Genomic DNA, 125,033 nt, shown 5'->3' on the forward strand with positions numbered 1-125,033 from the left:
GAAATTTCCCTTGTGGGTTCATAGATGGAGAGAAAATTATTCTTCATTTGTAAGGGACTGAGAATCATTGTTATTCTCCTAATGGAGACTGGAGTAAGTGGCAGTGGTGGTGAAGGTGAAAGTGAAGGTGAGATCGAGATCAATGTGGGGCATTTGAGGTAATTTCATTTTTCGTGCATAGTTAATTACCTTAATACCCCTGTGTAATTTAACGTAACTGTGATATGTGAAAGTTGGATGATCGATGGGAAAACTGACTTTTCAAACCTAAAGATGAAAATTCGTCATTTTATCAAAGTTTGGGTGCGAAGCAGTCGTTAGGCCTCTCCTTATCTTTTAAACCTTCAACTTTTTTATGATAAATATATGATCACGTTTTTCAACTTAAAAAAAAAAATCTATATATTTTTAATATACAATTTAAATATAAAGATAATATATTATCACATGATTAAATAATTTTAAATTAAATATAACATAATACTCAATCATATCATAATATATCATTTATATACCTAAATTATGTATAAAAAATATATACATATCACATTTCTCTTTTCAAATTTGTTTCTTAAAGTCTAAACTTTGAATTTATGTGCCTATTTAATTTCCTCATTGGAGAAAGATTACCTAATCCTTGAGCCTTGAAAGTAAAACAATCGCGACACCACATATTTTAGAGATACTTCAACTACCACCCCATCTATTAATGTTTCAAGTTAGAAATAGCATGTGAAGACAATCTATTTGCACATCCCAAAAATAGAGCAAAACTTGACCCCATATATATTTGTATGTTTTAAAGACAATTTAAGTATAGAGTTTTTATTGGTATCATAACACTCTGGACCGGGTTGGCTTGACTGACTAGGCCAATTAGGAATCAATAATAAATTTGATTTAGATTATGATTAAAATTTGTTTTAATCATTGGACCAGATTGATTTAAGATTGAATTGAGTGAATTTTGTGAAATTGTAATTCATTCATAATATCAAATCAGTCTAATATCAATTGAATTGATGTCAGTATGATACCATATGATATCATTGTACTTAAAACTCATTTAAAATTTTTTAAATTAAATCATGATGTCATTGTTGATTCAGACCAATCCATCCACAACCTGAGCCTTCCAAGAGATCAAGACCCGATTTAAAGAATAAAACATTGGTTTTTCTAAGTAAATCCTCATGTGTTCAACTCTTTTGTAGTATGTGTATGTTGATTTCAGCAATGTGACCTTTGCCTAGCTAGTTTCGTAAATACCCTAACCCTTATGTGTTTAGCCTTTTTGGCTGTAAGCATCAATTGTTTTTGAAGTGTCATTAATACAATCTTCATCAATATAACCTCCTAAAAATATAATGACCTCTCAACAATTTTTGAAATTTTGATAAAAACATTATTTCCTTCAAACTTCACAGAAAAAAAACCAAGCATTTCGTTAATTTTGAAGGTTAAGATTGCATTTATGAAACTAAAGAACGCTCACTACCAAAAAAAAGATTGTGATATGCCTATAAGGAGAGATCCTAAGGTGGTTTGTTGGGTTAATCGTTTCGAGATTTATCAGATTAATAGTTGGACTCTATCCTAAAAAGATTATCGAGCTCTGTCAAATGAGGTTGTTAGTCACTGTAAAAATCAAAACCCTTAATTTTTTAGGATATATAAAGTTGGTATTTAAAAGTAGAATTAGATTTTATATAAGTTCCCTCGCAATTCGGAAACTACTTAATGCAGAACAATCATAGAATACAGCATATATAAATAAATAAATTATGAAGTTTGTTTACAAACAATTAGATTAATTAATATATGTATTCTATGATAGTTTATTTATTTAATGCAGAACAATCATAATCTAAATGATCACATTAAATCTGTTTGTAAACTTTTATTTGAATATTCAATTATATAATTTTGTTAAATAAAATTAAGCTTAATGATAGTTCACATTGTCAATGTAGCAAATATCTAACTTCACAACAAATAAGTGGAGGTCTTGTCACAAGGTTGTCTTGAGAGTATGAACTTTTATGATAGTCATTGCTGATACATGAAAGACAATCTCAACTATTGAATTGGTCATCTCATGCTTATTGAATCGGTCTAATGTGTTTAAGTTTGAGTTCAATCTTTTGTGGGCTCAAACTTCAAGCTTTCTCATTCGGGTCTCGAACTTTTTGTTTAACTTTGATTTATTTATTTTTTTGCATCAGTTTTAGATCTATCCAACAACTTTGAAAATTTTATAAGTACACCCTACAAATTTGAAATTTTGATAAATACACTCTATCTACAATGAATTTCTAAAAAAAATTAGAATTGATTTATGATATGAATAAATAATGAAATTACTAATATGTAAAATGAATGAATACAAACAATAATTTTCATAGTAATGTCTTGACTAATATTTTCATATTCAGATTAGTTTTTGTCTGAGTTTTGGTTGGTCTGTCGGTTAGACTAGTGATAAATTAAACAAATATTACAATAATATTCAATCAGTCATAATTGTGATCTTGTATTGTGTTATATATATTCTTTTACGATGTTTCTTAAGAATCATATAGATCAGTTCAAGTTTGATTTAGTTTTAAAAAATTGAGCTCAAGTCTGGCTCAATTTGAAAGAAATTAAGCTCGAATTCGATTACAGTTTTAATTTAAACTCGTAGTCTCGAATTCAATTGTAGTTTTAATTTAAGCTTATAGTTGTATTAAAATTAATTAAACAATGTTATTTTAACGTATATTGATCAAAATAATATTTTTTTAACCTATTTGATTTAAACTTTTGTAAATTAACGAACAAGACAAACTTAACTCCTCTAAATTGGAGTTTAAGCTAAATATATAATATTATTAATGTGGAGTTCAAACCCGCCTAATCGAATTTATTTCAAATGTATTCAAACCGAGTTAACAAATAAAATCGAATCCACTTGACTTAGAATCCATCCCTTGATTATTGGTGGACCATTGGTGGGGTGGCGGTGAACTGAAAATCTGACTTGAGGTATCCGTGGGCGGACCGCCGTGCATACTTTTCAAAAAACTGGTCATGGTTGATAAAATTTCAAAACAATATTCATACTGACAACAAATAATTCTATTGAAAATTTCAAAAATCCCAGATTTGGTTTTTAATAATTATGAATTTTCAATAATAATTAATGCAAACCTCTGTCTTTAACAAGTTACTTTACAATACCCAATAATTTTCTGTTTCCTTAGAAAGAACCATTATAGTCAACTCCTTTCATTGTCAACATTATTCTCTGCCTAGAAATAACTATTCTCTTACTTGGCAAGAACTACTTAATGAAAGGCTTAAAATATTTTCAAATTTGAATTATGTATATATATTAAACTGGATTAATCCAATGAAAAATCAATTTGGCCTCATGGCAGATTATGATGACCATACAAATAGATTTAAGTTAAGTTACAGCAGATTATACAAGATGGGTCACATGCTTTTAAAGTTTAATGGGAGATTGACCTTGTCAAATGATCTATCTAAGTCTTAATTGGTTTGGTTAGTAAACTCAAACAGAATAAATTTAATAAAAATTAAAGCAATATATAATCAAATTGATAATCACATCTTGGTCGAATTGGTTTGATTGATCAATTCAATTCAATTCGGATGTGTCAAATTTAAAAACTAATAAGATAATAATACTTAGAGGTATTATATTTTCAATTTTTTTTATTGAAGAGATTAAATTTTCAAATTTTTTGATTAAATAGACTAAAATTTTATTTTTTTATTGAATAAATTAAAATTTCAATTTTTTTTTACTAAAAATACTGAACTTTTTATTTTTTGCTACTAAAGATATTGAACAAACATAATTTATTTTATAAAAGAAATTAAAAAATTTGATCAAATCAATAGAAAATTTTAAAAATTTACTCTTTTTATTAAAAAAAAATTGATCTTTTTAATTTAAAAAAAAACATAATTTGTCACATCATGTGTTTTTATACTTAAACTCATTGCCACCTAATTTTTAATATTTTCTATAGTTTACATTGACTTTAGTTATATTTATTGTTTATGGTTTATCCAATTTTAGGGTTACATTACATGTCCAAACATATTGATTCTTATTTATTGGAGGAGGCAAAGAATGTGAATGGTCAAGTAAAAAGACATTATAATGGTTGCAAATTTGAAAATTTGATAAATACACTCTATCCATAATGAATTTCTGAAAAAAATAAGAATTGGTTTATGGTATGAATGAATAATGAAAGAGAAATTAAATTAAATGACTATTTCACCCTTTTATTAAGTAAAAATGCCCTAAATTTTTTTAAAATACCAAAATTTCCCTTAACCACATCTATATAAACCCTCTCACTCTCACTCTCATTATATACACTTTTCATATCACTTAAATACTCATTCTCACTTTCATTTTTACTTAATATCAATTATTATAGGTTCGTTTGAAAGGAAGAAGTTATTATTTTTGAATTCGAATCGAAAAAAATTAATTCATGAAAAAAATATTTATATGAATCTTAACTCAAAACTTAATTTTATTTGTTAAATCTAGTTTGTATGTCATGTAAAGGGGTCATTTGAATATATGATAATACTTTAGGGGTTAAATGAAATATTAGAAAAATATGAGGGTATTTTAATATTACACAATATATAAAGAATTTAAATAACATGTTAAGAATAAATAGACATATTGAAATACCCTACAATGTCAACAATAAAAAAATCATTTAAAAATATGAAAAAACAGATCTAAATTTCTAAAACTACACGTTCAAATAGCTTAGAAATGAGAAAATCAAAAAATCGATCTGAAATTTCATAATTATATCATAAAATATGCCTAGAAAAGAACAAAACTGAAGAGACAAATATCAAATTTGAAAACTATATGTCAAAAATGTCTAGCCCGGTCACAAACAAGCTTAAAATTATAGAAACCAAAAATTCTAAATTTGGTAAAACAAAAAACTGCATAATACACATTGAAACAATTTTATTTGGGCTCTTAAATTGGGCACAACCAACAAAGCATTGTTATAGAGCTTGAAACAAATTTTGCGTTGATATATTACAGGCCCCGTAACTCCTCTCAGATCAAAAGTTATGGTTGCTCAAAATCTATCTTCTATAGACCCTATAATTTAAAAAAAGTCAACTTCCACCCAACCAACGGTTTTCACGGATTACCCCATGGTTCAATGTAAAATTTCCCATGAACCCCCGTGGATCTCCCCCTTTTCCCCCTCCCCCTAAAATTTTGAAAACACTAAATTTCCCCCCACCCCACGGGCGCCCATGGGATATTACTGTAGCACTGACAAATCTAACCTATTTTCTGACCAAAAATCGTCATTTCAACCTCCAATTTCAACAAAAATCAAATCTACACATCCAATAACACAAAACCCCTCAAGAAATTCAAGTAAAACAACTAAAAATTAAAACATTTTATGGATTGTTTAATATCGAAACCCTAAAAATTCAAACCTCAAAATTTCTCTCAAATTTCAATACTTCTAACAATAAATTGATTCAAACAAGAAGTGAGATGATGTACTATGTTTATTTATCATTTTCGGTTGTCGAAAAACACAAAAAGTCGATGAAAAAGATGAAAACCCGCTATGCCCATGGGAGATCCGAATTTTCTTTGAATTGCAACAGTAAACCTGTGGGAAATGTGGGGTTTATATATAAAGACAGTTTGACCATTTCACAAATTGAGGGCATTTTTGCTTAATCCTTAGAGTTTTGGATAATTTCGCTTAACACCCCTTAGTTTTAGGCATTTATTATAATTTCCCATAATGAAATTACTAATATGGAAAATGAATTAATACAAACAATAATTTTCATTGTAATGTCTTGACTAATATTTTCATATTAAGATTAGTTTTTGTTTGAGTCTTGGTTAGTTTGTTGGTTAGACCAATGATAGATTAAACAAATATTATAATAATACACAATCAATCATAATTGTGATCTTGTATTGTGTTATACATATTCTTTTACAGTGTTTAATCATTGGATTTTAGGATTTTTTTTTTCTATATCAAATCATTTCAATAATCTTAGGAATAATTTAGTTCAGTTTAAGTTTGATTTAGTTTAAAAATGTTGAGGTTGAGTCTAAGGTTAAGTTTAATGAGTTCTCTTTAAGTTTAACTCAGTTTGAAGGAACTTAAGTTTGAATTCAATTATAATTCTAATTTGAGCTCGTAATTATGTTAAAATTAACCAAACAATATTTATTTTAACGTATATGAATTAAAATAATATTTTTTTTGTTTATTTGAGGCCAAAGGACTATTTCCCACCCAAGGTATGCTGCTTTCCTAAGTTTCTCCTATTTAACTTTAAAAATCTCAAATACTCACCCATGAACAATTAAAATTAATGGTAGTAAGAACAAAATCGTCATTTTATCTATAATATTAAAAATAAATTAAAATATAGTTTCTTTTCCCCCCTAAACTTTAAAAACTAAAAATTTCTCCTAACCTAACTTTTAAAAAATGACAGTTTTCCCCTAAGGTTTCGTTTCCATATATCCTGTGCCATTGCTGACAGCCTCTCCCTCCCAAAGCTTCCTCTCTCTCTGGCGGTCTCTCTCTATCCATTTGGACATTCGATCAACATCGAAGGAGCTATGAAAGACGAAGAGCTTTGTCATAGAAGAAGGAGCAACGAAGCTCTTCGTCTTCCTAGACGAAGACGAAGAGATAAAATTTTAAGGGGTTAAAGTTTCGTTAATTTTAATTGCTCATAGGTGGATATTTGAGATTTTCAAAGTTAAAGAGGGAAAACTTAGAAATGCAACATACTTTGGGTAGGAAATAGTCCTTTGGCTTTTATTTGATTTAAACTTTTCTAAACTAATGAACTAAGCAAACCTAACACCTCTAAACTCGAGTTGAGTTAAATACATAAAATTATTAATGTTGAATTCAAACTAATCTAATCAAACTTATTTCAAATTTATTCAATCAAAGTTAACAAATAAAATTGAATCAAGTTAACTTGAATCCATCTTTAAATTATTGATGGACCATTGGCAGGGTGGCAGTGAACTCAAAATTTGACTTGTGGCATACTTTTCAAAAAACTGTTCATAGTTGATAAAATTTAAAAACAATATTCATAGTGATAACAAATAATTCTATTGAAAAATACAAAAATCTCAGATTTGGTTTTTAATAATTATGAATTTTCAATAATAATTAATGCAAACCTTTGTCTTTCCAAAGTTATTTTACAATACCCATTAATTTTCAATTTCCATTAAATTATAATATCTGAATCCTTAGTCAGCTCCTCTCATTGTCAATATTATTCTTTGCCTAGGAATAATTATTCCCTTGGTAAGAACTATTTAATGAAAGGCTTAAAAAATTTTCAAATTTGAATTTTATATATATATATATATATATATATATATATATATATATATATATATATATATATATATATATGAAAAACAATTTGGCCTGAAGGCAGATTATGGTGACCATACAAATAGATTTAAGTTAAATTATAACACATCATATGAGATGGCTCGAATGTTTTTAAACTTTAATCGGAAATTGACCTTGTCAAATGATGGATTTAAGTCTTAATTGGTTTGGCTAATAAACTCAAATAGAATAAATTTAATAAAAATTAAAACAATGTATAATCAAATTGATCATCAGATCTTAACTGAATTGACTTGATTGATAAATCAAAGTTGGATGTGTCAAACTTAAAAACTAATAAAATAACAATACTTAGAGGTATTCTATTATCTATTTTTTTAATTGAAAAGACCAAATTTAAAAAATTTTCTTTTGAATGGATTAAAATTTCATATTTCCCTATTAAATAAATTAAACTTTCACCTTTTTAATTGCTCTTTTAATTCCCTCTTTTAATTAAAAAAATAAAATTCGATCTTTTTAATTGAAAAAACACACAATTTGTCAACTGGTTGTGTTTTCATACTTAAACTCATTGCCACCTAATTTTTAATATTTCCAATAGTTTACATTGACTTTTGTGGTTTATCCAATTTTAGGGTTACATGTGTAAACATGTTGATTCTTATTTATTGGAGGAGGCAAAGAATGTGAATGGTCAAATAAAAAAACATTTATGTCCGAATTTTCAAGCCTAAAATAGAAATTAGGAGATTAAATTCATTTAACGAAAACTTCAAAAAAAACGATACAAAGACTTTGAACAAGTAATATTTGGGCAAAGCACAAAGTTGAAAGGTACACCAATATTTCAATAATCCAAATGTAAACACAAGATTAATATTTTTATTTTTATTTCACATCTTCAAATCATCACGAATGATGCAGAAAATATTTACCGACCAAGATTATTTATTGAAATAATATAAAATATTTGTCAGAAGATAAGTTTACATATTAACATTAAGTTAATTTTAGTTGAAATGTCATATTCATTAATAATTTTACATTATCTCATTTCATGCCCACGAATGGTTAGATTAATAGTTTGAGCCGTGTTTAGGGGTAGATTCAATCTAGTTAGTTCAATTTATTTGTTTATTTAGTAACATTATTTATATTGTCAAGCCAGAGATATTGTTTACTTCTCTAATAATAACATTCACATCACTAACAGTTTTGTAATATACTATGTATCGACTTAAATGAGCTTACACGGAAAATTATACCTTCAATTTGAACTCAAGCCATACCTAAGTTTGGGTTAGCTTGGATCAACCTCAAGACTAGTCGTGTTCGTGTTATGTTATTGTAGGGTTTATGTTGAAAGACACTTAATTTGAATATGACTTGACATATGAACGTGTTGATAACCTGTTTTATTTGTTCAACCTATTTGACCTGAAAATGATATATTTTACATATGTTTCATTTTTACATGATTTCAATTAATTTAACTTGATTCGTTTTGACACAAAATGATATGACCTAAACATAACAAAAGGCATATGAAGGGTCATGTTTAGAGTTAGAAGGGTTAATATAAACACAACCCAATTCGGAAATTAGTTGATCTAAACATGACCTGAATTAGATATTGTGTTAAAAAACCTTAATCTGAGCCCCTTTTTAAAGAATTGTGTAGGGTTAGTCGGCCATGCCAAAATTCTCAGCTCTGTCTGTGCTGATGATGAATGTAAAATACTAAATAAATAAAAATAACATGTGATGAAAGATAGAGTTAGTGATCGTAATGCAATGACCGGGCTCCTTAATCTTTGATTAATTATGTTCAATTTGGCTATTGATGAAGATCAAAATATTCAAAAAAGACGAGCTAGCAAGTTGGAGGCTCAGTTGTAGTCAGTCAGCCTGCACGCTTTGGTAGATATTCCTTGGCTGAAAGACGCATGCCAACTTCAGCCTCCACATACGAAATCAAATAAATAGATAACCAATTTTTTTTTTTTTTTATAAAAAACCCTTATTAAATCTCGTATCTAATAACCAATTTTATAATTTTAACAAAGCCTTGGGTTTAAATCTAAGAAGCACGGTGCGTTTCCATGAATCCGAAACGGCCCGAAACTGGTACGAAACGTTTCGGGGCCGTTTCGGTAATTTTAGATAAAAAGGAAACGCGTTTCTTTACCAAAAACAGTTTCCTATGCTCCGTTTTTTTCCGTTGCAGAAAAGAGAAGAATTTTTGTCTTCTTGTTTTGAAACACATGCTGCTGATTTAAGCCTTTTATTATTTTTAGGGGCCTAGTGCCCACCGGAAGGAAGATTCTGAGGCGGGCTTCTTACTTCTTGGTACACTTACCTTCCCCCAGGAATTATTAGTAACTCCCCTTTCATCCAAAGCCACTGCTCAATCTTCCTTTTCTGATTGATTGAAAAAGGAAACACAAGCAAAAACTTTTGAGGCACAAGAAGCAAATATGGAATTGGGTAAAATTTCATGTGATTCTGAAAATAAATAACAAAAATAGTTTCCTATGCGGAATAGTTTTCTGGGCGTCTTCTCTTCTTTGCTGTCAATCTCCTGGGCGTCTTATTCCTCTCTGAACAGTGGCTGGAAGAAAGAAAACTCTGTGAAAAAAGTGTGCGTTCCTCTGGATCGGTTCGTCCTGATGTCACAGAGTTTTCTGGAACTGGGTCCTGGTGTCACAGAGTTTTCCAGGAACGGAAACTGCTGGGACTGGAACTGTTTGGCTGTGACATCAGGACGATCGACCCAGAGGAAGTGTGCGTTTTATTGTATTTTTTATAAAAAATTTATATTTATAAAAAAACCCGTATATTTTTTATATTTACACGTTTCTCCACGTTTCCGTTTCCTATTTTTTTAAGAAAATACGTTTCCACGTTTCCGTTTCGACGTTTCGGCGTTTCGACGTTTTCGTTTCCGTGCTACCTAGGTTTAAATTGGCTCCGTAATTTTTATAAAATTTTGAATTTAATGATTAATCTTATAACTACTATATTATATAAGTAAAAAGTTTGACTTTAATATATTCTTAAACTTTTGCTTGAGACATAAATCGCCAATTCGCCATTACCAGATCAGTCTTCAATCAAATTTGATGGCATGCATGACAGGGATGACAGATAAATGACGATAAACCTTAGACTTAAATACCTATTTATTTAGTTCACATATATCTGAGACTCAACTTCATTAAGAAATATTTATATAAACTTGTCACCATCTCTCTCTCTCTTGTTAGTTCCGCCATCTTTCTGTCAACTCTCGGCCACCCTCATCCTTAGGCTTCATATATTTCATTCCATACAGTTTTCAGGTGTAATATTACAGCTTTCTTAGTTCATACAGAATTTGATTCGAATTCGATCATGTTGATGAAGCCATCAGCCTCAACAGCAACTTCGATTTCTGTTATTGGTTTGTGTATATTTTGCTGCTTCTTCGGCCTTGTTCATGTGGGTGAAGCTCAGAATAACCAAACTCAAGCTGCTACAGATCCTAAAGATGGTAAGTTGCTCTTCTACTTTTACAAAGCCTTTTTCTCAATAGAAATGAAATTAAAATCTTATTAACTGTTTTAGTCTTTCTCTTCTTCTTTTACATTTTCTTTTGTTAGGCTTCTCAAAAAAAGGATTTCTTCAGGACTTTATGCGGATTAATAAAAAAACTACTCTATATGAAATTCCTCTTTGAAAGTTGTATATGGGTTTGGTTAATTCGTTCGTTCGAGGAATGACAATAAGTCACTCGTTTTATTTTCGAATTGAACTTGTAAAAAAATGCAGAATTAGAAAAGACAACACTAAGATTTTAGAGATTTTGAGTTCAACTCAAATCAAATCACTAAAGCGTATAATCCATTTTCAATTAGGTATAAGAAATTAAATATATAAAGCAAACATTCTTTATTTACCAAATAAATTCCCAAATTTCTAATATTCTAATTACTTAGTTGTTGTGCTAAGATTTGAGATAATATTTTAAGTTTTTCACTCAATTTATTTAAACTCCACTTGAACGATAAGTAAAATCCCTTTCATCTTTTCACTCATCTTGTTCAAGATCCATTTAAATGGTGAGATGAAATCCCCTTAATTATATGTCTTGAGCTTTCTTGAAGAACGTATTAGAAGATCATATCCAAAAATCTAAATCACTAAACTAATTGTAAAGTGAAAGAAAAAAAAAACATAGCAAATTTTAGATTTACGGAGGACACAAGGAAACTGTTTTGCATTATTATTATTATTATTATTATTATTAGGCCAAAGGACTTAATCCCACTTAAGTTTTTGATGCGCTTTTAAAGTCTTATTTATGAGGTTTTAAAAACTTAAATATCTATCAATAAATTGTTAACTTTAACCAAAATAGAGGATAAAATCGTTATTTTATCACTAAACCTTAAAACCTAAGAGTTTATATATATATTTTTTTATAGTTTGAGGAACAAACAATTTTCTCTCATAAAAAAATTTGAAAATTTCATTTTTCCCCCTAAAGTTTTTTCCTTCATTCTCCAACAATGAGAATTAGCCGCTGTTGTTGGTCAACCACCCCAACATCTTCTTCTCCAACTATTGGCTTTCCCATCAAAGTAGGTTTGTTAGACAAAGATGATTGATCTTTGTCTAGCTACAAATCAATGTTAGAAGAATCTTTAGATGCTAATCCGTCAGTCCAATGAAGATGAATCATTTTCGTCTGACTAAAGAGAAGAAGAGAATTCCCATCACTGTAGAATGAAGAAAAAACTTTTACGGGAAAAATGAAAATTTTAAACTTTTGAGTGGGGAAAAATGATAATTTTTCAAACTATGAGAGAAAAATGATATAAACTCTTAAAGTTGTAGAATTTAGTGGTAAAATAACAATTTTTTGATTTTGGTTAAGGTTAACTGCTCATAAGTGTATATTTAAGTTTTTAAAATCCTGTAGATTCAAATTTAGGAATGCATCAAAACTTGTGTGGAAACAAGTCGTTTGGCCTTATTTTTTATTATCATTATACTAATTAATTCCAAATTTTAATAGTAAAATATAGTGGAAAAAATAAAACTGAATTAATAATCTTGAAAGGCAATTTTCCTTTTCAATTGTTCTTTTCCGAGAGTGAACGATAAGAATTTTATCATAGTGCAGAAATTTCAGACTCATTAATGAATACACGTTACTTAAAGTCAAAAAGCTGATAAAATGTTGACAATTACGATAAATTTTCTCTGAGAAAAGTCGACAATTTTTTGTGACAGTGAGCGCATTGAATGCAATATTTGAAAAATGGGGAATATCTGCAAATGGACGGCAATGGAATTTAAGTGGAGACCCGTGCAGCGGAGCCGCCATAGACAACTCCATCGCCATCGATGACCCGACTTACGACCCTTTTATCAAATGTGTTTGTTCTTTCAACAACTCTTCTGTCTGCCGCATTACCGCATTGTGAGCATGAAGCTTTCTCGTTAATTTCAAACAAATGACTTCTTGTTTCCTTAGTTTGCTTTTACAAGCATTTTCTTGAATTTTAGGAAAGTTTACTCGCTGGACGTTTCTGGGGCAATCCCAGATGAGCTATGGACTTTGACATCCCTCACCAATCTGTATGTTTCATTTCATAAACTCTTGATAGGAATTTGCCAACTTTTGTTTCAAAATTTCAACAATTTACACCACATGCATGCATGCATATATATATATATATATATATATATATATATATATATATATATATATATTATATGTACATATTTATGTATGTGTGTTTGTGCGCACGCACATGAGGTGACTCGAACTTTTTATCAGTCAACTGAATTCATATATATTTTGTTGTAGGGATAATTACACATGAATTGAAGAGATTTAAATCTTATAATTTTCTATTGGACAATTGAATTTTCATAATTTTTTATAAAAGGGATCAAATTATTAGTAAATACTTAATAAACACAATTAATATGGTTTGATTTGGAAATAATATGATTAGTATGATTACTTAAATAGAAAAATTTGAGAGATAAGTCTATTCAAAATAAATAATAATAATAACAAACAAAGTTTGGTCATTTTTAATAGGGAACATGTGATAATTCGACACCTCTTGTTATCCTTTTTGTTGTATATTTTGTGGTTCTCTCCGCATTTGTAATCTTCATTCATACTAAAATTTTCTTCATTGTTTGTCCTTGGTTTTCTTGTATTGGGTTTTCCATGTATATTCTTGTGTTCTTGTTTTGAGTATCTAACATTTTAGTGTTGTGTGCTTTCCTTTGGGTTTCATAAGAATCTTTGTTCCTTAACATGGTTTTTTTTTTTTTTTTGTATAACAGGAACTTGGCTCAGAATTTCTTGACAGGTCCATTGTCTCCATCAATTGCTAATCTAACTGCCATGCAATACCTGTAGGCTGATCTGAATTTTTGTTTAAAATTAAATTGATATGGAAGATGGCAAGTCCATCTAAATTCTTATTTTCTTTTGCTGATGCTTAATTTTTATCGTATATGATCAGGACCGTGGGCACTAATGCATTATCAGGGGAGCTTCCGAAAGAACTTGGATTGCTTACTGAACTAATCTCATTGTAAGTTTAAACTTTACAACTTGTTTTTCTTTTTGATTTTATTAGAGTTAGATTGGCTTAAGTCATTGGTATTGAAGTTAGATTGGTTTAAGTTAGCAACTAGAATCCAAAGCATGTTAAGGGATCAAACCTAGGTGTACCCATGAGCTAGCCAAGACACTATTTCAGGTTTAGTTAAGGAGAGCTGGACCCTGTTTAGGTTGAGCCAATGAGAGCCAGACCAAGTTCAGATAGGTTAGCCGAAAAAAAGTCAGACCCCATTTCGAACTGTCGTGTTGGAATCTATAAGTCCGAAAAATAAAAATAAAAGATTATATATCCTATCTTAAATCATTTTAACAATTAGACTATAACCCAAAGCATGTTAAAGTCAGCATATAATTAATAAAGATGTTGATCTCACACCCCATATTTGAGGGCCCAAGATTTCTGACATCACACATTTATGCTTTTTATTTTGGCAGTTCAATTGGAATAAACAATTTCTCCGGTCCTCTGCCATCCGAGCTTGGTAATTGGACGAAATTAGAGCAACTGTAAGTTCTTATAGACTTCCAGTTTCATTTGAATGCAAAATTTGAAGGAAAGTTGGCATGCAGTGATGGATTTTTTGAATACTCTTTACCTTGACAGATATATTGACAGTTCTGGAGTGAGTGGTGAGATTCCTTCAAGCTTTGCTAATCTACAAAGGCTGACTACAGTGTAAGAATTTTTCAATATATTAATTTGTTGACCAAAAACAAAAAGCATCACATCCCAAACATGTTCTTATTAGGAAAACCTTACTTATTAAGTTAGTTTTTGGGGTGGGAGAGACCTCATAATACTTTTGAAGGTCTCAACAAATGGTAACCAAGGACCCTGCTCAGTTGACGGGAGGTTGCCTTTTATTACTCCCCACTGGGCCTGATTCAGGAGGCTGAGATGAAGAGGTATGGCCAGTTTACTCCCCGGTTGACCTGCCTGGTTGAGGGGGAGAGGCCTAATAACACTTTTCAAAACCGTAACAGTTCTTTTATTGTTCTCAGGTCGGCTTCAGACACTGAACTTACAGGAAAGATCCCTGACTTCATAGGAACTAATTGGACAAAGCTTAATGTCTTGTGAGAAACTCTAACATTTTACTTTTCCTTTTCACTTAAATCTGCATTCTATTTTGAAATTTATACAGTTTAGTTCATAATTTTCTGGTTCTACACAATATTGCAGGAGACTACAAGGAAACTCTTTTACTGGGCCAATACCATCATCCTTTTCCAGTCTGACTTCACTGACAGAGTTGTGAGTGTTCTTCTCCCGTTTCTCCCGTCATATTTGAATTTTGCAGTAATCAATGCTAAAAAAGAGATAACAACTCTTGAGAGTATCAAATTATCATATTGAGACCAAACTTGGTTTTTTTCCATTGAATAGATTGGAATCTCATATTTTTCTATTAAATGAACTGAACTTTTATATTTTTATAAAGAAATGATAAAAATAAAATTTCTATAAGAAAATCTGAAAATTTGATTCATTTAATATAAAAATCTGATAATTCAGTCTTTTAAATAGAAAAAAAAAAACTCGGTCCCTTCAACAAAAAAAAAAAAAGGTGATAATCTCCTGTTGTCATCCTATGCTAAAAAAATCTCATATTAATTGAAAATGTAGGAGAATAAGCGATTTGTCAAATGGGAGCTTATCGTCCTTGGCATTCATAAGGGATATGAAATCTTTAAGTACCTTGTAAGGCAACACTTCCGAATTTCTATTATCATTTTCTGAATTTCTTCATCTTTTTTCATTGATCTTGAATATGTTGGTTCCAAATACATCAGACAGCTAAGAAATAACAACATTTCTGATACAATTCCATCCAATATTGGCGAATTCCAGAGCCTACAGAATTTGTATGTTTATTCCTTTTTCTTTCCCTCCGTTTTGAAACTGTTAACAAGCTTCTTGATCTTATGATTGAATAATTGCTATAATTTTTATTCAGGGATCTGAGTTTCAATAATTTAAGTGGGCAAATTCCAAGCTCGCTTTTCAATTTGAGTTTGCTGACTCACCTGTAATCTACCATCTCTGCTTTGTTGTATCATACAATCATTTGTCTCTGAAAATGTAATCATATTGAAACAATTATTTCTGGGTTCCTACTCAGGTTTCTTGGAAACAATAATTTAAATGGTACTCTGCCTGCAGAAAAAAGCACTGGTCTTCTAAACATGTAAGTACTTTTGACATCTTCTCAATCTTGTTTCGGGTTTGAAAAGTTTTATTGGGTCTCTCCTCTTTTCCACCCTAAAAGCTAACTCAAGGTGAGATTGTTTCTTACACTTATATACCCACACGGTTACACCCATCTTAATTCTTAAGCAATGTGGGGCCCTTAACCAGACAAGCCAATGTGAGACCCATAGCCAAGCAAGCCAATGTGGAAGTAAGGCTGACGAAACGTCCCCTTCACCTGAGCCTAAGAACCAGGCCTATCAAGGAGGATTGGGGTGTAAGGATCAACCCGCCCTCAACTAGACCTTTGGTAATGTGGAACCCTCAACCAGGTAGGCCAATGTAGAAGTAAGGCTGATGAAACCTACTCTTCGCTTGAGCCTCAGAAACCAACTGCTGAAGGTAGTCCAACTGGGCAGTAAGGAGTAACCTCCTCCTAAACCAGGTCAACCGGTGAGGGCAGGCCAACCGGGGAGTAAGGAGTAACCTCCCTCTAACCAGACCTTTAGCTTACCAGGTTGGAACTTCAAATTGAAGCGAAATTGTTTTGAACATTGGGCTTTGATACCATTTATTAGGATATTGAAAAGTCCTTTCTCACCCCCAAAAACTAGCTCAAAGGGTAAGATTTTCTCTTACACTTATATACTTACAGCCAACTTGATTCCCAACCAATATAGACAAGTTTTTATGGGAAATCTGGTTTGCTGTAAAAGTGTCTTGAACAAAGAGCTTATAGTAAAAAATCAATGTGATTAGTACAATGCTTGAATTTAACGTTTAAAAGCAGTTATATTGCGTAGCTAACCTTCTCCTCCCCTTATGCTTTCAGAGACCTATCATATAATAATTTATTAGGCGGCTTTCCTTCTTGGATCAACCAAGAAAATTTACAACTGTAAGTCTATTAATTCATCCCACTGAAAATTTCTTTTGTTACGCTATGATGAAACTTACATTTGCATTTTGTTGGTTGGTGCTGTTTGCAGTAACTTAGTTGCCAACAACTTCACACTAGAAAGCTCCAACAGCAGGTGATTATCAAGTTTCTTTCTTTAATTCAAATGCCTGAAACTCTCTATAACAATCCTGAAATGAATAGCTGCCCCTTCTTTCTGACTCAATCTCCTCATAAAACTGTGTTTCTCTTCTTCCCTCAGTGTTTTGCCGCATGGCCTGAATTGTCTCCAACGCACTTTTCCTTGCTATCGAGATTCTCCAATTTGTAAGTGCTACATCACCATTTTTTGTTTTTGTTTTGAAGTGATCTCCATTGGTGGTTTAGGTCTCTCTCACCTCAGAAGCTAGTTTAATCCATGGATTTACAGTCCTTCCCCTTGTCTGAGTCTCCACTTCCGGAACTAGGCCAACTAAGGGGTAAATGGACAAAACTTTCCCTCATTTGGGTCATAATTGTTTAAATCTTAACTCTGTTAACCAATTATAGGACCTCCATGAATGCTAGCTGAGAGGTGAGACTTTCTTTGGCACTTACATACCCACACCCAATTTGTATCCGACATATGTGAGATTATCAACCATACCTAAGGATAATAGAGAAGGGAAGGAAATGATTTAGTTTGGTATGCAGATTCTAGCTTTGCAGTGAAGAGTGGCGGTCCACAAATTACATCTTCTGATAATATTGTGTATGAGAGGGATAATGAGACTCTTGGCCCAGCTACATATTATGTGCCTGACTTAAACAGATGGGGAGTTAGTAATGTTGGATATTTTACCGGAAACAATAATCAACAATATATAATCTTTTCTCAGTCTCAATTCACAAATACTCTAGATTCAGAGCTTTTCCAGACAGCTCGGATCTCTGCTTCATCTCTGAGATACTATGGTTTAGGCCTTGAAAATGGGAACTACACTGTCACCCTTCAGTTTGCAGAAATAGCTAATTTAGATTCTTCAGGATGGAAGAGTCTTGGAAGGCGGCTTTTTGACATTTATGTTCAGGTATGCATTACATTTTAAAATTTTTTAAGGATGATTGGCCAAAATTGTGTTCTTATTCGAGTTCCTGAATCTGTTTGTCTTCAGGGAAATCTTGTAGAAAAGGACTTCAACATAAAGAGCTTAGCGAGTGGGATCCCAAGGAGAGCTGTTCAGAGAGAATATAAGGCTCGGGTATCGGAAAACTACTTGGAAATCCATTTCTTTTGGGCTGGGAAAGGGACTTGCTGTGTTCCTCTCCAAGGTACATATGGACCTTTAATTTCAGCCATCAGCGCCACCCCAGGTAAAACAATAAAAGATTTCCTTTTATCTGTTTGGTTGATTTTCATAAATCCCACATTGAAAAGCACTTGAGAGATGTAATGTAAATATTCCATCATAGTTTTATTTTTAAGTTTTGCAATTTAAAATAAGACATGAGATACTTATATATACCCGATATCTCTTCTATATTTTGTCGATGTAGAATTTGCCTAGGAGTGTTATAGAATTAACTATAAGTTTTGATACAGATTTTAGACCTACTGTAAGAGCTCCAACCACTGAGAAGAACAGAACAGGTATGATTGTGGGGATTGTGGTTGGCGTTGGGGTTGCATTTCTGTTAGTTCTTGCAGTTTTCTTCATTGTCAAAAGAAGAAAAAAGCTGCAGAATGATGATGAAGGTGAAACAAAATATTTTATTAAGCTTTTACAATCAATGAAGCAGAGCCAGTGTTCAGGGTTTTGAGTGGTAAACTATGTCTGTTGGTTTTTTTTCAGAGCTTCTGGGGATGGATGTGAAACCATACACTTTCAGTTATGCTGAACTAAGGAATGCTACTGATGGCTTCAGTCCTGCAAATAAACTTGGAGAGGGAGGATTTGGACCAGTTTATAAGGTAAAGTTATTCTTCTATTTGATTTAGTTGATTTGTTGTTACATATTCACTGTTGTAGCTAGCCATAATTAAACACATAGGGGTGGATTCAAGTAGAGCTAAACTTGAATAAGTGCCGACTGAAGGTCATCTCGAATCAAGAATGTCCAACTCCAGTTGTTGAACAATAACATCGAAAAGGTGAATCGTTGATAAACCCTCGAACTCAGTTGAATATGGATTTGAGCTTGAACCGGCTCGGCTGGAATTGACCCCTACAAACATAGATAGCATGATCACCCTGTATTAGATTCAACTTGAAGCACTAGCTATTCTCACCAATTCAACTTGAACTTTCTTCTCAGGGAAAACTAAGTGATGGAAGAGTAATTGCTGTGAAGCAATTATCTGTAGCATCCCACCAAGGGAAGAGCCAGTTTGCTGCAGAAATTGCTACTATATCTGCTGTGCAGCACCGGAACCTTGTCAAACTTTATGGATGCTGTTATGAGGGAGCACAACGCATCCTTGTTTATGAATATCTAGAAAACAATAGCCTTGATCAAGCACTATTTGGTATGAAAATGCCATTCATGCAAAAGGGTTTCCACTGTTGTTTGCCATGGAAATCGTAGTTCAAATATTTATTATGGCTCTCTTTGAACAGGAAATAGCAGCTTAAATCTTGAGTGGCCAACACGTTATGATATTTGTTTGGGAGTCGCAAGAGGTCTAGCTTATCTTCACGAGGAGTCGAGGCTTCGGATCATTCACAGAGATGTGAAGGCCAGTAACATTCTGCTTGATGTTAATCTTGTCCCCAAAATATCAGATTTTGGCTTGGCCAGGCTTTATGATGACACGAAGACACACATAAGCACCCGTGTTGCAGGAACAATGTAATAATATTTTCTTCAGGATTCAGAATTTTATTAAGGCTTTCATGCTTTTACATTCATTGGATTATTGAAATGAAGTTTTGGCTCTGTTGCACTGATGTAGAGGATATCTTGCACCGGAATATGCCATGCGAGGACATCTAACAGAGAAGACTGATGTATTTGCCTTCGGAGTTGTGACTCTAGAGATTGTTAGTGGAAGGCCAAACTCAGATTCAAGCTTGGACGAAGAGATGATGTATCTTCTTGAATGGGTATGTGCAACATTTCGATGCTCTAACTCGTTTCATTGCTTTCTTATATTTGAGCTCATTATATGGTTTCTGGCCTTGATTTTCAATCCTGAAATGAACTTGATTTAGTGCGTTGAGGCATGGTGTGAAAAACCAGACTGCCCCAGATCCTGTGTTGACATATGTAGGCATAAAAATTGCAAATTTTTTCGCAAAGCCTGAGACTCAGACTTGAACCAAACATTTTATCAATTGGCATAATGTGTCTCATCAGACCATATCCTTTTTTCTATTAAGTGCTATTCAGATTGTTTTGAATACTGCCAGTTGACTTGGAGTGACCCTTTCAAGAGGTCAACGTTTAAAGAACTAAAGCGATACTAAGTGAACTCAATAGACAAACCCATGCAGGATTGGCTATGCACACCATTGTCTTTTTCAATTCAATATCATTCTGTATCATATAATTCCGATATTTTTTGCTTCTCAGGCTTGGTTCTTGCACGAGAACAACCGCGAACTTGAATTGGTAGACTCCAAATTATCACAATACAGCGAGGAAGAAGTGAGACGTCTGATAGGAGTAGCTCTTCTGTGTACTCAGACACTGCCCTCGCTCAGGCCATCGATGTCTAGGGTAGTCGCAATGCTGTGTGGAGACATTGAAGTGAGCCCAGTAACTTCAAAGCCCGGCTACTTGACTGACTGGAAATTTGATGATGCAACCATATTTGTCAATGAAAATGCAACCAAAACTAATGATTCTACAAGTCCTGACACTTGTTCGACAAGCTTAAGGGATAAAGCTTCTCCAGGGAATGGAGCTAAAAGCTTTCTCCAGGACATAATTGGACAGGGCAGATAGAAACAAATTTCTTCTGCTTGATGGAATTTTGAGTTATGGAAGGTTGTTTAATATTCTATGATTTTTGAGTGTGCATATGGCAGGTTTTAGTCTTTTAGAAGTGCAGAATGAGAAAAGATGTTGGTACTGGTTTGTAAATTTTTTGCACATTTTGTCTCAATTCACTGTTGAATAATAAGAGTTCAGAGATTCCTGTTTATCATGTCATGTAACAGCTCTCAAATTTGAGTTCGATAATATAAAATCTTTAGGTTTGAGTTTGAATTTACATTAATCTATATCGAACTTATTTGCATTGAGTTGACAATCAAATTTAAGTTAATTCAGTTTGAATCTATCCTTACTCCCAACTCTATATGGCTAAAATACACGCACGTCTTTGATGGTCATTGACTTGTACTTTGGCTTGTTATCAACATTTTCATCATCAGTGATACTGCATTTTCTTGGACAGTCTTTTATAAAATAACTAGTTTTTCCATGGCCAAAGCGAACTCCCTTCTTTAGATCGCATTATTTATAATAATCTTTCCTACAACATTGACGGATGTTTCTTGTCTATTTGAAACTCTGCATGCATTTCCAAAGGAGATGCCAATTTCACTTCGAATTTAGGGTCTTTGGCCTACAGGAATGGCGAGGAAATTTCCCTTGTGGGTACATAGATGGAGAGAAAATTATTCTTCATTTGTAAGGGACATCTACTCATTATTATTCTCCTAATGGAGACTGGCAGTGGCGGTGAAGGCGAAGGTGAGATTGAGATCAATGTGGGGCATTTGAGGTAATTTCATTTTCTGTGCATAGTTAATTACCTTAATACCCCCGTGTAATTTAACATAACTGTGATATGTGAAAATTGGATGACTCACAGGGAAAACTGACTTTTCAAACTTAAAGGTGAAAAATGGTCATTTTATCAAAGTTTGGGTGGGAAGCATCATCGGGGCTTAATAAAAAATTAGAACTTTCCTTAATCTTCAACTTCTTTACGATAAATATATGATCACGTTTTTTAACTTAATAAAATATTATATATATATTTTTAATATATAATTTAAATATATAGATAATATATTATTACATAATTAAATAATTTTAAATTAAATATAAAATAATATTTAATTATATAATAACATATCATTTACATACCTAAATTATATTTTAAAAAAATATGTACATACCGAAATACTCTTTTCAATTTTGTTTCATAAAGTCTAAACTTTGAATTTATGTGCCTACTTAATTTCCTTATTGGGGAAAGATTACCTAATTCTTAGAGTTTTGAAAAGTAAAACGACTGAAACACCACATATTTTAGAGATCCACCCCAACTACCCCTCCATCTATTAATGTTTCGAGTTAGAAAATAACAAATGCAGACAATCTATTTACCTATCCCAAAAATAGAGCAAAACTTGACCCCATATGTATTTGTATGTTTTAAAGACAATCTAAGTATAAGGTTTTTGTTGGTATCATAACAACCGACCGGACTAGCTTGGCTTGACTGACTAGTCTAATTAGGAATTAATAACAAATTTGATTTAAATTATGGTTAAAACATATTTTAACTATTGGATTAGAATGATTTAAAGTTGAATTGAGTGAATCTTATTAAATTGTGGTTATTGTCAATCAAATTGATGTGAGCAGAAGATCATATTGATATCATCATACTAAAAACTCATTTTAAATTTTTTTAATTAAGTCATGATGTGATTGTTGATTCAGACCAATCCATCCACGACCGGAGCTTTCCAACAGGTCAAGACCCGATTCAAAGAATAAAACATTGGTTTTTCTATGTAAATCCCCCACGTGCTTGACCTTTTTGTAGTAAGTGTATGCTGCTTTCAGACAGGCCAAACGACCACTTCCATAGCAATGTATGTTGTTTTTCAAATTTTCTTTTGGTAACTTTTAAAAACCTTATTTACTTATTTACAAGTTATTAAAATTAATTGAAGCTATTAATTATATTATTTTTTCTTTTAAACCCTAAAATTAACAATTTTCTCTTAATCTAGGGTTTCAAAAATAGTATTTTTTTTCATAGGATTTTTAAGTTTTTAGATTCAATTTTTCAACGATATATTTTTCTCTTTGACGACCTTTAGACAATGTTTCTTCTTCTCCAATGTGACCTCCTTCTGATAGTTCTCCTCAACATTATCGTTAATGAAGACAACTCGTCTTCATCAACGACGATATCCAGGAGAACTGCTAGAAAGAGACCGCATCGGAGAGGAAGAGACATCATTTAGAAATCGTCGGAGAGGAAGAAACCTTGCTGAAATATTGAATTTAAAAACTTGGAAACCCTAGGAGGAAAAATATTATTTTTAAAAACTTGGATTGGGAGAAATTGCTTATTTTTAGGGTTTAGGAGAAAAAATGAAATGAAATTTAAATTTATTTTTAATATTATAAATAAAATGATAATTTTACTCTTGAAATAATCAATTTTAATCATTCATGAGTGGGTAAATAAAATCTTTAAAATTAACGAGAAAAACTTGAGAAAATAACATACTTTAGGTGGGTGGGAAATAGAACTTTGGCCTTTCAGAAAAGTGACCCTACACCGATGTGTTTAAGCCTTTTGGGTTGTGAGCACCAATTGTTTTTGAAATATCATTAATTCAATCTTCATCAATTTAACCTCCCATAAATATATTGACCCTTCAACAAATTTTGAAATTTTGATAAAAGCATTATTTCCTTCAAACTTCAGCTGAAAAAACCAAGCATTTCGTAAATTTTGAGGGTTAAGATTGCATTTATGAACCTAATGAGCGCTTACTATATAAAAAAAAAAAAAACAGTTGTGATATGCCTATAAGTAGAGATCTTAACGATAGTTTGTTGAGTTAATCTTTTTGAGATTTATCAAATTAATAGTCGAGCTCTATCCCAAAAAAATTATCGAGGTCTGTCAAATGAGGTTGTTTGTCACCGTAAAAATCAACACCCTTAATTTTTTAGTATATATAAAGTTGACATTTGAAAGTAGAATTAGATTTTATATAAGTTCCGTCGCTACCCGGAAACCGTTTAATGCAGAACAATCATAGACTACATTGATGAAAATAGTCTGCCTGTCACTTCAGTTTCAGTAATTGTTTGGTTGTACGTAAGCCATATTTTCTTGGATTATTTTTGTAGGTCCTGTGGCTCAGAGACAACGTCAAGCTCAAGCTACTGCAGCCCTTCATGAAGATCTGCTTCATCTAAGTTCTGTCTTCTTCTTTTTAATATTACTGTTTTAACGCTGCTTCTCTCCTAATATTATAATATAGTAGTTGCCAACCAAGAACAAGTTGTCTTAGGGGCTTAGAGTTGATTTAGAGATGTTAATTATGTTATAAATCAAATATTATTTAGAAGAAACAAACAATTATAATGTTGGTGAAAGCACCAGCTTCAGTTTCAGTGATAGTTTGCTTGTGTGTGAGTTGGATTTTCCTGGAAGTTCTTGTACGTCATGTAGTTCAAGCTCAAGATCAAACTACAACAGCTCCTAATGAAGGTCTTCTTCTAAATTCTATGATGATTTTCTTGCTAATTTTTTACTTGTTCTCATTCTTTTTTCTAATAACAGTGAAAGCATTGAATGCTTTGTATGAAAAATGGGGGATATCTGCCTCTCAAAATCAATGGAATATAAGTGGAGAGCCATGTAGTGGAGCAGCCGTTTCAGCTTCCATTGACATTGATGACAATAATTACAACCCTTTCATCAAATGCGATTGTTGTTACAACAACAACACTCTTTGCCACATCGTTGAGATGTAAGTTATCAAAAAAGGGAAAAAAAATTTGAGCTTTTCTTTAATTTCAGGGCTGCTTACCTTGACAATTTTTGAAATTTCAGGAAAGCTGGCGAACTGCAAATTAATAGTGTTATCCCCGATGAACTATGGAGTTTGAATTTCCTAACCCATCTGTAATGTTTAGGGTTTCTACAATTTTCAATTTAGAGAGAATTTTTTTTATCTCTCTTTCACCATGTTTTTTGTTGTTTTGGATATTCATGCAAAATCTGGTATTCTTGTGTTGCTTACTTTATATTCATTGTTATTTGATTTCTGGGTTTCATAGCATTTCATTGTTTATAATTTTGGATCATTGGAAGAAGATGAGGGGTTATTAAAAGATTTTGCTTAATTTTATTCAGCTATGTTAATCTCTCAAAATGTATCAAAGTCATAAAATGATTTGAAGTTTGTATTCTTAAGTAGTAATGTCACCTGTTTTTCTGTTTCTATCAGGGACTTGGCGACAAATTTCTTGTCAGGTCCATTGTCTCCATCTGTCAGCAATCTAACTGCAATAAAACACCTGTAAGCTAACAAAAAATTTTGATTTTGAAACTCAAACGGTTCGCCTTTTTCTGATGCTACTTAGTTCTCATTATGATCAGGAACCTTCGCCGTAATACATTATCTGGGCAGATTCCAAAAGAGCTTGGCATGCTTTCTGAATTAGTATTCCTGTAAAGCTCAAACTCTGTCCCCTTCTTAACAAAATAAATTCATATAATTTATCTTAATGAACTCTTTTTGGTAATCGCATTGCAATTTTATAACTAAAGAACTAAATTCTTGGGAATATAGAGCATTTGGAACAAACAACTTCTCTGGTTCTGTGCCACCTGAACTTGGAAACTTGTCAAATTTAGAGCAATTGTATATGGGAACATTGAGACTATTTGGTCCTCTGCCATCTGAGCTTGGTAATTTGACGAAGTTGAAGCAACTGTAAGTTATTTTAGATGTTCAGTTTCATTTTCGATGCAAAATTTTGTTTATGAACACGTATCCTAGTTAGGATAAAAACACTTAAAAGTATCAAAATATAACTTTTTATTTATTGAAGGTACTAAATTTTAAAATTTTTCTATTGAAAAAAACTAGAGTTTTAAAATTTTTTATTAAAGAGGCTAAACTTTCATTATTCCTTATTAAAAATATCAAACTAATCATATTACTTTAAAAACAAAACAAATAATTTTAATTTTGTTTGTTAGATACCTCCATAGAAAATCCCAAAAGTTTGGTTCATTTCATAGAAAAATACGAAAGTTTGTTCCTTCAATAAAAAAATTTGAGAGTTTAGTCTTGAAAAAAAATGGTGTGATAGTTCAATACATCAGGTGTTATTATCCCTATCCTAGTCTATAATGTTCTGTAACAATGATGGTGCTTTTTTGCTGGAGACATTGTGATGAAATTTAGGAATGATCCTTGCCATGGCAGATTTATTGATAGTTCTGGATTGAGTGGTGAGATTCCTTCAACTTTTGCTAATCTGAAGAACCTGGAAACACTGTAAGAACTTTTTTATTCTGTTAATCTTCTAATTGGAAATATTCTAATATTAATATGCATTTGGCTGATTAAAATTGGCTGGTTCGGATCATAAACATATTCTTCTTTTGGGCACAGGCTGGCTTCTGACATTGAACTCACGGGAAGGATCCCTGATTTTATCGGAAATTGGTCGCACCTTAAAACCTTGTGAGAAAACTATTCTATTTTTTTATGTTTATTTTGTCTAATTCATTGTTGGAATTGGCAACCTCTTCGTCTGTAAGGCACTATATTGACGAATACAGGAGTCTGTAAACTGTGTTTAACTATTCGCTGTGTGTGTGTAGCAGTTAGGCTGTAATTGGCTAGAGCCAATTAGTGGTTTTGGCTTACCCCAGTAAGGGACATATTAGGATTTTCCTAGGGAATAAGAGTCCTAGTAGAGTTTGGTTTAGTAATTAGAATCCTTAGGGGTTTTGTTTAGGAATGATAATCCTAACATATGTATAAACACTTTGTTTTCTTGTATAAGTGAGAGAGCAGTTCACTTGCAAATTCATTCATTGTAACGGGAGAGGTGTAAAAGATATTGAAATAATATTAATTTTGCTGAACGTAAAATGGTTTTAGGTAAATCAAGATAAATCAGGCTTGTCTTTCCCTTACCTTAGTAATTAATTACTTTATTGATCGCGTACACGGTTTCTAGTTTGTTCTACAGTCATTCTTAAGTTATCTTAGCTTCAAGTATCTTCTCAAAATGTTTGAGACTGGGAATGAATATTCAGGCATTTTAATGTTACTACTTTGAATGCTATGCCAGTACAGTTCACAATTTTCTTTTTTTATATGATAATGTAGGAGGTTTCAAGGAAACTCTTTTGAAGGGCCGATTCCATCATCCTTTTCGAATCTGACTAATCTGACTGATTTGTGAGTGTTCAATTGCAATATTTCATTGATCCCATATTCTGCAACAAAGAATGCTAACAATCTCTTGAACAATGAAAATGTAGGAGAATAAGTGACCTATCAAATGGGAGCTCCTCCTTTGCTTTTATAAGGAATATAAAATCTTTAACTACCTTGTAAGGCAACGCTGTCAAATTTCTAATATCTTGTGTTCAAAAATCTGAAACATGCTTGTGTTTCTTCCTTTTTGAGACTGTTGGCTCCCTGCAATGCAGAGTGCTAAGGAATAACAAAATTTCAGATTCAATTCCATCTAACATCGGCAACTACCCAAGTTTGGGATATTTGTAATTTTGTTTTCTCTCTCATTACTTTCTGGGATAACAACACCTAGAGTTTTCAGAACTATCACTTTTTTTCTATTAAATGAATTTTGTGATTTTCCATTGAAGAGATAGAATTTTCAAATTTTCTTATTAAATGGACCAAACTTTTAGATTTTTCTATTGAAAGGATTAAACGTTCATTAGCTCTTATTGGAAGTACCAAACTAATTGCTTTGCTTTAAAAACAAAACAACACAAATAAGTCAAATCATACTTGTTCTATATATTCAATAGAAAATACTGAAAGTTTGGTCCTTTTTATAAGAAAACTTGAAAGTTTGATTTCTTCAATTGAAAAATCTGAAAGTTCAGTCCTTTTAATAAAAGACAAAATTGGTCCCTTCAATATAAAAAAAAAGGTAATAGTTCTACACCTCCAAGTGCTCTTATCCCATTACTCTTTGTTTATAAGCAAGTCTATGCATATTATAATTGTGAAATTCTAATATTTTTTTTATTCAGAGATCTGAGTTTCAACAATATAAGTGGACAGATTCCCACCTTGCTTTTCAATTTGGGTTCTCTAACTTCCCTGTAATCTACCATTTCTGCTTTGTTGTGTCATTTACTTCCCAAAATGTTCTCATTATATTGAAATATGTCTTGCTGCTTTTGTTGTCAGATTTCTCGGAAATAATAGGTTAGCTGGCACACTGCCTGGCAATAAAAGTGCGAATCTTCTCAATATGTAAGTAGTTCTGACATATTTGCATTAATCTTGTTACTAATTAATGTTGAAATTGACGACCCCTTCGCCTATTAGGCACTAGGCTGGCACATATGAGGTTCTGCTGCCTGGTCGGTGGACAGGGGCCCTAGTCCCCAAGAAACTGGCAGGGGATCAGTATCCTCGGTTGCATAGTTTTACATCCTGCATGGGAATAACTAGTAGCTGTAGTGTGTAGCTAAAATTCTTCTTACCCTGTTCTTGCAGAGACGTTTCATACAATAATTTATCAGGTAGCTTTCCTTCTTGGATTATCGAGAAAAATTTACAACTGTAAGATTTTGAAACTCCTTGAAATTTGTCGAATTCTTTTTTTTTTTTTTCCGTTTTAGTTTAATAAAATCTGTATACTTTGCAAAGCAAAATATCCTGCTATCTCCTCTGTAACAATTCATTCAGAACTTAAATTTCTAACAAAAAATTGCACTCTATATGTAAGGATGAAACTAACAAGGAGATTTTTACGGGTGCAATGTGCAGAAATTTCGTCGCGAATAACTTCACTCTTGAAAGTAACAACAGGTGATCATCTCATTTCTATGTTTCATTCAAATGTTTGATGTAATGTAAATTCTGTAATGAACAAAATCAGGTAAATCCACTAATAGAATCATCACATACGATATAGAATGGTAAATTAAATAATTTAAGGTTATAGGTATACTTAGTCTTTCTTCCCTTGAACCTTCGACTTTTAATGGGTAAAAAAGTTTTGTTAAGTTTTGGAGAGTAGTCCTAACCAATATAAGAGATTATTGACCTTCCTATCAACGATGCAATAACTTTAAAACCCACATTAAATTGTTTACTTAGATTATAACCTATGAAATGAATTGGACAATCATGAATGATCACATTAAGTGTATCCGTAAACTTTTATTAAAATATTCAATTACTAGAGTTTGTTAAACCAAATTATAATTAATGTAAACCTACATAACTTGCCCGCATAACAAAAGAAATAGTTGCTTATGTAAGTTATTAATTACACAATCAATTTTTAAAAAATAAGTCCTTTGCACAAAAGAGTTACCATACTTTAAAAGAGCGGGTTAACTTATTCAGATGGATAAACTAGTAGAGTAGGTGCTTTAGTGTTTAGTTTGAGTAATACTACATTTATAGACATTATTTTACTAACAAGTACAAACAAACTAAGAAATTATCATCTGATTGAGTTTCTAACTTTTTATATTATCTCTAATTCTAAATCATTTGATCCCATAATAATGTGTCAATTTGTTTGTTTTTGTTAACAAGAAAATGTTTGTACATGAAGTATTATTTGCCTTTTTTGTTTGTTCTGTCATAATTAATTAAGTTCCTCGTACAAGTATATTTCCCTTTTTTTGTTTAGTGTTTTGCCATGTGGTCTAAACTGTCTCCAACATAGTTTTCCATGCAATCGAGGATTTCCAATTTGTAAGTACAATTCTATCTCATGATGATTTTGAGAGTTAAATGTTGTCACAATAACTAAGGACTTGTCCAAGTACCATGGGATAATGACACTTGGAGATATCAAACTGTCACTATTTTTCTATTGAAGAAACTTAACTTTGCTTTTTTCTACTGAAGGGACTAGACTTTCAGATTTTTTATTGAAGTGATTGAATGAAACCAAACTTTTATTATTTCCTATTAAAATAGTGAAAGTTTGATCACTTTAATAGGAAAATTTGAAATTTTGATCATTTCAATAAAAAAAAAAAATTCGGTCTCTTCAACTAAAAACTGTGATAGTTTGGTAACTTTTGGGCACATTCTTCCTTCTGTATGTGAGGAAACCTTTTTTGAACTTACCTGTTAAGTGGCAATATCCATATGCAGATTCCAGCTTTGCAATTAACTGTGGTGGTCCACAATTTACATCTTCTGATAAACTTGTGTACGAGATGGAAGATGAGACTCTTGGCCCAGCTGGATACTATGTGAGTGACACAAACAGATGGGGAGTTAGTAATGTTGGATATTTTTTGGGGGCAAATGACCCATTGCGGTTTACAATTTCCTCAGAGTCACAATTCATAAATACTGCAGACACAAAACTTTTCCAAACAGCACGGGTTTCTGCTTCATCTCTAAGATATTATGGTTTGGGTCTTGAAAATGGAAACTACACAGTGACTCTCCAATTTGCAGAAATAGCTAATCTAGATACTATAGGGTGGCGAAGTTTTGGGAGGCGTGGTTTCTATATATAGGTTCAGGTATGTATTACATTTTCAGATTATTTTAGCTAAAGCAGCCTCGATATATAGCACATAGGTTGGTAAGTATCTGACATTGTTATTCCATATTGGTTGGGGATTAAGTTGAGTGCGTATATAAGTGTGAGGGAAAAGTCACCCCTTAAGGTAACTTTTGGGGTGTGAGAGATTCAATAACCCAACAGTTGATATTAGAGCCCGAGGTTAAAAACAATTTTACAAACTGAGAGGTATCGGTCTGTGTAATTCAATCTCCAACTTTGGTAAAATCCCATCATCTCATCCCGTTGTGAGTAGTGTTGAACCGATGACCCAATATGTGGTAAGAGAGATGAGGGTGGGTGAGTGTTAAGTAGGTTAAGAATAATTCTATCCATCGAGAGACACTGATCCTTGTGATTCCAGTTCTAATATTTGGTAAAACACCATCCCCAAATCCCCAGATGTGGAGACGATAGTGTTTAGTTTGTAGTGTGGGTGATGTTGGACTAATGACCTAATGTGTGATAAGAGATTGGATACCCAAATGAGGGGAGTTTAGTGTTGAGTTTGTTGTGAATGATGTTAGTCCCACATTGGTACCCTGGTGGGGAATTAAGTTGGGTGTGAGTTCCCTTGAGGTAGTTTTTTGGGTAGGATAGGCTAAATACCACATAAGGTTTTGCTGAGGTAAAAGCATGATGAATGACCTTAATGTCTCCTGCTTTACATTCAATCTTTGAATCTGTTTATTCCAGGGAAATCGCGTTGAAAAGGACTTTGACATAACAAGGGTAGCTGGTGGAGTCCCTAGAAGAGCAGTTCAGAGAGAATTTATGGCTCAGGTATCTGAAAACTAATTGGAAATCCACTTGTTTTGGGCTGGGAAAGGGACTTGTTGTCTTCCTTACCTAGGTACATATGGACCTTCAATTTCGGCCATCAGTGCTACCCCAGGTTAAAGAAATATGTACTTTCCTTTTTTTGGTATTTTTCCTCTTTCATTTTATTTCCTTACGTTACTGAACTTTGATACAGCTTTTGAACCTACCGTAAGACCTCCAAGTCAGAAGAGTAAAACAAGACTAATTGTGGGAATTATTGTTGGTGTTGTTGGGGTTGTATTTTTGTTACTTCTTGCAGTTTTCTTCATTATTCGAAGAAGAAGAAGGCCACAGGCTGATGATGATGGTAAGTAAAAATATTAACTCTCATGGATGTAGCCTTGTTTCGGGTGAACCATCTACTCTTTTGCGTGTTTGTTTGCTTTATTGATTTTACATACTAGTTTGTTCATTTTGGTCTTTTCATATTAAATTCTCAGAACTGCTAGGGATGGATGTTAGACCATACACTTTCAGTTATGATGAACTGAAGACTGCCACAGAAGGCTTCAGCCCTGCTAATGAGCTTGGAGAAGGAGGATTTGGACCAGTTTATAAGGTAAAGTCATTGTTCTAATCAATGCCGACCAAGTGTTGAGTTAGCTGATCAACTTTTTTTTTTTTTCCTGATTTTCCTCAAAAATTCAACTTTTTACACAACATGGAGCACTCAGTGGTGGAAGAGTGATTGCTGCTAAGAAATTATCTGTAGCATCCCATCAGGGGAAGAGCCAATTTGTTGCAGAAATTGCTACTGTATCTGCTGTGCAGCACCGTAACCTAGTAGAACTTCATGGATGTTGTTACGAAGGAGGACAACGAATCCTTGTATATGAATATCTGGAAAATAATAGTCTTGATCAAGTGTTATTTGGTATGTGGAAAATATATGTGTAGTACTTAGGGCTAGTTCAAGCTGAGATGTCTTAAACTCGATTGCAAACTTAGTTCGATGGACCTGATCTTGGGCAAGCTTGAGCCTGAGTGTAACATCTTGGTCTAATAGACCAACCCATTGTCAAAATATGGTCCGTTTTAGACCCATAATTTGTCATGGTTTCACATTTGGGTTTTGAAACCAAAGCACATGTTGATAGCTTAAAAGCTTAGACAATTTAACCAATTTTCTGTTAGCATCCTCAGGCAATGTGAGATGTCTATGCATACTTAGTATCTATCCTGTGTTTTATTAATTTAAGATTTGCTTAGGATTATGACACTGGGGTTGTTCGACTCATGAGCCTAAGAATTTTGATTCGAAATGGTCAAAATGATATCGTTTTGACTAATATATATCAAAACAATATCGTTTTACCGATTGTGAGCGATTTTACGGACATCAAAACAACAGTGTTTAGGTATAGTAGTTGAACTCAAGCCTAGGCTCCCCACACTTCAAGCTAAACTCAAACTTGGTTTGAGGGAGCTCGTCCAGCCCGACCCTCAACTCTTTCAAGCTGAGTCAAACTCTAGCTATTCTAAGCCCGAGTTTAGCTCAACTCGATGCAAACCTAATAGTAATAAGTTTTTCTTGGGAGTCCTAGCATTTTTTAGCTTGGAAACCACATTTTCAAACTTTTGATATAACTTTTGTGAGCAGGAAAAGGAAGTTTTGATCTTGACTGGCCAACACGTTATGATATATGTTTAGGAGTGGCAAGAGGCCTAGCTTACCTTCATGAAGAGTCGAGGCTTCGAATTATACACAGAGATGTGAAGGCCAGTAACATTTTGCTTGATAGTAATCTTGTTCCCAAAATATCAGATTTTGGTCTAGCCAAACTTTATGATGATAAGGGAACCCACATAAGCACTCGTGTTGCAGGAACAATGTAAGACTTTCCTAAAGATAGAACTTATTAAGCTTTTAAGTTTTTACTTTTATTGTATGACTGAAATGAATTTTCTCACTTTACCGACATAGTGGATATGTTGCGCCAGAGTATGCCATGCATGGCTATCTTACAGAGAAAACTGATGTATTTGCCTTTGGAGTTGTGGCTTTAGAGGTTGTGAGTGGGAGGCCAAACTCGGATTCAAGCTTGGAAGAAGAGAAGATGTATCTTCTTGATTGGGTATGAATCTTGTTTCAGTACATTTTTTTCTCCTTTTTTATCTGATTCAAGGCCAAATTTGATTTGCGTGTCAAAACGTTTCTCTTTTATTTCATCACTTATTCAATTAGTCATGTCATAATTTAATCTTTTTAACTCATCGGAATTGATGAACACTTCATCTTTAAGATGTTATACCAACACATAGGGCTTCCACCCCTTGGTCAGTGGGCAAGGTCTCACGACCTGGTCAGTGTTTGTGGGGCTTTGCTCCCTAGTGAACAAGTGGGAGTGCAAGTGCAATGCCCTTAAGCTCAAAAGTGGTATGGGGTTAACCCATGAAGCTGGTCTAGGATTTCTTTTAGGAATGGTAATCTTAGTATAGTTTCTCTTAGTAATAAGAATGTTTCTCATAGGTATGGGAATTTTAGCATATAAATATATTATTTTTTGTATGGGTGATATAACAGTTCATTAGTAAATACATTCATTGTAATGAAAGAGATTAAGAGATCCTAAACATAACCTTGTTTAGAATAAATTAATATACACCTCATGTGTTCTTTCTTTTTAGTTATTATTGAGTGTAATTGTTTGTTTTATCGATTTCTCACATTCTCTTGCTCATTCATTGCTTCTCAGGCTTGGCATTTGTACAAGAACAATCGCCAACTCAAACTTGTGGACTCCAAATTGTCAAACTTCAATGAGGAAGAAGTAAAATGCCTGATAGGAGTAGCACTTTTGTGCACTCAAACATTGCCTTCTTCAAGGCCGTCGATGTCCCGGGTGATTGCTATGCTTTGTGGAGATACCGAAGTGAGTACAGTGAATTCAAAGCCTGGATACTTGACTGAATGGACATTTGATGATGTGAATACCTCCTCCAGTAATTATACAGCTGAAGACTGTGATGATACCAACCGTTACATCCCCTCAACAAGCTTCAAGAACAATGGATAAAGGTGAAAGCCCACGAGCAAGCACAATGTAGTATATAGGGACATTGGCTCTGAATTGTGATAATCCGCCAGAACTATTCTGATTGGCAATTTCAGTGTTGAAAGTTTTGGTTGATCTTTTGGTTTATTATGAGGAATATAGAAATTGCAGTAAATTCAAAGCCAGGATATATCTGACGCCCGGAAATTTGATGAAGTAACAACATTTGTTAGTGAAAATGCAACTGAAGTAATTCTATTAGTCATTACCCTCCTTCATTATGTAAAGACAGATTCAAATCAAGTCTAAAAAAAATCAGTTTGAACTCAGTTAAAATTCTTAATGCTTAACTTAAGCTCGTTCAAACTAGTATATTGTGTCCTAAGATGATTGCCAGTGGGATGTACAATCATAACATCAAACTAAAAACAAATATTCAGTGTATTATTTCATAATCATTGATAGAAGGCATCAAATTACAGCAGAACAGAATATTCTGCACTTGTGGGCACAGTCAAAACAAATTCTCCACCAATTTAATGGACAAAAAACCCCCAAAACCATTTGCTAAAACCCTAATTCTAACTACACAAAATGACTCTAGTCAAGCCAAGAGCCACACAAGAAACACTAAAGAAAAACAATGTAACAAAGTCTCTTGCTGACCATTTTTTAACAGCTTTAGCTTCAACTCTCAAACTCTTTGCCCTCCTCAGCGCATCAACTTCTTTCAAAAGATCAAACTCAATACCCTTCTTCTTCAACTCCTCGATACATTTACCCAACAACTTTCCATCCTCCTTCTCTCTCTCCAGCAGCTTCTCCAGGTGGGTTTCAACATCAGACTTGTATCTGACGGCCCAGATCATCCCCAGAGAGCAAAGGAGTAAACACAAGGAGGGAATCCATGACCTTTTACAGGAACCCTTTTCAGCGTTGAAGAGGAGAATGAGAGAGATCGAGTGAAAGAGAAAGAAAAAGATGTAGACTTGTGTTAATTCCTTACGAACTGAGTCGATCTGAGTCTCTTTCAGAGAGATTCTGTTGAGAATCAGCTCTTCTTCTTTGAGCCACTGCTTCAGGAGGAGTCTGTGTGTTGGGGTTTCGGCGATTTGGTGAAGAGGATGTGATTGACGGGGCTCCATGAGTGATGATTTTGTGCTCTGATGGTCGGCCATGAATGTGATTCAACGAATCAAAACGTTGAGAGACAAAGAGATTAGAGAAACAGGCAGAGGGTCTGTTTTTTCAAAACGGTTTTGAATCTAACGGTCGAATTTCAGAAATCTTAAATAATTGCAGTTGGACGAAAATGCCCTTGCTCGGTTAATTGAGCAACTGGAGCGTGGCAACTTCTTGAAGGTTGTAACCGCTTTATTCTGGAATTCGAAATGACGAATTTGCCCTCATATACCTCGCCTATCGGAAATTCTTATTATTCCTACCCAGCGTTTGGGGAAATTAATCACCCTTTGAATTTCTAAGCAACAAATACTCATTCAAAATTTAGCTTTGTTAATAAAAAAAAAATATTGAAACAATATTTAAAAAATAAGTATATTACTTTTTGGAAAATTATCATATTTTTCCAAACCACAATCATTGATGATTTTTTTGGACTAATAGTCGAAGTTGTATAAAAAAATTATGAATTTGGTAAAACGAGATTTAACAAGATCACACTTTTTTAAATGTAATTTTAAAGAAAAATGTGATCCAGTGGTATGCACCGACAATGTTTTGTTTCCATTTTTTAATTTCTTGATAGAGAAAATGATAGTTGAGCCCTTTTACAAGTATTTTTTTTAACAAAATTATGTTTTAGATGAGCTTGCAATTTAGAAATTCAGTGGATTTCGTAAAACTTTGAGCGGAAAATTGTGATTAACCCTTCCAATTTACGGTAGAATGACAAATCGGAAGACTCCAAATGGTGGGATCACTTTCCACAAGGCCCAAGAGGGAAACCATAGTGGTCCAAGTCCACATTAAAAAAGCCTGGACCAACTCTAGGCCACATCAGTAGACTTCGCCCAGCTCTACCATCGTCACCTCCTGTACTGTAATATAATTAAGGGTTTTCAAAATTATTTAATAATCTAAACGAATTGATTTTCAATGAAAAATAGTATTGAAAAATAAATTATTTTAAAAATTGATTTGGAAATTTTTCATTAATATAATGAAAAATCTTTTTTAGTTTAGTTATTAGTTTATCCATTTTTTTAAAATGATTAATTGAATTAAATTGATTTTCAAAAAATTGAAGAAAAATTAATAAAATATCAAACTGATTTTCAAAAAATTGAAAAAAAATAATAATAAAATATGATCACCCTTAGAAATCTGGTTAAAAGCCACTTAACTAAAAATTTAATTTGGATAACTGATATTTTTTGTTTGGTTTAAAATAAGTTAATCTCAACATCGATTTAGTTTTGATTTATAATTTTTTTGAATGAAAAATTCGATTCAATTTAAGAAAAAAATAAATTAATTCAATTAACCGGTTTTAAAAACTTGTAATTGTAATACTTATTTAAGTTACATGATATGATCGTCAATATTTTAAATTTAATTTTTATAATAGAAAGTATTTTGTTGCAACATTTTTTATTACACAATTTTAAATTTTAAAATCTTGGCTATACACCAAATGGATACCAGAAGCTTCTATCTGTCACGTCAACACATGTTACTTGCATAAATCTAATGACATATTACATATATTTGTGCTGTTATAGAAAAACATAAAGTAATACTATATATAATAATAATTAGAGTTCGGGTTGGCCACAACATGAAATGATATGATATATAACAAGTCTAACTCGTTTGTTAAATAGGTTTTATCATATACGAGTTAAAATATTAATTATAAATATTAAACACATGAGCCCGTAAATTGTCAACTCTTCTAGTAATAGGTACAAACATAAGGTAAAATATTGATTTTATCACTAATTTAAAATCATTTAATTATATGATGACATATTAATATTTATATCTATGTTTTTGTTTTCTTTGTTACAACATAAATTATTATTGAAAAACTTAAAATGCATACGTATGAGTATTATTTTGCAAGCATATGACTCGTATCATCATGTTGATACTAGTGTATTGGCAATAATGCCCTTGATCTTATCTCAGAGGGCTCCATGAATATATATATATTCATGGAAGATTCATGTGACATATTCATGCATGTTCTCATGAGAAATTTGTTGTAAAATAAATAAATAAATACTTATATGAATTCTACTAGCTCCTATATTTATTTTTGAAGGATCTTGAGCAAATAATTTATATTAAATTAATAAATTTTCAACACCTGTCACGGATTGAAACCTGTAATTAAGTTGATGGACTTCATTTTGTTCTCTCTTTAGAAGGGAACATAATTTACGTTAAATTAATAAATATTTTCAACGCCTATCTATCTTAATAATTATGATTAGGTTATGGATGGAGACCTTTAACTAAGTTGATGGACTTCATTTTAAATCTCTCCTTAGAAGGAAACATAACGGTTATCTGCATATGGGTCTCACAAGATGAATACTATCAACGGTGTTGCAATATCATGATTTCTTTATTAATAAAATTATATATATTTATTCTGGATATATAAATATATATATATATATATATATCATTATATAATTAAATAATTTTTAATTAAAGATAAAATAACACTTAATCATATGATGACATTTATAAGTATGTATATATTTGTATACCTAATGTGAGTACGCATACTATTGTTCTTTTTTTATAGGCACTTTGAAACGACCAAACGAACAAAACTCATACTATACCATAATAGTAGTCTTTTTTTAGCCTTTTATGGTGTGTTTGGTCAAAATAATGTTTTATTATTAAACATGAAATATTACTGTAAAGGGAAATTATTTTGAAGATTACTGAGTTAAATTATTATTATATTTGATAAAAATAGTTAGATATAAATAATTATTGTGTTTGGTTAGAGGTAATAAAATAATATTAAAATATAATTTACTTAAATATTTTTGGATATAATTATTTTAAAATATATTTCATATTACTCATTATATTAATTAAAAGTAAAAATATTTTATTCTTAAAAAATTAATAAGTAAGAATAAAATTATAATAAAGTTAACCTAAAATAAACGTAGTAATCAAATTATCACTTATATTACTTGTTTACATCACCATTGATAATAAAATATTATTTTAATATTTTATTTACTGATAAATAAAATAAGAGTTAATATTTGTCCACCACAAACCAAATGGCCCTTAAAGTTGTCTCAAGAGTTTCTAAATGCTTTTATATTTTTAGGGGTGCTTTTGTAAGTTTTTAGATGTTTTATATCTTAAGGGGTGTTTTTACAATTTTTTATTTTTCTTTTAATTCTTACTTTTATTTCCCTATTAGAGTTCACGGATAAACCATTTAATGCTGAATAATATTATACGTACACACTATATAACTCTTTTGATACTATTCATCTTGTTAGCCTCCGCATCACATACTTTATTCATCAATGCAAACATATGTAAGGTTTTAATGCATAAATTTAAAGTTAAGGGGGTGAAATATATGCATTTATATGCGTCATAAATTTATGAGTAATATTATATACACTTAATTTTGAGTATATAATCAAATACACAAATATTATATCATTATATAATTAAATATTATTTTATCTTTAATTTAAAATTACACAATCATAAAAGGATATATCATCTATGTACATAATTTTATATTCAAAATTATATGCACGTATTTTTATTATAAATTTATATATGTTGAATTTGCTTCAAATGAAGTTGGAGATAAAATATATGCTAATATTAATAAAACTATGTGTACATATTCTTAATATATAATTTAGATACATAGATGATATATCATTATATGATTAGATTATTTTAAATTAAAGATAAAATAACACTTAATCTTGTGATAACACATCATCGTATACCTAAATCGTGGACTAAAAATATACACATATAAAACATTGTTCCATACTAATATATATAGATCTTGGAGTGCTTGAATTAGCCAGACTCATTTTATTCTAACCCAAAAGAATCATTAGATGACTAAACAACAAATTATGGACAATTAAATGCAGAAGAAAATCAAGCTGGTGAGTTATAATATACTATTATTACTGATATGCAAAAATACCTTGACTGTACATAGATATGTAACGCCGGTAGTATACAGAACCAGGGGAAAAGAGCTTGAAGAAACTTATTAGAAGCCATAAAAAGAAGCATTTGAAGCAAGCTGGGCAGAAGGGTTATCTAGAAACTGCAGGCAGACCCAGTTGGCTGCCCTTTCTTCACAGAGAGAAGCTGCCAATTCCTGGAAATTATTACGATGATTTCTCATGGCGGTTTCTGAGAGAGTGAAGATGTGAAAGGAGGCGAAAACCAGAAGAGAAAGAACATAAACAACTTTTGATGCATTAAAGAATATGTAATATGCCACTAGAGATGGATAATACATGGTAGTCAGGTTTTTTCTGGTTTGTTTGAAAGAGAGAAGTCTGAGAAGAAGATGGAAAGCTTTGAGGTTTCCCTGTTGATTGATTTATATGCGCAAAATTTTACATTCCGTGGGTAAGAGAATAAATGCATGAGGTCCTTCTGTTACAAGGACTTCTAGATGAGGCTGCATTTATTTTAAGAGCTCACACATTTTCAGCAAGTTTTTAGTCATATAATAAATCAAATATATATGAAAAGTGATGTTTGTTACATATGCATGGTAAATAATCTAGTCTTGAATCAAATTCGTAGGAGTTATAAGTGAGGTAAATTATCTAATCGTATTGATGAGTAATATCGCTGACAGGATAAATAATATCATTCAATAGGTAAATAAACTAAATTTAAGTTAAATAATGGATTCAAACCTAACCATCTCATATTAGATCCATCCTATTCTTAAGTCTCTAATTAATATAAGTCAACTCATTTTTTTGGTATTATCTAATAAAACTCCTTTTCAGTTAAATTAATGAAAATAAATAATATATTATTATATAATTAATATAATATTATTTATATTTAATTTAAAGTTATTTAATCACAAAATATGATGTTATCCAAATATGCAGTTAGATATTTATTGCTGGGTAATGCGAATATTTCTGTTGTGTGAAATAATCTAAGCAATTGCAAGATAAGCTTGACGGCAGGTTGTCTGTTCTGTCAGGCTTCAATTGATTCAAAAACTGAGGAGGCAAGGGGTTCTGGGTAAGGGCTGTAAGGCTTATTAATTGGGTTGCCTTGCTGCTGCTGGAAGCTTACGAAACAAGCAAAACGTGCACCAATTGTTGTGGTTGAAGTCTCTGTGTCAATTTATTTTTGCATTAATTACAAGATAGCATTAATTTTCCGCAAGACCCTTTACTCATTGAAGTTTCAGGTGCAAGTCATCGGCGCTGTCCCACAAGGTCAGACTCTTATGGCAACTATCCAGAAATGCGCAAGCCCAGAGCTACTCTTGTTCAAGTTCTGATGACCTTTGTGTCCCATTTCACTGGTGATTTAAAAGGATGGTGGATTACCTTATCACAACACTGACAAACTCAAGTATTTTGACTCTCTCATATAGATCAATTCATGTATAATATATATATGAAATTTTTGGATAGTCCAATCTATATTGCTAATCAAGTTTAAAGAGTTCTTCAAGCTCAAGTGTTGTGTGAAATGAGTAGAATATTCCAAGATAACATATTGTTTGACAATAGTAACAAGAAACTGGCAACTACTGAAGGAAGTACTTTGAACATATTTTTTGATTTTGTCTACAAACGGATGAATAATAGTGTTGATTGTTCTACGGAGAGAGGTAAAAGGTTTAAGATAATTGTGATAAGGGTTAAAAAAAAAGTCTTAATTTTTTTACATTATAAAATATTGAAATCTAACAATTTTTATTAAACCCCAAAATAACCACACTTAGAGATAGATTTGAGTAGAATCGAGTCAAATTTAGAATTAGATTGAATTCAAATTCATTCAAACTTATGTACATTATACTGTTAGATATTGTTAGACAGATGACGATGGAGTAAATAATAGTACCAATGGGATGGAAAATATTATTGACAGGTGAACAATATTGTCAAAGTGACAAAAAAGTCAAACTTGAATTGAGTTACCAGATTAAAACTTTAACTCGAGTTAAGATGGTTAAAACTGACAATTGATTCAAATTTAATCAGTTCGATTTAAATTTACTTGAATCATACCAAAAAAACTAACTGTTAAAATTAAACAATTCAAAGAACTCATATAAACTTATATTAGAAATTCATTTTTTTCAAAATGTAACAATTCAAATTTCATACCTTACTCATGCGGTAAACTTCTTATGAAATTACTTAAACTCAATATCTTACACATATGTCATATCAAGCTTCTGATTCATAGCCAGCTCAATGGATAGTTTAATTTAGGGAATTTTCTTGGATGCCCATTTTAATTAAATAATGTTAAATATACCCATCAATTTTAAGTATTTATTTAGATATTTAAATAATATATTATTATATAATTAAATATTTTAATATTAATTTAAAATCATTAAATATATGATAAAATATTATCTGGATACATAATTGAATACTACATCTGGACGTAAATAGTTTTATTGATTTTAATTATAAGTTTTACTTAATAGTATTCAATTTCTGTTCTAACCAAATTTTCAAACCTAACACTTTTCACATTATTATGATGAAACAGCTTGATTCAATAATTCCACAAACCATTTTGAAAAAGCTTCCATGAGAAATCTAGAAGAAAAAGCTTCCACAAACGTATATTGTTTGCTCATCAAACGAAATTATACGTATTATTAATAACCTTTCAAATAATTATTTATTCCGTTTATGAATTCAAATAAAATATTATCGATTCAAATAAATTCAAAATTGACTTTTTATTCCAATTTAGTTGGATAGGAATCTGTCTCTAATTGTGATGTCATAATATAATAAATGTTTTTTTAATAACAAAAAATATTATTCAAATTGAATTATTTTTTAAAATTAAATTAATTATATCAAATAAAATAAATTTTAAATTTAATAATTAATTTAATAATGATTAAATTAGATAAATTAAAATTTTAATATTAATATATTATAAAAAAATCTAAATATATACTTTTTTTTTTTTTATATATATATAATTTTTTTTAATCCATATAACCCAAAAGGGGAACAATATACTAAATGTTCTTGAAGATTTCATAGATATCAACCGACAATTGAGAGTTGAGCTATCACATCTCATTAATATATTAAATTATTAAATTAGTTTTCAGTACAAATTTGGTTCTTCGTAATTATTGAAGGGAGAAAAGGATTGTGGCTCTGATTGGTGAGTAACTCTACTTCACACCTACAGCAGCAGCCCAAATTCCAGCTACACCATGTACTCATTCCGTGGAAAATGACAAGTCCTTCTATCATAAAAACTTACCCCACCTAGCTGTGTGTTAATAATGATCATCGCGGTAGCCTTGTATTTCAGGTGAAACTGCTCATATTTGGTTTGACAGTCACACTAAAATCCTCCTTCTGCTTACCTTTAAAAACCAAAAAAAAAACAATCCTTCTTGTCTTTTTCCGGAGACTCATCGTCACTTCTAAAGTTAACCTGAACTAAGCTGATTGGGGTTTAAAAATGGGTTTGACTCAATTTGGCTTTAACTTAAACAAATTTAAATTTATAAGTTAAGCACAAGCCATGAGGGTTGAAATTCAATTCTTAAACCAAGCTGTGTTTGAGTAATAAAGAATTCAATTTGGTTTGACCTATAAGTTAGATAAATGGTTTAAACAGTTTGAGTTTGACTCACAACTTAATTTGAATCATGTTATACTAAATAATTATCAAAACAACGTTATTTTATCTATTATTTGATAAAACAATGTTTTTTCAAAACAATTATAACGGTAAATCTGAGTCACAAATCTAAGCCCATTAATTTAAATTGAATTTCAAATTTTAAAGAAACAGAAACATACTTAAACTACTATTAACTTTATCTTAACAAACTCAAATCAAATATGAGTACCACCACTTTTTTCATTTAAATCTAACTTAAACCAAAAGATGTTCAAGTTCGATTTAGTTTGTATCTATGTCTAGTCTTCTCTAATGGCATTATTATCATTTGGGCCAATTCGAACTCCAACTTGAATTGCTTATTCTAGATTTGAGACATGCTAGGGTTGGTTGTTCAATATTTGAGCCAAGTTCAAGCTAACTTTTGTTTGGGCTTGGCTTAGCGCCGCTTTATCCCTATGCTCAAAGGCAAAAACAGATATTCAAGCTAATTTGACAGCACTAAATGTGAATAGCTAAGGCAAATTTATTGAACAAAACAAAGTAAATGCAACAAACACCTAAATTTGAGTAGCTGAATAAGACAATCTTCAGATTTTCCATCAGTATTTTGAACGTTCAGGGGCCTAAGTTCAGCAAGCTCCTTATCTGAATTATGCTTCTGTATGCAAATTACAATGCTATTTCATGCATAATAAACCAAACAAAACTGTACAGAAATGGCACTACTGCAGCAGATCATATGTATAAATTACTGTTTTCGATTCCTATGTATTTACAGAATCAAATTAACGAAGCTAAACATGATAGACCATTCCAACTTCAATCAGCGAGGCGTGTGGGATCCCGAGTGTGACTGCCGGACGGCGGCAGTTTCGTCTAAGGGATGCATAGATAACATTGATGGCAAATTTCTTTGCTAGACATGAGGTCTCACTTGCCAAAACACAAGTATTGCCTGTCATATAAGCCACACCGGCTTCTTTGGCCTCCATAAGCTCCATAACCTCCTTATGATCATGTGATCTCGATCCTTGAAATGCCACTCTTTTCTGTCGTCCGGTTTTGCCACAACTGGCCTCATTTCCTGTTGCCATTGCATCTGTTATATAAACAGGCAATTGCCCTTCATCATTACTCTCACATTTCAGGAAATGCAGTAGCTTCTCAATCAGCAGGGTCTCAAACTCATTATTGTCCCTTAGATCCTTGTACCCGTACCTAACCGTAGTAACGCATCACAGATTGAAGTATTACGAATGAACAAGTGGTGTATCACTGATAGATATGAAAATTACCTCACGATGCATTGAAATAAATGGAATTCTGGTGGGGCAATCCTGCAGATAAGGAATTGCTCAGAAGCCGGAACTTTGGGGACCATCACATACTGAAATGTCACAAAGATAAGAATCCTATGAAATGCTGGAAAGTTTGTGACAAAATGTGCAAATGTTGGTGGGATGCCAGAGGTGACCTTGGAGTAAATCAGGCCAATTCCTGGAACTCTTAAAATTCCTAGACTAGGTCCGAGGCTCAAAAGGCTATCTATGCTTAATTTGTTCTGCAGCTCGAATGCAAGTTTTTCAGAAGTCCCATAGTGCCAGATGAGCATCAGTGTCAAAACTGCAAGCGAGATAAGAAGGGGAAGCCAGCCTCCTCTGTGTACTTTAGCAAGGGAAGCCGAGAAATAGAGCAGCTCCACGGATCCGAAACTCATTGCAAACAGAAACGCCACAAAAATGCTTTGCTTCCAGATGGTGCAAATGATTAGAAACATCAAGCAGGTTGTTACAAACATCACTGTGATTGCAGCAAGGCCTATATAACACAAGGAAAAAAAATCAAGAAACTCAACAAGCTCAGAGATGTGACAAAAGAATAGATAAAAAAAGGCATAAAGAACAAGTCTGAGAAACACAAACCATATGCGTTGCCAATCGTATCAGTGTTTCTAAATCCAGTAACAACAGCAAGACACAAAACCATTAACATCCAGTTCACTTCTGGTATGTAAATCTGTCCATGTATTTGATTCGATGTGTGTACTATCTTTACTCGTGGAAAACAACTCAATGCCCTACATTGACTGATAATCGAGAAAGTAGCTGAAATTATTGCTTGGCTAGCCACGGCCGTTGCAAGAGTGGCAACAATAAACACAGGCCAAAATACCGACTCTGAAAGGCAAGGAAAAGGATAATAAGAGAAGAGTAATGAAAGAGATTAATACTCTTAAGAACTTATAGCATCAAACTTCATCCAGAAAAGCAGCAGTGGGTCACACTCTGGCTCATTGAGATGTATAATTCCAACTTTTTACCTGGGATGGCATAGTAAAAACTTCTCCGAAGGTCCATTTTGTGCTGGGAGAGGTAAGCAGCCTCGCCCATATATGCCAAAACTAGGCAAGGGTAAACAACTCCTGTAAATGCAATCTGCCATATGATATCAAAGACCTTTCAGAAAAAATGCTAGAAACACATAGTTTTTATTGTTGCAATGCATCAAAACAATGCTGCAAGAATGGCTTGTCTAACAAGCAGAGTCAAAAATTGAAGCAAGGATCATTTGAAAAAAGGTTCAATGAACATTTTAAAAAAAAAAAAAAACGCATCAAAAACTAAATACAAGAAATATACCCTGATAGAAACCTGGGAGAAATGGCCGAGATCAGCAAACATAGCTTCTGCACCTAATATAGAGCATAATAACTTTTCAGCATAACTGGCGTTAATTGTTGGTTTTTTAAATGAAATAAGCAGCTACCAACCTGCAATACAAAGAACGATGCCTCCCAGGGAATGCCATCCATCTTTTCCTGCCTTCTTGAAAAAATTATAAATATAGTGTGGTGACACTGCAGAAACAACACTGGGATTCCAGTGGAATATGTTGTAAATGCCAACGCCGCTAATGCATAGCAGCCAAGCTACCAAGATTGGAGCAAAAAGAAATCCTACTCTATGTGTCCCGTAATGCTGAAGAGTGAAAAGCCCCACCAAGATGATGCAGGCAATGAACAGAACATAATCTGGCATGTATGAACATTATATTATAAGGAAAAACATCGCAAAAAAAATGCTTAGCGGACCCATGATAGAGTGTTGACCGACTAAAAATCCACTTTAGCAGTGCTCAAAAATCATGAATTTGAAAATGCCAAAGGAGTATTGGTATTGTAAACCTCTTCTTTAGGATCATAGCCAAGAAGAAACCAGTAATCAAATAAAAATACAATACAATGAAACAAATAGTAAAACATGCACTTACTTTCATGCAAAGCGGGAACTTTGATTTGGATTCCATGGAGAGCAGAAAGGACTGCAATGTAGTAACATTGTGAGCTAAACCGGAAAGATGAAAGAAAATTACAGCCACAACTGCTAAAGATACTAAAACTTTGTCAATTAAACAGCCACAACAATTTGCTTAGAACACATACCGGTCATTGTTGGAGTCAAAATACCATCACCAATAACCATACTAGTCCCAAGAAGGACAACAAGCAGCAACACAACACGGGAACTATGATGTTTCTCAAAGAAATCTATGATGAGTAGACTAGTTTTCATCTCCTTTGTCGATATATCTGAGCGGCAAGATGATATACCCACATGGGAAGCATTGTAGCTTTGCAAAAGGCCTATCCTTGAGTGTCGACACAGTAATGAATACAAAGCAAAGGTTCCACCTGCATAGATTAACTATCTTATAATCGGTAAAACACAACCAGTAATTTGATACATAAACATGTTTGAATTGAACAAATGGATCAACTTAGCACCTTCGCCATTGTCATCTGCTCCTAAAACAAATATAACATACTTGCAAAGAGGGATGAGAGTTAAAGTCCAGAAAATCAGTGAAAGAACTCCAAGAATCTCATGGTCATCTTGATACACCCTTAAACTCCTCGAGAATGTGTTCTTATAGACATAAAGAGGGGAAGTGCTTAAATCCCCATAAACCACACCAAGACTTTGGTAGGCAAGGCATAAAGTAGTCCTGTGGAATTTCTGTCAATAAGGCAAACAAAATTTGAATTTACAGCATACCCAACTTGATCAAAAGGTAAATGGATTGAATAAAAACTGCTGGCAAAATTATAGAAACATTTCTGCAGAAGGGCTGAAAGATTATAGCGTGCCTGATTTATTCACGTACCATGAACAAAATACTCAGAATTTATAGCACAATTGAAGAGAATTTTCAAACACACTAATTTGGACTGAAATGCATTACTTTTTAGAAAAGCTACCGCCTTTTATGTTAATGCAATAAATTAAAAACAAAGACAATATACAACTTATAACTTTCTTTTCTTTCATTTTCCTTTTTATTTTCCCAGGAAACGAACAGAGATGACAAAAGATAAAAGAACCATAAAATGAACAACAGAGATACTCACCAGGCGAGATACCCACTTGGCTAAAAGAGATTCTGGATCCAAATTGACCATAATTCAGATTCTAAAACCGGGTTTTAATCTAAAGAACAGAGACTCGTCTTGTTCAGAAGGTCATTGTTTCTTCTTTTATTTGCTAAAAGGCTGAAATAAAAAGTTCAAAAGCGAAGCTGGGAATTGAAAGGAATGAATGAACTGAATTTTGGACTACGACTCTGTTCCAAAGAAGAAGATGTTTCTTTGTAATGGCATCTTCACAGAATAGAAGAGAGTGAGCAGTTACAGACAAATAAGAACTTTTGGCTTGGAGGGTAGTTTAAAAGCACAAATTTGAATGTGCCCATGCGAAACCAAAAGTACTTTTCCCTTAAAAAGTGCTTCAATTGCTCTTCATAAAGAAAATGGAAAAATCCCCACAAATTCCTCTTAGGAAACCCAAGCCAAAAAGAATACAAATATTCTATGCAAGAACACAATATTTATATAGAAAATCGAATACGTGAATAGAGAAAATTTTATCATGAATGAAAAAGATTATAAAACGAGAAAGAGATAGTTTTATTCTCTCTAAATTTGTTGTACAAACTTGGACTCTATTTAAAGATAGTTTTTTATGTGTATATACTATGAAAATTTCTAATATACACAGAGCAACTTAGATTAATAATTTATAGAATGTAAAGAATAACAAAAACCAAAAAAAAAAAAATGATTGTTTAAATTTTTAAATTGCATAGTTAATAAAAGTTAGTGTATATAAAATACTATTTTTATAGGTCTATACTGAGTTTTAACTCAATCAAAGAGTTAACTAATGAGTTGATCAATCTGATTAATAAAATAAATTAATAATATTGACATGATATAATTAAAATGTTAAAAGTGGGTTTATAAGATTTGTTTATTAAATATTTATTGAACAATAGATATTTCCAATCCGTGTCTCTTTTGTCAAAAGATAGTAGAAATACTATGGATGTATAAAAATACCTAATTTTGTTTGCAAAATGCTCAATTTTAGGTATTCGGGTGTTTTTCACTTTCATGGTGAGAAATTCTCTTAAAATTAATCTCTAGATTAGTTAGAAACAAGGGATTTCCTATTTTAGATGTAAAATCGAAGAAATATGAACCTTTAAAATTAATAATAATCCATGCACTAATAATAGGAATAAACACATGTATAGATGTTGATTTGTGATTACATGATTTAGAGTTAGATTCAAGCAAAACTAACTCCAACATAGGTTGACTCAAGCGCAATTTGAATTTGTAATGGTTAGTTCGAACTCATTCAAGCTAATCAGAGATGTTGTTAAAGGTCATCGATTAGATAAATCATTTTATTGATGAGATAAATAATATTGTCAGTAGAGTAAAAAGTATTATCGACAGGATAAATTGTGTCATCATATAAGGATTCAAGCTAAACTTGAATTGAGTTATCAAACTGATGTTCTAGCTCTAATTTTGTTAAAATCAAGTCATTTTGAATTAGTTCGATTCGAATTCAACCTTAATGTGATTGGGTAATTTGAAATTAGAAATAAAAAATAAAAAATACCTAATCATGTTAAAGCACGTTAACGTATATACCCCTATTTATATCCTTTGTTTAGTAACTTCAAACCTCTAATGGCGGCATTTACAATTAAGTAGAATCGAAGGATACTTTGGACTGTAAGAAAAGCATCAAATGTTTAAGATAATTAAGAATAATAAAATGGTAAATTTCCAAAGAATATTTCGTAAAAAAAACAAACCTCAGGGGATTTAACTAAGATTTTTCATCTGTTTTTCAGGCTTCATTTTGTTTTCATGTATCATTTATGATTCTATAGTCTTGCAACATGTTTATATTGTCCTGTTCTTTTGTGTTGAAAGAAAACTATTAGGTGTGAATCCGGTCCAAGCGGGTTTCACTTAAAATCGATTCATTTATCTATCTAAAAATATTGTTCATTTTGCACAGTTAGGGTAGACCAAAATCAAGACTGAACTCGAGCTAGAAGAGTTAGCTAGTTTTTGAAATTAAGTCAAAATCAAGTTAAAAGGTGTTTGATTTTATCCGACTTATGAGTTGAACAAATAACTCAAATTAGTTTAAGCTTGACTCACAACTTGATTTAAGTCATGTTAAATAATTGTTAAAACAATATTATTTTGTGCATAAGTGCTAAAACTAAACTATAAATTCATGCTAAGCTTAGAACTTTAAACTTAGGGACCAAATCAAACTTAAGCTAGGCTTAACTTTGGCCTGCCAAACTCGAGTCATCCCACTTTTTCATTTAAGCCGAACTCAAGCCAAGGTGTTCAGATATCCAAATGATATGTCATTATGTGATTAAATGACTTAGAATGAAAGATAAAATAATATTCAATCATATAATAACACAATATTTGAGTATCAAATTAAATAGTAAAAAATGAATTCACATAGTATTAAAGAAGTATTACACTTTAGGAATATCCAAAGCATGGACATTTGTCAATCTAAAGAGAGAAAATTATTAGTCAGTTTGTCTAATAAAAACAAAGTTTTATGCATGCAGCCAAGAGGAAAACACTTTCCACATTGGGTTGTGATATGGATATTTAAGACGGCTTCATTTACTTGACATTGGTGAGGTTGATTCAGGGTGTAATCTAATTGAACCGAATTGAATATTAGCTGGCTTGAGCTCACCAAGTTGGTGAGATTTTGGCTCGAGCTTGAATTAATCCCGTATCTTACATATATCAATTACAGTCTATATCTAAACATACAAAGATAAAGTTTTATATATAATCATATTTAAAGCTTTTGAAGGATTTGAGATTTTACTTGAATCAAGTCATGAGATCATCGAGCTCGACTCACCTTGCACCCCTAGATACAACATAACATTACAGGAAACATTATGTGTTTTATATATGTATGGAAATCCTGAAAGGAGGAAGTTTTCATGAATTAAACACTTGGGTCATCTGCCAAACCATGGCCTAAAATTTGGCGAATCATAGTTTTCACATGAGTTTAGGTAACTTCGGCAATGGATCATTGACGCCTATTTTCATTGGTAATTCTCTCTTTTGATGATCCTATTGTTAGGAATTTGTAAGTAAGTTGTAATTGTATTTGAAGGAAATAGGACTCAAAAATCTCACATGGAAAAAGATGGTTGTAGTTGAGATATATAAGGCAACATAAATCTTGTATATTCAATGAACAAATTAAGATTATGAGTTGGTATAGTAATTGTAAGTCTGATCACTGTGTCCCAAGTTTATCCGTCTAAGAGGAGATCTCAATTATTAAAAATCGAAATTAAGATTGAGAGAGATAAATGTTGAGTTGGTTAGCAATTGATTTGGTTAACAGTTATGTCTGTTTGAAACCATAAGTTATGTTTGATCAGAACCAAAAGCTATGTCTGTTCAGAACTAAAAATTGTGTTTGATTCTGGTCAATAAATACAGAGTTTAAATCGATTTCATAATTAATCCAATTTTTTCATCTTTTAACTTCTCTTACAATTTCATTTTCACTATGAAAAAATTTGTTTTTGTGTTAATTTGAGAGACTTTATGAGTAATATTTGCGTATTTAAAGTACATTTAATTTAGATAATATTTTATTAAAAAAATTAAAAGATCAGATTTTGCTCTAATTACTTTGATCAGCTCACAATTTTCATTATTATTCAAAATAGAGGTACATTAATTATGATATGAAGCATCAGGGTTTTTCCCTATAAGAGAGTCGATCAATGATGTTCATGGCTACACCAGTGAGTTCTTTATAAATCCTCATATTATAAACATCATCAGGAACTTTCGATTTATACCTCTCGATTTTCAACCCACAAGCAATCATTTTACTGCTAAGAAGAGCCGTGGCCAGGATGTGATTAGCCTTATCATAGTCGCCCTTCTTCAGTGCATTGGTTGCCGACGACAGTTTCGCCTTTGCTTCGACGAAACACTTGCTGCAATCCTCGCAATCGCCCTTAAAATTCTTGTCTTGTGTGCAAGAAGCCAGTGTTGACATGTTGCCTTTCAAGATCTCTGCACCGTCGCTTAGACAAGTCACGAGAATGGCAGCGACAGTTTCAGGTTTGTTAGCTTTCTTAGCAGCTTCTGGGTGGGATTTTATGCAGTGAATGCATATTGTCGGGGCGTCTGTTTGCCGACATTGTTGCTCGATTAATGTGTCGTCCGCGGTGGCGAGATTGTGAGGGAGGAGAAAGAAGGTTGAAGAAAGAGTAACAAGAAGAAGAAGATAATAATGGAGATTGAGAACTATAGCCATGGCTGAAGCTAGAGCTTGTTTACTGAGGATAGCTCTTGCTTTGTTTGGCATCATATAGTATGAAATTTCAGTAACGCTTGCTTTTGATTTTTTTCTTTTGGGGTTAGCAATACCCTTTATTTGAGTTGAATCTTTTTTCGAAAGTTTGAATAAACACATCAAAAAAATAAAATTTTAAATTCAGTGATTAGTTTTATAATTATTATATTAAATAAATCATAAATTTAATTTTGATACGGCGTTAACATATTTCAAATTTATACTCTCTGATTGGGATGACTTCACTTTCACCACTCTTTGGACTATCGGTTTGTGGTATTAGTGATATTGTCTTTTTAGAAAATATTTGTAAACCTCTTTGTGGTTACGAGGGATAGTGACTTTTTTTTGTGGGTAAGTAAGCATATAAAAAGAAAAGCTAAAAAATAAATAACCTAAGTTCATCTTACTATTTTTGCAATTGCAAGATAGGGGATACGATAGCAACACTGAGCCCCAGAGAAATGCGAAAAACAACCCCCCAGGGGGATAGTGAACAACAGGAAGCCCTAAGCACCACCCAATAAGCACTAAAACAACCAAAACAGAGACTACAAACATCTAAAAAAAGAGGCAGACACATTCCGAGATGGCTCAGGAGATAAAACCAGCTCCAGCCACAACAGAAAAGCTCCATTAGAGAGGCAAAAAGAATCTGTTCCAGCAGGGAAAACAGAGTTATCTGACATAAAAAAGTATGATTTTTCTGATATGAAACATGTGTCTAAAACTGGGAAGAAAGTTAACTCCAAAATCCAGCAGTGACTCATGTTTTGATCGGGCATAAATGCAGTTACAATTTTTCTTTTTTGTCATTTTCATGAAAAACAAGTAGATGCTCTTCTTTTTTGTCATTATCTCGAGTAAAGTCCTGCGTTAAGTTCACTTTCTGTGCTTTCCCCCATTGTTTTTCATATCCAAACTTGCATTTATCCGGTTTAAGGGTTGGTTGGGTTGATTCAAGTTTTAACACATTCAATTTGTATTTATCAACCGAATAAATTGTATAAAAAGTAATGATGTATATATAATTTTGTATATAAATAACCACGTACTATTTTATAATTGAATAATTAAAATTAAAAATAAAATAATATTTAATTATATAATAATATATTATTATTGTTTATATATGTATTTAAACAGTATACAATTTGGTTGCATTTATTGTGATTAAAGGAGGCAATGGACGGAGTCATACTTGGAAGATCGAAACGGCATGGCTCGTGCAAATGCAAAGCTGCTATGTGAGCCTACCAAACCTCAAGGCTTACAACATGGTCTACAACATACTATGCCTTCGTGGGCCTTTTTTATGGGCTTATTTTTTTAAATTTTTATAGATTATGTCGTGTCATAACATATCTTTTTATTCGTGGGTCATACTATGTTCAAAATGTGCCCAATTTTTGTGTATCGTGTTGCCGCCATTACGGTTCAAATAATTTTTTTTTTTTTTCCAAATTAACTATAAATTTAAGTGTTAAATAATCATTTTGTGAGCTTATGATTTATGTTAATGTTTATGAATTATTATATATGATTAATTATGACATATTTTGCAATGCAAGAATGAATAAAAGGTCTTGCATTACGAATAAAATTTACCAATAATGTAGATGCCTATTGCCCTCATTTGAACAGAGAACATTCTCAAATAATATTTTGCATCAACTTATCTCCAAGAATGTAAGTTATTGGTACATCTTTGATTATGAGGGGGTCATCTGCCCCCACTGAATTATTACATATTTTTATTTATCTTTCCCCTCAAAATTCTAGTTTTTCAGTTCAATTAATCTTCTTTTCTTCATTTTTCTTTTCATTTTCCCGGCAACCAAACAGACTTTTGTTTTGAATGCATAATTTAATGTATATTTTAAGAAATAGTAAATATAGAATACAGATGTATCAATATTTGTTGACTGAAATGGAATTGGCAAAACTTGTCTGCAACTCCATATCCAGATTTCGCCTGAAACACCCAGCCACTGAAACAAACTCAATCAACTACAACAGTCTCTTTTCCAATTTAAACCCGTTTCCATATTTTTTGCTTGTTTGGAAAGAAATTGATTCCTGTAAAAAGAGAACATCAGAATTCGTAAGCAAGCGTTAGCAAGATTTCATTCTATATAATGCCATGCAAATCAAGAACTATCATCAATTCATCACTGAACAAGCTCTAGGTTCAGCCATGGCTATAGTTTTCAATCTCCATTGTTATCTTCTTCTTCTTCTTCTTCTTACTCTTTCTTCAACCTTCTTTCTCCACCCTCACAATCTGGCCTCCGCCAACTACTCATTAATCGATCAACAATGTCGGCAAACAGACGCCCCGGAAACATGCATTGGGTGCATAATGTCCCACCCAGAAGCTGCCGAGAAAGCTGATAAACCTGAAGATATCGCCGCCATTCTCTTGACTTGTCTGAGTGACGGTGCCGAGATTTTGAAAAGCAATTTTTCAATGCTGGCTTCTTCAGTGTCAAAAGACGATATTTTTAAGGGCGTTTGCGAGATTTGCAGCAAGGGTTACGGCGAAGCAGAGACGAGACTCTCGTCGGCAGCCGATGCACTGAAGAAGAGCGACTATGATGAGGCTAATCACATGCTGGCCACGGCTCTTACTAGCAGTGAAATGATTTCTTGTAGGTTGAACATTGAGAGCTATAAATCGGAAGTTCCTAAGATTCTTTATCTAATGAGGATCTATGAAGAGCTCACTGGTGCAGCCATGTCTGTCATTGATCGACTCCCTTATGGGGAAAAACCCTGAAGCTTCATATAATAACGTACTTACATTTTGAATAATAATGAAAATTATGAGTCGATGAGTTGTTTGACAAGTTCATTTTGTTAATCCAATTGATGAAATGTCACCGGACAATCCAACTAGAAGAAACAAAATCTCTCAAAATACTCATTCATCTGTGAAAAAAGAGTGGTTTCAAGTCAATCCGTGAAAGCTCAAATCTATTATTTGGTTTGAACGTATTGAACTCGATTTGGAATTTCAATTCGGATCAAGTTTGGTTCATTAACATATATTAGAGGTTAGTAAAATTGGTTAAAAGACTATGTTTAAGTCTCTGTCACGTTTGTCTTGATTTGAAACAAAAACAATCAAGTTTTTGTTTAAGAATTTTTTGTAGTGTTACATATTTTAAAAGTAATATTATATATATAAATTTATTTTATTTTTAATTCAAAATCGTCTAATTATATGAGGATATGTAATCGTTTGTATACAAATTTATTTCTATTATATATATATAATTATATTAATTCAACAATAAAGGATTTTAAATGAATTTTTAATAAAATTTGATATTTGCCAAGGAAAGTTTGTGATAGGACCATATAAATGAATGGTAATAATGTAGATGCCTGTATAACTTGACTAGAGAACATTCTCAAATTATGTTTTGCATAAAATTATCTTCAAGAATAAGAATGTAAATTATTGGTGTCTACCTTTCATAATAGAGGGTCATCTGCCCCCACTGAATTATTAGTATAAATAAAAATAAAATATTTAGAATAATGGGTTGAATGGCTGTAATTTATATGCTCCAACATTATAATAAATTTATATATATAAATATAATTTTAAAAATCAGTTTAGATTAATTGAATAGTCACCCACAAAGAAAAATAGAAATAGTTCAATGAAAATCTGTTTAAGAAAGTTAGATCAGACTAAACAATGATCTAACCACTCAAGATTTGTTGATTAGATAAAAACTTGAGTTAAACCAATTGCTAATATTAATAGCCTTGGTTAAGATTTGTGTATTAAAAAATATATATATATATTATTTTTATAAAAAAATATTTTACATAAATAATTAATTACTCAATTATATATTATTATATCAATTTATATTAATAAAAAATATATATATTTTTTATCTTTAGATAATAAAATTTAAAAAATAGATTAGATTCGAATTCAATTTGATTTTTAATTCAGCTTAATCAAACTTTGAATGGAGAGTCATGATTGAAACTCATTATAATTTAAAGGCATTTTCAACACAAACTCAAATCCAAATTATGAAAAGACTAAATTTGAAAATAATTTTATAGAACCAAATTCAAACTTAAATGTTTTAATTAATATATTTTAGTTTTCAAATTTCATAATTTAATATTACAAGTGTTAATAGATAATAAATTATTTATTAATTCCTTTAAAACAGTTTCCGATTTAGGTTATTATTTTGTCAAATGTGTTGTGCCACGTGTCCTCCCTTTTTCTCCGCTATAAGCAAATATATTTTTTCTGTTGACAAGGCAACTAGCCGCCGCTTTGAGTTAGACCTCTCCTTGGACAAAATCTTTCCTCATAAAGTTCTAATTTTTCAGTTCAACTAATTTTCTTTTTCATTTTGCCGGCAACCATACAGACTCTTAGAAAATGCCCAACACAATGAGTTCAATTCAGAGTCCTCTTCGTGTATCAATCTCCGAATCGACCAATCTCCGCCGTCGGATCAGTTTTGAAGGTCGAGGAAAAGTGATCAAAATCAACCACAGCGTCAAAAGAGTGACTATTGTATCGTGTCTCAGCGCGCATGTGGCGGAGTCACGTGAGAGCGTGGCAGTAGCGAAGAGCAGCCAGGAGGTGATGGAGGCGGAGAAGAAGGTGCTGGTGGGGACGTACGCGAGGACGCCTGTGGTACTTGTGAGTGGCAAGGGATGTAAATTGTATGATGTTGAGGGGCGAGAGTATTTGGATATGAGTTCGGGGATTGCTGTGAATGCGCTTGGACATGGAGATGAAGATTGGGTAAAGGCCGTGGTTGACCAAGCGAATTTGTTGACGCATGTCAGCAATGTGTATTATTCCGTCCCTCAGGTTTAATTGCTTTTAACTTCTTTATTTGATTGACAGGTTTAAATTATGAATCTTTTTGCTTTGAATTTGGTGCGAGTTTGGTTCAAGTGAGACAGCTTGTGAAAGTGAGTTTTATAGAGTTAATCTTGCCTTGATTTTTGCCCTTAAAATGAGTCTCCCAGAGAGGGAGACAAAGAGTTTATATTGACCCAAGGCCCTCACTCTTGTTGGGATTTTTGACATCAAGACAGCCTCTAATCGAGGGGCTTGGGTAGAGCACCCGACGTCATCGCCATGGATGGTGCCACTCTTCGTGGCAATATCATCGCGTGCACTCTAGATATTATCGGTGCAAATTCACACATCTAACAATGATTCTATGATTTTTAGAGTTATGTTAAAGTCTGAGTTAATGATTTCTTTTTGTTGTTGCCAACATGTAGATTTTATTAACATTAAAAGCTAAAAAGCCATGTTTGCTCATGGATATGAAAAGAGAATGAATTTGAATAACTTGTCTTTGTTTATAACAGTAACAGTTTTGGTGGTTGAAACTACTGCAGAAGTTTTTTTTTTTGGTTAAATATTTACTACCAATTTTATGTTTGAAGTCCACCATGTATTTTCTGCTTTGAATTTCTTTGATTGGTATGCTGAGTATTCTTGGCTAATATGGGTAATATTATTGTTGTAGATAGAGCTTGCTAAGCGTTTAGTGGCTTCTTCTTTTGCTGATCGCGTGTTTTTTACAAATTCGGGAACGGAAGCAAATGAAGCTGCTATCAAATTTTCCCGGAAGTTTCAGAGACACTCAAATCCTGATGCAAAAGAGCCAGCCATGGAGTTCATAGCTTTCTCCAACTGCTTTCATGGAAGAACCATGGGTGCTCTTGCTCTGACAAGCAAGGAACACTATAGGTTACCTTTTGAACCTGTCATGTCTGGGGTCACTTTTGTGGAGTTTGGAAATATAGAAGCCACCAAAAAACTGATTCAGCGTGGTAAAACTGCGGCAGTTTTTGTTGAACCCATTCAGGGTGAAGGGGGCATATATAGTGCAACAAAAGAATTTTTACAGTTTCTACGTAGTGCTTGTGATGATGCTGGGGCTCTTCTTGTCTTTGATGAGGTAATTAGCTATCTGTTCTCACTTTCTTGTCACATCCAGAATAGACTGGCTATATGTTGTATTTTGCACAAGATGATGTTTTGGAAATGCTCTGCAGTTTAATCTCAATTTCCTCCCTTTCTTCTTGATAACCTACATGCATGTTTTCTGAATGGGTGTGTTCCAATCAGAAAACAAAAGAGAGAACAAACAGTATTTGACTCATCTCCTAAATTTTACCTATTGGTTACTGTAACCTAGTCTCATCTGTTTTTTTTTTTTTTGGGTCCTTGGATTTTAGACTTTTTGTATTTGATGTTCTATTTTCTTTGCCTTCAAGTGGTTACCCATCTCAATTAAATCCAGCAAGCTCAAGAATTTCTTATATATAACATTGTGGCATCACTTCTCAAAACTGCGTCTTCTGGCTTACGTCAGTTTGCGTAACACCTTTGTGCTTTCAAACTGCTCAGTCTTCACATAATTCCATGATACTAATTACACTTATGCATGTCCAAGTGAAGAGGGACAAGCCCCTTCACTGAACTTCCACTTGTCCTTCAACAATATCAAACTTATAATATAAATAAAGACTATTGTTCTAAAGCAAGTTGCCAACTTCAATATAATTTTATCATGCTTTCCACATTCTTATTCAGCTTATTCTTCCTCTTTAAAGAACTGGTTCAACCAATTCCAGGATAGATCTATTTTCCTTGCGTCTGATCCTCCGCAGGTAGTTTGAGAGGTACCTTCAAGGTTTATGAAAAGATTATGGTTGGCAACTTGCTTATCATCTGTTGGAATCATAAATGCTTGTGATATTTTTTTCCAATCACTTATATGGATGTATTTTGTAGTGTTGCATTCACATCACAGCAGTTGTGGTACAACCTGTGTAGGTTGCTGGACATTGGTTGTTGCAGTATAAATGTATAATCAATTTATCTGTTGGCAAAGTGGTTTACTTAATAAGAGGTTTTCACGTTTTCACCTTTCTTTTAGAAGCGTTAGGCTACTGAACAGACCAAATACAATGTGCTATTTTAGTGCTCTCACATCACTGTTCATCTATTTTTTCCTCATCTTATCATGTTAATGGCATAGATAGGGACACAGAAATTTTATCTAGTTCTGAGGTGTCAATTTCAATATGTTTTATAACTTCTGCATGAACTTATACCTTCCCATTCCAAGTATTAGAATTAGCACCTACTGCCAGAATTAGCACCTACTGCCATTCTTTGTCAATTGACTCCCCTTGCCATTAATGATTCTTTCTTGTGTGCAGGTTCAATGTGGTTTAGGCCGGACTGGATACCTCTGGGCACATGAGCACTATGGTATCTTCCCAGATATGATGACCCTTGCCAAACCTCTTGCCGGAGGCCTACCCATTGGAGCTGCTCTGGTGACTGAACGAGTTGCTTCTGCCATAAATTATGGAGACCATGGAAGCACTTTTGCTGGAAGCCCCCTTGTCTGCAACGCTGCAATTGCTGTTCTTGACAAAATCGCAAAACCTGACTTCTTGGCCAGGGTCTCTAAGAAAGGCCAGTACCTCAAAGAACTTTTAAAGCAGAAGCTGGGAGGAAATCCTCATGTCAAAGAAATACGTGGACAAGGGCTTATTATTGGAATTGAGTTGGACATTCCTGCCTCACCCCTTGTAGATGCATGCCGAGAATCTGGCCTCCTTGTACTTACTGCTGGAAAAGGCAACGTTGTGAGGATTGTGCCTCCATTGATCATAACGGAGCAAGAGCTTGATCATGCAGTTGAAATTCTTCACAAATCCATTCCAGTTCTTGACTGTAATTCAAACTAGGAGAAATAATATTGCTGCATAGTAGAAGTTGAAGGATTCAGTGCTCGAATTAGTAGTTTATGTTGTAACACATTGTATGATGAAAACTGTTGGCACCTAAAGCTAAGCTGTGCTTATTATGAGGGAAACTAGTTTATTTACATTTTCATTTTTGGGTATATTACAGTGTTACCCGCAAAATTTTAGGTAACTACCACTTTCATCCCTAATAGTATTTTGTGTGATAATCTCTGCAAGGTGGACATGGACACAAACCCCAATGGGCTCGCATTAATGGTTGGTTTGAACAAGTTGAGTTCAAACTTAAATTTTAATTTATCGATTTTGAATTCAGTTTGAGATTAACGTCTCGTTGGTGTTGCCACATTGATGTTATTTTATGTGGACGCAAGCTCAAAGTTTGTTTTGTCTTCTTTTTTTATTTTTTTCCTTCTTTTTTGATATTATTATTCACCAATTAAGTGAGTTAAATTTGATTTTGAATTAGCTATTTTGAATTCCAATTGAGTTTAAGCTAACTTTTGTTCTGACTTGTCTTAAAGAAATGCAAATGTGATAAATAACGCAATGCAAGACACCATGGGCAAGGGTATATGATGATCAATTAATGTAAGAATGATGGTGGGTAAAGTTATGATTGAATTCAATTTGAGTTGTTAGAGTTTGGATTTAGCAAATTAAATTTGAACTAAGAATTTCACTTGTTTTTATAAATCGATTTAAGTTTGAATCAGTTTAAATTAAATAAAAAATAAAATTATTTTTAAACTAAATTTAAATATTAATTTATTAATATCAAATTGGCTCTTTTGAATCAAACCGCTTTTAAGTTAGGCGTTATTCAAAATTGATCTGAACCCACTCCGGCCTTTAAGTAAATTATTGGAAAAAGGTTTGGCGGGATGTAACCATATGGTGCCACCTGGCAGTGACAACTCTAAAAAAATTAAAAACCTAACCGGTTATCAATCACACCCTTAATCATTTAGCTTTTTACACATAACACCCAAACGCCATATTGCATGCCACCGTACTATACTAATCGCTTCGCTGTAACCGCCCTTCGTCCCCACACAGTATACGCTCTGTATTAATATTTATTTTAATTCTATTATTCTGTTTCGAAGCTTTTTTCAGTTCAAATATTTGAATTTGGAAGGTCCAGATTGATTGAGCGGTTTCTGACGGAATCGAGATCTTTAACGTTGACCGGGATGGCGTCACCGGCACATGTAGCGTCAGCACCGCTGAACAAGGTCGAGAGAGGTCACCAGTTGTACAGAGAGGGACGGTACTCCGAGGCGTTACTGTTCTATACGGAGGCGCTTTCGATGGCCAAAGCTAAACCGCAGAAGATCGCTTTGCATAGTAATAGAGCCGCTTGTTTCTTGAAACTTCACGATTTCGAGAAGGTTTTTTCATTTCAACAACCTTAATTTTTCTTGGATGTATCTTTTTTTGACAGAAATAAGTTGAATCGGTGCGAGATATTGAAATTGACTGATATCTTTTCGAATCAGTTCCGAATAGCCTTATGCGTGATCAATTCGTCATTTTATCAGTCATGGGAGTGTATGGTATTATAAACCCTAAGAAAAATTAAAAAAAAAATTCTACTGATTTTCTTGAGATACGTCAGAACAAAACATTTTTATTACTGCAAGATGCATTAGCAGCCTCGGATCATTCGATTGGAATGAAATCTGAAATGGTTTACTTGTTAAAAAATGAAGGTTTTGGCTGGAGTTGAAGAAGTGAGAACGAGATCAGTTTGGATTGGCTTATGCTCTGTTGTTTTATTAGATATTGTGGTTAGAGAAATCATATGCTATATAGAGATCTTAAATAAGCTACCTACCTCTAGGTAAGCACAAAGATAAACCAATGAAGAGTCTAAGTTGAACCAAGTGAGGGCATTTGTTGCTGCTTTAAATGTATTTATAGTGTGTTGGTCATGTGGGTTTTGAGTGTTTTGAATTTTTTTCATCTCAGGCAGCCGAAGAATGTACCTCAGTGCTTGAGCTTGATCATGATCACACTGGAGCACTGATGCTGCGAGCACAGACCCTGGTAACTTTAAAGGAGTATCACTCAGCACTTTTTGATGTCAACAGGCTCATTGAGTTGAATCCATCATCAGAAGTTTATCAAAACCTCCAAGCTCGTTTAAAGACACAGCTGGTAGAACCTCTTATTTACTATTAATTGGCATTTTATCTCACTCCCAAAAATTTATGTGGTTAAGAAGTCTACATGGGCCTACTGATAGAATGTATGGGGGAAGTAATTTTGTAAGAAACATATGACTTGTTATGATAAATAATTTAATTGGGAAATTTTTTGGCCTTCAGTTCTGTCAGTAAGAACTAAATACTTCTTCTTTTTGCTCAAGGAAAGTCACTTGCTCCAATACCTGAATCTGAAGCAGAGTTGGAAGAAGAGGAAGAGATACATGAAGTAGAGTTGGAACAAGAGCATGAGATAAGTGAAGGAGATCCATTTACAGTTGCAGAAGAAGAGGAAAAATATAATGAAAAAGATAATGCAGCTGTTTCACTTGTAGTGAAGGGTCTGAAAGGTGAACAAGAATTTGTTATCCCTAGAAGAAGTCCAGGCATCAAGGAATCTTCTGAAGTGAAAAGAGATCAGAAAGCTGAGCCTGAAAAAGCTAATGATTTACAAAACAAAGGCAAGGAATCCTCCACACAAGATTCAAAAGGATGGCAAACAATCCCAAAACCTAAGGGACACTCAACTCTGGACTATGCAAGGTGGGACAGAGTAGAAGATGACTCTAGTGAAGAAGATGATGACGACGACGACGACGATGAAGATTGTCAGTATCGATTCCGTGTCAGAACTGTGGGTGTGCGCCAAGTAAAGTGAAAGGGCAAAATGTTCGTGATACACAATTGTGAATTTGGTCCCTTTCATAACTACAAAGATAAGTCAGTCTGGTAACAAGATCAGAAATGCAGTTGAAAAAGCTCTAATGTTCCATATCGTGCGAATAAAAGCTGGGATCAAGTAACCATCTTTGACATGTATGTGAGCCTGTCCATGGTTAATCAGATCGTTACAGGAACTATGTTTTGGGAGCAAGTGACTGTAGCCTGTCCAGGGTTGATCAGATTGTTACGAGAAGTTCAAGAACTATGTCAAGGAAAGGATACTCTGCAGTTCTATTAATTTATGCTTGCTGCCTAAAGTATTGAGTGATGGAACTGCCCACTAACATGAAATTCGTTCATTAATTCACTACTGCTTCAGGTCTTGCTAATTAATCTAAGTTAATGTAATTGGATCCCTGCACTTGTGGATGATACTGAAACTTGAAACTGTGTCTTTTGAACCTTGAGAATTTTAGCAAAGATCTGGAAACTGCAGTCTTATTGCATTATTGTATTTATTCATTTGTTGGCACTTCATAATACAAAGACTTATAATTGTGTTGTTTTCTGATTTTGCTTCAAATCAAAGTGGGTCTTTGTCAAGGATTGATCTAGATTCTGCCTAAATCCAGTGGATTGAAGAACTTTTAGAACAAATTCAGATGCCATTTTAATCCTTTGATGTATTGTCTCTCTCAAAATTTGGCCCTTTCTTTGAACCATTTTGTTTATGGTGCCATGCACTAGCTTTTACCCTTCAATAAGGCACCTTGCACATGACCGAAGCTTAAAGGAGCTTAATTCCTTCAAATGTCCAAAAATGTTACTAGACCAGCAGGCCTTCTTTGAACTACCTTTGAGGGCTAGTGTTTGAATAGAACATGCTTAGGGATGGATTCTTTGGATCAAACAAGTTGAATTCAAGCTGATTCATATTAAATTTAAAACAAAATTATTTTTGAGTCAAGTTAAGTTTTAGTTTGGCGAAGAGACTCTATTGGATTAAAGTTGAATCTTGTTTGGGTCGATAAATTGACTTTTATGGATTATAACTACTTTTGAGATGAGTTTTGTGACGAATTTCTAAATAGAAGGCATTTGAAGGGTTTTTGTTTTTATTAATTTTGTAAAAAACACATAATTTTCTAAATAATAATTGATATAAATATATATGAAATAATTATTTAAAATATTAAAACCAAACCCATTTTTATCATTGAATAAATTGTGATATTATTGAAAACAATATGTTAAGGCTCAATTTGACAACTTCGATGCAAAGAATGCCCGTAAAGGTTGCATTTGATCCGTATTTAATTTGAATAAGAATTAATTTAAGATTTTTTCTAATTTAAAAGAATACATTTGGGAATGATAAATAGAGAATTTAAATCAATTTAATAATACTTAATAATGAAACCGATTTAATTAATTTAAACTTGATTTATTTTTTAGGCCAAACGACTATTTCCCATCCAAGGTTTGATGTTTTCTCAAAAGTCTCTCCTTTAACTATGGAAACACCAAACACTCACTCATGGTCGGTTAGATTTAACCAAACCCTAACGGTGGTAGGGGTAAAATCGTCATTTTTACTATAATATTAAAAATAAACTAAAATAGAATCTAATTTTGCCCCTCTAAACTTTAAAAACTAAAATTTTCCCCCAGCCTAAGTTTTAAAAAATGGCAGTTTCACCCTAGGGTTTGGTTTTGAAATCTCCGGTGACCGTTCCGGCTCCATTGCCGATGACCTCTCCCTCCCGAAGCAGCCTCTCCTTCCGGCAAATGTTTTCCTCCCATTTGGAGGCTCGATCGGCGTCGGCTTGGCCTTGGGAGACGAAGAACTTTCATATAATAATATGTATCATATAATAAGATATATATAATTGATACGAATCAATACACTTTCATAAATATGTATCTAAGAAATTTTAAATTTTAAAAAATATTTAATATTTTTTAAAATAATGATATATAAAATTAAAAATTTTTATTGTTTAGAAATTATATCATATAATATAATATAATATATAATATAATAGACTATTCAAGTTTTACTTATAAGAAAACAAATAAAAACGACAAATGCGTAAAACCATAAGAATTAGAAAAATATAAGCATTGACTTGACTTGGAATTAAAAAAAAATCTTAAATAGTCAGAGCGGTGAAGTTTTCTCTGCTTCACTCTCTCGCTCAACACTTTCACAGGTTCAATTGCGATAGCTTTTGTTTTTTTTTTAAACATTTTTTGGTTAAATTTAAGTTTCGGATTATGTTTGTTCTGGTTGAGTTAACTTTTCGTCGATTTATTTGGTTTTTTCAAAGAATTTTTGGAATGAAGTAGGTGTTTTGTCTCGTTTGGTTTTGTCTGTTTGATTCTTAAGAAAAAAAGTGAATTAACTTTCCCGTAAAATTTATCGAATAAGAATTTGGTGGGAAAATTGTTGAATCAAGCTTAATTTAATTGAATCTAAGTAGAAGTATAAGTACGTTATTATTTAAGCCTAACCGTACGTACATACATGCTCATGGTTTTACATGAGGAAGGCAGACATTGCCTTGAACGTGTCTTATAGAGTTGGAAATTGAGTGGATGTAAATGTGATGCTAGAGAAGTTCTGATGATGCTTGATATAGTTTAATTTGATTTTGATGCTTTTAAGCTGCTATTGTTCTTGTTATTATTCTTTAAACGTTGGTAAGTGTGTCGTATTCTGTTTCTGATGTTTCTTGCTGCAGTTTTGACAGGAAGGTAACACGGTTTTACAACGCAGTTTGGTGGAACTGGCACAAATGGCTAGTTTGTTGTCGGGTGATCCCTCACATCATGGATTTTATGAAGATGAGTCATCCAAACTTACTCAGGACAAACTAGAAGAAGGTGGCCGTTGGTACTTCTCTAGGAAAGAAATTGAACAGAATTCTCCATCTAGACGAGATGGAATTGATTGGAAAAAGGAGAGTTATCTTCGCAAGTCATACTGCACATTTCTCCAAGACTTGGGCATGAGACTTAAAGTGTGAGTCTATGCATTTCGGTTGGATGTGTTTAAAATTCTTCTGCTTCATACCTGATAAAATGATCATTGCATCGTTAGTGTGATAAATTGATGGGATGTGGTTTGAAATATTAGAGAAGGCTTACCCCTTAAATCTTTTTCTAAGGCGTATGTGTTACCTATAGGCTACAGCACTGTACATTCAACTTAAGATTATTTGTCATTGAGAGGAAAAAAGAAAAGGGGAATTACATGTTGTTTGTCAAAGGGATTGGCGTAAAACTAAATGAACATTGTTGTTAAATATTTATTTAGCATTGAGGATGACCAGTATTGTGTCCTTCTTTTGCATAGCAAACTTCTGTTACTCTCATAGCCTAATGTACTTTAAATTTACTTTTATGTATAGTTATGCTTCAAATCTCTTGTTTATCAAAATGCAGACCTCAGATAACAATTGCTACAGCAATAATATTCTGCCATCGGTTCTTCCTTCGTCAATCACACGCAAGGAATGACAGAAGGGTGAGCTATGCTTTATGTTTTACTAAATGTTGAATTTCTCCAATTAAAATGTGTCTGAGTGTTGCTCTAGCAGGCTGCGGTTAGTACCATTTTCCATGCCTGAACCAGTGGCATTTATCTAATATAATCTATTTGAGAGTTACTTGCCATGTCTTGTATTAGTAGCATAAAGTAATGTGATAGGATTTCCTGATGTTACAGAGAATAAAAAATGCTTTTAGACATCAAAAGTCGCATTGTCCATAGCTATTGTGTGCTCTGTAATCTGGAAGTTGCTCAAAACAAGAGTGTTTTGTTACCCTATGCTCACTTTGATTATTTTTGTCATTGGGTATGAGGATGTATACTGAATATGGATTTCTGCTAAAATATTATTCTTGCCAAAAAGGAGAAAGGAACCACCTATATCTGTTTTCTTCCTTCATTGTACAGTGAATGTCGTTGCACCATCTCACTTTGGACATTGAGTTACTTTATTATTTTCAATAGTAATGAATTGGAAATTGTATTTTTCCTAAGAGTTCCCTGCCTAGTATACCTGTAACTAATCAAGTGGTTGACTGTACTGATTTTGTCCTTGCAATGAATACCAGCATGAAACTCCTGATATGTACTTAATTTGCTTTAAATTGAAGACAATATCATTGTTCCCACAAATTTTCTTCCAAGGGAGAGAGAATAGTATCCTGACTTTTTTCTCTTTCACTCTGGATATATACGAGGGGAAAGATTATATATTGTCTGTGACTGTATGTGCATGACTCTTCTATGCGCAATGGAGAGAGTTGTTGTAGTTCCATAATGATACATGTGCTTCATGGGTGTGTAAATCATCTGCTGGTTTTGATTTCTTGATAAAAAGAATTAATTGATGGGGAATATAATAATATTATTTGAATTGAGTTTCCAGTTTGGGCAATAATTATCTGTGGTGGCTGACCTTGTTCAAAATATTTTGCAGACCATAGCCACAGTGTGTATGTTTCTGGCAGGGAAGGTTGAGGAGACTCCCCGTCCACTAAAAGATGTTATTCTTGTTTCATATGAAATTATTCATAAAAAGGATAAGGACCCTGATGCAATTAGTAGGATCAAGCAAAAGGTATGGTTATCTGTTGGACGCTTTTTCACTCGGTATTTTTCTATTCTGTGTATTCCTGCCTCTTGTTTACCTTATATAAATTTCCTAATTGTTCATCATATATATTTGTTAAGTTCATCTTTTTATGTCATTATCTTCAAGTGCAAATTGCAGTCATAGTTCAGTGCCGTCTAGTTAAATCATCAGTGGAAAAGCACCATAAATGTGCAAGTTTGACTTTAGTTTATGGAGAACATTGATCAGGATACTTGCAATGAAGTTTTTGAAAATTCTATATATGGCTTTATAATCCTAAAAGGGAAGTACTATTTATTTGTATAATTTATACTTTTTAAGCAAGGAATTAATGGATAGATGATGCAAACTTAATTTGAGATTAGGAAGTATTGCTGTAGTTATTATGTGTTTAGTAACAAGGTATTGTGGAGTTATCATTAACATTCCCGTTGATCTTCACTTTGCCAATATGTTGTGTCATTGTGCTCGTGAAAGGGGATAATGACTGTTTAGTAAGCGATGGCTGCTAATTTCCACAGATTATAAACAGCTTTCTTTGATTACTTCTTCATGTCAGCCTTCTGCATATTTCTTATGCTTTAACATTAGCGTTATATTGATGCTCCAACTCCAAGGATGTCATATTCCTTTTTGTTCTCTTCTGTTTAATGTTTAAAAAATAGATGTCGCAAATATGGCCATGACATTTGTAGTTTAATGGTCTGTTTCATTGATTTCTTTGCATCCATCATGCAGGAGATATATGAACAACAGAAAGAACTAATTTTACTCGGGGAAAGGCTTTTATTATCAACTCTTGATTTTGATCTACATGCCCTCCATCCATATAAACCTCTTGTTGAGGCAATAAAGAAATTCAAGGTTGCTCAGAATGCCCTTGCTCAAGTTGCATGGAACTTTGTCAATGATGGGTATGATCAATTGTTTCTGTTCTACAAACTGTAAATCTATGTTCTTTTCCCATGCTCTTCTTGATTGGGGGATGCGACATGCAGACTGCGGACCTCTCTCTGCTTACAGTTTAGGCCTCACCATGTTGCTGCGGGGGCCATTTTTCTTGCCGCAAAGTTCCTCAAAGTAAAGCTTCCATCAGATGGTGAGAGAATGTGGTGGCAAGAGTTTGAAGTCACCCCTCACCAATTGGAAGGTTAGCGTTTTCTTCTTTTTCAGTTGTCAGTGTCATCTACTGATGAAAGGAGATAGTGTCTCCTTTTCCTTTATTCTCTTTTTGGTATATTCCTATTATTTTTAATGTAATTTAAAAATTAATGAATTGGAAAGTAATAAGTAGACCATGGTTTCTTTTTTCTTTTCTTATTTTTTAGTTGTGAACTACCACTGTTCCTGGAGTCGAAGGAGTGGAAATTAGAATTATAGTTAGATTTGAGTTGAATTGAGTTTAAACATAGACTGGTTTAAGTTTGGTTAGAATTAATTATAGTCAATCTAAGTTTGTTTGAGATATTTAGAAATGTTATTGCTTCTGTATAATAAATAGTGTCACTAGTGAGATGAATAACATCATCGGAGAGAGATTCAAACCGAACTCAAATTGGGCTACCGAGTTGAAGTTTCAGTTTGAATTTGGCTTGAATCAAGACGGACACCAAGCTGAGTCAAGATGGCACGGTTTGGATCAGCTCTAATTAGAACACAAGCCTATGAACACAAATTTTCAATTGGAAGTTCCAATCATGTCATTTATTTGACTAGCGTAATTAGTCTTCACTAATACATTTGACTTCTCTCTTTGTGAATATATTGTATTTTGGTTTTAACAGTGTGCACTTATCTCTGGCAGAGGTTAGCAACCAAATGTTGGAACTCTATGAACAAAACCGAGTGCCACCTTCCCAGTGCGGTGAAGTTGACGGAAGTGCTCAAGTGGGGAGTACTCAGCGAGCAACGTCGAGAACTTTATCCAGCAGTGAAGAATATCCAGCAACTAATAGTTATTCTCAGGCCAGTTGTACAAATTCAAGAACTGTAATGCCTGCATCAACTAAGCCAGTTTCTGAGCATTTATTAGCTGATAATCATTGTGAATCTTCGAGAATCACACAAAATCGGAGTAATGACTGGGGAAATGTAGAGATGGAAATTACTATAAATGACAATGCTCAAAGCACATTGAGGTTTGGGTTAAATGCACATGGTAAAGAAGATCAAGAGAGCAATGTTGTGGTAAATGAAACAAGATATGCAGGGGACTCGAAGGGCAAGGGTTTTAGTCGGAATTTGGGACATAGAGGAGGTTTAGTTAGCCAGTCACCACAGGAAGCTATCAAGAAGATTGACAAAGACAAGGTAAAGGCAGCACTGGAGAAAGGAAGGAACTCCCGAGTTGACACCCCTCGTAAAACTGATTTGATGGATGAGGATGATTTGATTGAGCGGGAATTGGAAAACGGAGTTGAATTAGCTGCAGAGAATGAGGAAAACAAGCGTGACAAGAGGCAGAGGTGGTCTAGATCATCAGACAGACAAGAATACGAGAATTCACGTTTTGTTAAAAATCAAGAGGATGCTAGAGAGACCCGACGACAATTCAGAGGACAGTCTTTACGGGGATTGGATTTCAGTTATGTTGAAGAAGGGGAGGTCTCAGCGCTTCGTGACCTTAGCCAGAGTTCCCATTCACCTAAGTCAAGCAGACGCAAGCGGAAGGTTGGAATCTCACCTGACAGATCATCACAAGGAAAGCTGCGGCACAGTTACGGTTCTGGGACGAATCATTATAATCATCATGATTATGTTGATGATCGGAACTGGATGGGCCGGCTTGGTTATATGGAGAGAGATCAGAAAAGGCACGTACCGGAAAATCATGTCTGAAGTTTAGTGCTCCATTTCTCGCTGGAGCTTTGTCTTGTCGGGAGTCAACTTCGCACAGGCTCTTGATCTCACTGGGTTTAGCTGACTGAAAATCTTGAGGTATTCAAGTTAGTTTCCTACGCCAACCCTCATTTTCTGCGAAAATTAATCAGAGTTCCACATTGCAAGGTGGGTTTCCCGAACAGTACTAGTTTTATTCTTCCCAATATCTCCATTTTCGATTATTTGGAATGTTAGCCTCTTTTGTATAATAATATGATCGAGAATCCTATCGGATGTAGGCAAGAAAATAGCAATATCTGCTTGATTATTCAGTGTATATTCAATCACTGATAGAATTAGGAAGAGTAATTTGTAATTTCTCTTTATTTTCCCCGCTTTCACTATGTACATTAGTTCTGGATAAAGTTATGGCCAAAGACTTGCATTCCCGAGTTTTTACTCATAAACTTTGAAATTTTCATTTATTCATTTATGGGTGATTAAAGTTAACAAAATCTAAACTCCTTAAAATTTTATCTTTTTTTTCTCTTATAAATTTTAAAAACTAATTATTTCACTTCTAAGTTAAGTTTTAAAAAATAATATTTCTTCTCGAAGGGTTTAGTTTTCAAACTCAGGTCGCTTTTTCCTCCCAACTCTTTCTTTTCCTTCGATGATCTCTTTCATTTTACTTGGACATTTGATCGACATCGATTAAAGTTGGGAAGACAAAGATCTTGTCTTTATTTAGGAAGATAATCGTCTTTCTACAAGATGACGAGCATTTTTTTTATCTTCTTCTGGGAAGATGATTGTCTTTCCAAACAAAGACAAGATCTTCATCTTCGTTTTTCTAGTTTCAATTGACATTGGTTGGAGGTTCATATAAGAGGAGAGAGATTATAAGAGGGAGAAATTGCCAGAGTTTGAAAACTAAACCACAAGGGGGAATGTCATTTTTTAAAACTTAGTTTAGGGGGAAGTGGTTAGTTTTTAGAGTTTTTGAGGGAAAATAAAATAAAATTTAAGTTTATTTTTAATATCACATATGAAATGATAATTTTGTCTTTAAAACTAATAGATTTAACTGTTTATGAGTAATTAAATGAGATTTTCAAAATTAAAAAGTAAGAACTTGAGAGAATAACATACTTCGGCCTAAAGTTATCTTTAACAATAAAACTATATGTATATATTTTTTATATATAATTTGGATATATAGATGATGTATTATTATGTGATCGGATAATTTTAAATTAAAGATAAAGTGATATTTAATTACATAATAACATATTATCTATATACGAAAATTATATACAAAAATATGTATATATAACATTATTTTATTTTTGAACCACCATGATCTAGATTCTTGAATGTCATCTCATTTAAACACATTATTCTGCATGTTTGGAATTATGGAATTAGCACTAGAATAAATATGAGAAATTCGAGTTCAAATTTGAACTTAAATTAAATAACTCTAATTTAAGATATTGAGATTGTTTTGAAGAACAAATTGAGTTTGAATTAATTTACTATTTGAATTTAAATTAATAGAATTAAATTATTTTTAATTGAATTTAAATTGTAGTGCAGTAATTTTAAATGAACTCCATTTTTATTTAAATTCTACCCAAATGAAATCCAACCTTAGCTAAAGATGGTGATTTATCACGCCAAAGGATATTCGTCAATTCCATTAATATTTGATTATTCCCAAAAAAAAAGTTGTTAAACAGGGACATGTACAAGATAAGAATACATTCATGTTGCATATATAAGGCCAAAGGACTATTTCCCACCCAAGGTATACTATTGCCATCCGTTAACTTTGAAAAACCCATTTACTTACTCATGAACTGTTAAAAAAAACGAATTCAAAAGTAAAATCGTCATTTTATCTGTAATATTAAAAGTAAATTAAAATTTAATCCTCTTTTCCCCTCTAACCTCTAAAAACTAACAATTTCCCTATAGACCAAGTTTTAAAAAATAGCATTCTCCCCCTTAGGGTTTAGTTTTCAATCCCCAACGTCAAATCGGGAGCCATTGCCAACTACGAAGCCTTTTCGAAGCACCACCTTGCTCCGATGACCTCTCTTCTCTCCTCTGGAACGTCGATCGGCCCAGATCTGACGTCGTCTTCGCTTAAAAAGTTGAAGAGCTTCGTCTTCCCAGACGAAGACAACTACCTCGTCTCCGTCTAAGAAGACGATCGTCTTCCCAGATGGGGACGAGGTCGTCGTCTTCGTCTGGGAAGACGAAGAGCTTCGTCTCCCGATGAAGCTCTTCAAATTTCCAGGCGAAGACGACGCCAGATTTGGGCCGATCGACCTTTCAGAGGAGAAAAGAGAGGTTGTCGGAGCATAGTGGTGTGTCGGGAAGGCTTCGTCATCAGGGATTGAAAACTAAACCCTAGAGAGAGGAATGCTATTTTTCAAAACTTGGCCTAGGGGGAAATTGTTAGTTTTTAGGGGTTAGGAGGGAAAAAAAAGACAAAATTTTAAGGCGTTAGGCGTCTTCCCAAACGGAGACGAGGTAGTTGTTTTCGTCTGGGAAGACGAAGAGCTTCGTCTCCAGATAAAGCTCTTTAAATTTCCAGGCGAAAACGACGCTAGATTTGGGCCGATCGACTTTTCAGAGGAGAAAAGAGAGGTCGTCAAAGCATGGTGGTGCGTCGGGAAGGCTTCGTCATTGGGGATTGAAAACTAAACTCTAGGGAGATGAATGTTATTTTTCAAAACTTGACCTAGGGGAAAATGATTAGTTTTTAGGGGTTAAGAGGAGAAAAAAAGATAAAATTTTAAGACGTTAAGGTTCCGTTAAATTTAACTACTCATAGATAGGTATTTGATATTTTCATTGTTAAAGAGAAAAAACTTGAAAATATAACATACCTTAGGTGGGAAATAGTCCTTTGGCCTATATATAATTACATATTATATTATATATAAAAAAGTTTAATTTTTTATATCATTTATAAAATATAATATGATATACTTTTCTAAAAATTAAAAAATATATATATATAATATAACCAAAAATTTTAACTATCACATTATTATCTTAAAATTTATTACAAATATCTTAAAAATTTTTAAAATTTATTAAATACATTTCTATCACGTCATCATTTATCATTTATTAAAATAGGATTGATAAAATTATCAATACTACTATATCATATCAATTTTTAATATATCTTTAAATATATATTATTTTTTATTTATATCGTATCGTATTTTACGATAAATTCAATAATAATAACCTTGATACGGTAGACTTCATCTCCCTCGGTCACCTTGGTCCCTTCTGTGATCACCCTCCTATGTCTTCTATACCGTTCTTGATCTTCGTTACTTTCTGCACCTGCTCGACTACTTTCTCGTCTTTTATGACCATCTTCATCTTCGTTATCCTTTCCATAACTCTGCTCCTTTATAGTGTCCTGTCTCTCCCTCCTGTCCTCGCGGATATCACCATCACCCCTTCTCCTTCTATAATCTCCATCATCTCTCCTATCTCCACGTCCATCAATTTCAGCATTTCTCTTTCTATACTCTCCATTATCCCTCCTTTCTGCACGGCTATCACCCCTTCTGTCTCTATGCCGATCACTATCCGAACTCTTCCTGTAGTCCTGATTATCTCTTCTGTGATCATCTCTCTATCCTTGTCTCTCCATATGCATTTCCTTAGCCTTTCGCTCTTCAAGATGCTCCCGGTCTCTTCTACGTCCACCATCTTGATCCTTCCGATCTTCTCTGTGATCCCTGGTTCTGTCATTGACCCTGTGCCTATCTCTTACTTCTTTCTTTTCTTGATCCCTATCTTTCCAGTCGTAACTCTGTGTACTCATTTTTCGTTTCTCCATTCAGTCATCTAATTCATGGCCTTGATGTCGCTTTTCCCATCTGGGATTTTCTAGAGTGTCTCTGTCAAATACCATTTCATAACTGCAATAGGTGTGGACTGTCAGAAAGAGACCTCATCTTTTGGTTTGCCTTCGGGGGAAGCATCAGGAATCAACTCAGCTAGCTGGGGAGGATCTTCAAAAGGATCCTCCGAAGGCAAAGTGTGTTTAATTCTGTTCCAGTATAATAAGTAGGATTGTTAAGATGAATTAACATGATTAAAAGTAGAGATTGGAACAGAACAAACCAGATATTTTTATATGGTCTATTCTTCTCATCAACATAAGCTTCATTTATCCTAGTCAAAGTGTCAAGCCCTTCAGCTACCTCCCCAAAAATAACAAAAATTATGATGAGACAAAGTACACCTACAAGAACGTTTAAAGTCAACAAAGTCACACCTCTACTATATTAAAATTTTGAGAACACTGAAAGCACTCCTCAAGTAAATATATCCTTTTTCTGCTCCAAAGCCTTAAGAATCAAGTGACTACCCTAAGGAACCAGATGATTTTTATAAAAAACATTTTTCAAATGCCATAAGCGTTATATTGTTCAGGAAATATTGCCTATACTCCAATAATTCACAATGAGAGGAGACAAGTATCTTTCTATTATACCAAGAAACATAGATATTTCCAAGGTCACAATTATATTGAGAAGTCACAAATAGCTAACCCAAAAACAAAAGGGAAAGAGAGACAATAAAACATCTCAAATATCCAAAAAGTGCAAAACAAATAAATTTTGTCTTACGCTTTTGATAAGCATAAATAGAAAAGAGAATACATATGACATCCAAAGCAATCATTCACTCATTTGGTGTGATAAATCAAGAATAGAGAAACAAATATTAAACAAGAAGTTGAGTATCACGAGACTCACAGTGTGCTTCCCATCAAGATAGTCTAGATCATCTCGCAAAGTGATATAGAACTGCAACAAAAATCCAATTCGTGATCTCCAAAAAATAAGTCATCCATGCAAAGCACATATAATGTTCCACTAAAATTCCAAATCTACTACAGTCATAACATTTTATCCACTGTCTTTAAATTCATTTTTACATATAACAAAGAACTCTTACAAAAACATTAAAAAACAAAAACAAAGATGTTAAACCTGAGAAGCATTTAGATTCTCTCCAGCACTAGCCATGGCAACAGCGCCAGTCTTACTATGCTTCAAATTGACACGAATCTCATCGCTGAAAAATCGAGCCTGTTCACCATACAAAAATCTGAAACCATAACACAAATACCTCCATAAACACTGATTAAATTATCAATCAGTCACATCTACACCTCATATAATTCAATGAAAATTTCACTACTAAACCTATTGCACTAGCTTTCTTACTTGTAGACGGAATCGCCACCGGTTCCCGTTCCGGTCGTATCACCAGTCTGAGCAGTAAAATCTTTCTGAACCGTATGGAATAGACAGCCATTGTAGTATTTAATCCTACAAAAATTACACATATGAACATAATATCAGATTTTAATTGCTTTACTGCACTCATAAGAAGGAAAATTAAGCACTGAGTTCAGTAACATACTTGCAGAGCTTCAAGAAGTTCTTGGTGGTCAAAGGACACTTTTCGACAAACAAATCCAGTACAAGGTCACCTAAGCTCGTTACTATTAGCACCGACATTTTGCATGTTCTCTTCCTCTTTCGCTTAGTTCTCGCTTAGTTCTCTCTCCGTGTTAGTTTCTGTTTGGTTGCTGAGAAACTCGACGAAGGAAAGAAAATTTTCCGGATTTTGCTCTAGATTTTAAAGTGTTACAATTTTGTGGGCTGCGAAGCCTGGCCCTTCTAGTTACGGTCTTGGGCTACCTTATTAATGGGCCATCTTCTTTTTATTTCATCTTATTATTTTGAGAATATATATATATATATGTGTGTGTGTGTGTATGTGTAAACCTTAAACCCACTTGATATATAAGTGTTACAACATTTTACCTATTAAATGTTAACCATTCAAATTTGATTAGTTCAGTCCGCTTAGTTGTGATAACATCAACATAATCAGAATCAGTTAATAGGATGAAGTGGCTCCAAGAACCATTGGCAAATCTAGCTAGCTCGGGTCATGAAATTTGGCGACAGCATGTCTACTACAAGCAGATCCCAAATTGACTAGTAAAATTTCGACTTGTTTGGCGGGAAAGCTCTCTAAATTTCAAATTCACAAGCAGAAGAAACAGACAAACCGCAACAGCACCAAAGCTTTAAATTCAAATTTATTAATAAATAAATATAAATATAAATATAAATTAAAGCGCTCACGTCTCACCTAAATCTCTTTAAACCTCCGCATAGTATTCTCCGAAAACATAAAGTCACCCAATTATCACTATAATATCGGATATTTTTCATTTTTAAATTTTGATATTTGTTCTAGAGAGTTCGTTATGGCGCAGAACAGCGGAGGAAGTGGCGGCGGCGGTGGGGTACCCGACTTTCATATATCGGACGAGATTCTGGCGGTGATACCGATGGATCCGTACGACCAGCTGGATCTGGCCCGTAAGATCACGTCGATGGCAATAGCGTCGCGCGTGTCGAAGCTGGAGGCGGAGACGGGGAGGATGAGACAGAAGTTATACGAGAAGGATCGTTTGATATACGAACTTGAAGAGAGGCTCTCGCACGTGCAAAAAGCGTCGCAGGAGGCTGAGTCCAAAATGAAGATTCTTCTCGATGATAATGTGAGGGTTTTTTTTTTCTGATTTTGTATGGAGAAAAATAGGGTTTTGTTTTCTTTCAAGTAAGAATTGGAATTAGAAGGTTCTTTTGTGCGTGCGTAATTGAGGATTTTATGCCTTGTGGTTTTCTTTGTTTAAATTTCGAAAATGATTGATTTGTTGGTATTCTGGTTATATATGAAGACTTATAGTGTTTGAAAAAGAGGAGATTCATTGGCATTAACTGAAGATTGTATCTGTGTTTTGTTATTTTTCCTATAGTGTTCTTCTGTTTTGCTGATTGGTTGATGATCAAGTTGGGGAAAGGTAGTAGAATTCGGGTTTTGTGTTGATTTTGGGTAGAAATCGAGTTAGTTTTATTTATTTATTTATTTATTTTTGGGGTGAGAAAACGAGTAATTTAGCTTAATTTCCATTTTGAGCTCTATCAATTTTATAACAATTATCTCCAACATGCGTAAACCTGGAATGATAAAATGCTTTGTGGTTTTCTTGATTGAATTTGATAAGATGGTTGATTTATTGCTATTCTGTTTTTAAATTAAAGACGAAGCTTTCAAAGGAACGAGATTCATTGGCAATGACTGTGAAGAATCTCAGCCGTGACTTGGCAAAGGTGAGTGAATGCTAATTTTCTGATTTTTTATCCCAATTTAACCTTCAAAGGTTGGTGGCAGGGGTGTGGTTTAGCCCTTAAAAGGTCTGGGCATGAAGATATAGCATTAAATCTGAATTAGTTCACTGGGCTATTAGAATAAACATTGTGACCCAACTTAGCTTCACTCTGTTAGGTTGTGGTCTTTTGTTTTCATTCATTGTTCTTATTACATCTGTTTGTCATTATGATGATGTTACTTCATTGGCAGTTGGAAACATTTAAGAGACAACTACTGCAGTCACTGAATGAGGATACTTCTTCGGTATGCAAAACATATACACATTTCAGTAAACTATGGGCTTGTGACTTGAGGATGGGACTTTTTGTTTCAATCTCCTCAGTCCTCACTAATTTGTTACCCTTTCCTTTTCTTCTTCTTTAACAGCAAGCTGACACTGTTGATATTGGGACCTGTGATCAGTCAGTTCCAAGGGCCTGTCCTGACAAGGGTATTGTTAATCTGACTTAGGAAGCTTTTTATTCAATAATCAAGTTGTTTTTTTATTGACTAATGTTTTACAGTAACTTTTTGGTTCGTTAAAATAATTGAATATTTTTTGGTGTCCGCCTGGTGGTTTTTATGCAATCAATTTTCATACCCACTGATCTCATAGATGAGGGGACCAATGGCTATATGGGGCAACACTCCTTCAGTGGCTCAACTGATACGGGAAGTGCAGTTGATGAAGGTAACTGGAATGGTGTTATGCTCTCTGACTATAGCTTATGCTTGCATACATTTGATCCTTTTGTAATAAGTTCTTTTTGGTAACAAATCATAATGTATGAAATGCTATATGCAGGTATATGCTAAATTTAAATTATTATAAATGCTATTTTGTGCTCTTCAAAGTAGACACATATCATGTTAAAAAAGGCTCAGCCACTACTAATGTTTAACAAAAAAGAAGAAAAGGTTGTTACTCGTAGTATTTTAAGTTAGATTAGTGCAACAAAAGTAATGTTCATTTTAAATGGATTGTTCTGCAGCGGCTTCTTGGAATACTGCTCAAAGATTTTCTCTGACTCCATATATAACTCCACGACTCACTCCATCTGTAACTCCAAAAGTTAAATCCATGAGTGTGTCACCTAGGGGTTATTCTGCTGCTGGATCTCCCAAGAAAACATCTGGTGCAACATCTCCGACAAAACCTGTATATGATGGAAGAACTTCAATGTCTTCATGGTATCCATCAAGCCAGCAGGCATCGGCAGCAAATTCTCCTCCTCGTCCACGTTCACTTCCAGGTGCATAATGCTTAATTGTCATTTCTATGATGTTTGAGAGTTGTGTTTTTATTTATGATACCAATGCTCTTGCCCCTAGCAAATTCATGTATCTATTTTGGTTGTTCAATCATTTATAGCTGATTTCATTCTACTGGGTGGCACTTATCACCTGCTACTCACACTTTGCTTAAACTATCTTCAGTTTCCATCTGAATATTCTCTATTTGTGTTAAAAATTATAGGGCGCACACCTCGAATTGATGGAAAGGAGTTCTTTCGTCAGGCTAGGTGAGTTTTCTATTCCAGTTATAGTATATTATTGATGACTGAATACCCTTATGGATTTTAGGTTCAAGAGAGACTAATTTTAGTATATTGTAACACAGGAGTCGTTTATCATATGAACAGTTCAGTGCATTTTTGGCTAACATCAAGGAATTAAATGCTCAAAAGCAAACTCGAGAGGTAATCAGTGGCTAAATTGTTCCATTTTTTTCTACATTGATGAAAATTTGTCTGGCAATTTGATCGTGGACTGTCTTATAAACTGAACTAATCATTGACTTCTATCTATCACTATTCAGGAAACCTTAAGGAAAGCAGATGAGATTTTTGGGACAGATAATAAAGATCTTTTTCTATATTTCCAAGGATTGCTTAACCGAAATGCTCGCTAAAGTGCACAAGTTTTTCTACTTGGAAGGTTTAATCTAATAGGTATGTCCGTCCTTGTTAGCAACCATGTTGGCTGTATTCGAGTTTTAACATGTCTTCATGCATATTTACATGCCTGCAATACTGGCTATCCTCTGTTCGTAACCAATGTCTTGCGAAAACGTTTATACTCATTTAAATTATAAGGTTGTTATAGTAATTTGTTGAGTACAATTTATGATCAGACTTTATGGGTGACATTGTGGTGGCTTGCCATGTGTTGGAGAGTTAAATAAAGAATAAAAAAAAAGAGTCTCACATCTAATAAACTTAAGTAAAATGAGTGGTATATAAGTGTTTAAATTGGACCTTAACATAAGCTAATTGGTTTTGTGTAATATGGGTTTTAATTTTCACACTTGTAAATACAATATATATTTCCGATATGGTATTAGAGCACGAGTCAAACGGCGAGTTTAACAACGTAAGTGTTTCTGAATACAAGTGACAATGCACTCAGTCAAAAATTGGCTGAGTCGAAAGGCAGACTTAACAGTCTAGGTGCTTATACTTAAACGGGGGTGTTGGATACTCAAATAAAGAATAAAGAATAAAGAAAGTCTCACATCTAATAAAGTTAAGTAAAATGAGTGGTATATAAGTGTGTAAATTGGACCTTAACACACGCTAATTGGTTTTGTGTAATATGGGTTTCAATCTTCACACTTGTAAACACAATATATATTTTCGACACCATGAAGTGGTTGCTACTATTCGAACACTGCCCTTCCTCCTTTGACAGATACATTTGTCTTGTTTGAAGCTTTATTTTTTAAGAGTTCATATCTCATTTCTTATAACTCATTCTTATAAAAGCTTGTCTATTTGGTTATTGGAAATTTCAAGTGATTTTGATTACTTTTTTCTTTTGAACAATCTGAATCTAGGTAAATTTGATCTGTACTGTTCAACGAGTTGCGAATTAAACAGTTCCCAACTGCGAGGTCAATTGTTTGTGATTTGTTCTCTGTGCCTTAACACATGTTCAAACGTATACAACATAGATTCAAGTGGCTTCTGTATCAGCATATTAGGTTTTCAGATTTGTTCACCCCCTCCTTGCTCTCCTCTCCATTCTTGCAGGTCACCTGTGAATAACTGCTTTATTCTTCTTAAAGGCACTTGTTGAGATTGACCTTGCAAGATTTGTTTTTTCTTGAACTAGTATGTTAAGGAGGGCAATTTTACTAAATTCAGCTCATAGTGCTCTTCATAGAGGTGTTGTGATCTATATTGAGTAAAATTGTGTATAAATAATAGATACAAATTTATATACAAATGGTAACTGTCATCATAAGATTTAGTGATTTTAAAATTTGAATTGATCAAAATATGTAACAATAATTTTGTTTTGACCTCCATTCCCCAATAATTTTTTTCATTATTAGATTTAGTGGCCCAAGGAAATTGTTTTCCAACATGTTTAAAGCTCTCACCATATTTTAGGTCATAAATATTTCTCAAACATATTTTTTTTCATTCTGAATTGAAATTTTTCCATATGATTTTAATGTTTCATACAAAGCTTTGGACGGTTCTTGTTAATTTGTCCATTTCCATCCAACAACACACGTGCAAAAAAGTTAAATGTTCATCTTGGAGAGACTCTAAAGACAAGATGAGAATTGTATACCCTGTTGGATCACAAACCCAAATAAAATTCTACTCCAAATTGCATGATATTAAGCATTTCTATTGGAGTTGGCGACTACGATTATAAGACTCAACACACACACAAGGTCATGCTATTATTAGGGATACAAATCTTACTACATAAATATATTATTCTTTTATAGGAGTGACATAATAATTCATTCATTATAACCAAAAAAAAAAAGTGAGAAAATATTAAAATAATATTAATTTATTTAGATGTAGTTTTATTTTGAGTGAACTAAGATGTATTGTGTGCGCCCTTTGTCTTTATTGGTATGAAGTAACTTAGAGATAAGCATTTTTTTTTTTTCAATCTTGATTAGCATTGTATGCCAAAGGAGCCAGAACTTGAATTTATAGTGGACCCAAATTCAAATATTCTCTTCTCTCTTCATCTTTATATTATACGTAAAGATTAAGAATGAGAATAGCCATTATCCATTATTAAACATTTATAGGGTAATGTAATTACTATTATTAATAGTTGATTTTGACTTACCCACAAGCTAATCATCTATAATATCCATTCTCAAGCAAGCAATTTCACCTACTTTCCGAAATTAAAAGTGCACTTTCTTTCTATGTATCTAGGCACACTAGTAATGGGTATTAATTTATATATAAATGATGACGTATTAATATAATATAATTAGATGTTATTTTATTTTTAATTTAAAATCACTTGATCATATAGTAATATTCAATTAGATTTTGTTGATACGTCATTGTTATTTCATAAATTAATATTTATTGTTAGTATACATAGTTTTATTTCTTTTCTTTTTGGGTTTTCAATATATAATAAAATTATATATACTAACAATAATTACTAATTTATATATGAATAATTATATGTTATCATGTGATTAAATGATTTTAAATTATAAATCAAATAACACCAAATTACATAATGACACATGTTAATTAATATATAAATTAGTACTTATTGTTAGTCTCTCTCTCTCTCTCTCTCTCTCTCTCTCTCTCTCTCTCTCTCTCTATATATATATATATATATATATATATATATATATATATATTTACGGGTTTTGAGCATATCTTTCATAAATCAGAAAAGGAAAGAAATTCTTTGTCAAAGACACTAGCAATGGGAGGCATGACAAGGTGATTTGATAAGGAGGAAAGTGACCTGTAGAAGAAAAGAAGAACATATCAATCTAAAAATGAAGAAATGCAAAGAATCTCAGGTTTTGCTTGGCCAGAGATAACAAAAGAAGTGTACTATATAGAACAAGATACTTGCATTTGGGATGCCCCAAATAAAGGAAAAAAGAGGAGACGGCTCTGTAGTGATCTTATGCTAATATCATGATCAGCTCAGATTCACTTCCTCCTCCCAACATGCACTTACATGGGTTTGTTGGAGAGACATATGCTAATATCATGATCAGCTCAGATTCACTTCCTCCTCCCAACATGCACTTACATGGGTTTGTTGGAGAGACATACCTTAGCTTGAATTCAATTTGTGATGTGAGATGGATGAGCCAGCAACTTGGTTTTCAAGATAAATAAGGATCATATCATGCATCCAGGGAATTTGTGTCAGGCCCTTTGACGATAAAGAGATACCAAACCATCATTTTTTTTTTTCTTTTAAAGGGACTTTAAGATTTAGATGGTTTTGGTTAAATCTAAACAAAGTTGTTTTGTATTGAGTTTGAATCTTAGCTGGTTGAACTTGGATTGATTTGTCTAAATTCAAATTTATCTTAAGTTAGATCTTGTTCAGGCTTAATTCGAATCAATTCCAACCTTAAACATGAGTTTAATAATTCTTATTATACAATTTATAACTTAGAATGTAAGTGTGTTATCAGATTGCATATTTGCTCGAGATTTGTTTGGTCTACCTATAAATTCAACCTGTAAGTGTAACATCTTCTAATTTATAATATATCTCAAATCCATATTTGGCTAAAACAAGCTTGAGTTTGACTCAAATTTAAAGGTTTGTCGGTGATTCACCTCTCTAATATTATTATTTATCTCTTTAACGATACTATTTATTCTATAATTGATATTATTTATTAATTAGAATAAATTCAAATCTAAGTTGAGATTTTAGATTCAAATTAAACTCGAGTTAAACTTTGTTTAAATTTAACTCAGTTTAGTTCTAGCCCTAATATCATCTAGTTGATTAGATATTCTAATTGAGGAGCATGACTTTTCCTTCTCGACAAAAGAAGACCTAAAAAATTATAAGTTTTGTACAAAATTTTATTATTGAAAAATTGTGTTACCACAAGTTAAAAAGGGGACTTGTTTTCACAAGTAGACTAAAAAGTGTTCAACTTGCTGAGAAGCTACCAAAGGCAGAACAGTTGCTGATTCCTTTTAGTGCCAAAGCTAAACTAGCTGTATAAGTTTGAATGCCAGTTTCGGAATAATCTCCTTTTCCTAATCTAGTTTAGCCATAATAAAATCTAATTAATTTAAAATTATCAGCAAACAACTTTTCCTGTTTTAAAACATACCAATAATACTTTATTGACAAACGAACGAGTATTATCAAGTTAATGCATCAATATAATGAAATAATTTTGAATTAATGATATAATAAACAATGAAATTACTTGATTACGAGACATCAATTACTAGTATATGTTTTTTTATGATCAATCACTAGTACATGATAACACCCACACATTGTAGTATCACCTATGTAGTTTAGCCTCAATTTATTCAAATCAATGTAAAATTATTAGCAAATAACTTATAAAAAAAAGAACCGTGTTTGGATACTATGTCTCAAATTTATCTGTCTAACCAATATGAACAGGTTTCTGGTTTGAAAAAGAAAACCCTTACAAAAAAAAATTATTAGCAAATAGCTTTTCTAGTCTAGTCTAAACACGTATCAACAATAATTTATCTACAAGTGAATGGATATTTTCGACAGATATGTTTGTATACGATTGAATGATTTTGAATTAAAAAATAAAGTAGACAATTATATTATCTGATCATAACACATAAGTTTTTAGAATTTTTTAATACTCATTTATTTGAACATGTAATATTACTTAAAATATTTATATATTTCAAATTAACATACCAAAGTTTATAATAATAATAATAATAATAATTCATATACAAATAGTTGGGTATTAATGAGTATACACAAATTAATATATCATTATATAATTAAACGATCCTGAATTAGAGATAACATAAATAATTAGACCACAACACATCAATTTATTTATTTTTATTAGCACCCATTATTTGTACCTTTAGTATTACTCAAATGAAAAAACGACATAAGTTGCTTGAGAATTTTGGTGGAATGGAAAAATTAAAGAATGGAAATCTTGAGAGGCACCTGATACTGTGTATAAAATCTTTCATTTTCTCTATCTATTTCTTCGACTTTTTCAGGCGAATACCCTGCAAAGGTAAAATTTCACCCTCAAGACTCCTCAAGTTATCCTTAATATTACATATTCCAAATAATAATTTATAATAATACTTGAGTGATTTGATTCACTAATTACACGATGACATATCAATCGTTCATACTTATTAATACCCATTTTGTTAATACACGTAATACTACTCATAATTATATCTCAAAATATGTTAAATAAAAAAAATTTCGAAGCACACAGGAGTATCAAGATAAAGAAATGATCGAACAAAATGCATATATACCTTTTCTAGGAAATCATGAACTAGATGTTAAGAACCGAATTAAACAAAAAGAAACTAGAAATCGAAAATCAATCACATAGAACTAGACAGATTTAAATGGTTTGATAAATATATAATGTCTATATCTATGGTTAGATTCTTTATTCTTTTTTAAGGGTTACCAAGTAAAAAGATATATAACAATGTATTTATACACAAATTTAAGATAAGTGTTTCATTAAATGTAGGTTTCGGGCCGTCATAATGCCTTTCAATCAACTTTAGGAAAATATCTTTTAAATATTATCAGACACCACATTACAAGTTGGAATACCTTTCATACTATGAGGACAATGGCTTTTCTTTTGACAAAGAATAAAACATGCGATCACTTTATTATAGATATTTTAACATTTATCAAAAGTTTTAACATTTTCAGGTTTTAACAAAAGGTATCAGGATTGTTAGAGAAAAAAAAATTCTGCAGGCAATTGGGTCTTTTTGACTGAGTAATCTGATTAATATTTTAGATGATGATTATGCATCTAAGTTGTAGATAGATGCTCTTTTCTTTTCCCTTCAAAAAAGTAAATAGACATATAAAGAAATAAGATAGATATTTGAGATCATTGGAAAAACTATTTAATTTAGGGATAATTTCAGTTTTATCCTATGATGATAATTTTAAGAGATAAAATTTTAATTTCATGCATCAAAACTTTTGTTTATATAATTGTTAAAATGGTCTCATCACATTTAAGTTGAGATGAATTAATATATTAACCAATTTTTTAATATAAAGTTGGCTAATACTACATTTACGAACTGACATATAATCATGTGATTAGATGATCTAATTGTTTTCTTTATCTTTAATTCAAAATTATTCAATCACATGATAACAAGTCAATTTGTTTGTATCTATTAGTATTAAATTGTTTGTATATGAAGTATTAGTGAATAAAGTTTCTGTTTTGGTAACTCATATACATTGAATGTTTGTTACAATATGAAGTACAAGGTCTGAGATTTAGATTGCATATCGAAAAAATATGAGTTTTTGATGTGATGTTTATAAGGTTTTAGACTCTCCAATTTCAACAACCATATTTTAGGATATACTTTTTTAAAGTTCCTATAGTTTTAGAGTTATCATCATATATCTCAATTGTAACCATATGACATGCGTGATCACATCAGCATTGCAATGTTCGCTTTAGGCTAATAGGAAGTTAGCACACAACCAATCTATGGGACCGTTGAGGCCGTAGAACATAGTGGTATGTTATAATTTCACATTGGAAGGAATGAGCTTTTGATGAGGGAATTAAAACTTTGAACTCTTAATCATAACTATTAGCTTTTGAGTTATGGTTTTCTTAAAATTCGTATTATTTGGTGTTAAAGTCACAATATGTCTCATGATTACAGTTGTATGATACAGATGATGATAGTAATATTATAGTGTTCACTCACAATTAGTAAGAAGCTAGGGACAACCAACCCGCGTGGCTGTCGAGGCTATGAAGCATCCATGGTTGATATCAATGTTATAAATATTATGTAACCATCAAGGAATTATACACTTCAATTGAAAAAATTCATAAAGTGTTAACACATACACATGAAAGATGTAAAGTTTGAGTAAGTTCATAAATGTTTATGCAAACAGTAGTGTTACGTATATAATTTTGTATATAAATAATGATGTGTCATCATTTGATTGAATAGTTAAAAATTAAAGATAAAATAACACTTAATCACATAATAACATATAGTTGTTTGCACACAAAGTTTTACACATAGTTTTATTGTTATACAAAATCACTTTCAAACCACCTAAATTTGCAAAATTGACCTATTTTTTATAATGAAACCGACCTCTCTGATTGAGATGTAACTTCGTTTCCCTTTCAACCTCTAAATGAATCATATTTATAGGATCAAACAGCTGCAGTTTTGGCAGGCACTAGCAATGAACAGGAACTTAACTTTTCTTTTAACAGGAATTTTATGCAATCTGAACAATGAAACGAATCGTTTTATCTGAACCAAGAAGAGCATTTGTTCCTGCAACAACTATGCCAAATCACTGTAGTGAAGAAGATAAATAGATATAGTTGAACTTGATCCTCATGTTGACGTATGGGAAGATATTACGGGGGTTAAATTGCAAGAGAAAAAAACCTAGTGATTGAGGGATATATGGTGTACTTGGAAAATCGGACAAGCCCATGTGTTAGATTCTTAGCTATCAGTAGGTTTGGATCTTTTTGTAGTACTTTTGATGATCAGCATTTTAACAGTATCAGAATAGTTAATCACTCTTCAGATTTTGTAAGAATTCTTTCTACAAATATGACCTTAAAGGGGTATTTAGTTTGAGTAATGTTTTATTACCAAAATAAAAAGATTACTTTGAAGATAAATTACTTAGAAGATTACTGTATATAAATAATTATTGTGTTTGATTAAAGATAATAAAAAATTATTAGTAAATTATTTTACTTAAATACAATTGAATATAATTATTTTTAAATATTTTTTATATTATTTATCATATTAATTAAAAATAAATTTATTTTTGTTCTAAAAAATTAATAAATAATAATATAATTATAATAAAATCAAGATTACCTTGGTAATCTTTAAATACCTAAGGTAAAAATGGTAATCAGATTATCACCTATATTATATGTCACGTCAGCATTGGTAATAGAAGATTACTGTAATATTTTATTACTGACAAACCAAATAAAAAAATAAAAAATAAATTACTAAGGTAATATTTAAATACGAGAACCAAACGCACCCTAAAAGATTTAGGACAATAATCTAAATTTTAAAACAATAATAAGTCCGGTGTCGATTGTTGAATTTTAACAATTATAAACTTATAAATAAACTTACGATTATGACATGATTAAGTGATTTTTATGAGTATATATAAGTCTCACATTTGAAAAAAATATAAAAATAAAAGAGTCTATCATACAATTGGGTATCGAGGTTATCTGAAAAAAAAAGAAACCAAAAATATGTTAAAACTTATAATTGATAAAAATGTTGATTACCATTCCGAAATTTTCTAATATAGTATCAAAGTCGTTGATTCAAAACTCGTTTGAGTATAGGGAGGTTCTCTAAAAGAAGTAGACCCTAAGTTAAAACCTGGATGGACTATGAGCTAGCCAATAAGAGTTAAACTCTGTTTTTAGGCTAAACTAAGAAAAGTTAAATCTAAGTTTAGATAAATCATCTTATATATACGAAAGTGTCAAGGTAGCCGGATTGCGACTGAGTATAAAATTGAAAGTGTATATAATGTGGGGCCCAAGATTTTTAAAGTTTTGAATTAGACACCTCAATTTATTTGTACTCATTCTATTCCAAAATTTATTATAGTGTTAGAGCTGAATCGAATTAACTCAATCTCAAAAACTAATTCGATTCACATTCATTTTGGTCAAACTTGAGTCGAGCTTAAGTCAAAAAAGTAAACTCTTTTATGAAATCAAATTGAACTAGAGTTAAAAGGGAGTTTAATTTGGTCTGACACACAAATCGGGTGATGATTCCACTCGGTTCAAGTTTGACTCATGGATCGATTTAATCATGTCAAATATTTAATAAAACAATATCATTTTGCTCAATATTAAATAAAATAATATAGTTCCATTAGTGAGTCGTGAATTCAAACTACACATTTGAGTTATGTACTCAAGTTAAACTTCAAACTTCCAATTTAATAACTGATCTTTCACTTAGGCTCTATAAACTCGAACCACCCGATTTTTTATTCAAGCCACGAGAGTGTTCTGAGTTCATATTCACCTTTAATTCGTACATATCTAAATATATATTCTAAGACAGTTCCAATTAGTTATAATTTTGCAACCAAAAACAGTAGCTACATGATACTGTAAGTGAACTGGATTAAGCATAATTTGGTTATACAAGTAAAATCAGAAGTAATAGTTACGCGTTTACAGCGCAGTTTTTCTGGCACATTTAGGTTATATTATAGTTTTGTATATTGTTGGTGGGGCAATGCGGGCAGAACAAGTTGCAGCAAGCCACTGTTCTGCAACTTTTTCTATATATATTTCATCCCCAAAATCTTCACTGTCATCACCACAAACGCCATTCATAAATTGACCCGCAACTTCTTCTAATTCTTCAGTTTTTTTATTTTCCACTTCAATGGCTTCCATTCCTCAGTTCTTTACCGACCAATCATTTTACAGCGATTTTTCACAGTTTCCTTACCCGGTTATCGCCGGAGATAGCCAAAACTACGGCGATCATCCATCGGCCTCCAGTGGAACAATTTCCAGTGGTGCCATTTCAGCTTCTAGTGGTGGTGGAGGTGCTATATGGGGTGATGATCAGACTTTTCCCATTTCTTTTGATAATGTTTTGCCGCCGGAATCCGATGTCGTTTCGCCTCCGACGATGACGATGTCGTTCCCTTGTGAACATTTTGGGTTTGTGGACTCTTTGCCTCCTGTGCCCACATTGCCTGACTATAATAGCACCGCCGTGTGCGGCGTTTCTGGGATTCAAAACTTCGGAGCCAGACTGCAACATCCCGATGTGTGTGAGTTTGGAGATGAATGTTGTGGCTACATGCAAGATTTCAAGCCACCGTATCCTGCAGCAGCCGCCGCCGCCGCCGCCGCAGAAAACTGGGTACTCATCTCTTTTATGTCATCATTAACAAGCTTTTACAAACAACCTCCATTGAAATTCACACATTTGGATTCTTGAATTATTTTTTCCAGGGATTCCAGAGTACCCGAATGCCATTAATGGAGGAAGCCAATGCTAAGATTGGTAGGTATTCTGTAGAAGAAAGAAAAGACAGAATTCTGCGATACTTGAAGAAGAAAAATCAAAGGAACTTCAACAAGACCATCAAGGTTGTTCTTTCTCTCTTTGTTTCTTTAATCAGTTAGTAAATTAAATCATAATTAAAACTCAATTAATTTTCCTTATCTTTTTTCATTTTTTTACAGTATGCATGTCGCAAAACCCTTGCAGACAGAAGAGTTCGAGTCCGTGGAAGATTTGCAAGGAACAGTGAATTATGTGAAGAAGAAATTATCAAGAACAATGAAAATAATTCTCATAAAGAGAAAGATTTATTCTGTAATTCTGATGGAATCCATGAGGTAATTTCAAAGACTATATATGACTTTAATAAAACGACGAATTTTCAATCTGCTTTTAAATTTAAAAAGTCTATTTACTCACCTGTCATCTTGTTTGGGCTTTTCAGACTAAACAAGATGATGAGTCGTGGCTGCAGGAGGCAATGGCAAGTCTGATGTATTTACCTTACATTGCCGGAAATTAATCAGACAATAAATTTATTATTGATGAAGATGAAGAGCTAGGTCGATTGAAGCAAAGAGAAATAGAGATTCATGCATGCTTTAGTTTTAATTTCTACGTGTAGAAATCAATAATATTTCATGCACTAACATTGAATATAAGTACGACACAAAAATTAGCTATTTGTCATTATCTAATTGAAAAATACATCAATTTTTGTATTTATATTTATATTTATTGTTAGTATATGTATTATTCCTGGAGTAAAAATATTCTCTAGCCAAGCTGATAAGTTTAGCCATGTAGGGTCGATTGCTTTCGATGGAGCTGGGCTTTTGTTTTCCTTTTCTTTTAAGTTGGTAGCTAGAAAGTTGAAAAAGAAAGAGTTTTCCATCTTTGTACACTAATTCCTTCTTTATTCCCTTTGATATAATAAAATCTTGTACATTTGCAAATTAATGTGTAAAATTGTTGCCACTCACTGCATCAATCAAATATTTATTTATATGATAATTTATCTTAATTATGGTTGTTAATTATCAGATACACTTTGGTAATAAATAATAGGTTATTAATTTACCGAAAAATAACTTGAATAATTTGGATCTCGAATCCAAAAAGTATATTTAATTAATAATATTATTAACAGTCCAAAAACTTGATTAAAATAAACTCGATTAGAGTTTGATTCAAATTTGATAAACTAAAATTAGGGGTAGTTTAAGTTCAGATAATATAAAAAATAGTTTAGTTCAATTTAACTCGATTTTGTAATTTGAATTTGTCACTTATTAACAAAACAATATTGTTTTACCAAATAATTTATAAAATGACATTATTATGATAATTGATTGAAATAATCTGAATGAGTCATGAGCAAAGTTCAAATTGAATTAACCATCCCTTGATTCATGAGTCAAACTGAGTCGAACTTTCTCTAACTCAAGTTTAATTTAATTTTAAAAACAATTCAACCTTCTCAATTTGAATTTAAGTTAAACTAGGATAAGTTAACTTTCAAGACTGACCTAATTCGATTCTAGTTCAATCTTATAAATACACACATTAATATCTTATGATATACTCGTACTAAAGAGGAAGGTTTGATAGTGGATTGTTCAACTAATCTTCTTAATATTTATCAACTTGGTGATCAAGCTCTACCTTGAAAGAACAGTCAAGATCCTCCAAATAGGATTTTTCATCACAAAAAATATCTTGAAATTATTGTGTGCTAAGTACCGTTGCTTGTATGATTCCCTTTATTATTGCCATCAAACATTTTTTGCAACTCATAGTTCGTGCATTCCTCAAACAACATTAATTAATTAATATATTTCCCTCCTAAGTTTTAAAAACTAATAACTTGACCTCTGTTTAAAATTTTCTAATTTTGAAAAGTCACATTCTTCTTTCCAAACCTAGAGTTTTTTTTTCTTCACACTTTTGGCTACTATCTTTGGCATCAACAACCTATCCTCTCCACTCTAAACCGTTGTCGCTCCGTCTCTTCATCTCTTCGATCGGACCCACTCCTCGACGGTGCAAGATTTCGTCAAATCCAGATGAATCGTCATCTAGACAATGATGCATCCAAACGATTCGTTTGGACACATCATCATCCAAATGATTGTCTGGACTAGTCAACAACACCTGATGATTCGTCTGGAGCCATTGATGCATCCAAATTTGACAAAATCTAACGTCGTTGGTAGGTCTAAATTTGACGAAATCTGGTGTCATCGACACATTCAAATTTGACGAAATTTGGTGCCATCGACAAGTGGATTTAACTAGAGAGATGAAGAGACAGAGTTAGCAACAGTTTAAAGTGGAGAGGGGAGGTTGTCAGAGCCGGAGATGGTGGTTGGAATAGTGAAGAATAAAACCATAGGTTTAGGGGGAAAATGTGATTTTTCAAAATTAGAAAATTTTAGATAGGGGTAAAGTTGTTAGTTTTTAAAATTTAGGGAAAAAATATAATGAATTTTATATTTTTTTAATATTATTAATAAAATAACAATTTTACCCCTCCTAACAGAAAATTTTAACTATAGCTAGTCCTTGAATAAGACTTTAAGTTTTTCAAACTCCGTGGATGTAACTTTAAGAACACATCAAAATTTGGGTGGGAAATATTCCTTTGGCCTATAAAATAAATACCTTTTTATTTATTTATTTGTATGAAATTGCAAAGGCAACAGGATGCTTTATTATTTTTAAGTAAAATATAAAATTTGAATGCATGATTGATTAAGTTATCAATTGATTTCTTTGAATCTTACTTAATTATTTGGTGCTCAATTAAATTAGCTAACTAATATGGGGAGGATATTGGCTCGAATCATGATTCAAATCGAAAGAAGCTCCAACTCAAGATTGAGTTGCTAGAAAGTCACCGATAGGTTCATCATTTTTAATAATTTTTCATCTTTTTAGATTTTTTACTTTAACAATTCTTCTTTTTTAAGTTTTTGGCCGTTTTTCTTCTTCTTCTTCAACAAACTCATCATCAATCAAATGAGTAGAACTCAAATTAAACTTTATTTAAACTTGATTTTGCTTGGCTCCATTCAAATACACCAGGAATATATGGTTAATATAGAAGTCAATATTTGAAGAAGACATACAAGATATGTGTACTAGTATTATTCTGATAAAACATAATTGTACGTGAAGATGCCAAATGTTTATATAATTAATTATTTTTATCTACTCTGAGACTCCATAAATGAAGTTTCACCTGTTGGCTTCGAGAAGAATACCGTGAAGATTGATGGAAATCGGGAATATTTGACTGGTCTTTCATTAGGGTTTTATTTTTCCATCTTTTTGTGCTTGCGGGTCGGTTCATGGAACATTTTTCCAATCGCTTTTTTTATACCTTCAAGCTAAATTTTATCCTTTAGTATAAATCTGTTAATGGCTATGAAATCTTTCGAGCCTCATCTTCCTGCATTATATAACTGGTTCTCATGAGTTTCTCCATATCCTTTGAGCCGCAATGTGTCTCTTCATTTGTCTAATAAGCATTTTGTGTTTGTCATTATACATAACACGGGGATAAATTTTGATGTGTTATCATATTGGATATTATTTTACTCTAATTTAAAATAATTCAATTATATAATAATACGTCAGTATTCACACTTATATTTGTACCTACTTCTATTAGGGTTTCTTTTTACTTTTTAAATCTAAATATGTTAAAGAATTTAACCTTTGAATAGAAAAATGATAACTAATCATTTACTTACAAGTAGTATTACTTTGATTAAATAATACTATATATATTCAATTTTAAGTATCTAATCGAATATCTAAATAATATATTACATTTAATTTAAAGTCACTCAATTAATACTTAAAATTGAATACACGCAATTTTGTTATATTTTTATTATATAAAGTTAGTTTGAAACCCTTTTTCTTTACATGAAAACAAACTAAGTATACAAAGTTAGTCTAAAAATCCCTCCAAATTATAATAGTTAGTCGTTTGTAAAATAAACCATATTTACAAACAAAGGTAACTAACGGATACAAATAAATTGGTGTATCATCATATAATTTGATAATTTCAAATTATGAATAAAGTAAACAATTAAATCATTCATTCACATTATGACACATCAATTTGTATGTATTCATTAGCATTATACATAATATATATATATATATATATATATATATATATATATATATATATATATATATATATATATATATATATATATTCCTCGCTAGAAAAATCTTCTATCATTCTCATTCCCTTTCCCTTAACTGTGAAGCTTTTCAAGATGCTGCTGCAGGCTCTCTTTGTGGCTTAATAATTTGTTAAGTTGCGATTAATTAACTAGGAGTTGAGTAGGGTTAAAGATGAGTGGAAGAAAAAGAGTTCTTTTTGGTCTTAAAATATTTGGAATGTGATGCCCTTTGTCAGGGAAGGGCTAGGCTAACCTTAATTTTTGTAAGGCATCTTGTATTGAATAAAGTTTTTTTTTCCTGTTAGCTTACAGCCTTTCGTATCGATCAGAAAGTGTGGAATAGCTAGCTGTACTATTTTGGTTCATAAATTGTTTCTTTTTTTTTTCTATGTTGTTAAATGTTATTAGGGTTGGATTCAATCTTAAAATTACTGTAGTTTTGAAAGTTAATTTGGTTTAAATTCGTGCAAATTGAACTCAAATTGAGCTCAAGTTAGAAGGATTCGCTTATTTATGAAATTGAGTCAGACTCGAGTTATAAGGAATTCGAATTGGTCAAACTCTCATGGCTCGTTCGGTTTAAGTTTGACTAGCAACTCAATTCGAATAACGTTAAATAATTATCAAAATAACGTCGTTTTATTCATTAATTGATAAAAACACTTGTTTTGTTGATAAGTCATAAATTAAATATATAAATTTGAATCATGAACTAGAGTTCGACTTCGAACTTTAAAGTTAGGGATCAAGATGAACTCAAGTCACCTTTCACTTTGGCTCAATGAACTCTAATTGTTTCATTTTTTATTCAAGCTAAACTTGAGTCAGGGAATATTTATGCTTAGTTTGGTTTGTTACGATAATAATATGTAATTAGTTGATTAATTGTGCGAGTTGATGGAAGTTCGAAGGTAGTGAATAGTGAGAAAGCTAGCTGGTAAATTGCATCAGGAGTTGTGATTTGGTTTGGGGTGTAAAGGGAAAAGTAGTGAAGAACCTTAGAAGTTTTGTAAATTAAAAGATTGAAAGCCCAGATGGGTTATTTAATCATGGCTATCTTTACATCATCTATATATCTTTTACACGAATCTCTTTCAAATAGGGGTGGATTCTAACCAAACAAAGGCTAGCTTGCGCTCAATTCAAATTCGTAGTCGCTGGAAAAAAAAAAGGGAAAATTGTTGGAAAAGAAGGAGAAAAAGAGTTGTTGGACAAAAGAACAAGAATCATTAGATAAGAAAGAACAATATTATGTATACCCATTTTGAATCACAAATAAGTATATACTTATGTATGTTATCATGTAATTAGATGTTAATTTATCCTTAATTTAAAATTATTTAATCACATTATAACACATATCAAGTGTATACTAATTTGTGTACTAAAATAGATATACATAGTTTTTTTTTTGGAAAAAAACAAAGTTTTCGGAGAAAAAGGAAAAGAATTGTGAGAGAAAGAGAAGAAAAATTGGCAAAGAAAAAGAAAATCACTAGAAAAGAAAAAATTGTTGAATCCAATGTAGTGACATCAGTTAGAAACTTCAGTTTAAGTTCAATTTGTTCGAGTTAAACATCGATTTAACATCAAGTCCAAAGGTCAATTTAAGTTTGAACTCAACTTAAATAAAAAATTACAGCTCAAACTTGTTTAAATTGACAATAAACTTATCAAAGAAACTACAAGAAAGTGTTAAAAAAGAAGAAAAATAATTGCTAGAGATAAACAAAGAAAATCATCGAAGTAAAAAGAAAGTTTGTCAAATAGATAAAATGTTGTCAAAAAGGTTAATATGTTAAAAACTTTTCAATGCCTCTTCAATTTAAGCCAGCTTTACTCAAAACTTGAATTAAGGTTACCCCACCTCAAGTTTGACTTGTTTAAGTAAAGACCAAACCAATTCGGCTCAAATCAAACTCTACTTAGTTAGTTAGTAGCAAGCTATTTGATAGAAGTATCCTAAAGTCAAAACAGAAAACTAGAGATATAATGAAGCAACAAGAGAAGTGATAATTATTGTTAGCTAAAACGAGAAAAATTTAGGTGGCTTTACACTGACAAGTCAAGTAGGTCAACATGAACATATCAAAGCAATGGGAAAAACAGTGAGCTTTCTTTCACATTTTTATCCTAATAAAAGGAGACTTGTGACTTTGTGAGATAAGAAGAGAAAGCAAAGGAGATATAATGGAGGCCACAAGCAACCATTCTTACTATCGTCAGAAACCACTATCTTAAATTGACTTGAAGCCACCGCTGTCTCATCAGTACGGGGTCCCTCTGCATGCACACACAGCTCTGATAGATAACAGAAGAAAAGAAACATAACCCTTTTCCATTTCAGTGGGAAATTTGTTAATAGTATCAGAAAAGAAGCTCCCAAAGCTGAGTCTTTATCACCACCATGTAGGGTTGACTCATTATCAATGACAAAGTTGTAGGTTTCAGTTAGTTCAGTTTGAAGCTAATGAAGATGCGATCTCTCTAGTTCGTTTGTATAGAGTTCAAATGCAACAAGTTGTATATTGATCAGCTCAGCTCAAATAAGTTGAATTCAAGTTAGAGTTTGAGATTAACTTTGTTTACTCTTTTGATGATATTATTCACCCTGCTAAATATGCACTAAGTGGAACAAGCTCAAGTTAGACTTGGACATTATGGTTTATATCTAAACTTGAGTTAGTCCCAGACTCTACTTAGATCGGATCAAATCCATTGCTAATGAGTTATACATGTTGTAAAGCGGGATGTGTTTCAATTTCTTTTTCTATTTGTTACTATTTGAATCTTTTTGGAGATGACAATAAGGCAAGGAAATGTTAAAAACCATAATCCTCGTCCCCGTGTTTGATACAGGGATAACAAGGCTTCTTTGTCCCTTTTTGATGGGAAAATTTTCTCCCCTTTCCCTCCCCCTCTCTATTCTTGCTAGAAAAAATTTCTTCCCCATTCTCTCTTTATCCCTACAGAAAAATAATAAAATATTTATTAAGCATCAAAACATATTTATAATAATTTTAAACTTTTAAAGATGACTTAATATTTAAGTATTTAGGGGATGGGGTGGCCAAGGATATATCTATTTTCGTTTCTACCTTGTTATAGACTATAAAAATTGTAGACGTACCTATCCTTATCTTCATTTTTATTGAGGAATCTTCTCTTGTTTAGAGAGGGGCAAGCTGGGGTCACAATATGGAGACCAAGTTGCCATCTCCCAAATCTTCTCCATAGTGAAGTCCCTTTCAAAGCAAATGAAAAATGATCATAAACATTACCATAAGGAGGAATTTTTATGTATGACAATATGTTAAGCTAACTGTGTCCTTTCAAGTGGAGGGCGGGCTAAGAATTAAGAAGTCTTTAGTGGGTTGAGGGCAATGAAATTCAACTGTTTCTCTATGACCTTCCCACATCAACTTCAAATCACAGGATCGCCCAGAAAGATTTGTCGGTTCCAAGGGGCTTATCTTGCCACCTTCTATGTCCCACAGAACTTGGAAGAAGGCTAAATATTGCCACAAATTCTAGCAGATGATACTCTCTGGGTGTTGACTTCAGTTACAAAATCAAAGTTTGAGGACAGTATGAGCTTTCATTTTTGTACCCAATTGCAAAGATAATTTAGAATTAAGTATGAGTTGTCCATAGGGTTCTTGTCCTATCGGTGGGGCTAGGGTTACAATTAAACTGAGTTTTCAAAATCAACTTGATTATATTTAGACAAAAACTCTTAACTCGTTGAGTTAAAAAGTTCTTGTTCATCAGTCATCTCCTTATATTCAAAATCAAAGAGCATGATTTTAGAAAAATTTTAAACTTAAGCCACAAGCTCATGAACTCACAAAACCATATATAACAAGCAGCTTGAATTCAACTCTTGAATTTTACTATCAAGTGTGTGTAGGGTTTTGGTTCTATCAATATGGATAGACAACAATCAATTTGGGTCAAACCAAACCGAATATCCCTCAACTCAATTGCATTTAAACAAAACTCAAAACTCATACTCAAAGCCCGCTAAGTCCGAAAGTTAGTTGGCTCAAACTTTAGATAAAATTGATAGACTTAAGCTCAACTTGATAAATAAAAATAATATTTCTTAACTTGTATATTTATCAATTAACTCCCTGTATTTAGAGTCAAGAGCAAGACTTTGATAAATTTTTAACTTGTATTGAACCACAAGCTCCTGAGCTCTTAGCTCGAAAATAATCAGGTCAAACCCAGCTCATTTCCAACCCTAGGTGGGACTAGATGCTTGCTTAATGGCATCATGGCTTATGCTTTTGTACTAAAAAATGGGGTTATGATATGATATGGTGATAATATCCATGTCGCAATTATGGGTTTTGAACAACAAAAGTCTAGCACTTGATGAGCTGAAGAAAGGTGAACAGATCTAACAATGATATTGATTGAAAAGGCATAAATTCAAGATGCTTTTTATCACAGTACAAACAAAAAAAAAAAATAGTATACAGGAATGGACCCTCTTCATGGATCTAATTTAGCGTAATTCTGTAGGGCCATGAATAAACAAGACATGCCAAAATGTAATCTGAAATGAACTGAGTTAGCTGAGCTTGAATACTTCAAAACCTTATGGACAAATATGGCATATAAAAAGCTAAGCCGGCAACTTTGAACGACTATGGAGATTAACGTTTCAGCTGATATCAGCGAGAATATTGCAAGGGCCTCAGTCCCATTTCGAAAATAAAAATTAAATTAGGTAAATATTGAGGCCTTAGCACCGTCCTTTGTTTGTCTCTTTCTTCTGTTTTAAGAATTGACGATGTAAAGTTGAACTATGGATGTTGATCAAACTTACAGAATTTGAATGATATCATGCATATGGTTGGATCTACGGTCCCATTTCAGCTTCCAAGCGTGAGCTCTCCTTTTCGAAAAATTCACATTCTTGCAGAAGTTTAGCCAGTTTTGCAGCATTCTCTTCCTGAATATGAGATGGAACTTTTTCTTGATAGCCAGTTGCATTAATTACCTTCTCCAGCTTCTCCTTTTGTCTGTTCATAGGTAAAATTTGTTTCAAAGATTGGTGATTAAAAATAACATAGATGACAATCAATATATCATGCTAGTCTTAATATCCCCCCAAAAAGAGTTTTTAAAAAAGACTTACTTTTCTATATCGGCCATCTTATTCTTGATCTTTGCGAGCTCTTGTTTTGCATCAAGAGTCCCTTGAACCTTCAGATAAATTTTAACTTCTTCATTTACAGTATCAAATGCACATCCAACCGGAGCATCATCTCTTCCACTCAGTAGCACCTGTTGAATGTTTCACATTAAAGATAAATTTATATATTACATCATTCTGAAACTAAAAATTTTAATTCTATTCTTCTGCAACTACAGGCAGATGAAGCACAACGCACTCTCAACATAAGGTCAGCTTTAGATATTAAATATAATATCCATCAAAAAAGAAATACAATAAACTAAGAACCTTCAGCAAAGAAAACTCATGCTATATACCTTCAAAGATGATATAGTGGCAAGTGTTAAAATCTCCAATTCATGACTTTCAATAATCTCTGCCGCTTCTTCTGTTTGGCAAAATGCAAAAGCTGGTAGCCTGAAGACATAATTATTTCAGTATAAATATTGGATTCAACTTAATATGGTATCGTAAATATCAAAAAGATGGTGAACTTAAGGACAGAATCTCCAAAGAAAATAATTTGTTTTACTCTACTTAATATATAAATTACAGAATCTGAGCTGAACATAAAAAATAATAAAAGACAAGGGTGCTTCCTCTTAAAAATGTTCTGTTTTGTTTGATGGAGAGAAAATGTTGGTTGGATGGTTTAATTAGTAACATAATTTTTGGGATAAGCAAGTGAATAATGAATACCATTTCTTTCAAGACCATAAATTAGATACCTGCCACTAAACAGTTGCTTGCTAAAATTATGAATGGTAAGAGTTATACTTACGAAGACGGATCAAGAGGTAGGAGTAATACAAAATAAAAGAAAAGTTATATTACTCTTCGAACCATGTGGTTGATAGAAAGAAAAACATAAGGGGTGAGTGTGATTTACGTATGTAAACACATTCTTAATTCTATTTTGCCACTATTTGACAGCATTAAAAATTTAGAATGGGTGGAACCTGCATCACTAACCTCAATGAAGGGAGACTAAGCACAACGAGGCCACCAATCCCAAGGTGAAAATTGTTTATAAAAATTTATGAACTAGTCAAATAACAATTATGTATGCAAACATAAGCACAATTTATTCAGTGAACTATGATTATAATTTGTTTTAAAATTCAGAAAAAGAAATTCAAGTTTCATATTGTGTAGATGAATACAAAAAGAAAGCACTCGTTTGATCTTTGCCTGCTTGGAAATAATTATCATTTCAAATATTTACCTCTCATTTTTTTGCTTCCCAAGCACCTCTGCCCTGAGTGACCTAAGGCATTTCACAGTGGACTCAACAGTCTTCATTTCTTTCTCAGCATTTTCATTAGCCCAGTTCTGCAATGCGTCAAAATAGATAAACCAGTGATGAAACAAAAAATGAAATTACCGCTTAACAAACATCTTATAATCCACTTTTAAAACCTCTTTGTATATTTTTTCGATTTTATACAACTATCCTTCATTACAATATATATAATCAATTGTCAAGGAGACCCTATCAGAAATCTAAACAGTTTCCCTAGAAGAACACAAAGCCCATAGTGGATCCACATAAAAAAGCAGTCAATTCCTACCTCACAATCCAAATACAGAAACGAAAATTACCTTAACAGGTGATGGGTATTCACACAACATAATTGATTCTTTTCTTGTATAGCCACCCGGTTGTGGAAGGCGCTGCCACAATTCTTCAGTGACAAATGGCATAAAAGGATGAAGTAATCGCAAGCCAATTTCCAGGCATACCCAGAGAGCATCTTGCGAAGAACTCCTCTCAGAAATAAATCCATCACCAACAAAGTAAGGCTTTATTGCCTCAATAAAAACGTCACAAAACAGATATTGCCACCACGAATACACAGTGCTGGCTGCCACTGAGAATTCAAATGAATTTAACGATGTTACAGTTTCTGATATGGCCCCATTCAGCACTGAGAGAATCCACTTGCAGCTAAATGGCATGAGCTCTGGATTGATACTTGATGGAGGGATATAATCCTCCCCAAGTTTGCTCATAGCAAACCGAACGGCATTCCACAATTTGTTACACCATTGTCGATAACCCACAACTCTTTGGATATCCAAATTTATTTTATCAGACTGCAATGACAAGTAAATAAAAAATATTGATTCAGATAAATAAATTCCATTAACCAAAACAGTGGGAGGATAATTCTGGATCTGCACTTAAACCATGAGGAAATCAATAGGCAGAAACATAAACCTGAGCAGTGTATGAAACAAGTGCAAATCGAAGGGCATCTGCGCCACATTCAGCAATACCATTAGGGAAGTCTTTCTTTTGTCCGGCTTTTGCAATAACCAGCTCACGAGGATCCAAGTTACCCTCCTCTAACCTTTTTTGAAGACCTTCAAGGGATATACCGTTTATAACTTCAAGGGGATCAATAACATTTCCCAAAGACTTTGACATCTTACGCCCATGTGCATCACGAATCATTGGATGCAGATATATCTGCAGGATATAAAATAGGCATTAAAAGGACTTCTCTGCATATTTTAACCCAGAATATCTCAACTGAATTTCTGAAAGGAATGAACTATAACTTCCTCAAGTTACATGGTAATATACCAATTTTTTGTCAAATTTCTTAGACATAGTCGTGCTACAAATATAGAAATCTAACAAGTGGATGAGTGTCAAGTACACATGCAATATATGGACAGTATAAATCTATGTTAACATCAAAACTCCAGCACTCTACCACCAATGTCCACCCAAAGTGAACAGAAACAAAAGTTCAAGTTCTTCATAAGTTATGAGAATAATTTTTAATCTACTGAGTGTTATGTGGCATTGCTTAATCACTTAGCGCCTCAATAACTAGCACACAGTAAATATATTACTGATAAACCCCACACCTCAAACAGTTTAGAAGTAGTGCTTCTAGTTGGTTTCAATAGCTTACTATTTTATAATAAGTTTATTGCCTATTCTGTAACACAACATTAAAACAATACTTAAATTCATCAGACCACTAAAAAAGTTTATTAATCATTTCCTATAGTCTTGATTTCAAAATTTCAATAAATCGTAAGTAGACACAGTAGAACTTAATGCCTATCCTAATAAGCCTACAAAATTGGATCTAAACATATAAAATGTTCAATATAAATTAAATTGAAAGACAACCATTTACTTACACATCTAAAAGGTACATCACCCCCAAGTTTAATTCCCGACATCACCATCCGAGCAACCCAGAAAAAGAGAATGTCATGCCCGGTTTCAAGAACAGAAGTAGGGTAAAATGTCTTCAGGTCATCTGTATTATCAGGCCACCCCAAAACTGATAATGGAAAGAGACCTGAAGAAAACCAGGTGTCAAGTACATCAGGATCTTGACACAACTCAAACTTCTTCCCAGAAAATTTTTTGCTAGCCTCCATTAGGGCCTCTTTCTCATCTCTAGCAACTATCCAATGGTCATTATATGAACCAAGTTCCTTCAATTCATCATCTTCTAATGCAACATACCATGCAGGAATTCTGTGACCCCACCAAAGTTGCCTTGAGATACACCAGTCACGAATGCCCTCAAGCCATCTGTCAATTTTTAATATCAAAATCAGTAAATTGATCATGAGGCCATACCAACTCCATAAAATTTTAGGCTATTGATACAGCAATGAATTCATAGAAAACAGCACAATAGATTAATACAAACTATCGGATACATTTGCATTAAAGTTCCATTAAAATTCAGAAAAAAATGACTTCATGAGAGCTACCTTCTCCATTCAGCCTTGTACTGTTCTGGGATGATCTCAAGCTTCCCATTATTGACTGCACTAAGACCCTCTGCTGCCATGCTTTTGCAGTTAACATACCACTGGGGCTTTATCAGTGGCTCTATAACATCATTACTTCTTGAACAACGGCCCAGTCTCATTTCATTGTTTTTGGCACCTCTATACAACCCCTAATTGTATAAAAAAGAATAGTTATAAAAATAATTATATCATACCATACAGGTGAACAGACTACTTCTATGATATAGCAAGAACCTTCTTTTGTAATGCTTCAGTCACAGCCACACGAGCCGCGAAACGTAGCATCCCCTCAAATTCTGAACCACCATTACTATTTATTTTACCATCATCAGTAAAAATGTTTATAAATTCAAGATTGTGCCGCTTGCCGACCTCAAAATCATTTGGATCATGGGCTGGAGTTATCTGCAAAAACATTAAGGGAAGGGCAGTTGTCATACCAGAAGCAGTAGAAGACCATTAAATTGTTAGCATTCAAAGTTGAACATGTGAATTCTCACCTTAACTGCTCCAGTCCCAAAGTTCGGATCAACAAGAATTCCATCACAAACAATTGGTAGTTTTCTTCCATTAAACGGATGTATTGCAAATTTTCCATGCAAATGACTATACCTTGTATCATCAGGATGAATAGCTATGGCAGTATCACCAAGCATTGTTTCCACCCTAGTAGTGGCAACAACAATCTCACCCAATCCTTCCTCCAGAGGGTACGCAAATGATGTTAAAACACCAAATTCAACGGGATTTTTATAACCAGGAACATCTAACAGCGTCTTTTCTTTGATGTCAGTATAGTCTACCTAGAAACACAAAGTAACTTCAAAATTAAGCAGGAAACGGTGCAACAATTACAAAATAAATCACTCAAAGGAAGAGGATAACCTCAATATCAGAGATGGCTGTTCGTAAGAGACAATCCCAATTCACTAGCCGAAGATCCCTGCAAAAGATATAGAAGGACCCTCAGAGAAAGTATTGCCAAGGACAACCATATAATGACCAGATAAATAAAGATTTGCTCATTTTTCATTAAAATTTATAATAAACCAGTCTTACAGAGCCCTCATCCATTTTACATAACAGCCCCATTTATAATTGCTTGAATGCTATGCCTCGGCATGATAAAGTCATCATAATGACAGTTTCCTATTTTAGAATATACATTTAAAAAAATAAATAAAAAACAATATTAACGATCCAGCAAAAGGTTAACACATTACCAACTAAATGTCACCATAATCAAATTAATTGAGCCCTGGTACTAACTAATTATGGTATTTAAAAATTCTTTTTTAACAAAAAGGGGAATCATGTGCAACTTCAATCTTAATATTAATTGAGGACAATTAATCTAATCATTAGCATAAATGATTAAAAAATCATGCAAATAGTATAATAAGTCCAGCCACAAACTTACCGATATATGAGACCTTCCTTGTGTAACCGAACAAAGGCCTCAGTTACAGCCTTTGATCGCTTATCATCCATTGTAAAGCACTAGAGAACAAAAAGAAGCATGACATCAACATACATCTACATCTTAGGAATGGATAACATGTACAGCATGATATTCAAACTTTTACCTCTCGCGACCAATCAAGAGAGGCACCCAAACGGCGTAGCTGTCTTAATATGGTACCCCCATACTGGTTCTTCCATTTCCACACCTTTCCACCACAAGATCAACCAAAAACAAAAGTGAATTTACTTAAAGGTGTAATGGAAAGCCAAATTATTAATAAGCTTAAACCAAATGCTGACACTAGAAACTCACCTCAGAGACAAAGGCCTCACGACCAAGGTCATGCCTGGTTAATTTCCGTTCACGCATTAGCTTCTTCTCCACAACAACCTGTCAAATGGCAACCAATATTCCAGTCAGATATTAATAGGAATTTGAACTTAAATACATATTCACTGCCTAGTCAATCAAATATGGCAGAATGATAATAACAACAAATTTAAAAGAAAAGGACTGGATCATCATAGTCATGAATAAGCTGTTATTTCTGGAACATCAGAGATCCCCAGATTAAATTTAAAACCCAATGATACATGGGGCTCCATAATCTGCACAGATTCTTCCCAGAAATCAAATAGAACTGCATTGCATCTGTAATTCTAAGGAAATTGATTAGAGAAGGAATCCCAGATTTAATGGGTCCAGGTAGCAAACAATATAAAAATGACGCCCATTCACAAAAGAATTTTGCATTTTTACTACCACTGTGAACATATCTATGCATAAGGAATAAATTAAATTTTAGCCTTTAATCCAAGCTTGATTCCAATGGTAGAGGAATGTAAACTGTGTCGATATCCCAGTATTAGTAATTCTAAGGAAAATGATTAGAGAAGGAATCCAAGGAAAATGTGTATGGGAAGCAAACAATATTAAAATAACACCCATCTACAAAAGAATTTTGCACATTTAGTACCCCTGTTAACATAATGTATATATGTATAACGAATAAATTAAATATATGTCTTAATCCAAGCTTGATCAATTCCAATGGTAGAGGAATGTAACCTGTGTTGATATCCCAGCATGGTCCATGCCAGGAACCCACAAGGTATTATATCCAGACATTCTCTTCCAACGGATAATCATATCCTGTGTGATGTAAAAATCACAGTTCAGAGACATATACACTGTAGAAGTAAAATTACAAGGAAAGCAGGAAACAATATGTCACTGCAGAGACCTGTATGGCAATGGTAAGGGCATGACCTATGTGCAGAGCCCCAGTCACATTTGGAGGTGGAAAAACCTGCAGAATAAAGTACTAACATTAAAGATAATGTCCAACAAACTTGAATAAAATTTAACATAACCATCCAATTCTTCTTTTAGGGACCACCAAATAACATACAAACTTCAAAACTTGAAAATATAGTATTTCACACAGCTAGTGCTTAGTTATTCACATAATCCATCATTTTAACTGGTAATACACTGCAACATCATAGTGTATTAGAAACTAAACTAGAAACTTACAATTACAAATGGCGGCTTGGAACTTTTAACATCTGCCACAAAAAGGCCTGATTTCTCCCACCATGGATACCATCTAGCCAAAACTCAGATACATAAAATCCAAAATCTAAACAAAATCATTCATTTAATTAACTGATAATTTAGTTTAGCCATCTAAAACTTACGACTTCTCAACTGCAGTTGGATTATACTGTTTTGCCATTTGCTTTGACATCTTTTTTCTCTCACCAAGTGGTGTCTCTGGATCAACAAAATCATCAGGATTCTCCTCACCATCATCATGCTTCACATTCCTCTTCGCACTCTTCTTTGAACCACCTTGTTCTTGTTTCTGTTGCTACATTACATGTACAAAATTACCAATATTTTGACAGTCAATCAGTATGTTAACGGAAAACACTACATTACTGAGATCTGTATCTGAATAACGCTACTCAAACGGACAAATTATGATATAACAAAACATAATTTGGTAACATAATAGCATCATACCAGTCTCATTGTAACTGAACCAGTGATGTTACAGTGACTTCCACTGAATTCAGTTCAAGTACATCATCCACACAAAAAAAAATCACAACTTCAAAACAGAAACAAAAAATTACCTTTTGTTCTGTTTTTTTCCAATGAACTAAAAACATAATTGGTAACATAAGAGCATCATACCAGTCTGATAGTAACTGAACCAGTAATATTACAGTGACCTCCACTGAATTCAAGTACATAATCCACAAAAAGAAATCTCAACTTTAAAAACAAATACAAAAATAACTTTCACTTTTTCTGCCTTTTCCAATGAACTCAAAACATAATTTGGTAACATAAGCGCACCACACAAGTCTCATTGTAACTAAACTGGTAAAATTACAGTGAGTTCCGCTGAATTCAATTCAAGTACATCATCCACACACAAAAATCACAACTTTAAAAACAAAAACAAAAATTACCTTCATTTTTTCTGCTTTTTCCAATGCCTTAAGTTTCTTCAGTTCCTTCTCCTTCGCCTAACAAAAATTATTAAAGAATAAAAAAATCATTATATACATATACATAAGCGTGAGTATATTTATAGATAAATAAATACCTTTTCCTCTTTCTTCTTCTTTCGTTCGAGCTCTTCCTCGGTGAGGATCTTCTCCTCAGGTTCTGACTATTAAATTCAAAATAATTTCAAAACACATCAGCATAAAATATTGAATTTATCATCAGAGAAAGCGAAATGGACGGTGATGATGAGAGCTTACCATGATTACTGATCCGTGAATTGAACGCGAACAGAGTGATGCTGGAGAATCACAGCAGTCGCACACCAGAAGAAAATAAGAGTGAAAATGGCAAAGATGCGATAAGAAGAATCGTGAGTTAAACGACATAAAAAGGTCGCGTTTTTGTGCAAGCCCAAAACCCTACTAAAACTACACTCTAAACCCCGGAGGTTTATTCTGCAAAATTCGGGCCCGTATGTTTAGGAAACTGACAATGATACCCCAATTTGAAATACCCATTTTACCCTTGTTTCCATATCAATTTGCAAGTCTAAAATCAGCTTTGAAGTAACCCTAACACATCAATTCTAATAATAAAAGGTCAAAAGGTATGTTGATTTCTCAAAGTTCTCTCCGTTAACTTTGAAAATATCATTTACCTACCCATGGTTGGTTAAAATTAACATAACTCTAACCCCTGAAAATTTTATTTTATTTTCCCCCCTAAAAGTTTAAAAACTAACATTTTCTTCCCCAAGCCAAGTTTGAAAAAATCACATTCTCCTATAGGGTTTAGTTTCAAAATCTGATCACATTCTCCAACATCATCGTCGGTCGTCTCTCCATCCCAATGGTCCTCATCCTCCGACGACCTGCCTCACCTCCACCCCAACCCCTTCGACATCAAAAAACATCATCTGGGAATTGTCCTTCTAAACGATATTTTTGGATGCCGGAGGGGTTGGGGTGAAGTTGAGGCAGGTCATCTGAGGATGGGGAATCGTCAGGATGGAGAGACGGCCGACGATGGCGCCAGAGAAGGTGATCAGATTTTGAAACTAAACCCTAGGGGCGAAATGTGATTTTTTTAAACTTGGCTTGGAGAAGAAAATATTAGTTTTTAAACTTTTAGGGGAGAAAATGAAATCATATTAAATTTATTTTTAATATTAAATATAAAATGATGATTTTACCCTTAAAATTAACAGATTTAAATTATCATGGGTAGATAAATAGTATTTTCAAAGTTAACGATAGAAAACTTTGGAAAATCAGCATATTTTGGATGGGAAATAGTCCTTTGGCCATAATAAAATCTGAAACACCCCTCTGTTGTTATATTGGCAAATCGTGATAGTGTTGTTAATCAAGGCAACTATGTAATTAGGATTAGATATAATCTAAAACGAATTTTACAAAAATTTAATTTGAGATTAATTTAAATTTAAAAGATTTAATTTAAGGTAACTGAAATTTAAATCGAATTAAAAATAATAATAATAAATTTATATATATCTAATTTTAAATATCTAAATAATATATTATTATATAATTAGATAATTTTAAATAAAAAATACAAGGTAACACTCAAATATATAATTTAAATCTAATAGAGTATTCAAAACTTGCACACAACATTATTCAAATAATTTAAATCTAAATTCAGTTTAAAGTAATTTAAATTTAATTTGAATTCGTTCAAACATCACTTGTTGGGCCTAAACTAAAATTCGTACTCAGAAGCAACTTTGATTGATTGATTCCAGCGCTAAAAGCTGGCAAACATTTATCTTCAAAATTCAATTAGTTAGAAGGACAAAATTTTACGATAAATAAATCAGACAACTAATATTCTTTTCGGGTAAATCGGCCTAAAGTAAGATGGGCCTAATTTAGCAAAGCCCGAGACGTATTTGTTTTGGGAAAGTAAGCCCAAGGCTTATACTCTTATTCCCAAAAGTTATTGGTCCAAAATACTTTCTTTACTTCAACGCGTTAATTCTTTCTAAATGCACCTTTGAGGCCCAGCCATCTCAAGGTAGGGTTGGGTTCAATAAGGGTTGAGTCCAAATAAAATTCGGTTGAAGATCAATTCAAATATGAAAGAGTTAGTTTAAAATTGATGAATTAAGATTTTAATTTGATTTAAAAATAATTTTATTTTAGATTTAATATAAGTATATTCAAACTTGAATGTCCATAATCTAAGTTTAAGTTTGAGCTTAAACAACTTGGAATGGATCTAACCATATCTCCAGATCTTGTTTCTTTTTCCCTAATTGTGACATAATTAGATTAACCACTCTTTAGTAACAAAAAAATGTTTGATTGATTCTCAAATGTTTTTCCTTTTTAATTACAAGAAGAGTAATACCATTCGAATCAGTAACAAACGCATTAGTTAGGATATAATTATAGTTTGTTATTTGGTAAATTCATGCTTGCGAAACAACCTAAGAAGCTTCTTCTCCTTATTCAAATGAGCTCATACGAGTACAATTGGTGATTAGCCACAATAGGAGCGATAAACACATCTCTTATTTGCTATATAATCAACCAAACGTGCAAAGCAAATAGACCTTTTTCACTCAGAGATTGCAAGAAGAAAGATTCAAAACAATACATCTCCTCAGTATCAACAAGATGATTTTCCTACTCCCTTTCATGCCTGCACAAAAAAAACTATCTCTTCCTTACTAATTCAGGATCATGCCATTAATATAATTGTTATCTTTTAGTTCAATTAGAGTAAGAAGAAGGAAATACTCAAATCTTACTATTTGATTATTGTAATTTATCTTTCCTATCCTATAACTTACAAGTATCAATACAAATGTGTCACATCAATTAATAATCATAAGTATGATGGAGATTTGAACCCAAATTTTTTATCTAAAAATTTTAATACTCTACTAATTTCGCTAACCCTTAATTATACCCATTGGATTAATATTGAATTGCAAAGATTGCGCCAAAAACATAATTTTATGTGAAATCAATATATTATTAATAATGCTCTCTCATTTGAAATGTTTTAGCTTAATTATTCCTAATCCAAATTTATTTTTCTATAAAATTTTATGTATAAATAGTTGAATAATAATAATATATTATTATGTGATTTAATGATTTTGTTTAATAGCATAATATCATGTTAATTTATTTATTTATATTATCATCCATCGTCACTTTGTGTGAAAAAGTTTGAAAAAAATTCTAAATATTGTTTGAAAAAAAGTTCTAAATATAGAATAATAAGTAATTATCTTGTAATCATGACCTAATGCATGCATCATCGCTGAATGGGTCATGTGTGACAATTAGCAAGTAATGCAATTATGCAAGAAAGCTCAAATAATTGGATTAAATTTTGTGGATGTTGTCTTTGATTTTGATCGTTGAGCTCAAAATTAAGCATTGAGTATTCACCCTTAATTAGAGGGTTATAATTAAGAGCATGATTTCCATAAGCAAATCCCTTGAAAGGATCTTCAATTTGAAATTCTTTTGCTGCTGAAAGCTAAGTAAGAAGAAAACATCATAAGTAATATAATATTAAACCACTACAAATTGTCGGATCCTTTGCATAAATAAAATTATTCAGATTTGTAGCCCATGATGATCTTAGTAAGTTTATATTAAAATTTTAATTGAGTAGATCTATCTATTGCTATTAATGACTAATATATATATATATATATATATATATATATATATATATATATATATATATATATATATATATATATATATATATATATATATATATATATATATTTACAAATACTTTCGACAATCCACTATTATCTTATAAACCCTAATTTTTTTTAACTATTCCGTTTTTCCAAAATTGTAAGTATTTAATGGCTTTGCATATAAATTTATTATTGTTTACTTTCTTTAAGGTATTGTTTAATGGCTTTTCATTAAAGTATTTAATGAAAAGAAAGGCATTTATATAATTTATGGAGCGATATAACAAAAACAATCAATAATAAAATTTTGAGATGAGATTTATTAAAAACAAGATTGTGGGTCCCCATAGTTTCACTTTTTAGATTTGTGGTTATAATTAGTGGATTACCAAGTGGATAATTCGATTTTTTTTTTTCAAAGAAGAACTCCATTTGGCGTAGCTAGCTTGGCCATCTCTTCGGGGTAGGGTACGATCACCGAACTATCAAACTTAGGGAGATCGATTAGTCAAACACCTCATTTTTAGGGTTTTCGATTTTAATACAAATATATTAAAAGACGTTAATATATAAGATTATAGAAATATGAAGTTGAATTTGAATTTTTTGATTCAAAATTCTGCGTTGGTAGGTGTTTGGGATTAACTTTGATCTCAAATGAGTAAGGCAGTAGATATATAAAATCTAATTAATCTCAACTAAAGAACAGATTATGAATATTAGTTGATTAATTTGTTCTGATGTTATTTTCCAAATGCATATGCTATTAATATGAAAGAAGATACAAAGTGGGGCACAAGAAGTGGCAAGCTGAACCACCATAAGAGTTTAAAGATTTAATACAAAATTAATCAACCAATTAGCTTCACTTCATGTATTATAAAGTTATAATAAATTAATCTATAAAATTTTGCGTATATATTTTATTTACACAAATAATGTATATTTAATATAATAAAATAACATTGAATTATATAATGATATATCATATATATTTGTATACGAAAAAGTTGGTAGGTATAGCAATGCTCTATATTGATAACTCATACATAAAACTATATATTAAATTTAAATAATTATTTACAATATGGTCAAGGATCATCATCATGATCATCATCTCTGAAAGGTGAAGAAGCTAGCCATATAAATACATATATAATTAAAGATGTGAAAAAGAAATTGAAGAAACAAAAGGAGACAGCAAAACATGCAAGCCACCATTATAGTTAATAATTAATTGCCAAAAAGAGGTAATGGGATCCTAAGTTAATTAATTATAACTCATCGATAAAATTATGTATACATATTTTTAAATATACAAATAAGTATATAGATAATGTATCATCATATAATTGAGTAATTTTGAATTAAGGATAAAATATCACTCAATTATATGATAATATATTATCTATATATTCATTTATGTACTTAAAAATATGTACATATAGTATTGCTTTTAATTAATTAGCATGACCACAAAGACCCTCCAATGCTTGCTGGATCAACATGCATGTCCATGGAGAAGAAGGACTTGGCTGCAGGAGAAGCGGCGGCAGCAGCAGTGTCTGGGGATTCTGAAGCAAATTGCCGCATTCTCATGTGGACAACTTCAGCTTGGGCGAGCGCCAGTTGAGTTTGCAGAGAGTCGATCTGTTGCTGCAAGGATGAAATGGCTCCAACGCAGCCGTACACTGGGTCTCTTACTCTTGCGTTGGCTTCATACACCATTGAACTTACTGCATCGCTACGTTGGTGCTCTGGAAGTTCCTGTAATTTCATGCACAAAGGAAATTAATATTGAGGACAAAGTTCCATGCATTCATGGCAGCTTGAAGAATATGATAATATATTGAGATTACGAGAGAAATATATAATTTAGAATTTCAAGAAACTACTTTCTACCGGTGTAGAGCTAGAACGTCGAAAATTTGGGACATAAAATACAATACTAGAGTATTAAATTGATGCTCACCAAGGTTTAATTTTTATCAAATAATAATTACTGATAGAATAATATTTCATGCATTAATAATAAAAATAAATATTTTTACTAATTAATAATAAAAAATATTTTTATAAATAGTAATTTATCATCGCTTAGGTGATTGAATAATTTTAAATTAAAAATACATTAAAATGAGTCATTAACATGTGTACTCATGTTTGTATATATTGTTAGTCTATGCAATATTATTTTAAATAATAATTTAAATAGATTCAATCAATTTGAGCTCAGCTTGAGATGAGGTTGGGTTCAAATTGAAATTAAAATGCGTAACTCGAATTTGAGTTGATGCGCATATCACTAGAGGGTTGTCAACAAAATGAAAGTTTTATCAAAGGGTGAATAATATTATCGACAGAATGAACGATATCATCAAATGAAAAAATAAATCAATCTCGATTCGAATTAAAACTTTAATTCGAAATCCAATTATTTGAGTCCAACAGTAGATTAATCTAAATTAAGTCAAATTATATTCACACCAAATCTCAATACCACAATAGTGCCCACAAATGTACATGGGAAAATTTAACTAATTAAGCTTCTAAATAAATTCATCTTTAATTACGGCCACCACAAAGAAGGTATGATCATTAAATAATACCGTGTGATGTAGCTATAATGTCATGCTTAGATAATAATATTATAATTAAGGTCCTAATTACATGTATATAAATAAATAAATAAGAAATAAGAAATATAAAGCTCAATTAAATGTGCTTACATCAATCACAATCTTCGATCTGTTTTACTAGTAATAGTCTCTTTCAGTATAAAGCATATGCATTCTTAAAGCATAAAAGCACACATGATTCACAGACATTACTTTCGATTAGATAAGAATTCTAAGGCTTAAAAAAGCTATTTAGTGGTCCTAAGGTGCAATTAACTCTATTGAATAAGCCACCAATTTTTCCATCTAAGAAATTATAAAGCTAATTTATGATCTTTGATTATTCTCTTTCTCATTTTTATTTGTGCAAAGTAGTGTAATATCTTAATGGTATGCTAGCTTTACAAAAGAGAACTAGGGCAAAAATGAAGAACATCTTCTCTTTCACCAAAGTCTCGAGAAGAGGTTTCTTTCTTCAATTAAGCCTTTTTGACCATTTTATCACTCTTTAAAATGTGTTCCTCGACATTAAAATATCAGAAAAATATGCATAAAAAATCTCTAAAATTAAACCACGCAAAAGATGAGGGAGCTTTACAAAGGTATACGCCTCTGCATGCGCCTCACAATACCAGTCAAAAAAGCACCAAAAAAAAACTCTTCTTTATATTTACATCAGGTTGCTTTATTCCAACACTCAGGTATCATTCCCCTAAAACAAAGTTTTGCATAAATTTGTGTTGTTTATGAATCAATACTTTATATACAAATGGCCGGATGTTAACAGATAAAAACAATTAGATGTGCAATTATATCATCTAATGTGACACATTAATTTGTTTATATATACTGTAATATATACCATTTGTTCATATAGTATTACTTTTCATGGATATGGATGGAAAATTAATGAAGAAAATGTCATCTTAGACGTGATTCAAAGAAAATTTCAATCATATTATAAACTTCTTTGTTGAATGTGTGTATGAGGGTACCCCATATGTTATATATGATGTTTTCCTCTTCTGAAATAGAAAAACTTGAAACATTTCTTTTATTTTGTAGCCTAAACAAAGCATTGTGAGAGAGATTAGGTAACCAAGAGAGAAGAAGAGTGATGAGTTTGATATATTAGAAAGAGAGAGAGAGAGAGGGAGAGTGAGAGCTGGAAGATGAACCTGTAGCATCTTGTTAACATTGCTGGCACCGAAAACCTTGTGAACACTGGCAAACTTTTGAGGCTCATCGGCAGGAAAATAAGGAGCAAAAACACAGTCGTGGGCACATCTCCGCCGCAGAAGTTTGCATGCCGCGCATGGCGATAGTGCACCTTGCTTTCTACCACTCTCCTTCATACTAATGATTTAATTATATATGATCAACTGATACACAGAAACCGCAAAATATGTATATAATTGAGCTAATAATAAGCAAAAAAAGAAGAAAATTTTAGAAAAATCACTATAAAGTAACTGAAGATAGAAGAAGAAAATGGTGAAAAAGTTGAGAAGAAGAGGAAGGAGGGCTTGAAGGCAGAGGTGATGGGTGTTATATAGAGACGGTATCTGGCAGCAAATCTTTGGAGGGCTCCACCAAAGAAAAGGACATAGATTCTGGTGACGATAAATGGTTTTTGTTTAGATCTTTTGCCCCACATCAATACGATATTTTGTCTATTTGTTTCTTCTTTCTAGCATTTAAATACCTTATTTAAATTTACTTTGGTCGATTATTTAGTAGATCATAAATTGCACTGCATTGCTTCTTCTCATTAACAACAAATAGTACTTATGTAAACAAGTTCAAAGTTCAAACTATTGGTATTCGTACCACCTTCACTAAGTAGTGGTAGAAAACATGACTTCACATCCTCCAACAATATTTTAAAATTAAAAATTTAATTTATTTAATATAATAATTATAAAATTCATCATTAAATTTACTTTTTAAACTTCTTAATATAACCAGTTAAATTTTAAAAAGATAATCTGATTCAAATAAAATTTTTATATTACTAAAAAGGACAGAAAACAATTTCATATATACACAATTTCTTTCTTTCTTCTTAACTCATACTATTTAACAATGGCGGTAGAAATTAGGGCTTATTTGAGGCTTTTCTATATAGTTTTTATTAATTTTTTCTTTTTTCACTCTTTTGAATCGCGATTCAAACGTGGACTCAATGGATTTGTTGACATCAAAAATACTTTTGAAAAAATAAAATTATCAAGCAATTGATATAGTTTTTAAGATATGCAATATATCACTAAATCGTAATTCTAGTCATATATTATAAATATATATACTTATATTTATAATTTTTATATCCCAAGTCACCGATTAATCTGACTAGTTGAAGCACAAAAGATCCAAACTGAGCCCTTAACTGGATCAAACTGTATTTCTGATAAGAAAAAATTGCAACATGCATTAATTAATTGTGGAATTAAAGCAAGCAAAGGGTAGTTACTAGTTAGGGTAACTGATTGACATATACTTAATATTTAATTAGTTTAATCTCTTATCCCCTCGAAGGGTGTAGCCTCATATCTTAATAGAAAATAATTTATTTTTATTTTACCTTCATGAATTGATATGATTTGGCCATCTCATCTACACATCACGGCGGCTTCTCAAATATTGAAATTATATGAAAGGACACCACGTTCAATTTTTCTCGATCATTTTCTTATGTTTTGTCTGCTTTTCTGTTTGATATTTTGAGATAGATACAAAACGGTGTCGGCTGAGACTGAAAGATATTGCGAATTATTTCATAATATGAAGAGAAGCTTTTGTTGCTTTAATTTAGAATTCTAATTAAATTTCAACATATTTTACTACTAGTAAAAGTTCTTAATTTCTATTTTGTGTATACTAAATACTGGACAATAAAGCTCTCCTGTGTTTATTTTCCACATGTTCCCTAAACCCTAGAAAATTGTTCATTTATCCTAAAATTTTATTCACCGAAAACAATGATTATGCTTGGAAAATTTTCTATCAAACTTCAACTGTAGTAGTATACTTTTCTTGTTTCCAAAGATAGATGTGCGTGGAAAGGGCCATACTTGATTAGTTGGCTTCAAGTTTTAGATGGAGATGATTTGAGTCTGATAGAGTCTACAATCAATATAAATTTATAATATCTAATTCAAATTTAAACTCATTTGATTCGAGAGATTGGTTTGAGTGTATAAACTATAAAATTCTTATATAAATAAATTAGATTTACAATCGGATGATATCATATTAAGTTAAATTTTAAATTATTTGATACAACGATTAAAAGTTTATCTATTATATTTAAAATATAACGTGTCTCCATCTATAAAAAAAAATTGAAATATTAACTAATTTCAAACTAAATTATTAAAGTGAAATTTTAACTCGATTTGAAATTTTCCATCAATGTAGAGACTTAACAAAAAAAGTAATAGATCCAACCTAATGGTTTAGCCTGTTTAACGATTTGTCTTATACTGAAGTGAGTCGTTTCTTAATAAACCAATTACTAAAATGAATGGAAATTAATGATTAAAGTAGCCCTGCCCTACCAATTTTCACCTTGGAATCGATTATCACATTTTAATGATATTGAAATCTATTCATTCTTTTTCTGTAATTTTTAGTACGAAAATTTTTTTTTTTTTCGATTTTTACTTTTAAAGCATTTATTTTTGCTTTTCGTACTTGTTTGATCATGGTTTAGTACTAGAATAAAGTTTATGCTTAACATGTTAATTTTAACAGTTGATTACATGATTATGTCTAATGACAGCTTAATTAGTGGGATTAATCATTTCTAGCATGATTTATTTGACTCTTGAATTAATTCTCTCTCTTTTTTTCAATTACATAATAATTTCGTTTGCTAATACGTCATTTTTATTGTGAATTTTGTAGTTAACAAAGTTGAATTTTGTGGATTCAGTATAACTCAAGCTTAAATAAAACTAAGATCAATTTAAATTTAATAAATTTGTTTAAAATCAATTTAAAATTAATAAGTTAAAGTTTAAATTTGATTAAACAATAATTTAATTTTAGACTTGATATAAATTAATTTAAACTTAAATATTTAAATCAATTCAAACTTAATTTATTTATTAAAATGAGCTCAATTATTAACTCAAACTAGGTTTGTTAAATTCAAACTCAAATAACTGACCGGATTCAACCTTAAATATATAAATCTTTTATACTAATGATAATGTACCCTAATTATATAATATATTTGAAACATTAAAGAAGAAGAAATTAAAAAAGAAAAAAAGAGACAAGCATTTATTTGGAATTAATGGTCCTACATTAACCTAACATCTGTCCTCGTCCCCTCTCTTTTGCTTACATATTAATGGTTAGTATATATATTTTTGTGCCTGTATACTCCTCTTTAATCAATCACCCCAAATCAATATAAAAAATAATAATAATAATCATTATATAATAACTAGTTACACAAATTATATATACAATAATTACTCACACTATTTACACGTAAATTAATAAAAAAACACAAATAAAGCACTTCTATATAAAAATAACACAAAGAGTAAAACTTCACAAATTGAATCGTTTTTACAATCTATGTAAAGTGTCAAATCTCTATCCTGTAATCACATTGTCACATTCTCTCTTTACATTTAGTTATAATTGGAAAACAATCACTTCTTACTAAATCAAAAGAGCACAATTATCCATTTTCTATAGAACGAAAACTTAATCAATTGTCTAGATTAATTATATTAGGGTCTAATTATAAGGATATTAATTAAAATTGATAAAAATTTTTCTGTATAAACTTTTTTAGATAAACGTACAACAATTTTACTTTTATAAGTAAATTTACTTTTAATTTCAAAAATACCCTTCTTGCTTATTAGTTACTTTCAGTAACTTATGTGTGCGTAAGGTGAGTACAGAGTACGTAGGGTGAGTATAGGGTAGGTAGAGTGAGTACAGGGTGCGTGGGTGCATACAGGGTGCGTAGGTACGTACAGAGTGCGTGAGTATGTGCAGGTGCGTGGGCGCGTAAAAAATATATATAAATACAAATATATATAAAATATTTAAAAAATATAATAAATATATAAAATAATATAATAAATATATTTAAATTTTATTATTATTATTATTTATATATATTATATTAAATTAATAATATTTAATATATAATATAATATATATATATATATATATATATATATATATATATATATATATATATATATATATATATATAATAGTAATAATAATTTTTAAATATATTCTTGATCAATTTTTTATAGTTGTTGGCTCACCAGTTTCCCATAGTCGTGCACTTGCACGCACCCACATACATTATACGCACTCCGTAAGTACCTACGCACCTTATACGCACTCTGCACGTACACACGTACTTTGTACGCACCCGCATGCACCCACACACTCTGTACGCACTCACACACTCTGCACGCACTTACTTACCCTGTACGGCCTTTAACATTCCACACACGGAATGGTTGAAAATGACGTAATAAGCTAGAGGGTATTTTTGGAGTTACAAAAAAATTTGCTTATAAAAGTGAAACTACTGTACGTTTGTCAAAAAACGTTTATGCGAAAAAAAATTTATCGATTTTAATTAATATCCCTCTAATTATTTTTATTCAATTATTTAATTATATATTCAACTCTAACTAATTTTTTGTTCTATAAATGAAAGATCCCATAAAAGTTTTACGGAGGATTGTTTTCATAATCAGTATGTTATGCTGCTAAAATTATTTACTCATATAATATTACTTATATTCTTATTTATCAATATATTTTTTTATAAATTTTGTTTAATAAAATTAATCAAATGTCTTATCCAATAATTGATGATCTAAATGCACTGCAGAGTTTGATATTTAAAGGCCTACATCCAAGAACATGATCATGACTAGTAGAAAGAATCGAATATTCATACAACTTACAGTTCCTGAAAACAAATGGAACTGAGAGCTTATTTAATTAAACTTGTCATTAATTCATTAATCACCAGTTTCTGCAGGGACTCAAGATCCCCTCTTGTCATGTAAGTTTCCCACTTTCTCTTTATTCTGATCTTCAAGAATCCCATGGCCATAAGGGTCACAGAGCTTCAGCTACGTGCAGATATGGGGTTTGTATAAATAAACTTAGAATTTATTATAAAAACAGTATTATACATATCTAATTTTGAATATCCAGATGATATGTCGTAATTTAAAGTAATTCAATCACATTATAAAAAATTATTTAAATACTTAATTACATACTCAAAACTAGGTGTGGAAAATTTTATTATTATTTTAAATTCCAATTAACAGATGGGATGATTAAATCATGATAAGATAGGAATCAAATTTAGAAAAGTAACAGATGAGCCAACACCTGGACAATTAAAATCAATTTAAATGAAAAGAAAATCTTGCCAAAATAAAAAACTTTCTGCAAATGATCCAATAGATAGAATGATCTTTGGAGGCAAGTAACATCACTGAGAGTGATTGGCTTGACATTGATATATGAATTATTTATTAGGCTAAATTTGGTGCATGAATGCACCAATAAAATAATTAAAAATGTTTTTATTAATATTAATTTTAATTAGTTGTCAAAGAAGCATCGTAATCAGTCTAGTAATTAGATTCCACAATGAGAGGATTAAAATAATTTTGCATTAAATATAAAAAATATAATCCAATGAAATCGTATTCAAATTCTGCGGTATTGAGTTGAGCCACGTAACTGGGGATGTAAACTAGTTGTTATTCATAAATTGATTCAAGCTTGTATAGTTGCTCCTAAAGTCTTACTTATTTATGAGCACAATATATCGAGATTTTCTTAGAAGCCTGCACGTGTAGCAAACAATTGGATGTGTCATGCATCTAACGGAATAACTACGATAGATACTATTTTTCGTCACAATTTAGAATCTTTTACAAGATGGTTTATAATAGTAGTGTTGAGTATTTGTTATTAAATTATGATATCCACTACAATGATATAGAGTAAATGTACATAAGAAAAATTGGACCGAAATAGATTTTGAATTTAGTTTGACTTATTATTCAGGAGTTTACTTGTATAGTTATGACATTAATGACTCTGAGAGAATACTACAATAGAAAATATATAAAAATTACAAGAAAAGTGTTCTAAGAAGGACCTGAAGAGAGTTGTTCTCTTGGCAAGGGATCTTTATCCACAAGTTGAGGCATAAACTATAGCTTTTGTAGTTGGACATTTCTTTAAAAGATGTTCAGTGAGTAGGAGATTATCATATAACAACTCTATTTGTAAGTTTGGATACTAATGGAACTTAATATATACCTAATTAAGCTTATCAATTATATTTAAATTCTACTTCGAAAAAAATTTCAAAAAATTATTCTTTTATATCGTGAATAGATGTCACGAAAGAAATGTCAAATTTTACAGTTGGACGTTTCTCATGAAAATGTTTCGTGAGTAGAAGACTATTATATAACAACTCTATTTGTATTTTGAATACTAATGGAGCATGGAATATACCTAATTAAGCTTAATAAATTACATCTCATCAAATCCTTGTTGAGGAAAAGTGGTGGAAATCACCATCGATCCTTGAAGTAAGGCAGAAGCTTCTTAATGCAAAGGTCTAATAAATTTGATGTTCAGGCTTTTTGTTACCTTGAAGATTAAGATGTAAAAGATCTTGCCTAGAGATCTGTACAAGAAAACAAAGCTAGTATGACAAATTTGACATTAATCAGAGCTCATAAAAGCTAAGGAAACAAACCCTAGTTGAGTGTAACAATAAGCTAGTTTTTTGCTAGCTAGATGATAAAGTATATAGAGAACAAAATTACACGGAAACGATTCGGTGTTGGAAAAATTAATTTCCTAATGTTGTTGTTTGGTGATCTCATGCTATAACAAATTCATAAGGAGATTACATCGTTGAATTTTCTTTTCTACAACCTTGGTGGGGGCAAAACAAATTTTAATTTGCTGAAGAGAGGAAAAAAGATACATTGATTTGAGAATTAATACGTAACTGTGTCTTGCCCTTAAGAAGAAAGAAACTAATGGACGTGGGAACTAATAGGAAATAATATCCTGACAAGACATGAAGGATAAAATTACAGGAAACCGCGTAGTTATAATAGTTGATCAAGACGTGAAATTTCACATTTGATTTTATACTCTCACAAGTGAATTTGAGTACATCTATATTTAAAGTGGGAGACCTTGGCTTAAGGTTATAAGATTAGTTTCCTGAGATTTACCAATTTGTGGTCAGACTTCATCAAATAGAGTTTCTCGTATTTAAAACCCACCACAAGTAAAACAATCGGTTAAGGTGGTATATCTCAAGTGTAGAGTTGGAAGATATAAGTTCAAATTTACACTTTTACAAATACAGTGAGTATACACGTATTTGAAATAGAAGATTCTAAAGATGGAGTCTACCCACGAATATGGTTTTAAAGAGAATTTTAGAAGGAGGAAACTAATACATATAATAGATTAACAAAGTAGAGAGATATCTTATGAAATTATATTCACTTTAAATGAATATATCAATTTGGATATTAATAATAATATGTTATCATATTATTAGATTAATTTATATTAAAAATAAAATAATATTAATTATCTAGTTAATACATCATCTTTAATATCTAAATTTATTCTCATTATAAATATACATAATAGATGTCTCAACAGCAAGTGGTAGCTGGAAGAAGAATCAAAGAGATAAAAATAAAAAGAGAATCCAGACCTTTCCTATGTTCTCTCTTCATTATTCCAATAATCAATTGCTATACATTAAAATTTAAATTGGATCCCACTTCAAGTACTTTCTCGGGTCCATTATGAACATTATCTGTATGTGTTTGAGTGATTATAAGATTCACTAAGTCTGATTATTTCAATGAAATGAGCTGGATGAAGATACAATTGATTGATTGATTAGAGCTTACTGGGGTGAATGCCTCATCAGAAACCACAAAGCAAACATACAAGCTTGGTAATCTACGGAGTCTCATCTTTTAATTGCAGTCATTTGACTGTGAAAATGGCAATCGTGGGGACAGACACAGGGCCTTTAATTATCACATATGCTTGTCGAGAGGCTGTGGGTTCCATGGATGGCCATTTTTGTGCTGTCTTAATCCACCGAAAGCCTGTAAAATCTCACATCCAGATGCATTGAAACGCATGCAAATTTATTTGTACTTCAAATGAATGCTTTCTAATGAAGTTATCATTTGTCTTTAACAGTTGAATGCCTGAATATCTTTTGATCTATCTTTTTTTGATCTTTCATTGATTATTTTCTTCCTTTTTAGACCATCGTGATTTGATATCAATAAGCCAATCGCTTCCCAAAGATTGCATGATAATAAAGCTCAATCTCTAGGTAAGCATTTTGAATTGATTCACATCAACCACAGTAATTATTGGTTTCCTAAGGATGAATATATTTGGATTTAAGTAACAATAATAAGCAAGAAATAACAAGAACATAAAGAAAATAATGCACAAAGACATTACTTAGTTGGATTTTTTTTTTTTAATGAAATCATACCTCTAATCAAATTTATTAGAAAAAACAAATAATACAACTTACAAAAAAAGAATACTTCGAAGTATAAGAATTTGACACAAAAGCTTTAAAATAGAGCAACACTTAAAAATACAATAAAAAACATTTCATCCAAACTCACACAAAATCAAAGAAAATAAAATATTTTCTCGAATCTTAGTGGATAAAAATATGATGAAGACTCAATAGAATTCACTCGAGTCTATGTGACTTAGATAACCTTGGGTTTTTATACTCCGGTTTAATAAAATATTTGGGTCATGCCAAGAAATGACTTGTAAGCCCCTGTTATAGTAAATTACAATTCTACCCTTCATTTGCAAGTTTAAGGCACACATATCCCGCAATAAACTATTACTCCAAACAAAATCTCAATGAATGGCAAGCACATGCAAAACATTAAAAAAATTTAAGCTTTCACTGTTTAACTTGTATTGATTATAACACCGTACTCGTTTAAGGATAACCTGTACAAGAAATCATCAATGGTGAAAATCAAAGAGAGTCTCATCACCGATCGACCATTTTGAAAAAGCATATTGTACGGGGAGAGAGACCCCGCAATAATTAAGAAATAATAATGCATATGATGATGAATGGCCATTGGCCAACATAAAATAGGAACGTCATTTCAATTGCTTCTCTGTAAGTCATGACCTAGCGACCTTCACTTCACTGTACAATTAATAATGGCATTTATCGCATCAAGTTTCCTGTTTGAACCACGAATAAAGGGCTTCAGCAGCTCAGCTTGTCAGTTTGGCTTCAGGCGGGAATCTAGATTCTGCATAAGCTAGGTACCTCGTTCAGCTTGCTTATTCGTTGGCATAGCTAAAATTCATATTTCTTTCCTCATTTAACTTTTATTTTCCATTCCGAACAAGGTCTGCATTGTTTTGTTATATTTTCTATGAAGTTAACACTTGACCTAAATATTTCTGTCCAATAGATTACAGGAAATATCGATGTAAATATTTACAGATATAAATATCAAACTTGGAGGACCACAAATAATTGGAAGGACAGAGGAAAATATATGGCCATAAATAGCAAATTCCATGTTTTTTGATGTGGAATTTCATTTTATATGCTGACAGGTAACATCAATGATAGTGAGAGCTTTAACTTCTTGCATGCTCAGGCTACCTTTGCAAATGAATTAGAGTGCGTGTGGAAACAATGAAATACATAAACATGCTTTGTAAAGTGAAAGTACAATTTATTTTAGTTCACTCCAAACAAAATTCCGTTCAACAGAGTCAATACTAGTATTTTATCCATATTATACTTCAAAGAAAAGCTATTACAATTTTTGTTTTTAAAGTGCGTTTAGTTTTGATAATATTTTATTATTAAAAGTGAAATATCATCACAAAGATAAATTATTACGAAAATTATTAAAATTTAAATTATTTCTATATTTAGAAAAAAAATAAAAATTGGTAATAAAAGAATGCTAAAAAATTTTTAAATTTTATTCATATCACTTATTATTATATTAATTGAGAATGAAAATATTTTTATCATAAAAATTAATAAATAAAAATAAGATTATAATAAAATCAAGATTAATATAATAATTTTTTATTATCTGATAAATAAATAAAATAATTTTAATAATAAAAGATGATAATTTTTTTAAACTTTAACCAAATATCCTCTTCAGGTATTGCTTTTCATAGATTAAGTCAACTGCTTACGGACCGGCGTCGTCAATTCCAACCCCTCTTTGTTTTTTTTTTTTTAATGATTATATTTAGATACTTAACTGCCCTTATTGCTAATAAAGGGCCTTATTATCACTAAACAGAGCTCGTTATAGAAAGCTAACCACAGAGCCCAAAATGATGCTTCACAGGCCCAAAACAATGCAAAGCAAGTCCATATATGATGCTTTTTAACTAATGTCCATGTTTAGCGGTAAATTATCGACTAATCCAGCTCCTCTACGTTACTAAAAGAAGGATTAGCGATTTCTAGCTTTGACTGATATAATTCAAAGTCTTCCCTTGTAGTTAAATGTAGGATTTGATTCAAATCGAATTATAATACCAGTTGACTTAAGTTTGATTTAAATTTATAATTTATTCGAATTTAAAGTTATTTAAACTAATTACAGATGTTGTTAAAGAACCGCAAACAAAATTAATAGTATCAAATCTAGGGTTTGATAACATCAATACAATGTTAAAGGAATAGTATGATTAAAAGGTTTTTAATAAAATGAACAATATCATTATATGAATAAATAAGTTGATTTTAAACCGAATTATCAAAATAAAGTTTCAATTTAAA

At 32.2% G+C, this 125,033-nt stretch overlaps 12 protein-coding genes, 1 long non-coding RNA gene and 2 pseudogenes across 18 annotated transcripts; 8 read left to right on the forward strand and 7 right to left on the reverse strand.

Moving 5' to 3' along the window:
* The first annotated feature begins 10,748 nt into the window (after window positions 1–10,748).
* LOC123197738 (probable LRR receptor-like serine/threonine-protein kinase At1g56140) lies at window positions 10,749–21,364 on the forward strand. 2 transcript variants are annotated; one of them, XM_044612096.1, is made up of 24 exons: window positions 10,749–10,980; window positions 12,726–12,915; window positions 13,002–13,073; window positions 13,800–13,871; window positions 13,982–14,053; window positions 14,518–14,589; window positions 14,687–14,758; window positions 15,085–15,159; window positions 15,266–15,337; window positions 15,710–15,784; window positions 15,877–15,948; window positions 16,041–16,112; window positions 16,206–16,271; window positions 17,106–17,171; window positions 17,263–17,307; window positions 17,434–17,498; window positions 17,865–18,241; window positions 18,326–18,524; window positions 18,754–18,906; window positions 19,004–19,122; window positions 19,467–19,677; window positions 19,769–20,000; window positions 20,104–20,254; window positions 20,724–21,364. In XM_044612096.1, the coding sequence occupies exons 1-24, from the start codon at window positions 10,842–10,844 to the stop codon at window positions 21,096–21,098; spliced, it is 3,114 nt and encodes a 1,037-aa protein (XP_044468031.1). In that variant the 5' UTR covers window positions 10,749–10,841; the 3' UTR covers window positions 21,099–21,364. The 2 variants fall into 2 exon arrangements, with proteins under 2 accessions (XP_044468031.1, XP_044468032.1); XM_044612097.1 differs by lacking the exon at window positions 15,877–15,948.
* Window positions 21,365–24,345: 2,981 nt separating this feature from the next.
* Window positions 24,346–34,688, forward strand: LOC123197739 (annotated as a pseudogene).
* Window positions 34,689–34,930: 242 nt separating this feature from the next.
* LOC123198298 lies at window positions 34,931–35,777 on the reverse strand. The gene has a single exon (XM_044612985.1). It carries the CDS (start codon window positions 35,683–35,685, stop codon window positions 35,089–35,091), a length of 597 nt encoding a protein of 198 aa, XP_044468920.1. The 5' UTR covers window positions 35,686–35,777; the 3' UTR covers window positions 34,931–35,088.
* Window positions 35,778–43,883: 8,106 nt separating this feature from the next.
* On the reverse strand, window positions 43,884–48,241 carry LOC123197584 (probable potassium transporter 13). Its single transcript, XM_044611902.1, has 10 exons — window positions 47,793–48,241; window positions 47,169–47,400; window positions 46,827–47,075; window positions 46,655–46,705; window positions 46,155–46,415; window positions 46,024–46,076; window positions 45,705–45,819; window positions 45,307–45,561; window positions 44,680–45,202; window positions 43,884–44,602 (listed from the first exon to the last, which is right to left on the reverse strand). The coding sequence occupies exons 1-10, from the start codon at window positions 47,841–47,843 to the stop codon at window positions 44,179–44,181; spliced, it is 2,214 nt and encodes a 737-aa protein (XP_044467837.1). The 5' UTR covers window positions 47,844–48,241; the 3' UTR covers window positions 43,884–44,178.
* Window positions 48,242–51,442: 3,201 nt separating this feature from the next.
* LOC123198356 lies at window positions 51,443–52,147 on the reverse strand. Its single transcript, XM_044613048.1, has one exon. It carries the CDS (start codon window positions 52,135–52,137, stop codon window positions 51,511–51,513), a length of 627 nt encoding a protein of 208 aa, XP_044468983.1. The 5' UTR covers window positions 52,138–52,147; the 3' UTR covers window positions 51,443–51,510.
* A 1,747-nt stretch (window positions 52,148–53,894) lies between these two features.
* LOC123198129 (acetylornithine aminotransferase, mitochondrial) lies at window positions 53,895–60,049 on the forward strand. Of its 2 annotated transcripts, XM_044612749.1 has the most exons (4): window positions 53,895–53,937; window positions 56,504–56,986; window positions 57,660–58,094; window positions 59,365–60,049. In XM_044612749.1, exons 2-4 carry the CDS (start codon window positions 56,546–56,548, stop codon window positions 59,899–59,901), a joined length of 1,413 nt encoding a protein of 470 aa, XP_044468684.1. In that variant the 5' UTR covers window positions 53,895–53,937; window positions 56,504–56,545; the 3' UTR covers window positions 59,902–60,049. The 2 variants fall into 2 exon arrangements, with proteins under 2 accessions (XP_044468684.1, XP_044468683.1); XM_044612748.1 differs by lacking the exon at window positions 53,895–53,937 and having other exon boundaries at window positions 56,426–56,986.
* On the forward strand, window positions 54,320–54,901 carry LOC123198015. Its single transcript, XM_044612587.1, has one exon. The coding sequence runs from the start codon at window positions 54,320–54,322 to the stop codon at window positions 54,899–54,901; it is 582 nt and encodes a 193-aa protein (XP_044468522.1).
* Window positions 60,050–60,880: 831 nt separating the features above from the next.
* Window positions 60,881–63,360, forward strand: LOC123197202 (peptidyl-prolyl cis-trans isomerase FKBP4). Its single transcript, XM_044611376.1, has 4 exons — window positions 60,881–60,977; window positions 61,061–61,313; window positions 61,894–62,082; window positions 62,299–63,360. The coding sequence occupies exons 2-4, from the start codon at window positions 61,116–61,118 to the stop codon at window positions 62,785–62,787; spliced, it is 876 nt and encodes a 291-aa protein (XP_044467311.1). The 5' UTR covers window positions 60,881–60,977; window positions 61,061–61,115; the 3' UTR covers window positions 62,788–63,360.
* Window positions 63,361–64,896: 1,536 nt separating this feature from the next.
* Window positions 64,897–70,722, forward strand: LOC123198228 (cyclin-T1-3-like). The gene is made up of 7 exons (XM_044612896.1): window positions 64,897–65,005; window positions 65,537–65,817; window positions 66,240–66,321; window positions 67,283–67,423; window positions 68,177–68,352; window positions 68,437–68,588; window positions 69,243–70,722. Exons 2-7 carry the CDS (start codon window positions 65,591–65,593, stop codon window positions 70,274–70,276), a joined length of 1,812 nt encoding a protein of 603 aa, XP_044468831.1. The 5' UTR covers window positions 64,897–65,005; window positions 65,537–65,590; the 3' UTR covers window positions 70,277–70,722.
* A 2,734-nt stretch (window positions 70,723–73,456) lies between these two features.
* LOC123197680 lies at window positions 73,457–75,920 on the reverse strand (annotated as a pseudogene).
* Window positions 75,921–76,462: 542 nt separating this feature from the next.
* Window positions 76,463–80,770, forward strand: LOC123197184 (uncharacterized protein At4g15545-like). Of its 2 annotated transcripts, none has more exons than XM_044611352.1 (10): window positions 76,463–76,889; window positions 77,434–77,502; window positions 77,753–77,806; window positions 77,930–77,993; window positions 78,159–78,233; window positions 78,535–78,795; window positions 79,020–79,065; window positions 79,164–79,242; window positions 79,362–79,494; window positions 80,379–80,770. In XM_044611352.1, exons 1-9 carry the CDS (start codon window positions 76,593–76,595, stop codon window positions 79,452–79,454), a joined length of 1,038 nt encoding a protein of 345 aa, XP_044467287.1. In that variant the 5' UTR covers window positions 76,463–76,592; the 3' UTR covers window positions 79,455–79,494; window positions 80,379–80,770. The 2 variants fall into 2 exon arrangements, with proteins under 2 accessions (XP_044467287.1, XP_044467288.1); XM_044611353.1 differs by having other exon boundaries at window positions 80,575–80,770.
* Window positions 80,771–88,969: 8,199 nt separating this feature from the next.
* On the forward strand, window positions 88,970–90,592 carry LOC123198420. Its single transcript, XM_044613127.1, has 4 exons — window positions 88,970–89,496; window positions 89,589–89,726; window positions 89,823–89,978; window positions 90,086–90,592. The coding sequence occupies exons 1-4, from the start codon at window positions 89,008–89,010 to the stop codon at window positions 90,161–90,163; spliced, it is 861 nt and encodes a 286-aa protein (XP_044469062.1). The 5' UTR covers window positions 88,970–89,007; the 3' UTR covers window positions 90,164–90,592.
* Window positions 90,593–96,601: 6,009 nt separating this feature from the next.
* LOC123197157 lies at window positions 96,602–97,093 on the reverse strand. Its single transcript, XR_006497824.1, has 2 exons — window positions 96,979–97,093; window positions 96,602–96,814 (listed from the first exon to the last, which is right to left on the reverse strand). It is a non-coding gene; the product is annotated as an uncharacterized LOC123197157 (long non-coding RNA).
* A 1,141-nt stretch (window positions 97,094–98,234) lies between these two features.
* On the reverse strand, window positions 98,235–107,234 carry LOC123197837 (valine--tRNA ligase, mitochondrial 1-like). Of its 3 annotated transcripts, none has more exons than XM_044612269.1 (21): window positions 107,074–107,234; window positions 106,914–106,979; window positions 106,777–106,833; window positions 105,994–106,160; window positions 105,830–105,902; window positions 105,537–105,602; window positions 105,362–105,445; window positions 104,606–104,683; window positions 104,415–104,498; window positions 104,249–104,328; window positions 103,714–103,771; window positions 103,329–103,631; window positions 103,063–103,233; window positions 102,787–102,977; window positions 102,199–102,601; window positions 101,258–101,509; window positions 100,639–101,133; window positions 100,262–100,368; window positions 99,354–99,453; window positions 98,998–99,146; window positions 98,235–98,881 (listed from the first exon to the last, which is right to left on the reverse strand). In XM_044612269.1, the coding sequence occupies exons 1-21, from the start codon at window positions 107,200–107,202 to the stop codon at window positions 98,719–98,721; spliced, it is 3,276 nt and encodes a 1,091-aa protein (XP_044468204.1). In that variant the 5' UTR covers window positions 107,203–107,234; the 3' UTR covers window positions 98,235–98,718. The 3 variants fall into 3 exon arrangements, with proteins under 3 accessions (XP_044468204.1, XP_044468203.1, XP_044468205.1); XM_044612268.1 differs by having other exon boundaries at window positions 105,994–106,166; XM_044612270.1 differs by lacking the exon at window positions 105,362–105,445 and having other exon boundaries at window positions 105,994–106,166.
* Window positions 107,235–111,545: 4,311 nt separating this feature from the next.
* On the reverse strand, window positions 111,546–114,618 carry LOC123197672 (LOB domain-containing protein 4-like). The gene is made up of 2 exons (XM_044612014.1): window positions 114,307–114,618; window positions 111,546–112,277 (listed from the first exon to the last, which is right to left on the reverse strand). The coding sequence occupies exons 1-2, from the start codon at window positions 114,481–114,483 to the stop codon at window positions 111,975–111,977; spliced, it is 480 nt and encodes a 159-aa protein (XP_044467949.1). The 5' UTR covers window positions 114,484–114,618; the 3' UTR covers window positions 111,546–111,974.
* Window positions 114,619–125,033: the final 10,415 nt, after the last annotated feature.

This window comes from Mangifera indica, chromosome 15 (genome assembly GCF_011075055.1).
Source record: "Mangifera indica cultivar Alphonso chromosome 15, CATAS_Mindica_2.1, whole genome shotgun sequence".
NCBI classification, from domain to species: domain Eukaryota; kingdom Viridiplantae; phylum Streptophyta; class Magnoliopsida; order Sapindales; family Anacardiaceae; genus Mangifera; species Mangifera indica.

Coding starts and splice junctions, on each gene's coding strand:
- LOC123197738 (XM_044612096.1), top strand. CDS start 10,842: ATGTTGATGAAGCCATCAGCCTCAACAGCAACTTCGATTTCTGTTATT. Junction 13,074..13,799: donor TTGACATCCCTCACCAATCT/GTATGTTTCATT, acceptor TTTGTATAACAG/GAACTTGGCTCAGAATTTCT. Junction 16,113..16,205: donor TTGAGTTTGCTGACTCACCT/GTAATCTACCAT, acceptor GTTCCTACTCAG/GTTTCTTGGAAACAATAATT.
- LOC123198298 (XM_044612985.1), bottom strand. CDS start 35,685: ATGGCCGACCATCAGAGCACAAAATCATCACTCATGGAGCCCCGTCAA.
- LOC123197584 (XM_044611902.1), bottom strand. CDS start 47,843: ATGGTCAATTTGGATCCAGAATCTCTTTTAGCCAAGTGGGTATCTCGC. Junction 45,203..45,306: donor TACGATTGGCAACGCATATG/GTTTGTGTTTCT, acceptor TGTGTTATATAG/GCCTTGCTGCAATCACAGTG. Junction 44,603..44,679: donor TTATTTCAATGCATCGTGAG/GTAATTTTCATA, acceptor TACTACGGTTAG/GTACGGGTACAAGGATCTAA.
- LOC123198356 (XM_044613048.1), bottom strand. CDS start 52,137: ATGATGCCAAACAAAGCAAGAGCTATCCTCAGTAAACAAGCTCTAGCT.
- LOC123198015 (XM_044612587.1), top strand. CDS start 54,320: ATGGCTATAGTTTTCAATCTCCATTGTTATCTTCTTCTTCTTCTTCTT.
- LOC123198129 (XM_044612749.1), top strand. CDS start 56,546: ATGCCCAACACAATGAGTTCAATTCAGAGTCCTCTTCGTGTATCAATC. Junction 56,987..57,659: donor TGTATTATTCCGTCCCTCAG/GTTTAATTGCTT, acceptor TTATTGTTGTAG/ATAGAGCTTGCTAAGCGTTT. Junction 58,095..59,364: donor CTCTTCTTGTCTTTGATGAG/GTAATTAGCTAT, acceptor TCTTGTGTGCAG/GTTCAATGTGGTTTAGGCCG.
- LOC123197202 (XM_044611376.1), top strand. CDS start 61,116: ATGGCGTCACCGGCACATGTAGCGTCAGCACCGCTGAACAAGGTCGAG. Junction 61,314..61,893: donor AACTTCACGATTTCGAGAAG/GTTTTTTCATTT, acceptor TTTTCATCTCAG/GCAGCCGAAGAATGTACCTC. Junction 62,083..62,298: donor CTCGTTTAAAGACACAGCTG/GTAGAACCTCTT, acceptor GCTCAAGGAAAG/TCACTTGCTCCAATACCTGA.
- LOC123198228 (XM_044612896.1), top strand. CDS start 65,591: ATGGCTAGTTTGTTGTCGGGTGATCCCTCACATCATGGATTTTATGAA. Junction 68,353..68,436: donor TGGAACTTTGTCAATGATGG/GTATGATCAATT, acceptor TGCGACATGCAG/ACTGCGGACCTCTCTCTGCT. Junction 68,589..69,242: donor CACCCCTCACCAATTGGAAG/GTTAGCGTTTTC, acceptor TATCTCTGGCAG/AGGTTAGCAACCAAATGTTG.
- LOC123197184 (XM_044611352.1), top strand. CDS start 76,593: ATGGCGCAGAACAGCGGAGGAAGTGGCGGCGGCGGTGGGGTACCCGAC. Junction 76,890..77,433: donor AGATTCTTCTCGATGATAAT/GTGAGGGTTTTT, acceptor TTTAAATTAAAG/ACGAAGCTTTCAAAGGAACG. Junction 78,234..78,534: donor GGGAAGTGCAGTTGATGAAG/GTAACTGGAATG, acceptor ATTGTTCTGCAG/CGGCTTCTTGGAATACTGCT.
- LOC123198420 (XM_044613127.1), top strand. CDS start 89,008: ATGGCTTCCATTCCTCAGTTCTTTACCGACCAATCATTTTACAGCGAT. Junction 89,497..89,588: donor CCGCCGCCGCAGAAAACTGG/GTACTCATCTCT, acceptor TATTTTTTCCAG/GGATTCCAGAGTACCCGAAT. Junction 89,979..90,085: donor ATTCTGATGGAATCCATGAG/GTAATTTCAAAG, acceptor TGGGCTTTTCAG/ACTAAACAAGATGATGAGTC.
- LOC123197837 (XM_044612268.1), bottom strand. CDS start 107,202: ATGTCGTTTAACTCACGATTCTTCTTATCGCATCTTTGCCATTTTCAC. Junction 106,980..107,073: donor TTCACGGATCAGTAATCATG/GTAAGCTCTCAT, acceptor TGAATTTAATAG/TCAGAACCTGAGGAGAAGAT. Junction 103,772..104,248: donor AAGGAAGGTCTCATATATCG/GTAAGTTTGTGG, acceptor TATCTTTTGCAG/GGATCTTCGGCTAGTGAATT.
- LOC123197672 (XM_044612014.1), bottom strand. CDS start 114,483: ATGAAGGAGAGTGGTAGAAAGCAAGGTGCACTATCGCCATGCGCGGCA. Junction 112,278..114,306: donor ATGTTAACAAGATGCTACAG/GTTCATCTTCCA, acceptor ATGAAATTACAG/GAACTTCCAGAGCACCAACG.